Genomic DNA, 134,506 nt, shown 5'->3' on the forward strand with positions numbered 1-134,506 from the left:
CAGTGACAATATACCCATCCACAATATCCGCTTCATCAAGTCTACGGACAATATCCCGTGCATCTGGTCTCCTTCTTGGATCATAGTCAGTGCATTCTTTCCCTATTTCAGCGCACACTCGTAATTGCTCCAACTGCTTTTCTCTGTGTATTTTGTCCAACCTGTTCCCCCAACTTTTGCGTACCTGTAAACTGCAAATTGTGAGTTATATGATTTATTTATGAAAGGAACAATTGACACCTCTTGTACCATGAATTAAAGTATTACAAGTCTATCCACCTGTGCTCTGGCATAGATTAGAATATTAAGAGACATAAGCATCAGTTATTGTTTAATATCTCTCACTAAAAATATATATAATAAATTGCTTATTTTCTTTATCTTTGTCCATTTTTCTAACATAATAGGCTTAATAGATACTTTGTAGTCTCTATATAGTTGTGAAATAAACTTATCAATTAGTGATCTATATGTTTTCATCCATATCTATGGATTTTTCCTTTGTACAACTCCTCTTTGCTTGTGTTATTCAGATGAATTTAGTTCAAACATCAGCTTCAAATATGATGTGTACTCTTGTTGCAGCTCATATTATATTGTCGAGAATCTAAATTTAGATTTTCAAATTTTATCTGACTAATTGCTATAGTTTTTTATCCTCAAGTGGAAATTCTCCTGCTTACTCTATCCTTTTGCGGTTCTTAAAAGAAAAAAATTGAGATCATAGACTACACTTCAGGCACTATGATGGCATTAACAATCATTCAAACTTTGCATCGCGTCGCTTAGGATCAGTGGTACAAGTGGAAATAAGATTTATAATAAGGTAGCAGTACCAACCTCAATAGCACATTAGTATTTAAGCTTTATAGTGATGGTTTACTCCAAATGAATCTCAAAGGCAACGAAGATATAGTCACCTATGAGCTACAGCTACACTAACCTTCCCCACTTCTCAGGAAATTTCAATTTTTTATCAAGAAATTATATGTATATGCTAAACATTTTTTATTCAAATGTGTAAATATATCCAAAGTAGCAACTTATAAAATTAAATAATTTGTTATTATCATTAGTATATGAGTCATTAAGGAAATATTTTTCATGATTACTAAAATATAACATATATATTTAGAACTCATGCAAGGATTTGTACTTGATTTGCAACATGTATGTTTTCTTTAGTCAAATTTTAAGATATTAATAATAACAGAAGTGGGTAACATAGAAATATATATGTTTTATGGTTATTTAAACATTTCTTGTAATAGAATATTTTTAAGTAGATCTGAAATGATATTTTAGTTGTTTTAAGAATGACAGAAGTGGTAATTTAGATGTAAATTTAAGGAGTTACGTAGATTGCTTATCATAATATTAAGTAGGTAACTAAATGCAAATTTTAGGAGTTATGTAGATTATTTATCATAATAGCAGGTGGGTAATTAGATTATCTATCACGTTTCTTAGTAGTATAGTTGGGTAATTTAAGTATAGAAGATTTTTTAGTTACTTTTGTTGTTTTAAACAATAGTATAGGTGGTTAATTGTTTAGAAAATAAAATATATCCTACGGCTATTATTATTAGTGGTGATTAGAGTCTATCAAATTGATAGTTAGATGTTTTTTATTATTGTGAAAACTTCTAGGATTTATCTTTTTTTCTAGCGTTTTTTGTGAGAATTAACTTAGAGCCTCCGTTGGAGCCTCTAATTAAATGTAGATTTGAAAGGATATTTTAGTTTTTTAAGAATGACAGAAGCGATAATTTGGATGTAAATTTAAGGAGTTACGTAGATTGCTTGTCATAATATTAAGTAGGTAATTAAATGCAAATTTTAGGGGTTATGTAGATTATTTATCATAATAGCAGGTGGGTAATTAGATTATCTATCATGTATCTTAGTTGTATAGGTGGGTAATTTAAATATAGAAGATTCTTGAGTTACTTTATGTTGTTTTGCACAATCGTAGAGGTGGTTAATTGTTTAGAAAACAAAATATACCCAACGACTATTATTATTAGTGGTGATTAGAGCCTATCATATTGATAGTTACATGTTTCCGACTATTGTGAAAACTTCTAGGATTTATCTTTTTTCTAGCGTTTTGGTGAAAATTAACCCACTAATTAGTAATAGTAAGATAAGATGAGTAACATGAATTATTATAGTTCCTTACTAATATATACATATAAATGGTGATAGCAAAAATGTTGATGTAATGCCATGCCAATGCCTAAAATTGTCTTTAGCAGGGGAGTAGATAAAAAACCACATAATCATATAAAAGGCAGAAACCACATCAAGTAAAGTGCACCCCACTTCAAAGTCTATGCTTTTTCTTTTCATATTTCAATGATTTGATAATGAGGAGCAGACATTGATTTACCCTATTTTGTGGCCAAATTATGTTGTTAGCTACTAGTTGTGCTGCCAAGAAAAGCATCTAAAAGGAATGATGGTATTGTGCGAAGTAAAAGTATAACAATTATTCTTACATCATAATGCTCAGGATACATCTTTTCTCTTGTCAGTATCTCTATGATTATAACTCCAAGACTATACATATCTGACTTGAATGTGATTCTTCCACAGTGGACATCAGGTGCTATGTATCCTCTACAAGAAAATTTATATATAATACATTGAATTAGTGGGAAGGAGACCAATATAATGCATAATTAACCACTAAAATGACTTCTCAGGAAGCTTGCCATCTTACAGTGTTCCGTATATTTTTGAAGTAATAACATGGCTTTGCCTTTCATCAAAGCACCTCGAGAGACCAAAGTCAGCTATTTTGGGCACCAAATTGTTATCGAACAATATATTAGTAGGCTTCAGATCTAAGTGAACAATACAATTCTCATGAAGATAATGCAAGCCCGCACAAATTCCCTTGATTATTTGGTACCATTGTGTCCATTCAAGCTCACGTGATGCGTCTACAAATGGAAGAGGATAAAAGAACTTTAGTTACATGAGATACTCCTGCATGATATATTTTAAATCTAGCTAGGGTTAGCAAGGTTGGTAAATTTTGTTGACATTCCACCACATTCAAATAAAAATCCAAGACTATCTGACGAAGGGCCTGTTTGGGACAGCTCCAAATTTTAAAACCAGATCTGAAGCACTAGATCCACCTTGGAGCAGCTTCAGTTTGGATCTGGGATTCAAAAAAGCTGTTTGGGACAGCTCCACGATGAATCTGCTGGGCTGGCCCAACAACCAGCCCATCATGGCCCATCAGTAGCCCATCATGGGAGCTCCTTTTTCCCCTTTGTCTCAAGACACCATGGGCCCACACGTCAGCCTTTTTATCCTCTTCCCAACAGAGCACGTTTCTTCATCCTCGTCGGGACTAGGCGTGACGGTGCGGCCATCAACGAGCGGTGTAGGTGCGTCTAGTAGGGGCCCGCGAGGTGCGGTCAGCATGGTGGGCGGGGATGCGCGTGCGACTATGCATCGCGACTGGCTAGGAATCCTCATCTACTGGGTGTGGACGGAGCGGCCAGGGGGCACGGCCGGCTCGGTCGCAGGCGCAGCTAGGAGGCTCGGGTCCGCTCAGGCCGGCACGGCGGGAGGCTAGCGTGGGTGGCTCGGTTCGAGAGGACCAACCACCATGGTTATCATGCGGCCGGCGTGAGAGGAGGGGAGGGCTGAGCGCGGGGAGGGGAGGGCTGGCCGGGGCGTGGCCGCATGGTGAGGGGCGCCGTCCGTGGATCCTGCACCGGGGAGGGCACCGACGTGAGGGCGGCGCGTGAGGGTAGTGTTGCCATGGCCGGTGGGAGCGCGGAGTCAGGAGCCTTTAGGAGAAAGGAAGAAGAAATCATTTTCACTAATCAGTGGCATGGTGGGTAATTTTTGCTAACTCCACAATTCTGGATCTAGCCTTGGGTTTTTGAAGCACCTATTGAGGTGCTCCACGAAATCCATGGATCTGGCCCAGAGATCTGAAATTTTGGGTGCTTGTTATTTCATGGAGTTGGCATGTTTGGCTAGAAAAGTGGGATCTGGAGGTGTTTTTCCTGGATCTGGAGCAGCTGGAGCTAACCCAAATAGGCCCTAAGCAAACAAGATAGAATTTGAATGGGTTGCTAGTCACCAACCTCAAAGCGATGTGATCATGTGTTTTCTTCGTAATAAAATAAGCCTCTATGAGCCTTTGGTGAAAAATGGTTGCAACAATAGAATAGTAAGAGAAAATGGGAACCTTTGGTCGGGTTTAAGGAGGTGATTTTTAGATATTGTTGCAATAACACCGCCAGTTATTGGTTTGAATCGGTAGCATTAGTAAAGTATTACTGCTAGTTCATAGCTCAAACCGTCAATGACATGTGACCATAGGTTTGAACAATGGGCTACTAGTGATTATCTCTAGCATTGCTAATTTGTGGCCTTCTCAAATATATATACAGAGCACGAGAAGGCTTGAAACCGGCAGTGCTGGGCCATATGCAGTATTAGTGATTTCTATCATAATGATATCTTGAATAAAACTATCTTTAATAAATATAATGAAGATGAAAAAAGGTTACATGCGACATTACCCTACCGGTGATATAATCATGAAGACTCCCTTTAGGCAAATACTCAAAGCACAGTAATCTTTGTTGTACATCTGCCATGACAAGCTTCCCATTGTAGATTTCCATCCTTCCTTGTGTGTCAGCACAATATCCAAGAAATCTTACTACATTTTTGTGGTTCGCCTTCATTAGACATTCAACCTCTTGATGAAATTTGTTCTCATGCAAATGGGTATTGAACAACTTCTTCACAGCAATTGTCCCATTCCTAAGCATTCCCTGCAGTCACAAGAAACCGTGTCACCATCAACTTAAATTTTTGAGCAGCTACATCTTAAGAATTGCCCATCTGAGACCTAGATATATCATACCTTATAAACCACAGCAAACCCACCGCTTCCTATTCGTTTGTCATTGGAGAAACCATTTGTGATGTTTTCCAAAAGTGATAATGGCAGATCAGTCGGCTCTACACTTTCATCGAGCAGCATGCGCTCAAGGACATCGCGTTTTGCACTAGCTGCACGATCCATCTATCACAATACCCTTGAAACAGAAAAAGAAAGTACTGTCTTAATTATTCACTGTGTCATGAGAGGACGTAATTACAGAAAGAATATCACTCTTCTATTTCACTCTTATTCCCTCAGTGAGCAAACATTCTGAAATGGAAACTCCCAACAAGCTCAAGAAAAATTGTGAAAGGAACAAATACATCTCTACGTACCCAACAAGAAGGGGCTCAACTAATCTACTCATGAACATGTGAGCTAACGATAGAAGAGCTTCTGCCACAGCACCCAACTAGCATAATCTTATGGAGTAGGAGCAGTGGCGGAGCTCGTCAATTTAGACGTCTAGGGCCACTATCAAAGCGTATATGCTCCTCGCACCGGGTCAAAATACCATCCGCACCGAGTCAAATACTGATAGATAACAAAACTAACTCATAAATGCATAAGTTTAGATGATACTTAAATCCACAACATAATTAATGGAAATACGAAAGTAGTTAAAAATAATACCTGAAAAAAAATTAACAACTCTATACTGCACAACTATATAGGCTACAAAAATCAGCATAATCAATTATTCATTCATGGAATTCCAAGATCGGTAAAAGTTCAATGTTAAAATAGAACTTAGATTTGAGAATACGAAATTACCAATCTCTTCTTCTATAGCAATCCGCAAGACAACAGCAAATAAAGTAACAGCAGCAGCAGGTTCTCGGCAGGTCCAGCCGTCAAGGTCCTCTTCTGCTACCTCCACGGCTCCACTCGGCCAGTGTAGCGGCCAGGCGTGCAGCTGGCCAGCTGCGTCCTGCACCCTGCCGGCTACTACGGCCACTCCCAAGTGGGCACCGGGCGTCGGGAGGCAGTGCGCCGTGCGCGTCCGCCCGTGGGCGTGGTGGAATGGCGAGCGTCAGGGACGGATCGTCGGCGGGGTGGAGGACCGGTGGGCAGTGGGACGGGGAACCGACGGAGGACGGTGGTCGGCGATCAGCACTCGGCGCCCGGTACTCCGGCGGCTAGGGTTAGCAGCGTGCCAGTGTCGGTCAACGGTGAGGCTGTGAGGGCCAGGGAGAGCTGAAGTTCGCCAATCTGGACTCCGGAGAGAAGAAACGGGGGAGTTGGGGAGTCGGAACGGGCGCTGCCTCTCTCAGTCTCTCTTCTCTCTTTCTGGGCCGGAGTCTACAAGATTTGGCCGAACATCTAGAGCCGGTCCACAAAACTACATGCACATAAGGGGGATTTTGGGCCACGCCTAGGCCATGGCCCTAGGCCCAAATCCGCCCCTGAGTAGGAGTATATCTTTTACAGGAAACAAAACTGTAATTACCTGGAGAGGCACTCCGTCCTGCTTAGTGAAGAAGATTTTCAGACATGTTAATCTATTCATGCATCTACATCTATCACGCGGAGACGGCATAGGGCCTCACCACTGCAGAATGGCGAAGCACAGCATGACGAGCACGGTGACCATTTAGCTCGGAGAGCGCTGCGAGGGAGCGCCGCTGCTGCAGGACCGCGCCGCCGCGACCGAGATGGCCGGATGCGGGTCGCCGCTGCTGCGGGGCCGCGCCGCGCCCCGGCGGCGTTGCTGCGGCGCCGCTGCAGGAGCACGCGAGGGCGAAGGCGCCGCTTCGGGGCCGCGCCGCCGCCGAGACGGCCAGAGGCGGGCCGGCGCCGCTGAGGGGCCGCGCCGCGCCACGGTGGCGTTGCAGATGTGCGGCGCCCTGGGGGCCGCGCCACGTGGCCGGCGGAGGGCGGAGGGCGGGCGGCGCTCCGGCGGGGGTGGCGTCGCAGCCGGTGGAGGTCGCAGGAGCGCTGGAGGCCAGGCCGCCGTGCTGTGCTCGCCGCCGTCTGCCGAGAGAGAGCAGAGAGAAAGAGGAAAGAAATTTGTGGACGGGGAGACGGAGCAATGAAAAGAAAGAGAAAGGATTTGAATCCTGTGGAAACCAGGACAGGCACCCAGCTTAAACAAAAGCTGGGACACTTAGCCAGAGGTCAGATCTAGACAGTACATCCAAAGAATGCAGAATATTTTTTTAGACACCCAGCTTAAAGAGAAGTTGGCACACTAAGAGGTCAGATCTGGACACTACGCTTTAAAGCTCCACAAAGTGGAAATGCAGACTTGCAGAGTATTTTTTAGAAACCAGCTAGTGAGCTCTAAGACCGAAACAGTGCCGTGCAACTGTGCAACGTGCAATCCTAAACAAGTTCTTGTTTAGTCCCCAAACTCCCAACTTTAGCACTATGCAAAAAGAAGATTCCCCGTCACATTAAACTTCCGGTACATGTATGGAGTACTAAATGTAGATGAAATTAAAAACTAATTGTGCAGTTTGGTTGAACTTTACGAGACGAATCTTTTGAGTCTAATTAATCAATGTTTGGACAATAATTCACAAATACAAACAAAATTGCTACGGTGTTTGTCGTCACATCAAACACTGTACAAATACCGAATCGGGCCAGGAAATAAACACGCCCCAACTCGAAAAGTAATGGTGAACCCACGGCTTCACTGCACTTGCTTCAGTAGCCGAGCCAATCATCCTCATGTGCAATCACACTTGAGGACGTGAAGCTTATACAAATGCTTAAGTAAATTTCTGCATAAATCCCTTTCATGGCAGATCGAGCTTGTTGCTTCCTGGCAGCGACGGCGATGCCATGGACCGATTGAGCCACACGTTGGGCAAGGCTGGAGATGGATTGTATGGGAACCAGCGACTTCACCAACCTGCTTGACACAGAAATCAGGAGGTCAATGCCACCGGCCAGGGATTTTAATCCTCGCCGAGTTCTACGGAAACAATCCCGGAAAATGTTGCCGGCCAGGGATTTGAATAATACCGGGGAAACTTCAGATAGCTTTCGCGAGTGTTCCTGGCACCGATCGTCAGCTCATTTAAAGTTTACATTTGTTGTGGCCAGCACGCGCGCTGAGGCTGTCCACGATAGCAAATGGAATGCCGGCCGTCCAAGTCATGATGGGTGGTTCTCGTTGCGTTGACCGACGAGCATAGGCGTCGTCTGGTCAAAGCCCTGATGCGCGGCCAGCCCGTGGCCAGTGGCCCGCGTGCATGGGCGCGCCCGAAGGACTAGTACAACATTATCCGTCGTTGAGGTACCGTCCGCTGCAGTTTGTTGGGCAACAAGAATGGTTCAGTTAAGCACAACATTGGACGGATCAGATTCAGATTTCAGCGGGCACGATTTCTTTTACATTTCACATCGGGAGTACTACCAAGAATGGTAAAGATCAGCCTGCTGATCGTGAAGGAGAACATCCGGCGAGCCTTCGTCAGGCTCATATATATGGCTGGCTGTCAGCCGGAACTCCCTCTCCGGCGACCGGAATTTCTCCGGCGAGCTCTCAAACTCACCGACGAACTCAAGCAGAAAGTGGACACAAGAGAATTTGGTGCCGAGCACAACCGTGTCAGCGTTTTCTTTGTTAATAGCTCCTACTTATACACAGCGAGCTTCTAGGAATAGAAAACCAACGGAAACAAAGGAAAGGCTGAGCTAATCTCGAGCCTCCGCCATGTGCGCCATGCGAGCCATGACTCTGAACGTGCGCGCCATCCCACGCACCAAGCCAGACCGGGAGAAGCGGACAGCATGCGCCACGACGCACCAGAACGCCGTGGCTCCTACGATACAGGACGCGCCCGGGAGGATAGCAATCCAAGCCGCGCTCACACTTAACTACCAGATTGAAAAATTGAGCGGGAACACAGGATTACAGAAGAACTGATCACATTTCACCCCTAAGCCTGATGTTCCTTGCTGATCTTGACTACACCCAGCTGAACACGAAGTTCACAAAACCTGTCTCGCGCCAGCGGCTTTGTCAAGATGTCAGCCAGTTGCTCCTCAGTGCGGACGTGCTCAATGTCCATCCTCCCGTCAGTAATGCACTCTCGAATGAAATGAAATTGAACATCAATGTGTTTGCTTCGATCATGAAAAACAGGATTCTTACTAAGAGCAATTGCCGATTGGCTGTCCATCTTCAGTAGAAATGCGGCGCGCTGCTTGCTTGTCAATTCGGCCAGGAGCTGCGCCAGCCAAATCCCTTGGCACGCCGCCGTAGTCCCTGCGATGTACTCAGCTTCACACGAGGAGAGGGCGACGACCTTATGCTTCTGCGACTGCCATGACACGGGATAGGAGCCGAGGAAGAACAGCACGCCGGTGGTGCTCTTCCTTGTATCAACATCACCTCCCATGTCGGCGTCGCTGAACCCCACCAGCTTCAGCTTGCCTTCTCCGCGCTTGTAGCAGCAGCCGAACTCGACGGTGCCGGCAATGTAGCGAAGGACTCGCTTGACGGCGTTGAGGTGTTCGGTGGTGGGGCGCTCCATGAAGCGGCTGATGTAGCCGACAGCGAACGCGATGTCGGGCCTGGTGTGAACCAGGTACCGCAGGCACCCGACAATGCCTCGGTACGCCGTGGCGTCCACCGGCACCGTTGTGCTTTCCTTCGACAACCTCAGGCGAGGCTCCATCGGGGTGTGGCACGGGTTACAGCCGCTCATGCCCGCGCGTTCTAGAATCTTGCGCGCGTACGCCGCTTGCGAGAGCTTGATGCCATCGTTTCCCTGCTGCACTTCAATGCCCAGATAAAAAGAGAGAAGACCAAGGTCACTCATCTTGAACCTGGAGCACATCTGCTGCTTGAACTTGGCGATCTCCGTGGCGTCGTTTCTGGTGATGATGAGGTCGTCGACATACACCCCCACTAGCAGTTGTGACGCGCCCTCACCGCGGGCGTACACCGCGTGCTCCGAGGTGCTATGGTTGAAGCCGAGCGCCGCCAGTGTCTCGTCAAGCTTTGCATTCCACGCGCGTGGTGCCTGACGGAGACCATAGAGCGCCTTGTCCAGACGCAGTACCTTGTCCTCTTGTCCGTCGACGACGAAACCGGCCGGCTGACGCACATACACCTCCTCGCGCAGTTCCCCGTTCAGGAACGCGGACTTTACGTCCATGTGGTGCACCGGCCACCCTTCCTGAGCAGCGAGCGCAAGCAACACCCGCACGGATTCAATGCGGGCGACAGGCGCGAACACCTCGTCGAAGTCGATGCCGGGCTGCTGGACATAGCCCTTTGCCACGAGCCGCGCCTTGTGCTTCACAACCTCGCCGGCGGCGTTCTTCTTCACCTTGAACACCCACTTCAAGCCGATCGGACGATGACCAGGCGGAAGGGGCACTAGGCGCCATGTCTTGTTACTCTCTATGGAGTCCATCTCCTCCATCATGGCACGTCGCCATGGCTGGTACTTTTTGGCCTCAGCAAAGGTCACCGGCTCCTCCTCAATCTGCAGATGAAGTTGTGCAGCAACCTGGCGCGCGGCGTACCCGGGCGGCGACGTCGCGCCCAGTACGTTGTCGACGGTGCGGTAGCGCGGCTCGACATCGTCGTTGTCCGCGTCCCAATACTCCTCAGCATTTGGCGGTGGGGACACGAACTCTAGGATGGTAGAAGTTGCCGGCACCGGTGTACCCTGATCTGCAGTAGGTGGAGTGGGCGATGTTGGGGAAGACTGCGCCATGGGCGCGCTGGGAGCCGATGCGGACGCTGGAGTCACCGGAGGCTCTGGCGATCCAGCAGGTGGGGCGTTGAAGAGCCTGGAGCCCAGCTCGATGGTGTTGTATTCCATGACCAGCTCTGCATTGGTGCTCATCTCTTCATCCTTCCAGTTCCAGGACGCCTGCTCATCGAACACAGCGTCCCTGGATACGACAGCGCGTCGCGACGCCGGGTCGTAGAAGCGCCACGCCTTGGCGCCTCGCTCGTACCCGATGAAGATCACCGGGGTTCCACGATCATCCAGCTTCTTCAGGTATGGCTTCATGGACTTGACGTAGGCGACGTAGCCAAAGGTGCGGAAATAGTGGACGTTGGGCTTCCTGCCATGCCAGGCCTCGTATGGGGTGACGCCGTCGAGCGCCTTCATTGGAGCCCGGTTTAGCAGGTACACGGCGGTGGCCACCGCCTCCCCCCAGAACAGCGACGGCATGCTCCGGCCCTTCAACAGGCTGCGTGCCATCGTCACGACCGTCTGATTGTGCCTCTCCACGATGTCGTTCTGCTGGGGCGAGTATGGCGTCGTGTGTTGCCTCTCAACGCCACGCTCGGAGCAGTAGGACTCGAACTCGACGGAGGTGAACTCGCCTCCGTTGTTGGTGCACAGCACGCGCAGTCGCCGGCCCGTCTCCACCTCCACCCACGCCTAGAACTTCTTCACGGCTATGAGGGTGTCGCTCTTCGCAGCAAGCAGCGCCACCCACATGTACCTGCTTCGGTCATCAACCAGCAGAAGGAAGTACTGCTTACCGTCGGGGGTCGTCGGCGAGATGGGGCCACAGAGGTCTCCATGGACCAGATCCAGTAGTCCTTCAGTGCGCCGCTTCGCCTGCGACAGGAATGGAGTCTGCTTTAGCTTGGTGGTGACGCAGTCGGCGCAGAGCTGTTGGACGTGATCAACGCGAGGAAGATTGTGCACCATGCCCCGCTGCTCCAGCTTGAAAGGTCCTAATATGGCTAGAGGGGGGCGAATAGCCTATTTAAAAATTTACAAATCAACTAGAGCAATTTGATTAGTATGACAAATAGCGTAATGCAAAGTTGCTCTAGCTCTACAAGGGTTGCAAGCGACATATCCAACAATTCTAGTTGCAATGATTATTTAGGCACACAAACTTGCTATGTAATTACTCACTAAGAGCTCTCAATCTTGCTACTCTAAAGAGCTCAACTAGATGAATGTAAATAATAAAGCAAGCTCTCAATTCTAATTACACTAAAGAGCTTGTATCAACTAGTTTGCAAGAATGTAAATAAGTGAGTATGGTGATTATACCACCATGAAGGGGATGAACCAATCATAAGATGAAGATTAAGCCAATCACCGAGAGAATGTAAATGACAAGAGACAACCAATTTTTCTCCCAAAGTTCACGTGCTTGCCAACACGCTAGTCCCCGCTGTGTCGACCAACACTTGGTGGTTCGGCGGCTAAGAGGTGTTTCACAAACCTCATCCACACGATAGGACACCGCAAGAACCGGCCCACAAGTGAGGTAACTCAATGACACTAGCAATTTACTAGAATTACCTTTCGGCACACCACCGGGGAAGGTACAACTCCCCTCACAATCACCGGAGATGGCCACGAACAATCACCAACTCGTACCAATCCTCCACCGCTGCTCCAACCGTCTAGGTGGTGGCAACCACCAAGAGAAACAAGCGAAATCCACAGCGCAACACGAATACTAAGTGCCTCTAGATGCAATCACTCAAGCAATGCACTTGGATTCTCTCCCAATCTCACAATGATGATGGATCAATGATGGAGATAAGTGGGAGGGCTTTGGCTAAGCTCACAAGGTTGCTATGTCAATGAAAATGTGCAAGAGTTGTGGCTTGAGCCGGCCAAGGGGCTTTAAATAGAAGCCCCCATCAAATAGAGCCGTTGGCTCAAAAAAACGGGCTGACTGCGTGTCGATCGGACGCTCCGGTCACACTGCACCGGACGCAGCACCGGACGCTCCAGTCGTGAATACCGGACGCGTCCGGTCAGCATACCGGATGTGTCCGGTGGCCCCAGACTACCACGTGTCCAGTTCAAATTAAACTTAGCCGTTGCTGCCCATTCTGCTGACAACCGGACGTAGTGTCACAAATGATCGGACGCTGAGCCGCAGTGTCCGGTGGAGTACAGTAAGCAACCACGCCCGACAGGACGCGTTCGGTGGTACCGAACCGGACGCTGCCAGCGTCTGATCGGCTGCTCTACCGTCTACTGCCTTTTCTGATTCACACCGAACACGTCTGGTGTGGCGACCGGACGCGTCCGGTCGCTGAGTCTACCGCCGAAATACCGGACGTGTCCGGTCACATACCGGATGCGTCCGGTCACTCTGTAACCAGCGCGACTAACTCATTTTCGACTCTATCTCCTTCACCCTTGCTCAAATGTGCCAACCACCAAGTGTATCACCTTGTGCACATGTGTTAGCATATTTTCACAAACATTTTCAAGGGTGTTAGCACTCCACTAGATCCTAAATGCATATGCAATGAATTAGAGCATCTAGTGGCACTTTGATAACCGCATTTCGATACGAGTTTCACTCCTCTTAATAGTACGGCTATCTATCCTAAATGTGATCACACTCACTAAGTGTCTTGATCACTAAAATAAAATAGCTCCTACATTTTATACCTTTGCCTTGAGCCTTTTGTTTTTCTCTTTCTTCTTTTTCAAGTTTAAGCATTTGACCATCACCATGCCATCACCATTGTCATGATCTTCGCCATTGCTTCATCACTTGGAGTAGTGCTACCTATCTCATAATCATCTTGATAAACTAGGTTAGCACTTAGGGTTTCATCAATGAACCAAAACCAAACTAGAGCTTTCAATCTCCCCCTTTTTGGTAATTGATGGCAACCCTTATACAAAGATTTGAATTAAAGTACATTTGAATCCATGTTGCTTGCCCAAGCATATTTACCATGTGTAAAGGATATGGGCAAGTTTCATGAACTCCATATGATAGCAATTGCTCCTCCTATATATGTGCTAAGAGTTTGGATTGAAGCTTTGCACATATGATTAGATAGGAAATATAGGAGACAATTTCTACCAAATGATGCTAAGGTATAAGAGATGGAACTTTGAAGCGTGATACCAATCAGAGTGCACCATTATACCATCCTTAGCACCATTAGTAACTAGACATACACAAAAACTAGAATACCCCATGAGATCAATATTACAAATAAGGGTCTAGTTTCTATAGAATAAACATAGGTCTAGTTACTTTAGCCTATGCATGCTAGTTTTTCATTTCAACATTCAAACCTACAACTAGCATACACCACACAAGCATGGATATTTGAAATTAAAAACTTATGTCATGTAAGCAAACATATGTAATGCACATTCAAATGCACTATACAAGTTTATGAGCTTGCTCCCCCTATTTGTATGCTCAAAATTTTAATTGACCCCCTTCGTTTCTTTGTTGTCTTTTCACTATCTTTGTACACTATTTCTCCCCCTTTGTCATCAATGACCATAAAGGCTTAAAGTATAGATAGGGTAGGATTATTAATGTCAATAATTTGCACAAAAGGTGGCCTCAAATTATAGATATGTTGGGGTGAAACCATATGAAATGAGGATCATTTTCCCAATTTGGTTCAATCTAGATTACTTGCAAAAGATATTTAACTCGGTTTGATCCAAGGACAAGCTTCTTCACACCTCCAAATAAGGGTTATCTTGTACCATGTTGAGTTAAACACTTATAGCTCATTTTCTAAATCAAACACTAGGTTTACAAGCCCACAAATATGTCATATGCTACCATTAGATTATTTCAAACATACAAGCAATAGTGGTACCATACAAGCATCCAATTCATTTGATTTTCATGAATGAGCCTATTCAAATGTGAAATATGTCTAGATGCACTAATTATGTCCTTAGCAAGGATGTATGCCATGCCAATCAACTTTTATCTTGGATTGCTCGAAGGAGAGACATGTCATATAATGGGGTTACATCAACACATATTGGAGAAGTCAAGTATGTTCAATTCATTCCTTAGCTTGCAAAACCTCTTCTCATCAAGTGGCTTGGTGAATATGTCGGCAAGTTGATCTTCGGTGCCCACACTCTCTATGCAAATTTCCCCTTTTTGTTGGTGATCTCTTATGAAGTGATGACGGACATCTATATGCTTTGTTCTTGAGTGTTGAACCAGGTTGTTGGTGAGCTTTACGGCACTTTCATTGTCACATAGCAATGGCACTTGCTTGAACTTGATTCCAAAGTCACTCAAGGTAGCCTTCATCCAAAGTAATTGAGCACAACAACTACCGGCCAAAATGTACTCCGCTTCGATGGTTGAAAGTGCTACACTATTTTGCTTCTTTGATGACCAAGACACAAGTGATTTTCCCAATAGTTGACATGTGCTCGATGTGCTCTTTCTCTCAACTTTACATCCCGCATAATCGGAATCTGAATATCCAATCAACTCAAATCTTGCTCCTTTGGGATACCATAATCCAACATGTTGTGTATGCTTCAAGTACCTCAATATTTTTTTTGTTGCTTTCAAGTGACTTTCTCTTGGTGATGCTTGAAATCTAGCACACGTGCATACACTAAACATCACATCCGATCTTGATGCGGTCACATAGAGTAGGCTTTCAATCATAGACCGATACATCTTTTGATCCACCATATTGCCACTAGCGTCACTATCTAAGCTTCCACTTGTCCCCATTGGTGTACTAATAGCTTTACTCTCATCCATTTCAAACTTCTTGAGCATGTCCTTGATATACTTGCCTTGACTCACAAATATGCCATTCTTTATTTGCTTGATTTGAAGACCAAGGAAGTAACTAAGTTCTCCAATCATAGACATCTCAAACTCACTTGCCATCATCTTGCCAAACTCCTCACAAAATTCTTAATTTGTTGATCCAAAGATGATATCATCAATATAGATTTGCATTACAAACAAGTCATTTTCAAGCTTCTTGGTGAAGAGAGTGGTGTCAACCTTTCCCATCTTGAATCCCTTAGAGAGTAGAAAATCCCCCAATCTCTCATACCATGCTCTAGGTGCTTGTTTCAATCCATACAAAGCCTTTCTTAACTTAAACACATGGTTGGGTTTCTTTTCATCTTCAAAACCGGGAGGTTGCTCAACATACACAAGCTCATTGATGTACCCATTGAGAAATGCACTTTTCACATCCATTTGGTACAACTTGATGTTGTGGGCACAAGCATAAGCTAGCAAGATCATAATTGCTTCCAATCTTACAACCGGGGCATATGTTTCTCCAAAGTCAAGACCTTCAACTTGAGTGTAACCTTGAGCCACTAATCTTGCTTTGTTCCTTATTACTATCCCATCTTGATCTTGCTTGCTCCAAAAGACCCACTTAGTTTCAATCACATTATAATCCTTAGGCCTCTCAACTAAATCCCATACTTAGTTTCTTGTGAAGTTATTTAGCTCTTCATGCATAGCATTTATCTAATCAACATTCCTCAAAGCTTCATCTATCTTCTTAGGTTCAATAGATGACACGAATGAGAAATGCTCACAAAATAAAGCCAATCTTGATCTTGTTTGTACACCTCTTGAAATATCACCAATGATAGTATCTAATGGATGATCTCTTACAACATTGGTTGGTTGAAGCACTTACACTTGATTGCTAGCATTTGATTGATCACTTGGTTGAGATGATGAACTAGCCATTTATTGATCTTGCATATTGCCATCACTAGTGCTTGCTTGGATTTAATCATGAGAACCACTAGCTTGCACATTTGAGTTAGAGAGCACTTGATTCTTGTCATCTTCAATATCAATCACCTCTCTAGGCCTTAACTCACCAATGTCCATGTTCTTCATTGCATTGACCAATTGAGTGCCTCTTACATCATCTAGATTCCCATCTTCCTCTTGGAAACCATTTGTTTCATCAAACTCCACATCATGAACCTCCTTAAGAGTACTACTAGCTAAATTCCAAACTCTATAAGTTTTGCTAGTAGTGGAGTAACCAAGCAAGAAACCTTCATCACATTTCTTTTCAAACTTACTCAATCTAGTGCCTTTCTTCAATATGTAGCACTTACAACCAAAGACCTAAAAGTATGCTATGTTGGGCTTTCTTCCATTCAATAGCTCATAAGGCGTCTTTTCCATCATGGGGTGACAAGTCTATGTGCATCAACTCAAGTGCCTTAGATGTGCTCATCATGCTCTTCTTAGGATGTGTATTACCAACTTGCTTTCCGGCTTGACATGCACTACATAGTTTGTCCTTCTCAAAAGTAACATCTTTCATGCCTCTAACTAAGTCATGCTTAATCAACTTGTTCAATTGTTTCATTCTAACATGACCAAGCCTTCTATGCTATAACCAACCAATGCTAGACTTAGTGATCAAACATGTTGACAATTGAGCTTCTCTAGCATTGAAATCAACCAAGTATAGATTCTCATATCTAAATCCTTTGAATATCAAGTTAGAGCCATCTACACTTATGATCTCTACATCATCCACACCAAATATGCATTTGAAACTAAGATCACACAATTGAGCTACCGATAATAGGTTAAAGTTCAAGCTCTCTACTAGTAGCACATTGGAGATGCTCAAATCATTGGATATTGCAATCTTACCAAGCCCTTTGACCTTGCCTTTGCCATTGTCACCAAATGTGATACTATCAATCCCATTGCTCTTGCTTTCATTGATTGAATTGAACATTCTTGGATTACCAGTTATGTGTTGTGTGCACCCACTATCAAGCACCCAATGACTTCCTCCGGCTTTATAATTTACCTACAAAAGAAGATCAATTCTTTTTAGGTACCCAAACTTGCTTGGGTCCTTGTAGGTTAGTCACCAAGGTCTTTGGTACCCAAATGGCCTTCTTCTTTGGGCCCACAATTGGTGTACCAATAAACTTAGCCTTCACACCATTGGCACCCTTATAAAGCATGTAACAAGAATCAAATTTGATTGAGGATACATTAGGTAGCTTATTCTTGTTAGTCTTGCAATTTTGCTCTATATGCCCAACTTGCTTGCATCTATTGCAAAACTGACCATTGCCCTTCATAAAGCTAACTTTGGGAGTGATAAAGGCCGCCTTGCCTTTCTTGGGGGTATAGCCTAATCCCTCTTTGTTGAGAGAAAACTTTTGGCTACCCAAGCACTTTAGCAAGCGGGCATCTCCACCATAGGCATTGCCTAAGGCACGAGTGAGCTCATTCACCTCCTTCTTGAGGGTTTCATTTTCCACCATTAGTGATGTATCATTCATAGGTGGAGTGGTAATGGTTGTGCTACAAGAAGTGTTAGTAGAAGCAACAATAATAGGTTCATGAAAAGATTCATCAATAAGATCACATGTTAGTCCCACATCACATGTTACTATCACTTGCTCCTTCTTGGCTTCCTCCTTCTTGACTTGCTCAATGAGAGAAGTGAGCCTTTTCAAGCTTAGAGTGAGTTTTTCCAAGCTTCTCATGGGCATCCATTAGCCCCTCATGATTAGCATTGAGCTCACCAAAGGATTGCTCAAGAAATTTTACTTTCTTGCGTAATTCTTTGCACTCCTTTCTCTTCATCTCATTGCAAGCATGCACTTGCTCACACATGTCCAAGAGCTCCTCCTTGGAGTACTCCTCATCATCATCATCATTATCATTCCTACAAGAGTCACTTTCATATTCATCATCATCACTCTCATCATATTTTACCTTGGTAGGCTTTGCCATGAGACATGTCGATGGAGTGTCGAAGATGGAGAGCTTGTTGTTGATGGCGATACTTGCTAGTGCTTTCTTGATAGATTTCTTGCCATCATCACTAGAGTCATCACTATCCGATGAGCCATCACTATCCCATGTGACCACATAACCTCCACCCTTCTTCTTTTGGAAGGTCATTCTCTTCTCCTTCTTTTCCTTCTTTTCATTCTTATATTTCTTGTGCTTCTTCTTCTCATCTTCATCATTATCACTATTGTAGGGACAATTTGCTACAACATGATCGGGGCTCTTGCAATTGTAGCATCTTCTTACATATTCTTTGCTCTTGGTATGATCTCTTCTCTTTCTTGCACCATAACCCTTCTTCTTCATGAACTTGCCCATCTTGCGCACAAAGAGAGCCATAGCCTCATCATCAATATCACTTAGATCTTCATCATCACTTGATTCTTTCTTGGACTTGCCCTTGTTCTTTGATGATGATGAGCTAGCCTTGAATGCTATGCTTTTCTTCTTCTTGTCTTCTTCTTCCTTCTTGTCATCCTTGTCACCCCCCTCCGTTTCCACACGGTATGTCTCTTGTGTCATGACATCACCTAGTACTTGGTTGGGGGTAATATCCTTTAATCCTCCTCTTATGATGAGCAATCTCAACATCTCAAATCTTGGAGGTAGGCACATTAAGAACTGATGAGAGACATCATCATCCTTGATCTTTTCTCCCAAAGCCTTCAAGTCATTGACAATTACTTGCAATCGATAGAACATCTCTGGAATGCTCTCATCTTCCTTCATCTTGAAGCTTGTCAACTTGTCCTTGAGGATGTACAACTTGGCACTCTTCACCACCGGTGTGCCCCTCATATGTTTCCTCCAATCTCTTCCACACCTCATTTGCTCTTTCACAATTCTTGATTTGCTCAAACACCTTGGAATCAATGGCATTGTATATGGTGTTGAGAGCCATTGTATTGCATTGCTTGTTGATCTTATCTTGGTTAGTTGGATCATCGGGATCAATGATAGCATAGTCATTCTCGGTCACTTCCCATATTTGATCATTGATTGAACCAAAATATATCCTCATCTTTCTCTTCTAATAATCATAGCATGTGCCGTCAAAGAACGGTGGTTTGCCCCCCACATGGTTGAACACAACTTGAGCCATAATTTGACACCGAGGTTGTTAAGCCTTCAATCAAACGGTGACCACGGCTCCGATACCACTTGAAAGGTCCAAATATGGCTAGAGGGGGGTGAATAGCCTATTTAAAAATCTATAAATCAACTAGAGCAATTTGATTAGTTTGACAAATAGCGTAATGCAAACTTGCTCTAGCTCTACAAGGGTTGCAAGCCATCTATCCAACAATTCTAGTTACAATGATTACTTAGGCACACAAACTTGCTATGTAATTACTCACTAAGAGCTCTCAATCTTGCTACTCTAAAGAGCTCAACTAGATGAATGTAAATAATAAAGCAAGCTCTCAATTCTAATTACACTAAAGAGCTTGTATCAACTAGTTTGCAAGAATGTAAATAAGTGAGTAGGGTGATTATACCACCGTGTAGGGGATGAACCAATCACAAAATGAAGATTAAGCCAATCACCGGGAGAATGTAAATGACAAGAGACAATCGATTTTTCTTTCGAAGTTCACGTGCTTGTCAACACGCTAGTCCCCGCTGTGTTGACCAACACTTGGTGGTTCAACGGCTAAGAGGTGTTTCACAAACCTCGTCCACATGATAGGACACTGCAAGAACCGACCCACAAGTGAGGTAACTCAATGACACTTGCAATTTACTAGAGTTACATTTCGGCACTTCACCGGGAAAGGTACAACTCCCCTCACAATCACCGGAGATGGCCACGAACAATCACCAACTCGTGCCAATCCTCCACTGCTGCTCCAACCGCCTAGGTGGTGGCAACCACCAAGAGAAACAAGCGAAATCCACAGCGCAACACGAATACCAAGTGCCTCTAGATGCAATCACTCAAGCAATGCACTTAGATTCTCTCCTAATCTCACAATGATGATGGATCAATGATGGAGATGAGTGAGAGGGCTTTGGCTAAGCTCACAAGGTTGCTATGTCAATGAAAATGTGCAAGAGTTATGGCTTGAGCCGGCCAAGGGGCTTTAAATAGAAGCCCCCATCAAATAGAGCCGTTGGCTCAAAAAACGGGCTGACTGCACGTCGACCGGACGCTCCGGTCACACTGCACCAGACGCTCCGGTCGTGAATACCGGACACGTCCGGTCGGCATACCGGACGTGTCTGGTCACCCCAGACTGCCACATGTCCAGTTCAAATTAAACTTAGCCGTTGCTGCCCCTTCTGCTGACAACTGGACGCTCACACCGGACGCAGAGTCACAAATGACCGGACGCTGAGCCGCAGCGTCCGGTGGAGTACAGTATGCAACCACGCCCAACCCTACATGTCCGGTGGTACCGGACCGGACGCTGCCAGCATCCGATCGGCTGCTCTGCCGTCTGCTGCCTTTTCTGATTCACACCGGACACGTCCGGTGTGGCGACCGGACGCGTCCGGTCGCTGAGTCTGCCGCTGAAATACCGGACGTGTCCGATCACTCTGTAACCAGCATGACTAACTCCTTTTCAACTCTATCTCCTTCACCCTTGCTCAAATGTGCCAACCACCAAGTGTATCACCTTGTGCACATGTGTTAGCATATTTTTACAAACATTTTCAAGGGTGTTAGCACTCCACTAGATCCTAAATGCATATGCAATGAATTAGAGCATCTAGTGGCACTTTGATAACCGCATTTCGATACGAGTTTCACTCCTCTTAATAGTATGGCTATCTATCCTAAATGTGATCACACTCACTAAGTGTCTTGATCACTAAAACAAAATGGCTCCTACATTTTATACCTTTGCCTTGAGCCTTTTGTTTTTCTCTTTCTTCTTTTCCAAGTTTAAGCATTTGACCATCACCATGCCATCACCATTGTCATGATCTTCACCATTGCTTCATCACTTAGAGTAGTGCTACCTATCTTATAATCATCTTAATAAACTAGGTTAGCACTTATGGTTTCATCAATTAACCAAAACCAAACTAGAGCTTTCACAGCTTCCGCAGGGCGTCAAAGTGAAGATGCCCGTATCGCTCATGCCACAACCACGCACCATCGGTGGCACGCATAGCCAGGCAGAGCGCCCGAGCGATCTTGACACACAGGAGGTACAGGCGGTTCACCGACCGCCTTACTCGAACGATTAGGCGACCCTGCTCGTCATGGATCTGGAGAACGCCATCCTTGGCGTGCATGTCGCAGCCGCCTTCATCCAGCTGCCCGAGGCTGACGATGTTGGTGGTGAGCCACGGGATGAAGTACACCCCCGTGAGCGGGATGTGTTCTCCAGTCTTCGCCTCGAACAGCACGGTGCCGGCGCCCTCGATTGCGACCTTCGAGCCATCCCCAAATTTGACGGTGCCACGGACCGCCGTGTCGATGTCGATGAAGGAGTTGCGACAGCCGGTCATGTGGTTGGTGGCTCCACTATCGAGGTACCAAAGGGTGTCATCGCGCCTGGAGTCGCCATCGAGCTGTGAGAACACCTTGGCCTCCACGACGCGGAGGGGACGGCGCTCCGGCGGCGTTTGAATCCTCTTGGTGCGAGACGTCAGCGGTGGATTGGGGAAAAGTGTGGCACAGGCCATCAGTAGTGTGGGCTCCCGGTCTTCATCAGCCTAAGCCACATGGGCCTCGGCTTTGGGCTCGCTGCGGCATTCTCTAGCCCAATGGCTCGTCTTGCCACACTTCTTGCACTGATCTCGACTGACAGCCTGCCCACCGGACTCGGCCTGGCCTCCTTCACGCGATGCAGAGGCACCTGGTTCGCTTTTGCCGCGCCCGCGTCCACGTTCGTGGTCGCCGCGCTTCTTCCCGCCGGCGCCGCTGGAACTGGTGCCTCCGCCCTTCCCCTCAGAGTCGCGGAGTTTGAGTCGGGCAAGCCACTCCTCCTCATAGAGAAGCAGTCGGCCCTGATTGTCGTGGACGGGGGCGGGCTTATGCCGCTGTTCGATGACGCGGAGTCGCCTGGTGACCTCCTCGACGGAGATCGTGTTGATGTCGAGCAGCGTCTCAATCGAGATGGCCACCTGACTCAGGTGCTCGGGGACGAGTTGCAGCATCTTGCGCACGAGCTCGACGTCGCTGATGTTGTCGCCGAGAAGACGCAGATCGGCGGCGAGCCCGGTGATGCGGTTCGTGAAATCCTCCGTGGTTTCCGCTTCCTTCCACGCCAGGGCGCCGAATTCACGCCACAGCTGTTGTGCATTCGCCTCCCGCACGCGCTGGACGCCGATTCGGATGCGCTTGATCGCCTCCCACGCCTTCGCTGCGGTCCGCTTCTCTCGCAGGCCTGCAAGCATGTCAGCGGGGACCGAACGCAAGATCACGGCGAGCGCCAGACGATCATGGCGGTATGAAACCTCCTCATCCTCCTCCGGCTCGACGGCATACCACCACCCCGTTGCCTCAAGGTTCACCTGCATCAACAACGCCCACTCGTGATAGTTGGTGCGTGTGAGCATGGGGAACTGAGTGCCAGCGGGGTAGTCTCCGAGCGATGTACGACGACCTCCTGGCGACCGCGACGCGGCGGCGGCGACGGTGAGTGACGGCGATTCCTCTGACGCCCGTCTCGACCACCATCCCGTCCGCCCGGCGGTGCGGAGGCGTGCTCCATCACAGGTGTACTTCTTTGATGCCAGATGTCAGCCGGAACTCCCTCTCCGGTGACCGGAATTTCTCCAGCGAGCTCTCAAACTCACCGACGAACTCAAGCAGAAAGTGGACACAAGAGAATTTGGTGCCGAGCACAACCGTGTCAGCGTTTTCTTTGTTAATAGCTCCTACTTATACACAGCGAGCTTCGAGGAATAGAAAACCAACGGAAACAAAGGAAAGGCTGAGCTAATCTCGAGCCTCCACCATGCGCGCCATGCGAGCCATGACTCTGAACGTGCGCGCCATCCCACGCACCAAGCCAGACCGGGAGAAGCGGACAGCATGCGCCACGACGCACCAGAACGCCGTGGCTCCTACGATACAGGACGCGCCCGGGAGGATAGCAATCCAAGCCGGGCTCACACTTAACTACCAGATTGAAAAATTGAGCGGGAACACAGGATTACAGAAGAACTGATCACGCTGGCGGCCTGCCGCCTCCCAAAACTGGAAGAATCTGGGCCTTGTTTAGATTGGAAAAAATTTCAAACCGATGAATAGTAGCACTTTCGTCTTATTTGGTAAATATTGTCCAATCATGGACCAATTAAGCTCAAAAGATTCATCTCGTGATTTTCAACTAAACTATGTAATTAGTTATTTTTTTTACCTACATTTAATGCTCCATGCAAATAGCTAAAAATTGATGTGATAGAGAGAGAGAGTGAAAAAACTTGAAATTTTGAGGGTATCTAAACAAGGCCCTGGTGAAGATGGGAGGCCAATGCGTTGTGCGACAGCTATCGATGATCTGAGGTGGAAGTGGGCCGGGATTTGGGAAGGACAGCGCCAGCTTGTCCAGAAGAATTTTGCCGCATTTGTCAGGTTTGCCAATGTACCCTATGCCTAAGGCAAGACAGTAACGATTAGATTAACACTAATCTATCAACTCGTGCTGTGCAGTGTGAGCAAATTCAATTACTGAGACAATTGGTTGCTGATATATATTTCCCCCCTAGTTCAAGAATTTTAAAAAAATGTTTTTAGGCCTTCTATCAAAGTTGGACTCTAGATATTTTTCTTGTCGGTACTGCATAAATATGTGTCATCCATATTGCTTTTTATACCGGTAGAAAAAAATTTGGCACCTGCCAATAAATACGAAATTTTAGGAATTTCGGACTGAATTTAAACAAATTCAAAGAAAATAAAAAAAATTGGCAGGATTTTAGTTGAAACTCTCTCTAATCCATGTGCAATGATGGCCTATGCCTCGGTCGGACTCGGTACGTACAAATAGTAGGAGGATCGGAATTTTCAACCGTACAATGATGGCCTGCCTCTCCTTGCTGCTGCCGTGTGCGACGTGATTGCTAAAAGCTCCCCTGCCGCCTGCCGCCTGCCGCCTGCCGCAGCCAGTGCCAGACGCCCAGACCCGGCCTCGCGAGTCGAGACCAGCGGGCACAAGGCAAAAGCTGCCTGCGCAGCGCAGTATTAGCACTGGAAAGGAGAGCGGCCTTTTGGACGGACACGGACGGGCCAATCCAAGCGGAAAGGAGAGCGGCCTTGTATTTGTATCTAAACGCAAAATTTTGGTATGGATTTTTTTTTGGCAAAAATGAATTTAAAAATATGAAAATCAGGAAAAAATAGAAATGGCAAAATTTTGGTATGCTTCATACCATGGCTCTGGTCGATTGCGGGCTTGCGGCGGTGGCGTGGCGTGACGGCTCGGCGGCGCAGCCCTAGCAGGAGGCGGGGTGGCCACGCAACGCTGGCGGGAAGCGAGGCGGCCACGCAGCACTGGGGGGAGGCGAGGCGGCGGACGCAACGCTTAGCGCCGGCGAGAGGCGAGGCAGCGAAGGCGTCCCGGGGCAGGCGGCGGCTTGCGAGTGACAAGTGACGATTTGGCGAGAGAAAAAAAAGACGAAATGCGTGGAGTGGACATGGGCCGGCTGGCGGGAATAGCAGAATTGGCCCATTTAGGCGCGGAATTTGGGCGCAGGCCAAATTCCACAGAAAATTTTGACATGTACATGTTTTTTCAGCAGTAATGCTGTCCTTCGTCCGCCCCCGAACGCTCACATTTGTGGGTCGCGACGCAAGCCCAAACACCGCAGCGGAGCTCGGCCAACGCACACAGCTCGCGGCGCACCACCCGTGCAGCTCACGGCGGCCGGTCGGGGCGAAGGCCATCCACACACTTATCGTGATCCGCCTACCTAACTCGTCGCGGCCACCTGCGCACTTCTTGTGCTCCGCCTACCCAGCTCGCCACGGCCAAGGGTGGAGCTCGCCCCTCACGATAGCTCAGGCGGAGCCTGCCCACACACATCTCGTGCTCCACCTAACTAGTTCGCCGTGGCCAAGGCGGATCTCACCCACGCGTAGGTTGTGATGGCCCGGATGGAACTTGCCCATGCACAGCTTTGCAGTGGAGCTCACCCCGCACACAGCTCGCGTTCCACCCGCACGGTGTGGAAACCCGTCGAGGCCTTCTGAGTGGCGATCTCCGCAACACCGGCGAGCTCTACATCTATGAACTCCACACACCGATAAGGCTCCATTCTTCCAAACAACAAGGAGATGTTGCGCTGAAACCGCTTGTTGCAAGCATTTGTTTCAGTTGTTTCTAATGTTTCAGAGATGCAAGGAAGATGCAAGGAGGGAGGTGGGGGTGAATCGAAGGCACCCTCGGTGCTCCGTCTCTCGCCCGTGCCTCTAACCTTGGTGTGCTCCCGACAACTAGTGGGGCGAGGGCCGACACGACCCTCACTACGCCGTTGTAGTTGTTTTTGCCGCCGTATATTGTAATCGGGTTGTTTCCAATTATTAATGAAACTACTTTTGTTCATAATCTCATTGCTCACGAGTTGTGCTTGGAGACTTAGGCCCCTCGTTGGGATGGGGCTGTTACGACAATGGCCTCGGTGGCCAAGATTGCCGCGCCCGTGCTACTAGAGGGGAGATCCTCGGCTTCCCGATTGATCCACTCGTATAGTTTCCAAGCCCATCATTCGATGCTCGGGGGCTCGCTGCCTCCCTCGGTGGGTCACCACGAGCGGTTCAAGGTCGGTACTTGTCAGGGACCTAATACTGGGGTACCCAATGAGGAGAAGCTAATAACCATCAAACGTTGATACTTTCAAGCAGACAAGAACGTAACTACACTTCTTATCCATACGACCAGAGGTTGGCCGTGCCTCGCCCAGCCCCTAAGGGTTGGCTCCGTCTCACCCGACCCTTGAGGTAAACTAGACGTAGGGACATTCTGCCTGAACCAGTATAAACCTTGTGTCCTTTAGTATACCATCCGAGCCTAACGCGCAATAAATATAAATTTACTAGTTGGTGTTTGTTCGAAACACCGACAGTTGCGCGCGCCAGGTAGGGGACCTTTGTGCGTTCCACATCAGGCCACGGATGGCTAACCACGGCATCTGCTGGGTCCTAGGCGCACACGTGCACTTTGGGAGCCTAGACTTTATCATCACGATAGTGGGGAGAGATGGCATTGGCTCACGCCGCCATCTAATCTCTCCCCTCCATCAGCCTCAACCATGAGAGGCTTGGGCGCCAGCTCAGCGTCTCCCTCAGACCCCAGCAGTCTAGGGAGGACCAGCATCGCCTCGCCCTTTTCGATGACAATGACATGGCGTAGTCTTCCAGAGGAGGATCCCTCTCTCTCGAACGCCACATACAGAGCGCCCTGATAGCGCTTCCGTTCGGTCTCCGCAACACCGCGGTTACCGTTAGCCACCTTGTGGCACGACACATGGTTCAGCCACCCGCGAACAACAAGTTCATGGGGGTGATCGAACATGTCAAGGAGTCTCTCCACAACCTCCTCACAGAGATGCCAGGGTCATCCTCTGGCTCTGACTCTAGCAGGGGGAGCCATCACCCCTCCTTGGATTGCTTCATGACGGGTACCCCCGAGGGGCACGTCGAAAGCATCTCCGCGGAGGAGGCTACCTCGGTGGGCAACCTTGGTGGCAAAACCGAAGGGGAGACAGTGGCCCCACCTCGCATAGGGGTGGAGCAGCTAAGAGCCTAAAAGCGGGAGATCGAGGAAGCTGGAATCCAGCTTGTGCGGGAATGCACGAAGGTCGATCGAGAGATCAAACGCCGTGGAGACAGTGGGCGCGCGCGCCAGGGCCCATGACATGAACCGAAGGATCATCGCCAACGATGAAGCCCTTCCTCGCTTCACCCGGGCAAGCCAGAACATCACCGCCGCAACGGCCTTGCTCCGTGGCCTTCTAGAGGCCGTGACGCCCGAGGATCATCAGGCCCACCGCGAGATTCGCACACTACTCGAGCGTGTTGCTACGTAGCAGGCTGAGAGCTCGCTGTCTCGATGACGCGAGCTCGACGCCAGCCAGGGCACAACCTCACTGCACCTCGCCAGGGACACGTCAGTCCATCAGGCACCACAAGGCGATAGGCAGCACACCGCGGTCCCGGTGCATCAACACCTCACTCGCAATCGTGATGCACGTACCCTCGATGCCCATAGACGCACCTATAGTGACCCGAGAGAAGGAGCCCGTTGTGGCTATCACCCTCATCACGGCGGACGCTATGATAGTGGAGAGGACCGGAGCCCAAGCCCTAGCCTACCAGGCCCTCAGGCCTTTGGGCGGCACATCCTCAACGCTGCTTTCCCACTAAGGTACCAACCACCTACCAATATCCCTAAGTACTCTGGGGAGACAAACCCTGGATATTGGCTCGAAGACTATCAGCTTGCCTGCCAAGCTGGTGGTACGGATAATGACAACTTCATTATCCACAACCTCCACTGTTCTTAGCCAATTCGGCACGAGCGTGGTTGGAACACCTACCATCCAACGCGAACCGGAGTTGGGCGGATCTGAAGGATATCTTTGTGGGGAACTTCCAGGGCACTTACAAGCGCCCTGGGAACCCATGGGAACTCAAGAACTACCGTCAGAAGGCTGGTGAGACCCTCCATGGGTACATCCGGCGCTTCTCCCAGTAGTGCAACGAGCTCCCTAACATCGCCGACGCTGACGTTATAGGAGCCTTCTTGTCCGAGACTTCCTGTGAGTCTTTGCTTCATAAGCTGGGACGCAAGGGCCCATGAACCACCAAGGAGCTCCTAGACATCGTCACTAGCCACGCCTTAGGAGAGGAGGCGGTCGAAGCAATCTTCGATCATCTCGAAGGCAAGGCAAGGTGGGACGAGGGCGCCAGCGAAGGCACCTCCAATCGTTTCGCCAAAAGGAAGAACAAGAAGCAACAGCATGAGGACTTGCTCGTAGCCGCTGTTGACCGCAAGGGTGGCTGGAAGCCCATGGAGGGCACTTCGAACCACTTCGAAAAGTTACTCGAGGGGCCGTGCCCGAACCACTCCTTTCTAGTGAAACATCTACTCAAGGACTGTAGCCTCATGCGGCGGTTCTTGTCCGAAGGCTCCAACAAAGGGGAGCAGGGAAAGGACCCTGCCCCCACTGTGGACGATGCCGAGGAGAAGGACGATGACTTTCCAATGCTGGATGGCTGCCTTATGATCTTCGAGGGATCAGCGGCCTACGACTCCAAACGACACCAGAAGGTCGTGCGCCGCAAGGTCTATATGACTGAACCGGCCACACCTGCTTTCCTACGGTGGTTAGAGTCCGCCATAACCTTCGATCGGGCCGACCATCCGGATAGCGTCCTGCACCCAGGGAGATATCCGCTCGTGGTCGACCCGATCGTCGGCCCAAAGCGACTCACCAAAGTACTAATGGATGGGGGCAGCGGCCTCAACATCATGTACGCAAAGATGCTCGACGAGATGGGCGTCGACCGGACATGCCTCCGCCCAACCTGAGCGCCTTTCCATGGCATCGTACCCGAGAAGCAGGCCTTGCCACTCGAGCAGATCGATCTGCCCATTACCTTCGAGGATCAGTTCAATTACAGGACTGAAACCCTCACCTTTGAGGTGGTTGGGTTCTGCGGAACCTTCCATGCCATCCTAGGACGTCCATGCTACGCGAAGTTCATGGCCACCCCCAACTATACATACCTCAAGCTAAAGATGTCGGGCCCCATAGGGTCATCACCGTCAGCACCTCCTTCCAGCACACCTATGAGTGCAAAGTTGAGTGCTATGGTCACACCGTAGCAATCGTTGCCTCTAGAGAGCTCGCCACCCTCAAGGAAGAGGTCATCGAAGAAGCGCCAGATGCCAAGAAGTTGGCCAGGTCATTCAAGCCGGTAGAGGGCTCTAAAGAAGTCCTCATAGACCTTGGGAGCACCGAGGGTAAAACGGTACGCATTGGTACCACGCTTTCCTCCGAATAGGAAAGCGCGCTCGTCGACTTCCTCTACGATAACAAAGACATCTTTGCGTGGAAACCCTCGGATATGCTAGGCATTCCGAGGGAGGTCGCCGAGCATACCTTGAAAATCCACCCAGACTCTAGGTCGGTGAAGCAACGCCTACGTCGCTTCGATGAGGAGAAACGTAGGGCCATCGGTGAGGAGATAGCCAAACTTTCGACGGCTGGATTCATCAAGGAAGTGTACCACCCAGAGTGGTTAGCTAATCCCGTTCTTGTACGAAAGAAGAGTGGGAAATGGAGGACGTGTGTTGACTATACGGGTCTCAACAAGGCGTGCCCAAAGGATCCGTTTCCTTTGCCGCGCATAGACCAAATAGTCGACTCTACCTCGGGGTGCAAAACCCTCTACTTCCTTGATGCGTGTTCCAGCTACCATCAAATCACGATGAAAGAGTCCGACCAGCTCGTGATGTCTTTCATCACCCCCTTCGGATCGTTCTGCTATATTTCAATGCCATTCGGACTGAAGAACTCTGGGGCTATGTACCAGCGTTGTATGATCAAATGCTTTGGGGACCTCATCGGGTGGACCGTTGAGGCCTACGTCGACGACATCGTAGTTAAGTCCAAATGGGCTGACCACCTCATTGCCGATCTTAAGCAGACCTTTGTAAAACTTCGGGCGAATAGCATCAAACTCAATCCTGAGAAGTGTGTTTTCGGGGTCCCGAGGGGCATGCTGCTCGGCTTCATCGTCTCCGAGCATGGCATCGAAGCCAACCCAGAAAAAATCTTAGCCATCACAAGGATGGGCCCAATTCAGAACATAAAGGGGGTTCAACGAATCCTAGGGTGCCTCGCCACACTCAGTCGATTCATCTCATGCCTCGATGAATGAGGTCTCCCCCTTTATCGACTCTTGAAGAAAGTCGATCGCTTCGAGTGGACATCCGAGGCCCAGGAAGCACTTGACATGGTCAAACTGCTTCTAACAAGGGCCCCGATCCTAGTTCCTCTAAGCAATAGAGAATTCCTCCTACTATACATAGCAGCCACCACGCAAGTGGTCAGCGCCACCCTAGTAGTAGAGCAAGAGAAAGAGGGGCACGCCCTCAAGGTGCAGCACCATGTGTACTTCATCAGCGAGGTACTATCCGACTCTAAGACCCGCTATTCCCAAATCCAAAAGCTCCTATGTGCCATCCTCATTATTAAGAGGAAGCTACGCCACTACTTCGAGTCACACCCTGTGACGGTCGTGATGTCGTTCCCCCTTGGTGAGGTCATCTAGAGCCAGGACGCCACGGGAAGAACCACAAAGTGGGCGCTCGAGTTGATGGATCAAGGCATCACGTATGCCTCCCGAATGGCGATCAAGTCCCAGGTGTTGGCTGACTTCATCGCAGAATGGATCGAGGTCCAAACACCACCGGCGGTCGTCGATCAAGAGTACTGGACGATGTACTTCGATGGATCACTAATGAAGAAGGGTGCCGGTGCGGGGCTGGTCTTCATATCACCCCTCGGGGTTCGCATGAGGTACATGGTTCATCTCCATTTCCCCTCATCCAATAATGTGGCTGAGTATGAAGCACTCATCAATGGCCTATGCATCGCCATTGAGTTGGGCATCCGACGCCTCAACATCCGAGGCGACTCCCAGTTGGTCATCAACCAAGTCATGAAGGAGTCAAGCTATCATGACGCCAAGATGGTTGCGTACTACCAAGAAGTCCAACGGCTGGAGGACAAATTCGATGGCCTCAAACTCAATCACATCCCAAGGCGCCTCAACGAGGCGGCCGACGCGCTTGCAAAAGCGGCGTCCAGTCGAGAGTCGGTGCCAACGGGTGTCTTTGCTAGCGACCAACACAAACCCTTGGTGTGCTACAAAGGGTTGGAACGGACCAATGATGGCCCATTCGATCCAACCTTAGGGGCTAACGAACCAACGGCTCCGTCCGGTCCTGAGGTCATGGAGCTTGAAGAGGATCCAGCGATAGAGCCCGACCCTCTGATCGATTGGAGAACGCTCTACCTTGACTACCTCCTCCATGACATTCTACCAACGGATAGGATAGAAGCTCAATGGCTCACACGTCGTGCCAAATCCTTCATTCTTGTAGAAGACGAACTCTACAAACGAAGCCACACCGGGATCCTGCAGCTCTGCATCCCCATCGAACAGGGGAAGCTTTTACTGAGTGATATCCATGGTGGGGTCTGCGGTCACCACGCCACGCCTAGAACCTTAGTTGGGAACATGTTCCGACAGGGCTTCTACTGGGCCATTGCAGTGGCCGATGCTGAGCAGATCGTACGCACCTACGAAGGATGCCAGTACTAGGCTCGGCAAACTCACCTTCTGGCCCAGGCACTCCAGATGATCCCCATCACGTGGCCCTTTATGGTTTGGGGGCTTAATCTAGTTGGGCCTCTCAAGAAGGCCCCCGGGGGCTACACCAACTTGCTTGTCACCATAGACAAGTTCACAAAATGGATCGAAGCTCGGTGGATCTCCGTGATCAAGTCCGAGCAAGCTGTGTTGTTCTTCCTCGACATCATCCATCGCTTTAGAGTATCGAACTCCATCATCATGGACAATGGCACATAGTTCACCGGCAAGAAATTCCTTCGATTCTGCGATGAACAACACATCCAGGTCGATTGGGCCACCATCGCGCACCCCCGAATGAACGGGCAGGTCGAGCGCGCAAACGACATGCTCCCATAGGGCCTCAAGCCCAACATCTTCAACCGATTGAACAAATTTGGCGCACGCTGGGTCACCGAGCTCCCTACGGTGCTCTGGAGCCTAAGGACAACTCCCAGTCGAGCCCCCGGCTACACGCCTTTCTTCGTGGTCTACGGTTCTAAGGCCATTCTCCGAACCGACCTCGACTATGGAGCACCAAGGATCAGAGCATACGACAAACAAGGAGCCGAGGCATCCCACAAAGATGCCATGGACCAGCTAGATGCAGCTCGCGATGTCACCCTCCTCTGCTTAGCCAAGTACCAGTAGACGCTGTGTCGGTACCACAGCCGACGAGTGCAGGACCGAGCCTTCAACGTCGAGGACCTGGTTCTCCGCCTCGTGTAGAGCAACAAGGACCGTCACAAGCTCTCCTCGCCCTGGGAGGGGCCGTACATCGTCGTGGAAGTATTTTGGCCAGGCGCCTACAAGTTGAAATCCATCGACGGTGAGGTCTTCACCAACGCCTAGAACATTGAGCAGCTATGTCGTTTTTACCCTTAAATAAACGCATACTTTCTTATATCAGTTCTTGTCATAAAAAATCCTCGATCTTTCATGACATCTGACCCCTGCAAAGTGCGATATAACTAGTAGGACTACGGGAAACCCACGCCCCAGCGGCTACGATCTCCTTGCTCACCAGCGTGATCAGAATTGGCTCGCCCACACTCCAAGTTTTTTGTGACCTTAACTACGGGAAGGGTCAGAAGGCACTGAACCTCTTTTACAAAAAGAGGGAGAAGATCTAAAAAGTTGTTTGCCATAACAAAATTTAAGAACTTGTTCATTTTTTGCACAAATTCATCGCTTACAAAGTGATTTTATCACAAAAAGGGACTGATGTATTCATGAATACAAAAGACTGTTCCCACAGGGGCTCCCCCCACAACTTAAACAATTACACTTTCTGACCAGATCTACTCTAAGTACTACTACGGTCGACCCGCCACGCTCTCCATCGGCAATGTCCTACCGCTCCGTAGGATCCCTAAGGGTGCCATCGTCTGCAACATCGAGCACCGCGTCGGTGACCGTGGTGTCTTCGCCAGGGCATCCAGGGACTATGCCATCGTGATCAGCCACAACCCTGACAACGGCACCAGGACGGGGGGCGCTGCCTACCAGAGAATGGCCGCCATGGCCGATGGATGTCTCTGACATCTCATCAAGCTTCATGAACTGGCCGATCTGAGTGGCTGCAAGGGCAAAGGCCCCCATCGATGCAATCCTAGGTAGCTTCCCCATCGACAAGACTCGCCTAGAGAAAAATCAACGGAAGAGCTTCCTGTACGGCTCCATCCCGATGAAGGCGTCACGGATGATGGCAAAACCGACGACGCTCAGCACCCTCTAGTGCGCCTCCTCCTTCGGCGGAAGCGGCCCCTTCTCTACAAAGGTGGCCAGCACCATCTCATCTACGTTGGATGACCTCCACGTCGACATCACACTCTGGATTTATGAACGGATCTATGAGTTCTCCTCTCCCTAGCATTACCCTCTCTCACTTAGGAACCGCTGCGACGCACGAACGCACTCAGTGAAAAGGAAGAAGGTGAGGAGGTAGCAGCTCAAGAATAGGCAAAAGAATGGGGATGAGAACCCCCTCCCTCCCCCTATTTAAGGAGGAGACGCAGCAGCGGAGGAAAGGCGAAGGTTGGGATGAAAACCCTCTCCCTTCCGCTATTCAATGTAGATTGGAAATCGATGCTGACGGGAATTTGAGGGGACACGCCTAGACCGACAGGACACGCTCAGATTGACGAGATGCAGCCTGGTCAAACGGAATGTTGCCTAGGCATGGTCCACCACTACCGCACGCTGGGCGCAAGAATCAAGGCGCACCCGCAAGCAGGCGACTCTCCGCTTCCCTAGGCAGGACCTGGAATGACCCAACGATGGAACCCCTATCAAGGGGAGCCCAATGGGCCTCCTGGGTCGATCGGATGGCCTAGGTAAAATGACCGAACGAACGGCCACTGAAAGATAAGCACCTTTGTTTACTTACTTTGCATGTTAATTTCATTACTGAGCCTCCAACCCTAGCAACGGTAGGGGCACGGACATCGCCCGGGGGCTGCCAAGAGTGTCTACTTGTTTAGACATCCTCTTCGCCCGACCCCTCCTTACATTTGAATCCGGAGGTGCGGTGTGCGGGTGTAAAACTTTGAGTAAAACTAAACGAACCGCTAGACCCTACGCCCCGGCGGCTACGGTGTTTTTGTTCACCAGCATAATCGAATTCATAGTTCCCCGCACCCCAAGCTTTAGCATTCGCCTTCTCGAGAAGGGTTCGGAGGGGTCCACCTATAGAATCTCCTTCAAGGAGAAGCTATCAGGTCACCTAAGTCAATCGAACGGCTCAGATCACTACCGAGAGATGGAGACGAAAAATTACGATGCTCATGCAGGTCACGCCGGCCCCATCGCAAACGTCGGACCCAAACCCCGCACGGACATGTCCGGTAAGAGTTTCTTGTCGCTCATGCCACCAAGGTAACACTACCGACCCCCGCTCTTCGTTTCAATTAAATCGTACATTAATCCCATACATCCAAAATGTTGCATATGCAATCGCTACATCTCAACGCTTCGTGTCGCGTCATGAAGTGGTAGTCACCTCATTCGATATGAGTGGCAACTGACTGAGGTTCAAAGGCTAGCCCGCGAAGGGCTCGAGGCCGCCTCGCGTCAAACAAAGCCAGGGGAGAAAAATCGAGATGAGCCCCAGTGGCCTTGCCCGACCCCGCTCAGAAGCAAACAGGGATATCTCGACCTTTCTCATTTGATTCTAAACCTCAAGCCAAACCCATAGAATCGCCATCGAGCAGAGGCCAATGGGCTACCTGAGCCTATCGAACGGCTTGGGCATCTGTCGGGAGGCAGGTTAAGAAGTAGTGGAATGCCACATGAGGGCTCTGTCGACCCCGTCAGCGAATGATGGACCCAGATTCCACATGAACGTGCCCGTTAGTGAGCTCATTGAGCGCGACACTCGAGCCATCGAGGCAAGTGTTGTTAGCTCAGCCCCTCCAGTTGTGGAAGCTAAGCACGGGGTGACGCGTGAAACATGGCCGACCCCTATCAGACCCCAAGGGGCTCAGGGGCTCGAGTCGCTCAATCCGAGATCGAGAGACTGAGGTTCGAAGGCTGGCCCACAAAGGGTCCAAGGCCGCCTCGTGTCAAACAAGAGCCAAGGGAGAAAATGCAGATGAGCCTCAACGGCCTTTGCCCAACCCGCATAGAGGCGAATAGGGTCATCTCAACCTTCTAGTTCAATCCAGCCTTTAGCCGAGCCCATAGAATCCTCATTGAGGGGGAATCTATTGGAAGGCAGGTCAAGGAGCAACAGAACGCCACTCGAGGGCTTTGCCGACCCTGTCGCAAAGGAACGGGATCGGATTCCGTTTGAACATCCCCATTAGCGAGCTCATCAATCACGTCACTCGACCTATCGAGGCAAGTGACATCGCCTCAACCCCTCTAGTTGCGGAAACTACGAACGGAGCGATAGTCACAAAATGAGCCAACCCTTGACCGAACCCCGCCACACGTGGGGGCTCGGGGAAGGTCGGGCCAGTAATGAGACCAAACGCACGGTCACGGAATGATCGTTAAAATCCTAAGTAAGGGGTATGTGCGAATACAAGAGTAAGTTCGCTACCCTCGCTTTGGTCTCCAGTAACATCCAGCCCCAGCGACCGCAAGGGGTCAGATCTCACTCGGGGGCTGATAAAGGTATAAATACCTCCTCTTTTTTTTGAAATAGTCATTGCGTCGGACCTCTTCCTCGCGTTAAGGTTAGTGGCAAGGTTTACGGGAACAGATAAACGAGCATGCTTGGTAAGACTATAAAAAACCCATGCCCCAACGGCTATGGTAACTTTGCTCACCAGCATAATCGAAATTTCCCCTTATACACCTCGGGCCTTATGGTCTTAATGAATAGAAGGGTCAGATCGCATAAACCTTTTTTCTCAAATGCAAAAGGGAAGAAAACAAGTTCAGACAAACGAAACAAAATTACAAATCTATTTTTGGACACAAAAGTACTGACACTTGTCCACAGATTACAGATAAATGTTTATAAGACTCATTCCACTAACTACCTCCTCGAGGGAAGAACTATGTCTTTCATCCTATCCGCCAGGTTCCGTGCAGTAGAAGTCACCGCCTTCTCAATCTCATCCAGCTCGGAGGCTTCATAGCTAGGCGCGAAGCCGAGGCTCATTGTCTCAAAGTCAATTTCCCGATCATAATGAGAGCGGGCAACAACAAAGGCTTGGGTGATCCCGGCATGAAAGGCGTTCTCCTCAAGCTGGCGCACCCACACCATAATATCTACGGCACGGGCCACAAGTGAGCTGGTTTCCTCCGGCCGCGCCACCCCCTGGTCATAAAAAACCAACCCGACGGCAGCACGCAGGAGATCGTGCTTAGGACTCTCGGCTGGAAGAATCCCACATACCTCGGTGAGCTCCATGCCTAGCCCGACAGAGATGCTCTTGGCCTCCAACCTTCGGGCCACCGTGGCTCCAAGATCCACCCAGAGGGAGCTAACCGCTGGACGCGCCTCGTTGGGTCTCGAATGGCCTGGCCGCGCTCCTTGCGGGCCATGCCGCGCTCTGAGTGGAGTCTTTCTATAGTCTAGCGTAGCTTGTCCCTCTCCTTGCATAGCCAGGCAACCACCTCGGCATCCAGATTCACCTTTTGCTGTAGGGCCATAGACCTCTCCTCGGCTTCTAGCTTGAGATCTAGCTCCCTCTCCACCTTAGCTAGGAGGTCGACGACCCACTGTTGGGCCTCGACATCCTTCTAGAGTAGCTTGTCCTGCTCCTTTCAAACCCTAGCGGACGCCTCCTCGTCCTGCTACACCCTCGCCGATAGATCCTAGAACATCCTATGAGCTTCCTCCGTGTCCCGACGCGTCTCGGCTTCCCGCTATTGGGTGGCAGCTAGCTGGGCGCTCACATCTCTGTGCAGCCCGGGCCTCCTCGGTGAGGTGGTCCCATTGCACCTTCTGCTCATGGAGGAACCAGGATTTCTCCTGGCTACGAGCAATGAGGAACTGAAAAGAAGACCAGTGTCAAAAATACGAAAATACATGAAGAAAGAAGAAAGCGAGAGGGAAGATCAAGCAGATACCTGACCAGTGGGAATGATGACATCACGTAGGACACCCCTAGCCTGGTTCATGACATTAATCATAGCCGAGATCCCTTCATCAAGACTCTCCCGCTCTATGCTCTCGGTAGCATCGTCGAGCGAGAAGAGAATCGACGTTGGGTCTTGAGAGGATCCATCCACTGGAGCAGCGGCTCATCATACGTGGGCGAGCGGCTGCCCCTGACATCAGGGCCGAGGGCGACCCCCCGCTAGTCCTCTCCACCACTGCCATAATGCCTGGGGACTCTCTGGCCATGTCCCACTCTGTCCAGCCCACCTCGGGTGCCGTCACCTAGGCCGCCGGTGGCACGGATCGTGCCGCTCCCTCAGACACCACCATGGTTGCATCTGGCTACGCTTGACTTGTCATGGTTGTGGCCACCTCTACTTGTGATGCTAGGGCCTCGACTAGCGGCACCGCACCCACCACAGAGGGCGCCACAAGCGCGAGCGGCAGCTCCGTTCGCTCTGACGTAGGCGGCGGAATCACCTCCGCTGTCATTTGCTCGGCGACCCCCAAGGGCGCTCTGTTAGCCCCCGACGTCTGCTTGACCCACCGAGGGCACGGGCACCACCGTAGGCGGCGCCTGACTGGATGACGAGGCCACAACATTGGCTTCGCTCGTGCCCAAAATAGGAGCAACTTCGGGCAACGGCGCCTGTCCCGCCTGAAGAGCAACGCTCTTCTTGGGTGCCAGCGCCAAAGAACGGCCCCGTCTCAAGACTCTGCAAGAGTTAAAAGACATAAGGTCACACTAAAAACAAAAAAACAAAAAAAACAAAAAAACATAGAGGAATCGGTGACTTACACTAGCGCTGTTGGGCGGTAGGGACGTTTTGGGGACGAACCCCCAGATTCCTGCTCCAATTCATCTGGGCGGGACCGTTTTGAGCCTGCCCCTACTCGCAGGTAGAGGGGCTCATCTCCCTTGCCTCCGAGGGCACGGCGGTGGAGCCACCCCTCTCTGTCAACACCTTGGGCGTGGCGGTAGATCTGCCCACCCTTATCAGCTCGTCGGGCACGGCAGTGGAGCCGTCCCCCTCCACCGGTACCCCGGTTGCGGTGGCGGATCTGTCCGCTCCCACCGGTCCTGAGGACGGGCCAACAGTCTGGCCCGCCTCCTTTGGCCTCATGGCCGCATCTTCCCTGGCGTGGAACGGGAAGGGTCCCTACATTGATGAGTGGGCACCTGTCAGCGCGTCCTCACCTCCCGGGGCGCCCTACTCAATGTCGGTAACTATCTCATCATACTCCTCATCATCGTCGTCACTATCTATCTCCTCTCCTCGCTCCCGTGCTTGCTGCTTCTATAGCATCTTCTTCCTCTTAAACTCCTTCGTCTTCCTATCCCACTCGGCCGTAGTGCAATTCGCCACCACCACGAGCGGGTCCCTCGGTAGTGGAGCCGGGCTATCCCCAAAGATGAGTCTCTTCGGCTGGTCCCGCTATCCCGAGGTCAGCATCAAGGGGTCGGGAATTCAAGTAAAAAGGAGGCACGGGGAAAGAGAACTTATGAAGTCGATGAACCCCGGTTCTGGCCGCATTGAGGGATGACCCAGCACCGGATACACAAAATCAAGGACAACATAGGCATTGTCCTTTGAAGGCTCCATCACCTCCTTGATGCGCTGCGCCACTTCGAAGGGGGGGAGTGCTTTGTCAATAAGCATCGTCCCTTCGAGCGACGCTCTAGGCACCATCACTTACAGGGGAAGCGCGTGGCTCATCAGTGGCGCCACCCTCCGCATATGGTAGGCACCGATGAATCCTGACCCCTCCATGCCCCTCTCCTTTAGAATTTGGAGGGCGGCAAGATGGTCCTTGATCTTCTTCTTGTCTTTGTTCGGGACACCCCACTTCCACGACTCTGGGACCTCTTCGATGATGCACCCGAAGAACACTGGCAAGGGGACGGCAACGTCATCCTTGACGTAAAACCAATGCGAATGCCATCCCTTGTTGAAGGTCGACAGATGCATCGACGGGTATTCGTTCACCCGGTTGTTGTGGAGATGAATGCCGGCGCATCCCACTGGCACGCTCAGCTCTTGCTTCCTGACCTGCTTCTTCAAAAGGTTGACAGCAAAGAGATACTGCCATAGGTCGAAGTGGGCACTAATCCCCAAGAGTCCCTCACATAGGGCGATGAACGCCGCAATGTGCTGGACCCCATTGGGAGTAAGGTGCTGCAACTCCACCTTGTAGTAATCCAGCAGCCCCTGAAGGAACTTGTGGGCAAGGGTGGTGAATCCCCGCTCGTTAAAGCGAGCAAAGGACACAACATAACCTTTGGGTGGTGACGGTAGCCGCCACTCTTTGGCGGCGGTCAGCAGGCAAAGAAGGCCATGGTGAACGAGGCCCACCAGGCGCTGAGGGGTGATGTTGGATTTGCACCATGGCTCCTTTAAACGATTGGGAGGAGGGTGGATGTGAGCTTGACGTCGGCTACGATGCGGGTACGGGAGGCTGAGGCGATTGGCGGCATAAGTTGTATATGCAAAGGCGAGATGGCAAAGTATGGAACCCTGGGGGCGAACCCCTTGGTTTTATAGGGGCGACAGATGCGAGAAGGGCAACTGTCCTCCTAGTTCCCTGCACCTGCCACGATACACCACCATGTCACGTCGCGGGATATACGTCCGCAATCCCTATCCTTTCCCACCAAAGTCACGCCAGACGTTTCGCTTTCCTCGGGAAACTAGGACTCTTTTCCCGCGGAGGGGATATGGGTCAAGAACCATTTCTCTGGCCCGCTTGGGCCCAAGAGTTCGAGGGCTGGCCCAATAGTTTTGATGGCCGTCCCAACAAGGGATGGGCCCGCAAGCGGCCAGAACTCAGGCACACGAACCTCAAGGGAATCTCGATCCACGATTGAGTCTCGACCAAGCTAACCCTGGATGAATCCCCGTGAATGGGATACCAGGGTTCCCTTTAAGCTATCCAGTTGTTAAAATACAAAATCTCACAGCCATACCCACGAAGGGTCCAAAATACCCCTCGGGTGATTTTATCCGAATCACCTAGGGGCTACACCCGTCGGGTGCGCTCGCGCGCACCCTCTGGCAAGTCAAATCACCCCATGGGCGATTCTATCCGAATCACCTAGGGGCTCAGGGGCTACAGGAAAGTACCATCAGGATACGACAGGACGGGCGCTTTATGCCCTTCCAGGTATGGCAGAACCCAAATAGTGTTGTAGGTGTCGACTTTTGGCTTACAGTGTTGTGGGCGCCGCCATCAGCCATCGGACGCAGATCCTGACATAAACATACAACAACCACTACAATCCAAGAGAGAACTTGCATCATCTATAGTTATGGATGTATAGTCACTCCCCCGTCTGCTCTCCATAGGACCACGGCTCGGCACCCCGATATGCCACACCGTCCGCCGGAGTGGGATGGGACGTAACCACTTGCTGAAGCAAAACCAGAGCACAACCATGTTAGGGTCAGCGAATGCACTATCCCTGGCATGGTCTACCATGTTAGCAGGGCAGGCTCAAGGGAAAAGGAAGACCCAACACCTTTGAAGGACCGTCTCTACCTTTGGTTTTTTCCTTTTTCTCCCATCTATAACCCCTGCTCCCCCTTGGTCTATAAAAGGGAGGGCAGGACACCCCACTACAGGGATAGATCGATTTTCATACACAACTCATAGCCAAGCAATAACCAAGCTCTTGGTGTCCTTTTGACCTTTCCATCAGAGACTTGGGACCTATCCCTCTGTCGATCGTTTGTACCCCCTACTATGAACCTTTTTCAGTACTAATAACACAAGCAGCAGCAAACTAGACATAGGAACTGGTATAAACCTTCTGTCCTTTAGTACACCATCTGAGCCTAACGCGCAACAAATATAAATTTACTAGTTGGTGTTTGTTCGAAACACCGACAATACTCGGACATCATTTGATAGGCGGCCGATTCTGCTTTTGAGCGCATGGCTAAGGCCTTGTGTGCCCACCCGTGAATGTCCCTCGCACTTTAGGTGCTTCGGATGGCCTTGAAGCCCAATGGGCTAGCCTTGAGACCCACATTCTAGGGGGCCCCGTGCCGTCATGTGGCTAGGAGACATGATCCGTTGAAGGATCTAGAGACAAAGAGATAGCTGCAAACAAAATGAAATGGAAACGAGAGAAGGGAGATGACATAGTTGGTAACACGACCATCAAGACCATTTGATTAGCGCTTGCTGATCCTTTGCCCAGTTCCCTTGTCGCCCGATTCATTCTATCTGTCCTGACCCTGCTCATTTGAGGGCCTTCGGTCGCAGCCTTCCTTCAGAAATGAGCAACAGGTGATAAGTTAGCTATTCCTTTGACACAGCCGAGCATCCACCAAGGTCGCTTTAGAAGAGGGAAACAGTAACGAGATAAGGAGAATGAAAAGGTCAGAAGAACGAGACTTATTTTTTATTGTTGGAGAGGTGCCTTGGCTTGGGAGGCCAAGCTACTGGGCAGATGCTCAGCGGTGGCCTTCCCTCATGGGGAAAGGTTAGAACTCACCTCGATCAAGTCAGTCCCTTCTAGGGGGCCGAGCACCTAGATGAAGGGGCCAGCCATGCCATCGCTGTCGCCTGTTGCATCGGGTGCCTCACTTGCTCTCGGTTGGTTGAGCGTCGCCATCACTTTGACTCCTCCCTTCGCCAGCGCCCTTCCTGTGTCGTAGCCAGAGTTGGAGGGACCATAGGGGTGGACAATGTGGATGCTTAGGCGACATAGTCTTGCTCGCAGTAGTAGGCTTGCTCGAAGCTGCCCTCGACGGTGATGACCCCATTGGGGCCGGGCATCTTCAGCTTTAAGTAGGTGTAGTTGGAGATGGCCATGAACTTGGCGAAGCATGCCTAGCCAAGGAGAGCATGATAGATGCCGAGGAAGTCCACCACCTCGAAGGTGAGTGGCTCCTTCCAGAAGTTCTCCGGTTGGCTGAAGGTGACATTAAGCCAGATGCGCCTAAGGGGTACGGTCTCCTTCCCTAGGATGATCCCATAGAACGATGCCTTGCTAGGGCACAGGCTACTCCGTAGGGTGCCCATCTTGTCGAGGCTGCTGGCATAGAGGATGTTGAGGCTATTGTCGCCCTCCATCAACACCTTGGAGAGGCACGTGGTGTCAACGATCGGGCAGACCATGAGCGGGTAGCACCCTAGATGAGGAATGCGGTCAGGGTGATCCACCTGGTTGAAGGTGTGGCCGTCTGCGACAACCGGAGCTAGGTCAGGGCAACAAGAGTGTGGACGGCGTTCACCTCCTGCTCGCTGATGCGGCGTTGCCGGTAGGACTCATACACCTAGGAGCCCCTAAAGATCATGAGGCATCGCTCAGCCTTGAGGAACTCAGTGTCCTCCTCCTAGGCATTGTTTGCTAGCTCGCCGACCTTTGGGGTAGGCTTCAGGGCCTTGTCCTGTTGGTCGAGGGTGCTACAGACGTAGCCCTTGAAGGTGGCGTAGTCCTTGAGGAGGTGCTTCGCCTATCCCCCATAGAATGGGCAGGGGGGCCTCAAGCGCCTTCTCGAAGTGCTTGGGGGCATGCACCCCGCCCGCGGGGTTGAGGCCTGGCGACGTGGTCGGCTACGGCCACCATCTCCTCCCTATGGCACTTCCTATCCCTGGCCTTCCTGTCGCGGTGACGCTGGGCTGAGGTAGGGTCATCGCCGCCGTCTCCACCGCTGAGGTGGCTAGCGGCCTTGGCTTTGCCGCTGAAGTTGGCCTAGATGGCCTCTTCACCTGTGGTGAACTTGGTAGTGACGTATTGGAGCTCTTACATCATGCATGGGGTCTCGTGGCCAAGCGCATGGACGAGCGCCTTATGGGTGGTGCCGTAGGTGAAGGTGTTGATCACATCGGCGTCGGTGATGTTGGGGAGCTCATTGCATTTCTTGAAGAAGTGCTGGATGTACTCCTAGAGGATCTCGTCAGTTCTCTAATTGCAATTGTGTAGGCCCCATGAGTTCTAGGCCGGGTGTACGTACCTTGGAAGTGACCGATGAAGACAGAGCGGAGATCGCCCCAGCAGCCGATGCTGCCGGGATCAAGTTGCTCAAGCCAAGCTCTTGTCGAGCTCGACAAAAGTAGAGGAAGGTACTACATGGCAAAATTGTCGTCCGACCACTTGGACCTCATGGCGAGGCGGTAATCCTCAAGCCAGTGGTCCAACTAGTCTCGCCATCGTACTTGGAGATATGCGTCGGCGGCCAGAAGCACCTAGTGTAGGAAGCCACCTGGATTTTGGCCCCAAACACCTAAGGGGCGAAGTTATCCTAGGCGGAGCCTCTGTCCCACCGCTCGGGAATGTGGGACTATGCCTGAGCATGGTGTCTGGCCTCAATGGTGTCACACACGTCGTGATCATCGCCGATCTGGTTGAGCGTGGGCGGATGGTGAGGGGAAGGCTCGTGCCTTCATTCCTGCTAGGGCTTGGCACCCCTGGTCCATGGACAATCGGAGCTACTGCCATAGGTGTCACTGCCGCTTCCTCCCACTAGCATGGCATGCGCATCGGAGCGGTCCCCATTGATGGTGGCTATCGGCTGGGATGGCTTGGAGGGTGCAGCGTGGTGCCATGAGGCTGAACTCTCGGCCTGTTGCTCGAGGGCGATGTGAAGCAGCTGCCTTTGCCATGTTTAGCTGCTTGTTCATCTTCGAGTCTGGCATGTTGGAGATGTCATCTAGATGGCAGGCAGCAGCCTCCAGATCCACCTATCGAGCCTCCAGACCAGCCGTCTTCTCGCAAAGGTAGTTCACGCGGCTACGGGGACTAGTCTGATGGCGTGAGCTCGGGAGCCTCCTTGGCAGCATCCTCACTGTCGATGTGGAAGCACATGTGAGGCAGGGCATAGCAATCGATGTCGTCGGAGTCGTACTCTAGGCTATTCCCCGAGAGGACCTTGAGGAAGCTGTGCAGCGAGGGACGTCGGTCCCCACCGCGCTGGAGAGGGTGGCGCTCCATGGCGTCTCGCGGCTGACGAGGTGCTCCAGCTCTAGTTTCAAGCACGCCACCGTATTCTAGATCCCGAAGGGTTGGTCTGGGAGGTAGTTCAAGAAGCGCTCGGGCGATGGGAGCACCTTGCTGGTGGCAATTTGGTGATGGACATTGGCCAGCATGTAAAACATTTGGCATTGGTCCAACACAGTGGGGTTTGGGCCCAGACCGTGTCGGATCTACCGGGCCACAACCTCAAGATCTCCCAAGAGGCCTGACAGAGTGGGTGGCGTCGGGGGCTCGTTGCCTACCGGCGTGGCCTCGTTGAGCGAGTGAAGCTCGCCATAGCAGTCGGTGGCATAGGCCAGGCTCCCAAAGTTGAGGACCTAGCCTAGAGCAAAGGCACCAGCCATGACGAAGAGCTCACCGGGAAAGCGGACGCCATCGTCTGGGTGGCGTCGCATGCTCCAGTGATGAGGCAGGTGGCTCCGGCCATAGCAGAGCTAGAATCACACTTGATGTGCTCCCCTACCTGGCGCGCCAGCTATCGTAGGGTCAAAACCGCAGCAACCATTGTTGTTCGTGGTAGTGTCAGAGTGCGTGTCTCTGGTGGCTCGAGTGGACTCAAGACCACAAGAATCACAGAGGGGACACAATGGTTTATCCTGGTTTGGGTTGATCGGTGCCCTACGTCCAGTAGCTGATGATCCCTTTACTTAAGAGCACCCAAAATATGCGGGGTTACAACAGAGTGCAAGGGAGAAAGAGAGATTTGGTAGGGGATCGGTCGGTGATGAAGCTAGGTTCGCCTCGCCGCCGGTGGAACCTCCCCCCTCATCGAAGAGAAGGAAGACGATGGGTGTAGTGGAGGAGCTCTTGGTGCCCCTCTCTAGGTTGCCCTATTCTCGGTGCAGAGCTCGATTGGAATGATGACTCGAATGATCTATCTCGGATCATCCACTCCCCTCTTAGGATTCGACCTTCCTCTTACATATCGAGGTAGGTCAGGTACATGGCGGTTTGGGAGAGTTGTGCCTATGGTCTACATGCGCTAGAGTCCAGGAGGGTCTTGCAGTGGCACCGTGTGGACCGTGGCAATGTCGTGGAGCCAAAGAAGCTCTGGGCATCGTCCGGCTACTCTATTTTGACACGCCGAGTGTCAGGATGTGTCGGCTTGGACCGGTCTCCACCAGGTGTGCCTCTGGAGGCTTCTTGGTGGCGAAGGAGGCCAGCTTGAGGCACTGACGTGCGTGCCCGGAAGCCCCCGAGCCCCTGAAGTCAGCGGAGGAGTTTGTCTTCTTGCGTTACGCCCCGTACGTGACCCTGTCGGAGGAGCCGTTGATAGAGCCTCGCGCCGTGGGGCAGCGCTAGGGAGCCCCTAGCCTTGGTGGCTCGGGGGGCACCTTGTCGTGCGTGACCCTGTCGGAGGAGCGGTTGATAGAGCAACGGCCGTGGGGCAGCGCCGGGGAGCCCCCCCGAGCCTTGGTGGCTTGGGGCACACCTTCTTGTGCCCGGGCCTTGGCCGACACCGAAGGTCGGGAGGGAGCCAATGATCGGGTTCAGGCTTCCGTCGATCGGGAGCCTGAGGCTCAGGTGAGCCCCCGAGCCCCGAGCAGACGCGGCGGGCGTGCTCGGGCTCGTCCTGGTTTCTTTGCTTAAGGGTACGTGCGAGCGTACCCGAGGGGTATAGACCCCGAACCCCCGGGTGAACCTAGAAGGGTCGGTCGGGGATCTCTCGATCGGGAACCTTTGATCCAGAGACTTAACATACCCCTAAGTTAGAATCTTGTCAGGCATCCTTTTGCTTCAGCTAGAATGGCCAGACACAAGCCAAAAAGGCAAAATTTATTTTGAACCTAAAATGGTTACCAGTCCTCTAAAGGATACAGGGACGAAATGAGCCACCCACGGTGCACTTTAATTTTCAGCAAGTGGCGATGCTTGGAGTAAACGAGTAAGTCCATAATAGTGGAATGGAGTTTTTTTTTTAAATGTATCTTATAATTTAGCAATATTATATATGCTTTAAAAATCATAAAAAAGGCTTTGTGTCACTGTTATAGTGGGGAATCTATATGAATAGCCCGCCAATCCGCCACAAGGGTGAGAAATGATGAATCACGTATCAATAGACGACCATAAAAGATATCTATATCTATATCTATACGGCTGGATGAAAAACTCGAAACTCGTTAGCTCGCTCGGCTCGTGGCTGGCTCGATTCGGCCCGGCTCGGCTCGTTATGATAACGAGCCGAGCCGAGCCAAGATTTTAGCTCGTTAACTATAACGAGCCAACTCGAGCCAGCTCGCGAGCCGCTCGCGAGCTAAACGAGCCAAGCTTCAAGAAAAAAAAGTATCATTTAAGATTGTTAGATGCATGAATACTATAGTATTTTATTATACTTGTATATATACTAGCACATATTAATTTTTTTATTCGATTTAAGGTTGTTAGATGCATTTCTTTTGTATTATTATTATTCTCAAACATTAGATAAATGTAAATATTATATTTTGTGTATTTTTTTATACCTGACTCACGAGCTTAACGAGCCAGCTCGAGCTTTTAGCGAGCCGAGCCGAGCTGGCTTTCTGGCTTGTTAGGATAACGAGCCGAGCCGAGCTAACTCGTTATCTTAACGAGCCAGAACGAGCCGAGCCGGCTCGTTATCCAGCCTTATATATCTATATCTTATACTCTTATAAAGTAAAACCCCACTAGCTTATTTCTCTATTATCTCCTTAAGCCAAGTCATCCACTTCCTTCGAGCAGGCCCGTTCTGCTTCCTCCATAAATGCGGATGCAAAAGAAAACGTCGCCGCCCACTTTAACCTGGGCCTTGTTTAGATTGAGGTTAGGAATCAGTATTTGGCACTGTAGCACTTTCATTTGTATTTGATAATTATTGTCCAATTATGGCCTAACTAGGCTTAAAAGATTCGTCTCGTAATTTATAATTAAACTGTATAATTAGTTATTTTTTTATCTACATTTAATACTCCATACATATGTCCAAAGATTTGATATGATGAAGAAAGAGTGAAAAAACTTACAATCTAAACCAGGCCCTCAAGGAAAACAAAAGGTCGTTGTTTCCTGCCTACAGCTCCATATATATCGCTGATGCGTGGTGCACCAAGTCACCACCATCCTCTGCTGTGTCTGCCGCCTGCCACCGCGCTCCTCCAACCTATGCTCAAGTTCGTGCGCTGCCACATTGCCACATCGGCCATCAGGGACGCATCTACATACCCTGGCCGGCTGGCCCAACCCATCAACATACATGCAACAGAGTGAGTCCCGAGTCGCGAGATGCGTGCTGCCGCAGTCCGCACACGTCACTTCACCAGACTCATGCATGACTGGTACTGCATGTTCGCTGCCCGACGTCCCGCCCAAGACGCAACAAATCCCCTTCAAGAAGGAAACGTGCTCAACTATGTGTTCGTATCGTATTTTTTGTGTGTTTATCTTTGTTCTGATCGGTTCGGGGTGATTCAATCGGTCCATAGGGTATATAATAAATATATTATAAATATATGATAAATGATCATTGATAGTTGATAATTGAACACTTAGAGTACTTCTTTCTATAGTATTAGCATAACTAAGTAGATATTAGAGAAATAATTCCTAAGTTATTTTTAATTACAAGTCAAAACATACTATGATTAGTGTAATTATACTTAGTAGTCATGGCTAAGATCAACTCCATATCTACATATAAGGGGCATTACTAAGAAAGATCAAGAATAGGGTATGACTTTCTTCGTAACTAGATCCTACTTGACCTATATTCGGGGAGTGGACTACAAAGGACTCAACAGAAGGTTCACACCCGCCATCTACCACATACCCAGAATATATGGTGCATCTGTAGGTAAATAACGTATAAGCACCACGCTTACACAATGTCGACCACCCACCCCTTGTACTTTGGAGCGAGGGCTATGCGAACTTATGCTTGAACATGATGATAATCTAGCTATACTAAGCATATAATCAAAGTAGACGATGAACATGATAACTAGAAACATGAATAATATTAAGAACAATGTCGAATTAATTGTAGCAAATATATGAATAATGAAAGATACAAAAAGAGGTCGTCGGCCACGTTGGCCGCCGTGGCGCTGACCATGTACGCTGGGTCGATGTACTTCAACGTGAGCAGCTCCCCGGTGGAGCTGGAGGTGGTAGTCTTCTGCCTGCTGCGCCTAGTACTTGCTGCTGCTGCTCGGCGTTCGGCCGTGGCCTGTGAAATTTACGTCCTGGACAGCAATGGCGGCACACTTGTCCTGAGCCTCTACCAGCTCTTCCTCAGCCAGATGCAGCACGACGAGAGCAGCGCCCCGCGGCGGCCAGGCCCGTGGAGGCGTCAGAGTGTGGATCGATGCTGGGCGATCGAATGGGACGTGCAGACGGCGGCGCGCAAATGTGGTGACGACGGAACCCTAGAAAAAAATTCTTTTTTAATTAAAAAGAAGATTTTCATCTAACTAGTTATTAAATCATACATCCCAACTATTCCACTCAAAACATTATTTTTATAATTATGGATTTACCATTTTATCCTTGATTAAAATAAATAACTACGAAAAAAAAATAGTCACTCTTTTGTTTGAAGTCCTAATTCTCTCAACTTTTACGGCATATAAGGGCCCACCGACCATGGACACATCTAACGTCTCCCTCATTGACGCCTGTCAACGTCTTACCTCATATGGACCCACCATCATAGACACATTTAACGCTTTCGCCTCCCCAACCATATTAAAAAAGTTCATACATAAATAACTTGTGTCGACTTCACTGTGACATTATTATACATAAATAATCGTTACATCAGACTTCAGACTACGTTTATACTCCTACAAAACTACCCTCATCAGATATTTAATTCCAAACATAAATAACTCTTTAAAAGAATATTGAGGTAGTATTACTTTTATCTAGATGCTCGAGGGTATGTGCAGAAGGCCAGCACAATCACTTGGACTTCAGTAAGACTGCGCCTGACACGAGGACAACTAAAGTATCCAAGGACCATTAACAGCTTTCCACACCATACTCCATGCTAAAAAGAAAGAATGCACATCTTATTTTTCGAGAATACGTAATAAGTATTATTAGATAAATAGTGTATATTTTAAAATAAATATATTTAGAGATACAAGTATTAATATTATTTTTTTGTAAATATACTCAAACTTTAAAAAACTTAACTCTTGAAGGGATCAATAAGTACATAAATAGATTTTACTAGCGATGCATTTTTCATTTGCACTTATGGTTTTTTAAACCGCTGGTATAAAAAGCCAGTAGAAATGGTGACCTTCCTCTGACATCAAACTTGAGAACCGTTGCGAACGAGCAGTGGTAGTACTCGCAGTGGCGAGTCTGCCCGCCAACGTTCGATCCCCGGCGATCGCAACGCTGGTGTCGTACCCGGGTGTGCCCAAATATATGAATAGTGCCTTTCACGCGTGATGTCACAATGGGATCGTGACCCAAATATATGAATAGTGCCTTTCACGCGTGATGTCACAATGGGATCGTGACGTGCCCGTCGCCTATGGAATCAGCGGATTTCGGTGATCTCAACAAGGACACGGTCTTCGAATCAGCGGATTTCGGTGATCTCAACAAGGACACGGTCTTTAGATCTGAGTGTAGTTGTAGGTTTGTTTGTACACGAGTGGTGTGAGTAGTATGCGTGTGTTGAGTGGGTGTGCGTGTGTACGAACAGATGCTACAGCTATACCCAGATGAAAGGCAACCAAAAAAAAACTTGAGAATCGCTAGTACAAATCAATTTACACTCATAGATGCATGGTTTAAACCTTTCACCAGTGTAACTCTATTTACACTAACGGTATGGTTAAACCAACCACATGCGTAAATAATTTTACATAAAATACAACTGAATTTGTTCATTAATTTTTAGAGACAACTAAAATAACATATATCGTTTGTAAAAATTATCGGTGAGGGAGTGAACTGGTGAAGGTGCGAGATGAAGCGAGGTGTGGTTGACTTCACTAAGCTCTTTGGAGGGCAAGCGATATTGACCACGTGGACCATGAGCAAGCAGGATGCGTGAAGGTGTTCTTCGAGATTCATAGTGGTAGAAATAAAAGTAGTATAGATAGAGATAAAAAATAAGCTCGGCACTTCAAAAATGCACAACACCACACTTCTGGCAACAGAAACCCAGTGCACAACACAGAATTTCTGGGCACACAAACCCAGCAGGATTATTGTTGTCCAAATGGACTGCCTGCACAGCACAACTTTCACACACTTGTAATGCTCGTAAAAAACACTAGGCCGCGCATCTTGCTTTTAATTCCCACATGCAAACGGCTCCTAACAAGTGGCATGTCTAGATTCTCAGGAACAAGCAGCTGAACAACAGGTGAAGAATGTAAAGAGCCCTTCAGTAAAGCTTGAAAAGCCTTCTGAAAAATATTTATACTTTGATAATCTAACACTGTCCCGCATCGCAGTTCATCCAAAGTCCAAATGCAATCAAGCATAGAAATGGATTCGGAGCAAAATACTTCAGTATTAGAACTCATGGTTACATGCTTTAGGCCTGAAAATGGGTACCTGGCAGGAACCGATGTTACGATCACATCAGAGCTCCTTTTTTCTCATACTGTACGTCTGTACCTTTCTTAAAACATCCACTGTATGTCTGTATTTAGTCTTTATTCAGTGGACGTACTCAGCAACTCATCACGGCGAAATTAAACACGGAAGTACCTGAGGGAAGCCTGGCAATCAAATTCCAAACAGGTGGCTGCTCATTGGGGACCCATGAGTAAAGCTTAACAGCGCCAAAAGGATATGGCACTCTGTCTTGGACTACAGCGAAGATCAATTTGTCACCCCATGCTTTGAAACCAAAACCCGGTACAAGACCGGACCTAGAACGTTCTGGCAATTTTCCAAGTGTGATCCATCTATTGTTCCGCTTGTCATACTTGATGACATTCTTCTCAGTGTAAGTGTAACCGTGTTGAGCTGCATAAAGCTCGTTATTGACAACTGCAGCAGGAGGAGCAGTAGGAACAAGCCATTCTGTGTTGATCATGAAACCCTCAGCCATGTTGTCGATCACCCTCCACGACCTCCGCTCAAAGTCGTATTCCTCCCCGCAGGTCAATACCTCTCTGTTGCTGCCCACCCCACCAATCACATACAGCTTCCCGTCCATGAATGCTGCTGAACACGACTTTCTAGCTCTATTCATGCTTGGGAGGGGCTCCCAAACTTTTTCCTCAGAATCATACATCACTACTGCGGTGCTCAAGACCTCGTAATAATAATCAGTAGCTCCGCCAGCCAGATAGGCCTTTTGCCCCACACTTGTTGAACCAAATAGGCAGCACGGAAAGAAGTTCATCGCATCAGTCGTCTGAATCCATGAATTGGTTAGGATGCTATATATTAACAGAAAGTCCCCCCTGCCAAACACGAGCAGGTCTGTGCCCACAACGAGCGACTGCCGATAGCTACTCCACATGAACTTTTCATCTACTGGCATATTGGGTGCTCGGATCCAGCGCCAGCGCTCCAGGTCATATGCGGTCCACTCTCCCCATTTACAAGAGACGCAGATCCAATGCTCTGCTACCCCGGTCAGCCGCCGTTGGTGGTAGATATCCCCATTGCGCACCAGAGTCCGGAAGTGCCGGCTCAAGAAGGCCACTGTGCCGTAAACCGACCGGGACACTGGAAGAAGGCACTTGAGGGACAGCTTACGACCAATTGCACCAAATAGTCCGTCGCCATGCTCCTCTATCTTGTGTATTTCCTAAAGGACACGATAATTAGATCAAGATAGATATTGCACCAAATTTTCATCTTTTAATAATAAATTATCAACGCCGTAATAGTTAACCATTTTATTTGCAAAGATGCAAAAAGGTAGAATATATGGATTTTTCCACCAACAACTTACAAATATTTTAAAAAGGCTAAAGATTTGATTTCTCAAATACAAAAAAAATCATCATATAAAAAGTGAAATTACCTGTGCTATTGATAAGTTGCTCATGTCAATATCCGCTTCATCAAGTCCACGGACAATATCCCGTGCATCTGGTCTCCTTCTTGGATCATAGTCAGTGCATTTTTTCCCTATTTTAGCGCACACTCGTAATTGCTCCAACTGCTTTTCTCTGTGTATTTTGTCCAACCTGTTCCCCCAACTTTTGAGTACCTGTAAACTGCAAATTGTGAGTTATATGATTTATTTATGAAAGGAACAATTGACACCTCTTGTACCATGAATTAAAGTATTACTAGTCTATCCGCCTGTGCTGTGGCATAGATTAGAATCTTAAGAGACATAAGCATCAGTTATTGTTTAATATCTCTCACTAAAAATATATATAATAAATTGCTTATTTTCTTTATCTTTGTCCATTTTTCTAACATAATAGGCATAATAGATACTTTGTAATCTCTATATAGTTGTGAAATAAACTTATCAATTAGTGATCTATATGTTTTCATCCATATCTATAGATTTTTCCTTTGCACAACTCCTCTTTGCTTGTGTTATCCAGATGAATTTAGTTCAAACATCAGCTTCAACTATGATGTCTACTCTTGTTGCAGCTCATATTATGATGTCGAGAATCTAAATTTAGATTTTCAAATTTTATCTTACTAATTGCTATAGTTTTTTATCCTCAAGTGGAAATTCTTCTGCTTACTCTATCCTTTTGCGGTTCTTAAAAGAAAAAAATTGAGATCATAGACTACACTTCAGGCACTATGATGGCATTAACAATCATTCAAACTTTGCATCGCGTCGCTTAGGATCAGAGGTACAAGTTGAAATAAGATTTATAATAAGGTAGCAGTACCAACCTCAATAGCACATTAGTATTTAAGCTTTATAGTGATGGTTTACTCCAAATGAATCTCAAAGGCCACGAAGATATAGCCACCTATGAGCTACAGCTACACTAACCTTCCCCACTTCTCAGGAAATTTCAATTTTTTATCAAGAAATTATATGTATATGCTAAACATTTTTTATTCAAATGTGTAAATATATCCAAAGTAGCAACTTATAAAATTAAATAATTTGTTATTATCATTAGTATATGAGTCAATAAGGAAATATTTTTCATGATTACTAAAATATAACATATATATTTAGAACTCATGCAAGGATTTGTACTTGATTTGCAACATGTATGCTTTCTTTAGTCAAATTTTAAGATATTAATAATAACAGAAGTGGGTAACATAGAAATATATATGTTTTATGGTTATTTAAACATTTCTTGTAATAGAATATTTTTAAGTAGATCTGAAAGGATATTTTAGTTGTTTTAATAATGACAGAAGTGGTAATGTAGATGTAAATTTAAGGAGTTATAGATTGCTTATCATAATATTAAGTAGGTAACTAAATGCAAATTTTAGGGATTATGTAGATTATTTATCATAATAGCAGGTGGGTAATTAGATTATCTATCACGTTTCTTAGTAGTATAGTTGGGTAATTTAAATATAGAAGATTTTTTAGTTACTTTTGTTGTTTTAAACAATAGTATAGGTGGTTAATTGTTTAGAAAATAAAATATATCCAACGGCTATTATTATTAGTGGTGATTAGAGTCTATCAAATTGATAGTTAGATGTTTTTTATTATTGTGAAAACTTCTAGGATTTATCTTTTTTTTCTAGCGTTTTTTGTGAGAATTAACTTAGAGCCTCCGTTGGAGCCACAAATTAGTAATAGTAAGATAAGATGAGTAACATGAATTATTAGAGTTCCTTACTAATATATACATATAAATGGTGGTAGCAAAAATGTTGATGTAATGCCATGCCAATGCCTAAAATCGAATGTCTTTAGCAGGGGAGTAGATAAAAAACCACATAATCATATAAAGGCAGAAACCACATCAAGTAAAGTGCACCCCACTTCAAAGTCTATGCTTTTTCTTTTCATATTTCAATGATTTGATAGTGAGGAGCAGACATTGATTTACCCTATTTTGCGGCCAAATTATGTTGTTAGCTACTAGTTGTGCTGCCAAGAAAAAGCATCTAAAAGGAATGATGGTATTGTGCGAAGTAAAAGTATAACAATTATTCTTACATCATAATCCTCAGGATACATCTTTTCTCCTGTCAGTATCTCTATGATTATAACTCCAAGACTATACATATCTGACTTGAATGTGATTCTTCCACAGTGGACTTCAGGTGCTATGTATCCTCTACAAGAAAATTTATATATAATACATTGAATTAGGGGAAGGAGACCAATATAATGCTTAATTAACCACTAAAATGACTTCTCAGGAAGCTTGCCATCTTACAGTGTTCCGTATATTTTTGAAGTAATAACATGGCTTTGCCTTTCATCAAAGCACCTCGAAAGACCAAAGTCAGCTATTTTGGGCACCAAATTGTTATCGAACAATATATTAGTAGGCTTCAGATCTAAGTGAACAATACAATTCTCATGAAGATAATGCAAGCCCGCACAAATTCCCTTGATTATTTGGTACCATTGTGTCCATTCAAGCTCACGTGATGCGTCTACAAATGGAAGAGGATAAAAGAACTTTAGTTACATGAGATACTCCTGCATGATATATTTTAAATCTAGCTAGGGTTAGCAAGGTTGGTAAATTTTGTTGACACTCCACCACATTCAAATAAAAATCCAAGACTATCTGACGAAGGGCCTGTTTGGGACAGCTCCAAATTTTAAAACCAGATCTGAAGCACTGGATCCACCTTAGAGCAGCTTCAGTTTGGATCTGGGATTCAAAAAAACTATTTGGGACAGCTCCACGATGAATCTGTTGGGCTGGCCCAACAACCAGCCCATCATGGCCCAACAGTAGCCCATCATGGGAGCTCCTTTTTCCCCTTTGTCTCAAGACACCTTGGGCCCGCACGTCAGCCTTTTTATCCTCTTCCCAACAGTGCACGTTTCTTCATCCTCATTGGGACTAGGCGTGACGGTGCGGCCATCAACGAGCGGTGTAGGTGCGCCTAGTAGGGGCCCGCGAGGTGCGGTCAGCGTGGTGGCCGGGGATACGCGTGCGACTGTGCATCGCGACTGGCTTGGAATCCTCGTCTACTGGGTGTGGACGCAGCAGCCAGGGGGCACGGCCGGCTCGGTCGCAGGCGCGGCTAGGAGACTTGGGTCCGCTTAGGACGGCACGGCCGGAGGCTAGCGTGGGTGGGCTCGGTTCGAGACGACCAACTGCCATGGTTACCATGCGGCTGCCGTGAGAGGAGGGGAGGGCTGAGCGCAAGGAGGGGAGGGCTGGCCGGGGCGTGGCCGCATGGTGAGGGGCGCCGACGTGGATCCTGCACCGGGGAGGGCACCGAAGTGAGGGCGGCGCGTGAGGGCAGCGTTGCCATGGCCGGTGGGAGCGTGGAATCAGGAGCCTTTAGGAGAAAGGAAGAAGAGAACAAACCGTTCATTTTCACTAATCAGTGGCATGGTGGGTAATTTTTGCTAACTCCACAATTCTGGATCTAGCCTTGGGTTTTTGAAGCACCTATTGAGGTGCTCCACGAAATCCATGGATCTGGCCCTAAGATCTGAAATTTTGGGTGCTTCTTATTTCATGGAGTTGGCATGTTTGGCTAGAAAAGTGGGATCTGGAGCTGTTTTTCCTGGATCTGGAGCACCTGGAGCTATCCCAAATAGGCCCTAAGCAAACAAGACAGAATTTGAATGGGTTGCTAGTCACCAACCTCAAAGCGATGTGATCATGTGTTTTCTTCGTAATAAAATGAGCCTCTATGAGCCTTTGGTGAAAAATGGTTGCAACAATAGAATAGTAAGAGAAAATGGGAACCTTTGGTCGGGTTTAAGGAGGTGATTTTTAGATATTGTTGCAATAACACTGCCAGTTATTGGTTTGAATTGGTAGCATTAGTAAAGTATTACTGCTAGTTCATAGCTCAAACCGTCAATGACATGTGACCATAGGTTTGAACAATGGGCTACTAGTGATTATCTGTAGCATTGCTAATTTGTGGCCTTCTCAAATATATATACAGAGCACGAGAAGGCTTGAAACCGGCAGTGCTGGGCCATATGCAGTACTAGTGATTTCTATCATAATGATATCTTGAATCAAACTATCTTTAATAAATATAATGAAGATGAAAAGAAGGTTACATGCGACATTACCCTACCGGTGATATAATCATGAAGACTCCCTTTAGGCAAATACTCAAAGCACAGTAATCTTTGTTGTACATCTGCCATGACAAGCTTCCCATTGTAGATTTCCATCCTTCCTTGTGTGTCAGCACAATATCCAAGAAATCTTACTACATTTTTGTGGTTCGCCTTCATTAGACATTCAACCTCTTGATGAAATTTGTTCTCATGCAAATGGGTATTGAACAACTTCTTCACAGCAATTGTCCCATTCCTAAGCATTCCCTGCAGTCACAAGAAACCATGTCAACATCAACTTAAATTTTTGAGCAGCTACATCTTAAGAATTGCCCAACTGAGACCTAGATATATCATACCTTATAAACCACAGCAAACCCACCGCTTCCTATTCGTTTGTCATTGGAGAAACCATTTGTGATGTTTTCCAAAAGTGATAATGGCAGATCAGTCGGCTCTACACTTTCATCGAGCAGCATGCGCTCAAGGACATCGTGTTTTGTACTAGCTGCACGATCCATCTATCACAATACCCTTGAAACAGAAAAAGAAAGTACTGTCTGAATTATTCACTGTGTCATGAGAGGACGTAATTACAGAAAGAATATCACTCTTCTATTTCACTCTTATTCCCTCAGTGGGCAAACATTCTGAAATGGAAACTCCCAACAAGCTCAAGAAAAATTGTGAAAGGAACAAATACATCTCTACGTACCCAACAAGAAGGGGCTCGACTAATCTACTCAGGAACATGTGAGCTAACGATAGAAGAGCTTCTGCCACAGCACCCAACTAGCATAATCTTATGGAGTAGGAGTCAGTGGCGGAGCTCATCAATTTAGACGCCTAGGGCCACTATCAAAGCGTATATGTTCCTCGCACCGGGTCAAAATACCATCCGCACCGAGTCAAATACTGATAGATAACAAAACTAACTCATAAATGCATAAGTTTAGATGATACTTAAATCCACAACATAATTAATGGAAATACGAAAGTAGTTAAAAATAATACCTGAAAAAAAATAACTCTATACTGTGCAACTATATAGGCTACAAAAATCAGCATAATCAATTATTCATTCATGGAATTCCTAGATCGGTAAAAGTTCAATGTTAAAATAGAACTTAGATTTGAGAATACGAAATTACCAATCTCCTCTTCTATAGCAATCCGCAAGACAACAGCAAATAAAGTAACAGCAGCAGCAGGTTCTCGGCAGATCCAGCCGTCAAGGTCCTCTTCTGCTACCTCCACGGCTCCACTCGGCCAGTGTAGCGGCCAGGCGTGCAGCTGGCCAGCTGCGCCCTGCACCCTGCGGGCTACTACGGCCACTCCCAAGTGGGCACCGGGCGTCGGGAGGCAGTGCGCCGTGCGCGTCCGCGCGTGGGCGTGGTGGAATGGCGAGCGTCAGGGACCGATCGTCGGCGGGGTGGAGGACCGGTGGGCAGTGGGACGAGGAACCGACGGAGGACGGTGGTCGGCGATCAGCACTCGGCGCCCGGTACTCCGGCGGCTAGGGCTAGCAGCGTGCCAGTGTCGGTAAACGGTGAGGCTGTGAGGGCCAGGGAGAGCTGAAGTTCGCCAATCCGGACTCTCTCAGTCTCTCTTTGCTGGGCCGGAGTCTACAAGATTTGGCCCAACATCTAGAGCCGGTCCAGAAAACTACATATACATAAGGTGGATTTTGGGTCACGTAGTGGCCCAAGGCCTAAATCCGCCCCTGAGTAGGAGTATATCTTTTACAGGAAACAAAACTGTAATTACCTGGAGAGGCACTCCGTCCTGCTTAGTGAAGAAGATTTTATCTATTCATGCATCCACATCCATCACACGGAGACGGCATAAGGGCTCACACTGCAAAATGGTGAAGCACAGCATGACGAACACGGTGACCATTCAGCTCGGAGAGCGCTGCGAGGGAGCGCCGCTGCTGCGGGGCCGCGCCGCGCCATGGTGGCGTTGCAGATGTGCGGCGCCCTGGGGGGCCGCGCCACGTGGCCGGCGGAGGGCGGAGGGCGGAGGGCGCAGGCGGGCGGCGCTCCGGCGGGGGTGGCGTCGCAGCCGGTGGAGGTCGCAGGAGCGCTGGAGGCCAGGCCGCCGTGCTGTGCTCGCCGCCGTCTGCCGAGAGAGAGCAGAGAGAAAGAGGAAAGAAATTTGTGGACGGGGAGACGGAGCAATGAAAAGAAAGAGAAAGGATTTGAATCCTGTGGAAACCAGGACAGGCACCCAGCTTAAACAAAAGCTGGGACACTTAGCCAGAGGTCAGATCTAGACAGTACATCCAAAGAATGCAGAATATTTTTTTAGACACCCAGCTTAAAGAAAAGTTGGGACACTAGCCAGAGGTCAGATCTGGACACTACGCTTTAAAGCTCCACAGAGTGGAAATGCAGACTTGCAGAGTATTTTTTAGAAACCAGCTAGTGAGCTCTAAGACCGAAACAGTGCCGTGCAACTGTGCAACGTGCAATACTAAACAAGTTCTTTTTTAGTTCCCCAAACTCCCAACTTTAGCACTATGCAAAAAGAAGATTCCCCGTCACATTAAACTTTCGGTATATGTATGGAGTACTAAATGTAGATGAAATCAAAAACTAATTGTACAGTTTGGTTGAACTTTACGAGACGAATCTTTTGAGCCTAATTAATCAATGTTTGGACAATAATTCACAAATACAAACAAAATTGCTACGGTGTTTGCCGTCACATCAAACACTGTACAAATACTGAATCGGGCCGGAAATAAACGCGCCCCAACTCAAAAAGTAATGGTGAACCCACGGCTTCACTGCACTTGCTTCAGTAGCCGAGCCAATCATCCTCATGTGCAATCACACTTGAGGACGTGAAGCTTATACAAATGCTTAAGTAAATTTCTGCATAAATCCCTTTCATGGCAGATCGAGCTTGTTGCTTCCTGGCAGCGACGGCGATGCCATGGACCGATTGAGCCACACGTTGGGCAAGGCTGGAGATGGATTGTATGGGAACCAGCGACTTCACCAACCTGCTTGACACAGAAATCAGGAGGTCAATGCCACCGGCCAGGGATTTTAATCCTCGCCGAGTTCTAGGGAAACAATCCCGGAAAATGTTGCCGGCCAGGGATTTGAATAATACCGGGGAAACTTCAGATAGCTTTCGCGAGTGTTCCTGGCGCCGATCGTCAGCTCATACAACATTATCCGTCGTTGAGGTACCGTCCGCTGCAGTTTGTTGGGCAACAAGAATGGTTCAGTTAAGCACAACATTGGACGGATCAGATTCAGATTTCAGCGGGCACGATTTCTTTTACATTTCACATCGGGAGTACTACCAAGAATGGTAAAGATCAGCCTGCTGATCGTGAAGGAGAACATCCGGCGAGCCTTCGTCAGGCTCATATATATGGCTGGCTGTCAGCCGGAACTCCCTCTCCGGCGAGCTCTCAAACTCACCGACGAACTCAAGCAGAAAGTGGACACAAGAGAATTTGGTGCCGAGCACAACCGTGTCAGCGTTTTCTTTGTTAATAGTTCCTACTTATACACAGCGAGCTTCTAGGAATAGAAACCCAACGGAAACAAAGGAAAGGCTGAGCTAATCTCGAGCCTCCGCCATGCGCGCCTAAGGATGGCAACGGGTATATACCCGTCGGGTATCACCAGAACGTTCTCTTCCCCGCTACGGAGAATTTATCCCGTCCCCATCCCCATTAACTGTCTCGGGTATAGATTCTTGCCCATCCCCGTACCCGTCGGGTATCGGTCGGGTAACAGATACCCGACGGGTACTACATACCCGATAAACAAGAACACTTGGGGTCGCAGCTTTGCAATCAGAGACGTTTCTTCTTCACCCGGGTATAAGTGTCGGAGTCTCGGAGATGCCGAGGAGAAGGAACGAGGTTGCGAGGAGGACGAGCAAAGGTGGCAGAGAGACCGAACTGAGGAAGCGAGGGGCACGAGCGCTCGTGAGACAGGCGTGCTTGTGCTGCTGGCGGAGATGATGAGGAAAAATTGAACGAGGGTTCCTAGAACACACAAATTATATATATGACTGTTTAGATTTGGACCAAAATATCTATGTTGAGCTTCTTTGGACCTAATACTCGTATGACAGCTCAAATAGTCGGGTTCCCCAACGGGTAACGGGGACGGGTAAATAGGGAACGTTCCCGTACCCGCTATACCCGTCGGGTATGGATTCTTGCCCATTTAGATACCCGCGGGTAAAGATATGATCCTATCCCCGTCTCCTAATGGATCAAATACCCGTCGGGTATCGGGTATCGGGTCCCCGTTGCCATCCTTATGCGCGCCATGCGAGCCATGACTCTGAACGTGCGCGCCATCCCACGCACCAAGCCAGACCGGGAGAAGCGGACAGCATGCGCCACGACGCACCAGAACGTCGTGGCTCCTACGATACAGGACGCGCCCGGGAGGATAGCAATCCAAGCCGCGCTCACACTTAACTACCAGATTGAAAAATTGAGCGGAAACACAGGATTACAGAAGAACTGATCACATTTCACCCCTAAGCCTGATGTTCCTTGCTGATCTTGACTACACCCAGCTGAACACGAAGTTCACAAAACCTATCTCGCGCCAGCGGCTTTGTCAAGATGTCAGCCAGTTGCTCCTCAGTGCGGACGTGCTCAATGTCCATCCTCCCGTCAATAATGCACTCTCGAATGAAATGAAATCGAACATCAATGTGTTTGCTTCGATCATGAAAAACAGGATTCTTACTAAGAGCAATTGCCGATTGGCTGTCCATCTTCAGTAGAAATGCGGCGCGCTGCTTGCTTGTCAATTCGGCCAGGAGCTGCGCCAGCCAAATCCCTTGGCACGCCGCCGTAGTCCCTGCGATGTACTCAGCTTCACACGAGGAGAGGGCGACGACCTTATGCTTCTGTGACTGCCATGACACGGGATAGGAGCCGAGGAAGAACAGCACGCCGGTGGTGCTCTTCCTTGTATCAACATCACCTCCCATGTCGGCGTCGCTGAACCCCACCAGCTTCAGCTTGCCTTCTCCGCGCTTGTAGCAGCAGCCGAACTCGACGGTGCCGGCAATGTAACGAAGGACTCGCTTGACGGCGTTGAGGTGTTCGGTGGTGGGGTGCTCCATGAAGCGGCTGATGTAGCCGACAGCGAACGCGATGTCGGGCCTGGTGTGAACCAGGTACCGCAGGCACCCGACAATGCCTCGGTACACCGTGGCGTCCACCGGCGCCGTTGTGCTTTCCTTCGACAACCTCAGGCGAGGCTCCATCGGGGTGTGGCACGGGTTACAGCCGCTCATGCCCGCGCGTTCTAGAATCTTGCGCGCGTACGCCGCTTGCGAGAGCTTGATGCCATCGTTTCCCTGCTGCACTTCAATGCCCAGATAAAAAGAGAGAAGACCAAGGTCACTCATCTTGAACCTGGAGCACATCTGCTGCTTGAACTTGGCGATCTCCGTGGCGTCGTTTCTGGTGATGATGAGGTCGTCGACATACACCCCCACTAGCAGTCGTGACGCGCCCTCACCGCGGGCGTACACCGCGTGCTCCGAGGTGCTATGGTTGAAGCCGAGCGCCGCCAGCGTCTCGTCAAGCTTTGCATTCCACGCGCGTGGTGCCTGACGGAGACCATAGAGCGCCTTGTCTAGACGCAGTACCTTGTCCTCCTGTCCGTCGATGATGAAACCGGCCGGCTGACGCACATACACCTTCTCGCGCAGTTCCCCGTTCAGGAACGTGGACTTTACGTCCATGTGGTGCACCGGCCACCCTTCCTGAGCAGCGAGCGCAAGCAACACCCGCACGGATTCAATGCGGGCGACGGGCGCGAACACCTCGTCGAAGTCGATGCCGGGCTACTGGACATAGCCCTTTGCCACGAGCCGCGCCTTGTGCTTCACAACCTCGCCGGCGGCGTTCTTCTTCACCTTGAACACCCACTTCAAGCCGATCGGACGATGACCAGGCGGAAGGGGCACTAGGCGCCATGTCTTGTTACTCTCTATGGAGTCCATCTCCTCCATCATGGCACGTCGCCATGGCTAGTACTTTTCGGCCTCAGCAAAGGTCACCGGCTCCTCAATCTGCAGATGAAGTTGTGCAGCAACCTGGCGCGCGGCGTACCCAGGCGGCGACGTCGCGCCCAGTACGTTGTCGACGGTGCGGTAGCGTGGCTCGACGTCGTCGTTGTCCGCGTCCCAATACTCCTCAGCATTTGGCGGTGGGGACACGAACTCTGGGATGGTAGAAGTTGCCGGCGCCGGTGTACCCTGATCTGCCGTAGGTGGAGTGGGCGATGTTGGGGAAGACTGCGCCATGGGCGCGCTAGGAGCCGGTGCGGACGCTGGAGTCACCGGAGGCTCTGGCGATCCAGCAGGTGGGGCGTCGAAGAGCCCGGAGCCCAGCTCGATGGTGTTGTATTCCACGACCAGCTCCGCATTGGTGCTCATCTCTTCATCCTTCCAGTTCTAGGACGCCTGCTCATCGAACACAGCGTCCCTAGATACGACGGCGCGTCGCGACGCCGGGTCATAGAAGCGCCACGCCTTGGCGCCTCGCTCTTACCCGATGAAGACCACCGGGGTTCCACGATCATCCAGGTTCTTCAGGTACGGCTTCGTGGACTTGACGTAGGCGATGCAGCCGAAGGTGCGGAAATAGTGGACGTTGGGCTTCCTGCCATGCCATGCCTCGTACGGGGTGACGCCGTCGAGCGCCTTCGTTGGAGCCCGGTTCAGCAGGTACACGGCGGTGGCCACCGCCTCCCCCTAGAACAGCGACGGCATGCTCCGGCCCTTCAACAGGCTGCGTGCCATCGTCACGACCGTCTGATTGTGCCTCAACACGACGTCGTTCTGCTAGGGCGAGTACGGCGCCGTGTGTTGCCTCTCAACGCCGCGCTCAGAGCAGTAGGACTCGAACTCGACGGAGGTGAACTCACCTCCGTTGTCGGTGCGCAGCATGCGCAGTCGCCGGCCCGTCTCCACCTCCACCCACGCCTGGAACTTCTTCATGGCTACGAGGGTGTCGCTCTTCACAGCAAGCAGCGCCACCCACATGTACCTGCTTCGGTCATCAACCAGCAGAAGGAAGTACTGCTTACCACCAGGGGTCGCCGGCGAGATGGGGCCACAGAGGTCTCCATGGACCAGATCCAGTAGTCCTTCAGTGCGCCGCTTTGCCTGCGACAGGAACGGAGTCCGCTTCAGCTTGGTGGTGACGCAGTCGGCGCAGAGCTGTTGGACGTGATCAACGCGAGGAAGATTGTGCACCATGCACCGCTGCTCTAGCTTGAAAGGTCCTAATATGGCTAGAGGGGGGGTGAATAGCCTATTTAAAAATTTAAAAATCAACTAGAGCAATTTGATTAGTACGACAAATAGCGTAATACAAAGTTGCTCTAGCTCTACAAGGGTTGCAAGCGACATATCCAACAATTCTAGTTGCAATGATTACTTAGGCACACAAACTTGCTATGTAATTACTCACTAAGAGCTCTCAATCTTGCTACTCTAAAGAGCTCAACTAGATGAATGTAAATAATAAAGCAAGCTCTCAATTCTAATTACACTAAAGAGTTTGTATCAACTAGTTTGCAAGAATGTAAATAAGTGAGTAGGGTGATTATACTGCCGTGAAGGGGATGAACCAATCACAAGATGAAGATTAAGCCAATCACCGGGAGAATGTAAATGACAAGAGACAACCAATTTTTCTCCCGAAGTTCACGTGCTTGCCAACACGCTAGTCCCCGTTGTGTCGACCAACACTTGGTAGTTCGGCGGCTAAGAGGTGTTTCACAAACCTCATCCACACGATAGGACACCGTAAGAACTGACCCACAAGTGAGGTAACTCAATGACACTAGCAATTTACTAGAATTACCTTTCGGCACTCCACCGGGGAAGGTACAACTCCCCTCACAATCACCGAAGATGGCCACGAACAATCACCAACTCGTGCCAATCCTCCACCGCTGCTCCAACCGTCTAGGTGGTGGCAACCACCAAGAGAAACAAGCGAAATCCGCAGCGCAACACGAATACCAAGTGCCTCTAGATGCAATCACTCAAGCAATGCACTTGGATTCTCTCCTAATCTCACAATGATGACGGATCAATGATGGAGATGAGTGGGAGAGCTTTGGCTAAGCTCACAAGGTTGCTATGTCAATGAAAATGTGCAAGAGTTGTGGCTTGAGTCGGCCAAGGGGCTTTAAATAGAAGCCCCCATCAAATAGAGCCGTTGGCTCAAAAAACGGGCTGACTGCGTGTCGATCGGACGCTCCAGTCACACTACGCCGGACGCAGCACCGGACGCTCCAGTCGTGAATACCGGACGCGTCCGGTCGGCATACCGGATGTGTCCGGTCGCCCCAGATTGCCACGTGTCCAGTTCAAATTAAACTTAGCCGTTGCTGCCCATTCTGCTGACAACCGGACGCTCACACCGGACGCAGTGTCACAAATGACCGGATGCTGAGCCGCAGCGTCCGGTGGAGTATAGTAAGCAACCACGCCCGACAGGACGTGTTCGGTGGTACCGAACCGGACGCTGCCAGCGTCCGATCGGCTGCTCTACCGTTTGCTGCCTTTTTAGATTCACACCGAACATGTCCGGTGTGGCGACCGGACGCGTCCGGTCGCTGAGTCTGCCGTCGAAATACCGAACGTGTCCGGTCACATACCGGATGCATCCGGTCACTCTGTAACCAGTGCGACTAACTCTTTTTTGACTCTATCTCCTTCACCCTTGCTCAAATGTGCCAACCACCAAGTGTATCACCTTGTGCACATGTGTTAGCATATTTTCACAAACATTTTCAAGGGTGTTAGCACTCCACTAGATCCTAAATGCATATGCAATGAATTAGAGCATCTAGTGGCACTTTGATAACCGCATTTCGATACGAGTTTCACTCCTCTTAATAGTATGGCTATCTATCCTAAATGTGATCACACTCACTAAGTGTCTTGATTACTAAAATAAAATGGCTCCTACATTTTATACCTTTGCCTTGAGCCTTTTGTTTTTCTCTTTCTTCTTTTCCAAGTTTAAGCATTTGACCATCACCATGCCATCACCATTGTCATGATCTTCGCCATTGCTTCATCACTTGGAGTAGTGCTACCTATCTCATAATCATCTTGATAAACTAGGTTAGCACTTAGGGTTTCATCAATTAACCAAAACCAAACTAGAGCTTTCAATCTCCCCATTTTTGGTAATTGATGACAACCCTTATACAAAGATATGAATTAAAGTACATTTGAATCCATGTTGCTTGCCCAAGCATATTTACCATGTGTAAAGGATATGGGCAAGTTTCATGAACTCCATATGATAGCAATTGCTCCCCCTATATATGTGCTAAGAGTTTGGATTGAAGCTTTGCACATATGATTAGATAGGAAATATAGGAGACAATTTCTACCAAATGATACTAAGATATAAGAGATGGACCTTTGAAGCGTGATACCAATTGGAGTGCACCATTATACCATCCTTAGCACCATTAGTAACTAGACATACACAAAAACTATAATACCCCATGAGATCAATATTACAAATAAGGGTCTAGTTTCTATAGAATAAACATAGGTCTAGTTACTTTAGCCTATGCATGCTAGTTTTTCATTTCAACATTCAAACCTACAACTAGCATACACCACACAAGCATGGATATTTGAAATTAAAAACTTATGCCATGCAAGCAAACATATGTAATGCACATTCAAATGCACTATACAAGTTTATGAGCTTGCTCCCCCTATTTGTATGCTCAAAATTTTAATTGACCCCCTTCGTTTCTTTGTTGTCTTTTTACTATCTTTGTACACTATTTCTCACCCTTTGTCATCAATGACCATAAAGGCTTAAAGTATAGATAGGGTAGGATTATTAATGTCAACAATTTGCACAAAAGGTGGCATCAAATTATAGATATGTTGGGGTGAAATCATATGAAATGAGGATCATTTTCCCAATTTGGTTCAATCTAGATTACTTGCAAAAGATATTTAACTCGGTTTGATCCAAGGATAAGCTTCTTCACACCTCCAAATAAGGGTTATCTTGTACCATGTTGAGTTAAATACTTATAGCTCATTTTCTAAATCAAACACTAGGTTTACAAGCCCATAAACATGTCATATGCTACCACTAGATTATTTCAAACATACAAGCAATAGTGGTATCATACAAGCATCCAATTCATTTGATTTTCATGAATGAGCCTATTCAAATGTGAAATATGTCTAGATGCACTAATCATGTCCTTAGCAAGGATGTATGCCATGCCAATCAACTTTTACCTTGGATTGCTCGAAGGAGAGGCATGTCATATAATGGGGTTGCATCAACATATATTGTGGAAGTCAAGTATGTTCAATTCATTCCTTAGCTTGCAAAACCTCTTCTCATCAAGTGGCTTGGTGAATATGTCGGCAAGTTAATCTTCGGTGCCCACACTCTCTATTCAAATGTCCCCTTTTTGTTGGTGATCTCTTATGAAGTGATGACGGACATCTATATGCTTTGTTCTTGAGTGTTGGACCAGGTTATTGGTGAGCTTTACGGCACTTTCATTGTCACATAGCAATGGCACTTGCTTGAACTTGATTCCAAAGTCACTCAAGGTAGCCTTCATCCAAAGTAATTGAACACAACAACTACCGGCCGAAATGTACTCTGCTTCGATGATTGAAAGTGCTACACTATTTTGCTTCTTTGATGACCAAGACACAAGTGATCTTCCCAATAGTTGACATGTGCTCGATGTGCTATTTCTCTCAACTTTACATCCCGTATAATCAGAATCCGAATATCCAATCAACTCAAATCTTGCTCCTTTGGGATACCATAATCCAACATATTGTGTATGCTTCAAGTACCTCAATATTCTTTTTGTTGCTTTCAAGTGACTTTCTCTTGGTGATGCTTGAAATCTAGCACACATGCATACACTAAACATCACATCCGGTCTTGATATGGTCACATAGAGTAGGCTTTCAATCATAGACTGATACATCTTTTGATCCACCATATTGCCACTAGCATCACTATCTAAGCTTCCACTTGTCCCCATTGGTGTACTAATAGCTTTACTCTCATCCATTTCAAACTTCTTGAGCATGTCCTTGATATACTTGCCTTGACTCACAAATATGCCATTCTTCATTTGCTTGATTTGAAGACCAAGGAAGTAACTAAGTTCTCCAATCATAGACATCTCAAACTCACTTGCCATCATCTTACCAAACTCCTCACAAAATTCTTGATTTGTTGATCCAAAGATGATATCATCAATATAGATTTGCATTACAAACAAGTCATTTCCAAGCTTCTTGGTGAAGAGAGTGGTGCCAACCTTTCTCATCTTGAATCCCTTAGAGAGTAGAAAATCCCCCAATCTATCATACCATGCTCTAGGTGCTTGTTTCAATCCATACAAAGCCTTTCTCAACTTGAACACATGGTTGGGTTTCTTTTCATCTTCAAAACCGGGAGGTTGCTCAATATACACAAGCTCATTGATGTACCCATTGAGAAATGCACTTTTCACATCTATTTGGTACAACTTGATGTTGTGGGCACAAGCATAAGCTAGCAAGATTCTAATTGCTTTCAATCTTACAACCGGGGCATATGTTTCTCCAAAGTCAAGACCTTCAACTTGAGTGTAACCCTGAGCCACTAATCTTACTTTGTTCCTTATTACTATCCCATCTTGATCTTGCTTGCTCCGAAAGAGCCATTTAGTTTCAATCACATTATAATCCTTAGGCCTCTCAACTAAATCACATACTTGGTTTCTTGTGAAGTTGTTTAGCTCTTCATGCATAGCATTTATCCAATCAACATCCCTCAAAGCTTCATCTATCTTCTTAGGTTCAATGGATGACACGAATGAGAAATGCTCACAAAATAAAGCCAATCTTGATCTTGTTTGTACACCTCTTGAAATATCACCAATGATAGTATCCAATAGATGATCTCTTGCAACATTGGTTGGTTGAAGCACTTACACTTGATTGCTAGCATTTGATTGATCACTTGGTTGAGATGATGAACTAGCCATTTGTTGATCTTGCACATTGCCATCACTAGTGCTTGCTTGGATTTGATCATGAGAACCACTAGCTTGCACATTTGAGTTAGAGAGCACTTGATTCTTGTCATCTTCAATATCAATCACCTCTCTAGGCCTTAACTCACCAATGTCCATATTCTTCATTGCATTGACTAATTGAGTGCCTCTTACATCATCTAGATTCCTATCTTCCTCTTGGGAACCATTTGTTTCATCAAACTCCACATCATGAACCTCCTCAAGAGTACCACTAGCTAAATTCCAAACTCTATAAGTTTTGCTAGTAATGGAGTAACCAAGCAAGAAACCTTCATCACATTTCTTTTCAAACTTGCTCAATCTAGTGCCTTTCTTCAATATGTAGCACTTACAACCAAAGACCCAAAAGTATGCTATATTGGGCTTTCTTCCATTCAATAGCTCATAAGACGTCTTTTCCATCATGGGGTGACAATAGAGTCGGTTGCTATAGTAGCAAGCCGTGTTGATTGCTTCGGCCCAAAATGAATTACTCACATTGTACTCACTCAACATTGATCTTGCTGTATCAATCAAGGTTCTATTCTTTCTTTCAACTAGCCCATTTGATTGAGAAGTATACTTGGCCGAGAATTGATGTCTAATTCCAAACTCATCACATAACTCATCAATTCTAGTGTTCTTGAATTCACTACTATTGTCACTTCTAACTTTCTTGATGGTTGTTTCAAACTCATTGTGAATGCCCTTGACAAATGATTTGAATGTTGCAAACATATCACTTTTATCAACAAGAAAGAATACCCATGTGTATCTAGTGAAATCATCCACAATCACAAATCCATATTTATTTCCTCCAATGCTAGTGTATGTGGTTGGTCCAAACAAGTCCATGTGCATCAACTCAAGTGCCTTAGATGTGCTCATCATGCTCTTCTTAGGATGTGTATTACCAACTTGCTTTCTGGCTTGATATGCACTACATAGTTTGTCCTTTTCAAAAGTAACATCTTTCATGCCTCTAACTAAGTCATGCTTAATTAATTTGTTCAATTGTTTCATTCCAATATGACCAAGCCTTCTTGCCATAACCAACCAATGCTAGACTTAGTGATCAAACATGTTGATAATTGAGCTTCTCTAGCATTGAAATCAACCAAGTATAGATTCTCATATCTAAATCCTTTGAATATCAAGTTAGAGCCATCTACACTTATGATCTCTACATTATCCACACCAAATATGCATTTGAAACTAAGATCACACAATTGAGCTACCGACAATAGGTTGAAGTTCAAGCTCTCTACTAGTAGCACATTGGAGATGCTCAAATCATTGGATATTGCAATCTTACCAAGCCCTTTGACCTTGCCTTTGCCATTATCACCAAATGTGATACTATCAATCCCATTGCTCTTGCTTTTATTGATTGAATTGAACATTCTTGGATCACCAGTCATGTGTTGTGTGCACCCACTATCGAGCACCCAATGCCTTCCTCCGGCTTTATAATTTACCTACAAAAGAAGATCAATTCTTTTTAGGTACCCAAACTTGTTTGGGTCCTTGTAGGTTAGTCACCAAGGTCTTTGGTACCCAAATAGCCTTTTTCTTTGGGCCCAAAATTGGTGTACCAATGAACTTAGCCTTCACACCATTGGCACCCTTATAAAGCATGTAACAAGAATCAAATTTGATTGAGGATACATTAGGTAGCTTGTTCTTGTTAGTCTTGCAATTTTGCTCTATATGCCCAACTTGCTTGCATCTATTGTAAAACCGACCATTGCCCTTTATAAAGCTAACTTTGGGAGTGACAAAGGCCGTCTTGCCTTTCTTGGGGGTATAGCCTAATCCCTCTTTGTTGAGAGAAAACTTTTGGCTACCCAAGCACTTTAGCAAGCGGGCATCTCTACCATAGACATTGCCTAAGGCACGAGTGAGCTCATTCACCTCCTTCTTGAGGGTTTCATTTTCCACCATTAGTGATGTATCATTCATAGGTGGAGTGGTAATGGTTGTGCTACAAGAAGTGTTAGTAGGAGCAACAATAATAGGTTCATGAAAAGATTCATCAATAAGATCACATGTTAGTCCCACATCACATGTTACTATCACTTGCTCCTTCTTGGCTTCCTCCTTCTTGACTTGCTCAATGAGAGAGAAGTGAGCCTTTTCAAGCTTAGAGTGAGCTTTGCCAAGCTTCTCATGGGCATCCATTAGCCCCTCATGATTAGCATTGAGCTCACCAAAGGATTGCTCAAGAAATTTTACTTTCTTGCATAATTCTTTGCACTCCTTTCTCTTCATCTCATTGCAAGCGTGCACTTGCTCACACATGTCCAAGAGCTCCTCCTTGGAGTACTCCTCATCATCATCATCATCATTATCATTCCTACAAGAGTCACTTTCACATTCATCATCATCACTCTCATCATATTTTACCTTGGTAGGCTTTGCCATGAGACATGTCGATGGAGTGTCGAAGATGGAGAGCTTATTGTTGATGGCGATACTTGCTAGTGCTTTCTTGATAGATTTCTTGCCATCATCACTAGAGTCATCACTATCCGATGAGCCATCACTATCTTATGTGACCACATAACCTCCACCCTTTTTCTTTTGGAAGGTCATTCTCTTCTCCTTCTTTTCCTTCTTTTCATTCTTATCTTTCTTGTGCTTCTCTTCTCATCTTCATCATTATCACTATTGTAGGGACAATTTGCTACAACATGATCGGGGCTCTTGCAATTGTAGCATCTTCTTACATATTCTTTGCTCTTGGTGTGATCTCTTCTCTTTCTTGCACCATAACCCTTCTTCTTCATGAACTTGCCCATCTTGCGCACAAAGAGAGCCATAGCCTCATCATCAATATCACTTAGATCTTCATCATCACTTGATTCTTTCTTGGACTTGCCCTTGTTCTTTGATGATGATGAGCTAGCCTTGAATGCTATGCTTTTCTTCTTCTTGTCTTCTTCTTCCTTCTTGTCATCCTTGTCACCCCCCTCCGTTTCCACACGGTATGTCTCTTGTGTCATGACATCACCTAGTACTTGGTTGGGGGTAATATCCTTCAATCCTCCTCTTATGATGAGCAATCTCAACATCTCAAATCTTGGAGGTAGGCACATTAAGAACTGATGAGAGACATCATCATCCTTGATCTTTTCTCCCAAAGCCTTCAAGTCATTGATAATTACTTGCAATCGATGGAACATCTCCGGAATGCTCTCATCTTCCTTCATCTTGAAGCTTGTCAACTTGTCCTTGAGGATGTACAACTTGGCACTCTTCACCACTAGTGTGCCCCTCATATGTTTCCTCCAATCTCTTCCACACCTCATTTGCTCTTTCACAATCCTTGATTTGCTCAAACACCTTGGAATCAATGGCATTGTATATGGTGTTGAGAGCCATTGTATTGCATTGCTTGTTGATCTTATCTTGGTTAGTTGGATCATCAGGATCAATGATAGCATAGTCATTCTTGGTCACTTCCCATACTTGATCATTGATTGAACCAAAATACATCCTCATCTTTCTCTTCCAATAATCATAGCATGTGCTGTCAAAGAACGGTGGTTTGCCCCCCACATGGTTGAACACAACTTGAGCCATAATTTGACACCGAGGTTGTTAAGCCTTCAATCAAACGGTGACCACGGCTCCGATACCACTTAAAAGGTCCAAATATGGCTAGAGGGGGGTGAATAGCCTATTTAAAAATCTATAAATTAACTAGAGCAATTTGATTAGTTTGACATATAGCATAATGCAAACTTGCTCTAGCTCTACAAGGGTTGCAAGCCACCTATCCAATAATTCTAGTTGCAATGATTAGTTAGGCACATAAACTTGCTATATAATTACTCACTAAGAGCTCTCAATCTTGCTACTCTAAAGAGCTCAACTAGATGAATGTAAATAATAAAGCAAGCTCTCAATTCTAATTACACTAAAGAGCTTGTATCAACTAGTTTGCAAGAATGTAAATAAGTGAGTAGGGTGATTATACCACAGTGTAGGGGATGAACCAATCACAAGATGAAGATTAAGCCAATCACCGGGAGAATGTAAATGACAAGAGACAACCGATTTTTCTCCCGAAGTTCACGTGCTTGCCAACACGCTAGTCCCCGCTGTGTCGACCAACACTTGGTGGTTCGACAGCTAAGAGGTGTTTCACAAACCTCGTCCACATGATAGGACACCGCAAGAACCGACCCACAAGTGAGGTAACTCAATGACACTAGCAATTTACTAGAGTTACATTTTGGCACTTCGCTGGGAAAGGTACAACTCCCCTCACAATCATCGGAGATGGCCATGAACAATCACCAACTCGTGCCAATCCTCCACCGCTGCTCCAACCGTCTAGGTGGTGGCAACCACCAAGAGAAACAAGCGAAATCCGCAGCGCAACACGAATACCAAGTGCCTCTAGATGCAATCACTCAAGCAATGCACTTAGATTCTCTCCCAATCTCACAATGATGATGGATCAATGATGGAGATGAGTGGGAGGGCTTTGGCTAAGCTCACAAGGTTGCTATGTCAATGAAAATGTGCAAGAGTTGTGGCTTGAGCTGGCCAAGGGGCTTTAAATAGAAGCCCCCATCAAATAGAGCCATTGGCTCAAAAAACGGGCTGACTGCGCGTCGACCGGACGCTCCGGTCACACTGCACCAGACGCTCCGGTCGTGAATACCGGACGCGTCCGGTCGGCATACCAGACATGTTTGGTCACCCCAGACTGCCATGTGTCCAGTTCAAATTAAACTTAGCCATTGCTGCCCCTTCTGCTGACAACTGGACGCTCACACCGGACGTAGAGTCACAAATGATCGGACGCTAAGCTGCAGCTTCTGGTGGAGTACAGTATGCAACCATGCCCAACCGGACGCGTCCGGTGGTACCAGACCGGACGCTGCCAGCGTCCGATCGGCTACTCTGTCGTCTGCTGCCTTTTCTGATTCACACCGAACACGTCCGGTGTGGCGACCGGATGCGTCCGGTCGCTGAGTCTGCCGCCGAAATACCGAACGTGTCCGATCACTCTGTAACTAGTGTGACTAACTCCTTTTCAACTCTATCTCCTTCACCCTTGCTCAAATGTGCCAACCACCAAGTGTATCACCTTGTGCATATGTGTTAGCATATTTTCACAAACATTTTCAAGGGTGTTAGCACTCCACTAGATCCTAAATGCATATGCAATGAATTAGAGCATCTAGTGGCACTTTGATAACCGCATTTCGATACGAGTTTCACTCCTCTTAATAGTATGGCTATCTATCCTAAATGTGATCACACTCACTAAGTGTCTTGATCACTAAAACAAAATGACTCCTACATTTTATACCTTTGCCTTGAGCCTTTTGTTTTTCTCTTTCTTCTTTTCCAAGTTTAAGCATTTGACCATCACCATGCCATCACCATTGTCATGATCTTCGCCATTGCTTCATCACTTGGAGTAGTGCTACCTATCTCATAATCATCTTGATAAACTAGGTTAACACTTAGGGTTTCATCAATTAACCAAAACCAAACTAGAGCTTTCACAGCTTCCGCGGGGCGTCAAAGTGAAGATGCCCGTATCGCTCATGCCACAACCACGCACCATCGGTGGCGCGCGTAGCCAGGCAGAGCGCCCGAGCGATCTTGACACATAGGAGGTACAGGCGGTTCACCGACCGCCTTACTCGAACGATTAGGCGATGTTGACACCGTTTTTTGCACATGTTAAAATAATCGGAGTGGACCAATCGGCAAGGGGAAAGTTATTGAATACTTTGATAGCCAATGAAAGCCAGTTTGTAAAAATGGTTGCCGATAGTTGGTGATGATTGATGGAAAGGTTGATTTGGACTCGGGCGTTGCCGATGAGGTTGGAGGAGTTGTTGTCGATGCCGATGAAGGAAGACTTGAAGACTACTGCCGATGAAGCAGGGAGTATGCCGATGAAGGAAGACTTGAAGCCTGCTGCCGATGAAATAGGGAGTATGCCGATGGGAAGGAGGACAGTGAGATTTCCATCATAATTAAGGCGGACAGGGAAATAGATAGGAGTTGGTTTCCTTTTCTGTATTTGTTAGGTTATGATTCGTGTAAGAGTCGCGTGTTTCCTTAGATACGGGATTGGTGTCCTGGTTGTGTTTGGTTGTGTCTCTTTAGATCAGGGTATAAATATGGAGTAAAGGGCAATGTAATAGATAACATCAATCAATATCAAAACCAACTTTTACTCCTATTTACATCTACTTTTCGGCGACTTCGTCAATTTGCATATTTTTCTTTTTACGAGTTCTCATTGATTCGGCGAGCTGCATCGCTTCAGTGCGATCTTCGGCGATTCTCGAGTTCCGCGTGAGCACCTCTTGGCCGTGACTTCCGGGCGTATCGCTGTTGTTCAGGACCAAAGTGTTCGTTTCTTCATCCTTGTCGATTAGCAGGTCAAATCGACTGGCACGCTTTGGATATCGATTCGGGTATTAGCCCTTTGTGTTTGCAGATCACTTTTGCATCAACACATCTTTTGGCACGCCCGGTGGGACACTTCAACCAATATGTTCAACTCCGAGATCGATCCAGGGAACATTATCGCAGTATCAGAAGAAGATCTCAAGGAAGAACAGAGGCAGGCTATGGAAAAGGCTGTAGAAGAATACAAGCAGCTTTGTCTGAAATCGTTTAGCTTGAACAAGAGTGGACAAGTCATCCAGAAGCAAGATTTGCCGTTGCCTCGGCAGGTTACCTTTGACTCCAATCCTGGTAAACTTCAAGAGATGGTTAATTCTGCAGTAAATCATGCTTTGATTAATCATTCCAATGTGCTGTCCAATACTGTTCATAATGCTGTGGTTCGAACTCTCAAAGAAGGACAAGCGGCACCACATTACGTTGGGCCTGCCTATCATCAACCAGAGCCGGCATCTGTCAAAACTCCATCGGCTCCTTCGGCCGTTGTGGGTACAGAAGTTACTTCCCCTCCAGTATTAGCAAGTTCACCTAATATACAATCTACACCGATACAATCAGATCAGGTGTTACCAGGAGGGCGAGTTCAACTTAATACAGATCTATCGGCATCAGCTATGTCAGGTCCTGTGTCTCAGAATAACCAGATTCCTACTAATTGGTGGGGATATGGCATGCCTCCAGAGTCATCTGCTTTCAATCCTAGATTACCTCAAGTATTTGATGCAGCAGCAAGAGCGCCTATATCATCGGCCGTTTCGCCGATGGCTCAAGTGCCTCAATATGCCGCAACTACTTCTGTACAACCAACTCCAGGAGGTTTCCAGATGCCTATGATTCAAACATTCAATTCAAGTCCATCGGCAGAGCGTACTGCCGATGCAGCAGAAAGCCCCTGCTATGAGTCAAACTGGGGTTCAGTTCATGCCTCAGACCAGTTATAATTATCCAACAATATCAGCAAATTACCAGCCATCGGTAAGTTTTGTGCCGATGAGTTCTAATAATGATTGGTCAGGACAGTTACCTGTTCAACATACAGTTCAGCGAAATCAGCAGGTTGCAGGGATTCAACAAGGTCATATGCAAGCTGGTTTCCAGAATCAAGCATCGGCAGCCCAGCCGATGAATCCTTTCCAACAGGTTAATGGACCACAAGTAGCGGCAAATATGCCGATTGCTGGAGATCGTGGGCCACAAAGATATGTGGAAGGATGTCAGCAGGCACCTCCTGTAGAAATTCAACCAGTTCGTCAGCAGGAGGCTGATGCTTTTTGGGCCGATAAGATAGCAGAGATTATGAAGGATCAGTTTGGGATAAAGCCCAAGGTCAATACTTATTCTTATCGGACCCCATACCCTCCTGCATACGATTTAATTCCTCTCCCAAATCGGTACAAGGTACCGGATTTCACTAAATTCTCTGGGCAAGATGATACATCGACAATGGAACATGTCAATCGCTTCATTATTCAATGTGGAGAGGCAGCTAACAGAGATGAATTAAGAGTTCGATTATTTTCATCATCTTTGTCTGGATCAGCATTTACATGGTTCATTTCATTGCCACCAAATTCTATTATTACTTGGGTTGATCTAGAAAAACAATTCCACAAGTATTTCTTTGCTGGAATCCATGAAAAGAAGCTTACCGATTTAGTAAAATTGAGACAGCGTAATGATGAATCGGTAGAGAGCTTTGTACAAAGGCTACGAGATGTAAAAAATAAGTGCTACAGCCTGGTGCTGGATGATCGGCAGCTTGCCGATTTGGCTTTCCAGGGGTTATTGCCACATCTTAAGGACAGATATGCTTCTCAGGAATTTGAAAGCCTCAGTCATCTTGTGCAAAGGATTTCTGATCAAGATACTAGGGTTTTTGAACCTAAAAAGAACTGGAGTAAAAAGGTATCATTTGTTGAAGATGTAGGAGATTCTGACTCTGATGAAGAACCAGTTATCGGCTTAGCTGAGTGGGTTAAGAATAAAAAGCCGATATCATGTCCCTTTGGTCAAAAAGAGCCAGAAAAGTTTACCTTTGATATCACCAAGGCCGATAAAATATTTGATCTTCTGCTTCAAGAGGGCCAAATTAAGCTGTCACCTAATCACGTGATCCCATCGGCAGAAGAGTTGAAGAAGATTTTGTACTGCAAGTGGCACAATGCAACTTCACACAGTACAAATGAGTGCAAGGTATTCAGGCAACAGTTACAGTCGGCTATTGAATCTGGGAGAATTAAGTTTGGTACTTCCAAGACCCAGAAGCCGATGAAAATTGATCAACACCCTTTTCCAGCAAATATGTTGGATGCCAAAGGAAAGACCAAGGTATTGACATCAGAGGCTGCTGAGAAAAACGCGTCAGTAGACCCCCAACATCGGATAACTACCGATGATGCAAAGAGTAAGGGTTTGCTAGGGGAAAGCAGTAGTTCCAAAAAACCTCCTCGACCTGGCATTGTGATTACTCATCGAAGGCAGCAGGAGGGTTGGCGTCAACGTAATGACCGATATCGGCAACAGCAAGAAATGAGACGTCAGGAAGAGTGGAATCGACATAAAGATCATTGGAGATGTCCGTTCTTCATCCATTGCTGGGAAGAAGGTATTAAATTGCCAACTGTTGAAAATTGCCCTGAGTGTAATGGTTATTACGGAGTCAATCGTTCAGAAAGGAGGTTTCAACGTGGTAATCAGGGATTGTCTATCAACGAGCCGATCAGAGGCAGGGCATCAGTGCATGATCGGCTGGGGGGCAGACTTAGTGTACATGAGAGGCTTGGTAAACGCGCTGGATATTTTCCAAGAAATCAAGAGGAGCTTGAGGAGATGGCAAACGCAAGAGTTCCCGATGAGGAGATATTCTACAGGGACCCTAATATACGTCGCGTAGAACTAACTAGGACTTGTTATCAGCCGGTTTGGAAAACCAAGTTTCCTCGATGGTGCCCAGAGGGTCTGACAAAGACGCAGAGGAGGAGGATGCAACGTGAGCGTCAGGAGGATTTATACCAGGAGGAAAATTCCTCCAATGAAAGGCCTGGTCATCAGCAGTGGCAGGTAAAACACAAAAATAAGGGTCCATCGGCAGATGTTAATATGGTATTCATGTTGCCGATGGAGTTTCTGGCACTATCTGATAATGAGGAAGAAGTTGTTTTCTCTGATCAAGTAGCTCAGCTAACGCTAGATCCAATGATGGCTGTTTTTGAGAAACCTACCGATGATGAGAGACAGCATCTTAAGGCTTTATTTGTGAAGGGCAGAGTTGATGGGCAGCCTGTGTCTAAGGTACTTATTGATGGAGGGGCTGCGATTAATATTATGCCTTACGTGATGTATCGGAAACTTGGTAAGGGAGAGCAAGACTTGACCAAAACCGATATGATGTTGAAAGATTTTGAAGGCAATGTGTCACCGGCTAAAGGGGCAGTATGCGTTGAATTGACCATCGGCAGCAAAACCTTGCCAACGACGTTCTTTGTTATCAACGGCAAGGGTGCATATAATCTGCTTCTAGGGAGGGATTGGATTCATGCTAATTGTTGTGTTCCTTCTACAATGCATCAATGCCTCGTACAATGGATTGGGGATAAGATTGAAGTCGTCCCTGGTGATTCTTCTTATATCATCGCATCGGCAGAATCAGATACTTATGAGCGAACTAAATGCATATCAGGAGAAGCTTGGGAAAAAGAGTTCCTTAGAGTTGCTGATTATGAAATTCCACCGATCCAAGCAGTCGGTTCTGAAGAGGAGTTTTAATGGATAGGTTTGCCGATGATGGAAAATTAGGTCAAGGGTTCACATCGGCAGATGATTTAGTAGAAGTAGATATCGGTGATGGTGATAGGTCGAGGCCTACTTTTATTAGTGCTAAGTTAGATTCTAAGTGTAAGCAGCGAATAACAGATTTGTTAAAAGAATATAAAGATTGTTTTGCTTGGGATTATACTGAGATGCCCGGGTTAGACCGATCGATAGTTGAACATCGGTTACCTATCAAATCTGGATTTCGGCCACATCAGCAGCCAGCGCGCCGATGCAACCCTAATGTACTTCCTGACATTAAGGCCGAAATAACTAAATTAATTGAAGCAAAGTTTATTCGGCAATGTCGATACGCAGAGTGGATCTCTAATGTGGTTCCTGTTTATAAGAAAAATGGAAAACTTCGTGTTTGTATTGATTTCAGGAATCTCAACAAAGCCACACCGATGGATGGCTATCCAATGCCGATTGCTGATTTGTTGATTGATGCTGCGGCTGGACATCAAATTATCAGCTTCATGGATGGTAATGCAGGTTACAATCAAATATTCATGGCTGAGGAAGATATTCCCAAGACTGCTTTTAGATGTCCAGGACATGTGGGGTTGTTCGAGTGGATAGTCATGACGTTTGGTTTGAAAAATGCCGGTGCTACTTATCAACGGGCTATGAACTTTATTTTTCATGAGTACATCGGCACATTAGTGGAGATCTACATTGATGATGTAGTAATTAAGTCTGGAGATATCACAGCACATTTAGCCGATCTGCGAAAGATATTGGAGTGCACAAGGAAGCATGGATTGAAGATGAATCCTAATAAATGTGCATTCGGTGTATCGGCAGGACAATTCTTGGGTTTTATGGTGCATCAGCGGGGCATTGAAATCAGTAGGAAGTCTATTGATGCAATTAACAAGGTAATTGCTCCTGCCAATAAGACTGAATTACAATCTTTGGTCGGTAAGATTAATTTCATTAGAAGATTCATATCTAATCTGTCGGGTAAGATCAAGGCGTTCAGCCCACTACTTAGATTGAAAGCTGATCAGGAATTTGTATGGGGAGTTGAACAGCAATTAGCCCTTGATGAAATTAAGAAATATTTATCAAATCCTCCAGTGCTAGTTCCACCTCAACATGGGAAGCCTTTTAGGTTATATTTGTCAGCTGATGATGCAGTTATCGGTTCAGCTCTTATTCAAGAATTTGAAGGGAAAGAACGTGTTATTATTATTTGAGCAGAAGATTAGTGGATACTGAGACGAGGTATTCGGCTATCGAGAAATTGTGTCTGTGCTTATACTTTTCTTGTATTAAATTAAGGCATTATTTGTTATCTGCCGAATGTACGGTCATATGCAAAGACGATGTGGTCAAGTATATGCTGTCGATGCCGATATTAAGTGGTAGAATCGGCAAGTGGATTTTAGCATTATCAGAATTTGAACTACGCTACAAATCAGCTAAGGCAGTTAAAGGGCAAGTGATGGCTGATTTCGTCACTCAGCATTGTAACACGGTGGATTCTCTGGGGATTGCTCCCTGGACACTTTTCTTCGATGGGTCCACATGTGGTGAAGGGGCAGGTATCGGCATTGTGTTAATTTCACCTCAAGGAAAGAAGTATGAGTTTTCATTGCCGATTGTTGCTACAGCGACAAATAATCAAGCTGAATACCAAGCCTTGATAAAGGGGTTAGAATTGCTGAAGGAGATACATGCCGATGTTGTTGAAATTTTTGGTGACTCTATGCTAGTTATAAATCAATTGGCTGGAACTTATGAATGCCGAAGTGAGGCCTTGATTTCGTATTATGAAAGGTGTTTGCAATTATTGAAAGGATTTAGAGATTTTCGTCTTGAGCATATCTCTCGATTGCATAATGAGGAAGCTAATCGACTAGCTCAGCATGCTTCAGGGTATCAGACCATTCAGGAAGTGCTAACATCGGCAGTTGATACCGATGACTGGAGGAAAGAGATTGTCGATTATTTAAAGGATCCAGGTAGAAAGGTTAAGAGACGTATAAGGTTCCAAGCTACCAAATATGTGCTCCTCGATGATGAATTATATTATCGAACTATAGATGGAGTTTTACTCAGATGTGTTAGCAATGATGAATCGAAAAGCTTGATGGGTGAAATTCATGAAGGAGTATGTGGGGCACATCAATCGGCTTTCAAGATGAAATGGATGATCAGAAGGAATGGGTACTATTGGCCGACTATTCTTGAAGATTGTTTTAAATATTTTAAGGGATGCCAGGGGTGTCAAAAGTTTGGTAATATTCAAAGAGCGCCTGCATCGGCTATGAATCCTATAATCAAACCATGGCCGTTCCGGGGATGGGCTATTGATCTCATTGGTCAGATTTATCCGCCATCGAGTAAAGGACATAAATTTATTCTGGTTGCTACCGATTATTTCACAAAGTGGGTTGAGGCAATTCCTCTAAAAAAGGTTACATCGGTCAATATGATTGATTTTGTGAAAGAGCATATTGTTTACCGATTTGGTATTCCTCAGACTATCACTACCGATCAGGGTACTATGTTTACATCGGGAGAATTTGATGAGTTTGCTGTAGGTATGGGAATTAAAATTTTAAATTCTTCTCCATATTATGCTCAAGCTAATGGTCAAGCTGAAGCTTCTAACAAAGGGATCATCAAACTTATTAAGCGCAAAATTGAAGAAAATCCTAGGAGGTGGCATACAGTATTAAATGAAGCCTTGTGGTCATATCGGATGTCATGCCATGGTGCAACCAAAGTAACGCCTTATCAGTTAGTATATGGACACGATGCAGTGTTGCCTTGGGAAATTAAGGTTGGCTCTAGACGAATACGTTCTCAAAATCAGCTGACAGCCGATGAGTATAATACTCTTATGAAAGATGAGTTGGAAGATGTGGCAGGTCATCGGTTAAGGGCTTTAGTTAGTATTGAAGAAAATAAGAAAAGAGTAGCTAGATGGTATGACAAGAAGGTGAAAGTAAAAGAGTTTGCCGATGGAGATCTGGTCTGGAAATTGGTTTTACCGATTGGGACTAAAAGTTCAAAGTTTGGAAAGTGGTCTCCTAATTGGGAAGGTCCATATCGGATAAATCAGTCTATTCCTGGTAATGCCTATATTTTAGAAACCCTCGAAGGGGTTGTGTTTCCCAGAGCGTTAAATGGAAAATATTTAAAGAAATATTACCCTAGTATATGGACAGATGCATAAAAGTATAAGTGCCGATAACAGTACTATCGGCTAGAATTATGCAAGGGTATCAATGTCTCATAAAGTGCCGATACAATAAATAAGATTACACGTTCAGCAAGGATTGGATAGCTAATATCGCACGCAGGCGAATCTGGTCAGCTTCTTCCATTTCTTTGATATCATCATCGGCAGCACCTTCCACAGGCTTGAGTTTCTTCTTCATGGCTAAAGCTTTGCGAGCTTGGATATCTCTTTCTTGCTGAAGGGCTTTGACGGCATTGGGTAGCTGGCTTTCTTCTTGTTGAGCATGAGTTAAGGCTGCATCGATTTCTTTCAATTCGGCCAATAGAGCTGCCTTCCTTGCCGATAGATCCAAGATTTTCTGCTTAAGTGCAGCACCCGAAGTCTGCAAGTTGACGATGCCCTTGTGCTTCTCATCAGCGATTTGTTTCAGTTGTAGCATCTCCTCTTTAAGTTGAGCTTGAGCTGCTCTATCGGCAATGCGCTGAGCAGCCCGTTGATATTGCAGTTGACGACTTTCTAAGTGAGCTGCTGGGAAGAGTATTTCTTCAACATCGGCAGGGACCTGGCCACGAATTGTTTTGAAAATTGCCTTTGCGGGGTCCGAATCATCTACCAGTTGGGCGGTACCTTGCTGTAGCAAATTCAGGAGGGTTTCCAACTTAGATTTAGTCTCTGCCGATATTGTTCCCAGTGCAAGGGAAGAACTTGTTTCCTCTCCATCGTCGTCAGAAATGTCAATAGCAAAGGAAAACAGGCTGTTCGGGGAATCTTGTTCCTGAGAGAAAGACAAGGAAATCAATCAGGGGTAAGTATGAGTATTGTAAAATCAGATAGGTTGATCGGTCTACCTGTTTCAAGGCAATCTCCTGTGCTTGACTGGAGGAAGCAACCTGGAGTATGTCGTGTGGATCGGCTGAGCTTGCCGATGGGATATCTTCTGTGACTTCATCGGTGGTGGGCTCTTGAGGTATGATGACCGATGACATTGGGGCAGATGCAGGGATCGGCATAGACCTTTGTCGTTTTGGCTGTGCTTCAGTATCTGTTGAAGCTTTGCGCTTTGCTTGGACATCGGCAATGATTGGCTGGGGGGCATCAACACTTGTTGGTTGTGAAGCTTGGGCATCTGGTACGTTTGCCGATGTGCCCAGTTGTTGCTGCAAAACAAGTGTGAGATATGATATTTAACAGATAAAATGTAAAGTCAAGAAGCTACCTCTGAAGGAGTGGTGCTTGATATCGGCGGAATTGCCGATGACGATCCCGTAGCAGCTCTTACCCCCTAATGATTAAGGTTAATGTAGTTTGTGATCGGCATAAGTGAAAATAAAATAAAATAAACAAGGTTGTTACCTTAAAGGCTTTGACCAAGGTTGTAGCAGCGGCCGATGGGGTAGCCCTGGATGTAGCCAATTTGGACTTAGAAGTGATGGTCTTAGTACGAATCTTCTGGTGGGTCAAAGCGGCTAAGGTGGGAGCGTTGTAGCCGATCGGCGATGTTGGGGAAATAGGCCGGAGGTTGAAGGGTTTCCCACTTTTGCTCACCGATGGTGCTGGGTTGTTAACCTGTTACAAGGGAATCAGTTACTAATAAATGAAAAGAAAAGCAGAAGGGAGTTCAAGGAAACTTACCGCGTCGTCAGGGATGGCATATTCAGAATCGATCATGTGCCGATATGTGTGAGCAGAAGTCGCGAACAGTTGCTCTTTCCACTCTCGCCACCATTGCTTGTATGACTCGGTGATGAAAGATATTGGTGTCCAGGTGGATATATCAACATCTGTGGTATCGGCATCAGGAGAAAGTTGTACTACCTTGTTCCAGTCTGTTCCGCAGGTGATTGTTTCCCTGGGTTTGATCACATCGGCAAAGCAGAGTTTGATTGGCAGTTGCCCAAAAGCCAATTGGCGGGATACTGCCGATGGGTTGTAAAATTCATATGTAATGTTGGTGTTTTTCCCGCTGCCGAATGTGTTTACTGGAATTGCCCTGGGAGTGATGATAGCCATCATGAGCTCATTATCTTGATTCAGAGTGTCATCGGCAAAGTTGAAAAGAAGGGGGAATCTGTTTTCTTCGTCGATGTAAGGCACCCAGGCCCTATGATCACGAGAAAGGCCATTATAGAAGCTTTGAAAGAATCTGCCGATTTGGTCTTCGTTGGCTTCTGTTCCAGGAAGGACAATTATGGCTTCACCAAAATTGAGGGGTGAGCGTGTTGCCGATTCATCATCCCCGAGCACATAATCTTCAGCAATTTCTCGTGGGAATTGTTGAGCAAAAAAGTCCCATTGCAAACGTTTGTGCATATGGGCATTCAGCCACATGTTGATGAACCACCACGGGCCTCCCAGGTTGCCGATGGGTTCGCCAAGCAGGAGTTTCTGAGACACTTGGTGAAGAAGATGATAAGTAGAGCTCAGAAGGTATCGGCCAAGAGGAAACCTTACGCCATTAGCCAGAAGTTCAGCTGCAGGGAGGAAGGCGTTGGTTGGTCCTACTGATCGACCACAGAAGATAAATTTTTCTAACCACATATTCAGGAATGTGGCATGTTCCCTCTGGCTAGGTGTCCCGGTTTTCTGGTATTCTTGAATATATCCTGTCCAACCGCCGATGTTACGGGTATTCACTCTATATTCAGGCTTTCTACCATAGATGGAGCCTTCATCGGCAGTTGAGATGTCCAAGCCAGTAAGCATGTGGACATCGGCAAGGGTAGGGGTAGCTGGGCCATGTCCAAACATAAAAGTATTGGTCGTATCTGACCAGAAATAAGCAGCTGCAATTATCATTGATTCATTTTTCTGCATATCGGCAATAGAGAGCCTGATACATTGGTCTAACTTTCGCTCTGCCCAGTATACTTGCATCGATCTATTGACCCTTAAATACCAATCTTTCCACCCTTTGGTGGTTTTGGGCCAAGATCGGAATGTGTCTTTCCACAAGTTCAGAGAGAAATTTTGGGCTCTAAAGGGGATTCTGTTAACCTCTGCGTTGATCAGATCGGTTGGATCTGGGTTGCCCATTGGTCCAAGGCATTGGACGTGTGGCTGATCGGTTGGGATAACTAATTTGTTGCGCAGTTCCTAAGGTTATGGAATCCAGAAGACAGAAGAAAAGAAAAATCACCAACTGAATAAATTTGCAAAAAGATCAAAGTAAAAGGTAATGGAAGTGGAGCGAACCGCGGGGACGTCGAAGTTGATGGCCATTGTCTTGAGGAAGGTGGAGATACGAGCCGGGGACTTGAAGTTAGCGCCGGAGAAGGGTTCTGGTTGGTTGAGGTCGCGCGGTTGTTCGTCGGAGTCGCCGCCGGAGAGAGAGAATGCCAAGGATTGGAGGCTGAAGATAGAAAATGAGGGTTCTGGAGAAATCTATTTATAAGCCGGCCAGGATAAGGGTATTTTGGACTTATCTCTATGACGCGCGCATATAGGTCAAGGCGGTGCAGGGGGATATGGTAACTATTCGCGCGATAATCAGGGGATTGTACAGATGAGTTAATAACAAGCAATCATGACTTGGAAGGGATATTGATACATGATATTTTAATTCTTAAAATGGCAGCATTATCATGTTAGGATCTTGCCGATGGGTTATTATTTTGGTATCTCAATCAAGGCAAGAGTGGTTGGCGATTGTGCGATATTTACTAAGGTGCGTGGATCAAGATTAGATTTGATTGGATTTGATAACAAATCAAGTTTTGGCTTGGAGAATGAGTTACGGTAATTGGGCAAAGGCAAGCGTTATCTGGAGTAAATTTCGGAGCATTAATGGTTTTATACTCCGAAATTGGGGGGCATGTGTTGACACCGTTTTTTGCACATGTTAAAATAATCGGAGTGGACCAATCGGCAAGGGGAAAGTTATTGAATACTTTGATAGCCAATGAAAGCCAGTTTGTAAAAATGGTTGCCGATAGTTGGTGATGATTGATGGAAAGGTTGATTTGGACTCGGGCGTTGCCGATGAGGTTGGAGGAGTTGTTGTCGATGCCGATGAAGGAAGACTTGAAGACTACTGCCGATGAAGCAGGGAGTATGCCGATGAAGGAAGACTTGAAGCCTGCTGCCGATGAAATAGGGAGTATGCCGATGGGAAGGAGGACAGTGAGATTTCCATCGTAATTAAGGCGGACAGGGAAATAGATAGGAGTTGGTTTCCTTTTCTGTATTTATTAGGTTATGATTCGTGTAAGAGTCGCGTGTTTCCTTAGATACGGGATTGGTGTCCTGGTTGTGTTTGGTTGTGTCTCTTTAGATCAGGGTATAAATATGGAGTAAAGGGCAATGTAATAGATAACATCAATCAATATCAAAACCAACTTTTACTCCTATTTACATCTACTTTTCGGCGACTTCGTCAATTTGCATATTTTTCTTTTTACGAGTTCTCATTGATTCGGCGAGCTGCATCGCTTCAGTGCGATCTTCGGCGATTCTCGAGTTCCGCGTGAGCACCTCTTGGCCGTGACTTCCGGGCGTATCGCTGTTGTCAGGACCAAAGTGTTCGTTTCTTCATCCTTGTCGATTAGCAGGTCAAATCGACTGGCACGCTTTGGATATCGATTCGGGTATTAGCCCTTTGTGTTTGCAGATCACTTTTGCATCAACAGGCGACCCTGCTCATCGTGGATCCGGAGAACGCCATCCTTGGCGTGCATGTTGCAGCCGCCTTCATCTAGCTGCCCGAGGCTGACGATGTTGGTGGTGAGCCACGGGATGAAGTACACCCCCGTGAGCGGGATGTGTTCTCCAGTCTTTGCCTCGAACAGCACGGTGCCGGCGCCCTCGATTGCGACCTCCGAGCCATCCCCAAATTTGACGGTGCCACGGACCGCCGTGTCGATGTCGATGAAGGAGTCGCGACAGCCGGTCATGTGGTTGGTGGCTCCACTGTCGAGGTACCAAAGGGTGTCATCGCGCCTGGAGTCGCCATTGAGCTGCGAGAACACCTTGGCCTCCACGACGCGGAGGGGACGGTGCTCTGGCGGCGTTTGAATCCTCTCGGTGCGAGACGTCAGCGGTGGATTGGGGAAAAGTGTGGCGCAGGCCATCAGTAGTGTGGGCTCCCGGTCTTCATCAGCCTGAGCCACATGGGCCTCGGCTTTGGGCTCACTGCGGCATTCTCTAGCCCAATGGCCCGTCTTGCCACACTTCTTGCACTGATCTCGACTGACGGCCTTCCCACCGGACTCGTCCTGGCCTCCTTCACGCGATGCAGAGGCACCTGGTTCGCTTTTGCCGCACCCGCGTCCACGTCCGTGGCTGCCGCGCTTCTTCCCGCCGGCGCCGCTGGAACTGGTGCCTCCGCCCTTCCCCTTAGAGTCGCGGAGTTTGAGTCGGGCAAGCCACTCCTCCTCACAGAGAAGCAGCCGGCCCTGATTGTCGTGGACGGGGGCGGGCTTATGCCGCTGTTCGACGGCGCGGAGTCGCCCGGTGACCTCCTCGACGGAGATCGTGTTGATGTCGAGCAGCGTCTCAATCGAGATGGCCACCTGACTTAGGTGCTCGGGGACGAGTTGCAGCATCTTGCGCACGACCTCGACGTCGCTGATGTTGTCGCCGAGAAGACGCAGATCGGCGGCGAGCCCGGTGATGCGGTTCGTGAAATCCTCCGCGGTTTCCGCTTCCTTCCACACCAGGGCGCCGAATTCACGCCACAGCTGTTGTGCATTCGCCTCCCGCACGCGCTGGACGCCGATTCGGATGCGCTTGATCGCCTCCCACGCCTCCGCTGCGGTCCGCTTCTCCCGCAGGCCTGCAAGCATGTCAGCGGGGACCGAACGCAAGATCGCGGCGAGCGCCAGACGATCATGGCGGTACGAAACCTCCTCGTCCTCCTCCGGCTCGACGGCGTACCACCACCCCGCTGCCTCAAGGTTCACCTGCATCAACAACGCCCACTCTTGATAGTTGGTGCGTGTGAGCATGGGGAACTGAGTGCCAGCGGGGTAGTCTCCGAGCGATGTACGACGACCTCTTGGCGACCGCGACGCGGCGGCGGCGACGGTGAGTGACGGCGATTCCTCCGACGCCCGTCTCGACCACCATCCCGTCCGCCCGGCGGTGCGGAGGCGTGCTCCATCACAGGTGTACTTCTCTGATGCCAGATGTCAGCCGGAACTCCCTCTCCGGTGACCGGAATTTCTCCAGCGAGCTCTCAAACTCACCGACGAACTCAAGCGGAAAGTGGACACAAGAGAATTTGGTGCCGAGCACAACCGTGTCAGCGTTTTCTTTGTTAATAGCTCCTACTTATACACAGCGAGCTTCTAGGAATAGAAAACCAACGGAAACAAAGGAAAGGCTGAGCTAATCTCGAGCCTCCACCATGCGCGCCTCTGAACGTGCGCGCCATCCCACGCACCAAGCCAGACCGGGAGAAGCGGACAGCATGCGCCACGACGCACTAGAACGCCGTGGCTCCTACGATACAGGACGCGCCCGGGAGGATAGCAATCCAAGCCGGGCTCACACTTAACTACCAGATTGAAAAATTGAGCGGGAACACAGGATTACAGAAGAACTGATCACGCTGGCGGCCTGCCGCCTCCCAAAACTGGAAGAATCTGGTGAAGATGGGAGGCCAATGCTTTGTGCGACAGCTATCGATGATCTGAGGTGGAAGTGGGCCGGGATTTGGGAAGGACAGCGCCAGCTTGTCCAGAAGAATTTTGCCGCATTTATCAGGTTTGCCAATGTACCCTATGCCTAAGGCAAGACAGTAACGATTAGATTAACACTAATCTATCAACTCGTGCTGTGCAGTGTGAGCAAATTTAATTACTGAGACAATTGCTTGCTGATATATATTTCCCCCCTAGTTCAAGAATATTAAAAAAATGTTTTTAGGCCTTCTATCAAAGTTGGACTCTAGATATTTTTCTTGTCGGTACTGCATAAGTATGTGTCATCCATATTGTTTTTTATACCGGTAGAAAAAATTTTGGCACCTACCAATAATATACGAAATTTTAGGAATTTCGGACTGAATTTAAACAGATTCAAAAAAATAAAAAAAATTGGCAGGATTTTAGTTGAAACTCTCTCGAATCCATCTAGTACATATATGTATATAAAGAACAGTAACAAATGGAGTGTATCGAGGGAGAAATGTGATTCATCATCATACCAGAACATAACTTATCTGCCAGCACCCAGCGCCAAACAGTTTGGGACCGAAATATAAATTAATGCTGTCCAGGAGCAGCTACAGCGAGCCGCCGACCGACTGTGCGTGAGGCCATGGGGACCAGAACCGGCGGCAAGCGCGAGAGCCAGCCGCTTCATACCATTGGCTCTGGTCGATTGCGGCGGCGCAGCCCTGGCAGGAGGCGGGACGGCCACGCAACGCTGGCGGGAGGCGAGGCGGCCACGCAGCACTGGGGGGAGGCGAGGCGGCGGACGCAGCGCGCAGCGCCGGCGAGAGGCGGGGCAGCGAAGGCGTCCAGGGGCCGGCGGCGGCTTGCGAGTGACAAGTGCCGATTTGGCGAGAGAGAGAAATAGACGAAATGCGTGGAGTGGACGTGGGCCGGCTGGCGGGGATAGCAGAATTAGCCCATTTAGGTGAATTCCAAACACCGCAGCGGAGCTCGGCCAACGCACACAGCTCGCAGCGCTTCACCCGTGCAGCTCACGGCGGCCGGTCGGGGCGGAGGCCGTCCGCACACTTATCGTGATCCGCCTACCTAACTCGTCGCGCCACCCGCGCACTTCTTCTCCACCTGCCCAGCTCGTCGCGGTCAAGGGTGGAGCTCGCCCCTCACGACAGCTCAGGCAGAGCCTGCCCGCGCACATCTCGTGGTCCACCTAACCAGTTTGTCGTGGCCAAGGCGGATCTCGCCCACGCGTAGCTCGTGATGGCCTAGATGGAACACGCCCGTGCACAGCTTTGCAGTGGAGCTCACCCCACATGGTGTGGAAACCCGCCGAGGCCTTCTGAGTGGCGATCTCCGCACCACCGGCGAGCTCTACATCTGTGAACTCCACACACCGATAAGGCCTGATGAGGACATCGCCACGCTGGACACACCGACGCCATGGTCTTCCCCAAGTTCCAATTCGTTCCCAACTCAGCTGCCACGTCGCCCTCGGATTCAGCAGACACGTCGTCACTATTTCGGTCATAACTTCCTCATACGACATCGAAACGGGCCGTTCTTGGATGCGTTGGAAAGGGGACGACGACGCCGTCGTTTTGGATCTGGTCCCAGCTCCAGAAGGTCCGTGGATCATTCTGTGTGACCACGGCAAGGTGCTGCGTCACCTATTTGGGCCAACTTGGCCATGTATCGTGTCGGGCCTTAAGCCCAAGTTGTGGGCGCCCAACCCCTGGCCGTCCCCAACCCTAGGTCGAGTCTTAGACTATAAACACAGCCACCGCCGCTGCTACATAATTGGATTTTGTTTAGAGTTTAGTTTTTCATCGAGAAACTGAATCGTTCATTGTAACTGTGGTGACAAATCCTTTTACAGTGATCCAGGGCCCCCGTTCTTGATCTCCTCCACTGTGTCGATTAGTCCTTTGGAACCGAGTTCTTGAATCCTTTATTGATATTCGCGTCATTCATATTTGCAATTTCAGATTGCGTGTTTTACCTTCTTGCTTGTGCTCTTCGATTCGCTTGCAGGAAAAGCCTTCTTGGCGAGGTCAATCAAGTTGTGCTTGGTTGATAACCAACGGAGCAGTGGTGTAACGGTTGCAGGGTTCGAATTGTGTCTGATTTGAAGCCGGATCGCCAACGTCGAGATCTCCACAAATCGAACTTACCGGCTACCTCTCGGAAGATCGGGCCTGTACTCATCAATTGGTATCAGATATTTCAGGTTTATCGCGAGGTATAATCTCGTTTGCCTTAGATTCATATTTGTTCATTACCTAGAGTCCACAAAAAGCCCAAAAATATTTCAATTTCCGCTGTCCTATCGCCCTTTGTGCCTTTGCAATTTCGTTTCAGATTCGTGTTGTTGAGTTTGTGTCCGTGGTCGAGTCTTGTTGCTGGTTTAGAATTGTGTTCGTGGTCGTAGTTCAATCGCCCGTTGCTGTGATTTTGTTTTCCGCCACTATCCCATCCACCGTTCCCAAACAACAAGTTGAAGCCACCACATTACTCGACTTGCCCCGCTAGCCGTCTTGTGTAACTTCTCGCCGCCGCGCAAACCCTAGATAGGTTGCCAGCCGCTCTTATTTTGCCTGCATCGCAGCCATCCTTACATCATCAGGCGAATACATACTGCTGTGATCGGTGTTAGAGTTTAGGGACGCTTTGCCCTAACTGCCGCCGCCGTGTTGTGCCTCCCGAAAAAACAGGCATAACTTTTCGCTCGTTTATCAGAAAAATCTGAAATTTTTTTGAGCAGCTTCTTGACACCATTTGGACCCGACCCAAACTAGGCTTTGCCCTATTTGGTTTCATCAGAATTGCCAAGTTATCCACCTTCTCTCATCGAAAGATCGGGATTCACCCTAGCGGGTTCATATCAGTTGGTATCAGAGCAAGGTTGATCAGTGAGAGACTTCTAGTTTTTTGTTGTTTTTAATCTCCTATAGTCCAGAAAAAGCCAAAACAAAATTAGTAGATTAGTTCTCCATAATCCCAAAAACCCTTTGTGCTTAATACTATTACTGCTTAGTTAGGGCTTATTGAATTAACGGGCGCATCGTCATGTTAAGTTGCTGGTCTTAGCGTTTAGTCGTTTAGAGTTTCGAGTTCTAGTCACGTTTCTGTCACCATAGCAGATTTGAGTTTATTTGTTTCTCTCAACGAATCCGAGTGGATTTCCAAATTCTTTTGTTTTGTTTACCACCATTATCCTAGCCACGTCCTTGGAGGTTTCATCCACGTCCATATTTCCATCTACAAAAAGGAAATCCAACAAGATCAAGATAGAATTTGATTCGGAGTCCTGTTTTATCCTGAAAAGAAAAGCACCATATTTCCTTTGTCAGGAGTCTGAATAGGGAGTTTAAATACAATCTGGAAACCTTAACTTGTCCTCTTTCCAACGGATCAGAGCTTGCTCTGAAATTCATTCTGAGCACTTCGCAATTGCCCTGGAGATTTGTGCGTCTGTTGGTTTTGCAAAACAGCCACTTGTTTGACTTTGCTACTGAATCACCCTTCCCAAGGAAACATTTAATTGTTGTAAGTAGCTTGTTAATTCTTGTTGCAAAAATTTCAGTTTTGTGCTAGTTGAAAAAAAACAGAAAAAAAGATAGAAGAAAGAAAGAAAAGAAAGAAAGAAAAGAAAGATAGAAAGAAAGAAAGAAAAGAAAGAGAAAGAAGAAGAGAAGGGTTTTCTTTTGTTGTTATTCCTGTCCTTGTGATCCTTCTTTGCTGCAGCTCAGTGACTTTGTTTGTGTCCAGGCTCGCGTCTCTAGCACGTACTAGCCTAGGACCAGCATAATAACGTCGTTGAGCGTTTGTTCAATTTGCTTGCAACTAACGTGGTTCTAGTACTTCCTTTCTTTAGCCCACCTACAGCTCCACATATTCGACTACAGCTTGAGAGGCTTTTGTTGCTGCAGCACCGATACACTTCGCTCCACGGTTATAGACTTGTTGGTTGCCGTCACCTCCTGTTTGGCTTGGTAAGAACTTGTAAGGGCTTGTTTTAACAAGTTGAGTTTGAGAGAATTACAACTAACACATCCTAGTAGTTGATAGGAGGATACATATTATTTTTATGTTTCTTGTTTTCTACTAATCATGGCAGGTGATATGAAGATTTTTGAGCTATTGAAACTAGACCCTCATATTCAGGATGTCATTCAACACTTGCCGTTATATGATGGTAAGTTTGATCCTCAAGCTTACATTGATTGGGAGTTAAAAGTAGACAATGAATTTGATGAGCATGACCTGTCCGAGAAACAAAAGATTTGTATTGCCTCCAATGTTTTGACTGAATTTGCTTTGCTAGAATAGAAACACATTCGTAGGCATAAGAAAGTTCTAGAATCTTGGGAAGACTTCAAAATTCTTTTTAGAGATGCATTCATTCCTGCATATTATGTTGATTATTTGCTTGCAAAATTAGACAACTTGAAGCAGGGTAGTAAGACTGTGAAACAATACTACCATGATTTTAAGATTTGTATCATGTTTGGTGGATTGGATGAATGCATGGAAGATGTTATGAGTAGGTTCATGAGAGGGCTCAATTCTGAAATTCGAACCTTGTTAATTAGCAAATCATATTGCCATATTGGTCAATTGTTTTGTCTTGCTCTCAATGCTGAAAAAGAGATTCTATTATCTGTGAATACTTGCCAGAATGATGTGACCCATAATGTCCAAAATTTGTCCACTCTGCATGCTAATGAAGAGCAACAAATAGTGGAACCCACTACTGATTTTCCTTTGTCACAAAATGAATTACTCGTTGTTCCTTGTGATAAAGAGGAGTTGTGTGCTGATGATTCTTTTACTCCTATGCCACAAGTAGCGAATAAGTGTGATACTTTTGGTTTGGAACCATACAAATGTGCTGAAGATAAGCTTTTTCATCCTATTACATGTGCACAAGATGAACTGAATTTGCTGTCCTCTTTAAATACTTTGGGTTATATTGAATTTGATATTCTGTGTAATCTAAATTGTCTAAAAGAGAAACTTAAATTTGATTCTGGTTTGCCAAGTTTTAATCATTGTTCGCTTCATGCAATTGGCAAATATGACAGCAAAAGAGAATATTTGGTGCATAAAGTTTATATTTGCTCTAATCTGAAATATCCTTTTGGGCCACCACACCATGATCAAATTGAGGGCTGCACTAATACTAATGATGTCTTGCAAAGTTTTCCTAGTTTTTCCCATATGCAACAGGATAAATATCAAAAAGGGGAGCACGGTTCACTTTTACCTACAACATATCTTCCAACAAAGGTCAAACCGAGGACGGTTTGCTGTCAAGAAGGGGAGAATGATGAGGACATCATTGGCTCAAATATGACCATGCCAACCACTTCTATACCAAAGGTGCAACCATTCTATATGAGGCTTATCATTGATGCATTTGATGAATTGGTGCTCCACCATAAAATGTGTTCATTCTCATTTTCAGAATTACTTACATGGATCAAGGGAAGGCTTGATTGCATATGGAAAGCATGGAAGGTTAATGAAGTTGATTGGGGACCAAATCCAAGTATTCCTAATGTCCTCTGCTAGGCCACCACGTCACTTTGGTTCCAAGGACAGAAAGAATCCAAGTCCAACACGTTTTGGAAGTTGAATTCAGACTGCAAAATAGTCCCAAATTACGACGGTCGCCACGACTTCATACGGACTCCGATTGGGACGTTCTAGCACTTTTTGGAAAGCTTATCAAGTCTATTTTCCAACGGATCTGGACTCATGGCTATATCTTATCTGATGCTTCCGCAATCGTCATTTCAACGCCAAGACCTTTTCTGCCTTTGGTGCTGCGTCACCCTATTTTGGGCCGATGGTCCATGTATCAAGTTGGGTCCATTAGGGACGCGTCCTAGGGTTGGAGAATGACCCCAACACCCCCTGGTCGTTCCCCTAGGTATTAATAAGGATTAGAGCCGCCACAAACAGATTGGGTTTTGTTTTGTTGAAAGTTTAGCCATTGCTACTTCCTAGTAGACGCATGTGTCAACTAGACCATCCGTTCTACTCGATTCAGAACCCCAACTTTGTGATTTCAGATTGGTTTTCATCTCCATATTTGCAATTGAGTTGCTTGTTCTACTTGTTCTTGCTTGTTCCTTGATTGCTTGCAGGAATTACCCTAGTGGTTTGGTTGATCGTGCTCAAGGCCCCATTCTCCCAAGCAACAACGAGATGTTGCGCTGAAACTGCTTGTTGGAAGCGTTTGTTTCAGTTGTTTCTAATGTTTCAGAGATATGTTACAAGTGTTTTATATCGATGTTGCAAAAATAGATCGAGATGTTGCACAGGTTGCAAATGTGTTTAAGTGTAGGTTCTAAATGTTTCATCTGTTTCAGACGTATGTTGCAATTATTTCATCCAGATATTGCAAAAGTAGATCTGGATGTTGCATATACATGCACGTTGCAAGTGTATGTTTCAGGTGTTTCGTACGTATGTTATAAGTGTTTCATCTGGATGTTGCATATGCTTTGTAATGGCTACATACGTGTTTCCCTGGTGTTTCGAACGTATGTTGTAAATATTTTATCTAGATGTTGCCAAAGTAGATCTGTTGTTGCACATGTTCCCAAGGGACCCACCTTTCACAGTCGCCTGCTATAGGTACTAGGCCTGCGTGCATGCGCATGGGAGCGGAGCGAGCGCAGATCGAGATGCTGCCCCTGCGTGGTCGTGTGCAGGAGCGGGAACCGGAGCGGCGTGGGCCCCCACGTGAAGGGTTGCGCAGGTGAGCGGGCAGGCACAGCAGCATGCATACGCGTGGCGCATGGCACGAGCCTACGTCCGGGCGTCCGGATGCTAGCCTGACCGCCTTTTCGGTGCCTAGCGAAATTTCGAATGTTTTGGTGAAATTTCACCGAACTTGTCCATAATAGTCTTAAAACTTTTAGCTACTAGACATGGAAAACTGTGCAATTTCTTAAGAAGACCTGTGGCACATATATATAAAATAATTTCATATATAGCTACATATTGGTTTCCCGAGTTTATATTAAGGTCCAATATAGAGCTATTTAGAACCTTATTAGTGATTCGTTGTAAGAGTTGAACTATATAAGAAGACAATGACAGTGTCGTGTTTCAGTTAATTAGAAAAATCATGTTGAATACTCATTTACCATCTTTTATATATTAAAAGAAGAAGAAAGAGATAACATTATAATATGAAAGATGTCAAAGGTAAACTGACATGTTTAGCGTAAAACATATTTTTTAAACAGGAACATATCGTAGACTAGGCTCGGATAAATGGCACCTCTGACAATAGCTGAACATTCAAATCAAGTTTGATATGTAACTACTTAGAAACAAAAGCAGGGTATTCTGTTCTGGAAAAACGAAAGACGAGGATAAGGTAGCATAGTCGCATGTAACATTCCACATCCATGTTTCCACATGCAGAGCATTTGCAACATATGAGCATCGCAAATCGAAACTGAAAGTGTCCACCGATTGCAATTGCCCTCAGACTACACCATACAGATAGGAAGTTCGAAACAACACACACATCATTGTACAAGAATGCACATCAGTACAAGAAATTGAAAATATATAACATAGCAGAGCAACATAACATTTAGGCTCGTAGAGAACAAACGGCACTACATCTGTTTCAGTAAGAAATTAAGAAGGAAAAATCCAAACGGGGAAATCGAGGTAGCGCTCCTCTGGTACCCCTGAGTTGGGTAGAGGTAGACCGGCAGCAAAACGCCTGACTGTACCATCTCTCATGTTGTGCACACACACACATATATATATATATATATATATATATATATATATATATATATATATATATATATATATATATATATATATATATATGAAACATGATTGATGGTGTGTCCACCTAAAAAGTAGATAAGGTCACCTTGAACTACCCCAGTGTGCAAACCAGCAGAAAAGGACCTGCAACCACTCTTCTGAACAAAGATACAATCGCCATCAAAGTTATGGATCTGAGTGGCTCCACAAGGGCTTGTGCTCAGCTCTAATGCAAACACCTCAACATTACGAAGATTGCACTCCATGTTGTGAAATTGACCACTGAAGAATCTGATGATTAATAACAGTTTTCCACGCCATACCACTATGTTGCACCTCATTGAATAACCAATTGTCTTGGAAGGGATAATAAGTGGATTAATAGCATAATGCTTAGAACAAGACAAATTGACTCCTTGCTCGTCCTCCCTAAGCTCAAAAGCAAAGATGTTTGGTGTGTGCTTCCGAACCATGTACAGCTTCCCCTGATAGAAGGCAACATCACCCCTCATCAAAGAATTAATAAGTGGGATTCCAAAACGATACCATGAGGTCATTCCAGGTTGCCAGAGAGCCACTGCAGGTTCAACCCCGTGGTAAGACAAAGCAACCACAACGTACTTGGATCCTGAGCTAGGTGATGCAGATAACACCGCAGTGCAAAGCAGCCATGTCTCTCGTTCGTTGGCGCCATGAAAGAATCTTCTGACGGGGTGAGCGCTAGTGGGTCCATGCATCCATCCATAAATGAAAAGGCTATGCAGACATGGAAGATGTACCACCTCGCTGGAGAAGGCATTCACCAAGAAGCACTCGCCAGCGGTTTCCTCGTTTTCCTTGGCATGCCTGCATGGTCTCACGACCATTAGCCAGTCGCCCACCACCTCCACGGGCATCAGGGCGCGCCGGGCGGCAGTGAGCGCCCCGTCGGAGGTCAGGCACGAGAACCTGAACCTGGGGAGCACCAGCACAGGCAGCGGCGCGGGCAGGGCCTGGACGCGCGCGGCGGCGCGCCAGTGGCGGCACACGGACCGTACGCTGGCGCGGTCGGCGAGGCGTGGCAGGAGGCGGAGCACGGTGCCCAGGATGTCAGCCGGAATGTCCGCCCACAAGGGTGGCTCCGCCGGCGCCTCTCTTCCCTCGTCGGGACTTGATCTGTTACGGGGCCTTTCGTCGAACCCCTCGCGTGCACAGACTTTTGGCATCTGAGACGCAGACGCTTCGCAGTACAGGAGAGACGGAGCTCACCGGCAGATTCGGAGCTGGAATCCGTCGTCATTGGGGGCCTTCGTTGCGGGATTTATTGATCTGATGACGACCGACGAGCCTGTACCAAAATTTTCCTGGGTCGAGAGAAGAGAGTTTTTATATAAAGAAAAAAAAAATAGGAAAGCTCTAACAGAGATGGGCTTAGGATTTGGGTCTGTTTTTCATTTGCGCTGAAAACTTGGTAAACCAAGCCTGCCAATGGAAGAGATGGACTTAGGATTTCATTCTGTTCTTCGTTTGGGCTGAAAACTTAGCAGACTTGATTATTGGATTTTTTTTTCTATTTAATTTGGAAAGGGGAATTGCTCGTGAACCTCACTCCGACATACTAATATGTGTATGAACCTCACTCCGACATACTAATATGTGTATAGCCAAATAAACATATTTGCAGCATACATCTGAAAAAATAAATGAAAACATTTAGATCAGACGCTTGCAACATATGTGTATAGCCATTGCAACATATGTAACATCCCGATCTACTTTTGCAACATCCACATGAAACATTTGCAAGATGCATATGAACCTCCCCTGAAACACTTGAAACATATATTTGCAACATGTTAGGCGCGACACTCTAGTGGACGGCGACCAGCATGTCTGGCGAGCCTCGAGGCGTTCGTGAAGTATGGCATGACCACGACGCTCTTGCCGTCTCTAGCCGCAAGAGGAGGTGATGAGGAGGACATCGGTGCCCGTGCCGGCGATGAGGCAGCAGATGTGTGGGAGAGGGACCTTGTACTAGTACCTGTAGCGGAAGCCATCCGAGGATACGAGTAACACCACGGGCTTGGGAGAGCTTGGAGAGCGGTCGCGTGGCAACGGACGCCGTGGTCACGGTGGTGAGGGGCGGGCGGAGCAGGACGAAGGCCGTGGTGGTGGCAAGGGCCACTGTGAGGAGGAGCAGGAGGCGGAGGAGGGGCAAATGAGGCCTGGGGTGCGGCCACGGAGGAGGACAGGAGAGCGAGGGTGGACCGCGGCAAGTCACTGGGGTCTGGACCTCAACTAAGTGGAGCAGAGACGCCATCGGCGAGTGGTGCTTTGATTGCAGGACTTGGGGAGAGTGAGAGTGGACTGGTTCTGGCAGAAGTAGAACGTGTATGTGGCTTGCAGATGGCAACTTGCAAAGTGGGAGATTTTTATCTTAGGAGGTAGCGTGTAGTATCAGATATTTATGGTAGGTACAATAAGTGAATGACGTGAAGCCAAGTTGCGTCCGGCGTTCAGACACCGTAATCATAGCATTACTACACTAAGTGGACGACGTGAAGCCATGTAGCGTCCGGCGTCTGGACGCCAATAAGTGGACGACGTGAAGCCGTGTAGTGTCTAGCGTCCAGACGGCCTAATCGTAGCTTTACTGTATCATTATAGAAGAAGAAAAAGACTTCGTTGTTGAATTTCTGTTTCATTTGGAACGGGGAATTGCTAGTGAACTTCACTCCAACATACTGTACATAAATATTCCCTCCATTATTACATAAATAGGCTGATCAGGAATGTAACGCAAATACATGCATGCATCACAGGACATGTGAAAAATGCCGGAAAAAATATGTTTTTTTAAGAAAAATATTCGGTTACCTTTTTACTTTTTAGCTGGAATGCTTGTGAGTACATCGAGTGGTTTTACGGAGAAGTCCAGCAAACTCTCAAACTTTAGAAGACTGTGCCTCACGCTATAACCACTAAAGTATCCAGAGATCACTAAGCTGTCCAAGACATGCGCAAACAAAAAAGAAAGAAAAAAACATCAAATTAAAATGTCAAATTTACAAAATCAACTTCACTTGCAGTCTACAATGCCCCATATCATCTTAAATTTTTCAAAGTCCAGACTGAGTATACTGGAAGAAACAAAAAAAAAGGTTTAAGAATAGTGCCAATTTTCTTTTCACAATACTGTACATAAGGATGAACTAATGTCTATGGCCTATACCATATGAGAACAAACATACAATAAAGTTAACACATGATGAAAAACCACAGGAATGCATGTGCCACTTACCTATCAGTATCAATTTCTCAAAAAGTTCCAAATCTGTCCATCAAAACGAACATACTTTCATGCATTTTGCAATGATAGAAGCATGCTTAGGATTCCGCTGACATAAAAGTGTCCCAGTCCAAAAGAATGACAGCATAGTCTAAGGCCGCTGTATCAGGCCCAAAGATACCACAAGGAGAAAAAGGGTCTACAAACAAGAATTGCAATTGAAAGTTAAAAAGATGGAGTTGTGCAACTACTGTAGTCCATAAACCTGAAATCAATGTTTGTATAGATGGGAAATTAGGAACTACATGTAGATATAGGTACGTCCATACGTGAAAATAAATTATGTGCATCAGTTTAATGCTTAAAAACAGTTGAATCCAGAAAAAGCAATCACAGTAACCAGGCATATAAGAACGGCACACACATATTTTCAGTTCTTAGAAATTGAACACCATGGCGCCTGGCACCAATCAACATCAGAGCTACCCGTATATTAACACTTCTCATGGCCACAATTGATCTCCAGCAGTTCATTCAGAAGGGAAGAACCATGTTGGATTCAGAGGCCTGTCCTTTGGTACCTGAAGGTACTCCTCTAATATGCCTGCCGCAAACGGTGCAACTGTACCATATCTCATATTGTACACAAACTTAACTAAAACAGGTGCACAATTATCATAGGCAGAGAATTGACCATCAATGAAATAGATAAGATCTTCTTCAACTCGTCATACTGACACACACGAAAAGTCCTGCTGCTGCATGGGCTGATGAAGATGCAGTCGCCCTTCAAGCTGTTGACCTCAGTGAATCTGACTGGATTGGTGCTCAAGTCCACTTCAAGTACTCTAACCTCACGAATGTGTTCCAAACATTCAGAACCACTAAAGTATGTCAGAATCAGCAATAATTTTCCATGCTACTCTGCTATCTTCCACCTGCGTATACAGGTACCACGGATCTTAGGTAGTTCCTCGGTCACACAACGCTCAACACGAGAAACAAAATAATGCACCCTTATGGACGGTTTCTACAATGTGGCTAAGTATCAGGTGCACAAGCACCACTTGGTACATATGCGCAAAAAAAAAATCAATTTAAAATGTTAAATTTGCAAAATCAACTTCACTTGCAGTCTACAATGCCCTATATCATCTTTAAATTTTCGAAGTCCAGACTAAGTATACTGGAACAAACAAAAGAGGCCTAAGAAGAGTGCCAATTTTGTTTTTCACAATAGTGTATATAATGATGAACTAATCTCTATGACCTACACCTTACAAATATACAATAAAGTTAATACATGATGAAAAACCACATGAATGCATGTGCCACTGACCTACCAGCATCAATTTCTCAAAAAGTTCCAAATCTGTCCATCAAAAGGAACATACTTTCATGCATTTTGCAATGATAGAAGAATGCTTAGGATTCCGCTGACATAAAAGTGTCCCAGTCCAAAAGAATGACAGCATAGTCTAAGGCCACTGTATCAGGCCCAAAGATACCACAAGGAGAAAAAGAGTCTACAAACAAGAATTGCAATTGAAAGTTAAAAAGATTGAGTTGTGCAACTACTGTAGTCCATAAACCTGAAATCAATGTTTGTATAGATGGGAAATTAGGAACTACATATAGATATAGGTACGTCCATACGTGAAAATAAATTAAGTGCATCAGTTTAATGCTTAAAAACAGTTTAATTCAGAAAAGCAATTACAATAACAAGGCATATAAGAATGGCACACACATATTTTCAGTTCTTAGAAATTGAACACCATGCTGCGCCTGGCACCAATCAACATCAGAGCTACCCGTATATTAACACTCCTCATGGCCACAATTGATCTCCAGCAGTTCATTCAGAAGGGAAGAGCCATGTTGGATTCAGAGGCCTGCCCTTTGGTACCTGAAGGTACTCCTCTAATATGCCTGCCGCAAACGGTGTGACTGTACCATCTCTCATATTGTACACAAACTTAACAAAAATAGGTGCATCATTATCATGGGAAGAGAATCGGCCATCAATGAAATAGACAAGATCATCTTCAACTCCGTCATACTGACACACATGAAAAGTCCCTCTGCTGCGTGGGCTGATGAAGATGTAGTGACCATTCAAGCTGTTGATCTGGTTGAATCTGACTGGGTTGGCGCTTAAGTCCACGTCAAGTACTCTAACCTCACGAATGTTTTGCCAACATTCAGAACCACCAAAGTATGTCAGAATCAGCAATAATTTTCAATGCCACTCTGCTATCTACCACCTGCGTATACAGGTACCATCAATCTCAGGCAGTTCCTCGGTCACACAACGCTCAACACGAGAAACCATCAAGCCCCTGTCACCATCTTCAGAGATTTCAATGGAAAAAAGTTCAAAAGCGAGCTTGCTGAACATGTAGAGCTTCCCCTGGTAGAAACTTGAAAGCAATATCGCTGAACCACTAATGCAGCCACCAAGGCACACACACCACGACGACATCCCAGGTGTCCATAGTGCAAGCATAGGTACACATACATAATAGGTTCGTCATGGAGAGGGCAGCCACAATAAACTTGGAGCTAGAGTCAGGTGAAGAGGGCAGGAGTATTGAAAAAGAGCATGGTCACTTCCAATATTTTCCACCTTAATTAATTCAAGCATATAAAAAATGTGTTTTAGGCCTTCTAACGAAGTTGGACTCTAAAATTTTTCTTGTGTGTACTGCATAAATAGGTCCTCCGTAATAATAGTCTAAAAACTTTTGGCTATGGCAAACTGTGCAACTTCGCCAAGAAGACCTATGGCACATATATAGATAAATGATTTCATGTAACTAAAGATTGGTCTGTCGAGTTTAAGGTCCAATATAAAGATATTTAGAACCTTAGTTATTCATAGAAAGAACTGAACTAAGAAGACCATGACAGTGTCATGCTTCAGTTAATTAGAAAAAGCAAGTTGAATACTCATTTACTATCTCTTATACTAAAAAAAAGAGATAACATTGCAATGAAAGATGTCAGAAGTAAAACTGACATGTTTAACATATCACATTTTTTTAACGGGAACATATCATAGACTAGGCTCAGATAAATAGCACCTCTGACAATAGCTGAACATTCAAATCAAGTTTGATATGTAACTAGTAGAAACAATAACAGTATATTAAGTGCTGGAAAACGAAAATAAGAGGATAAGGCTAGCATATGATATGCATATGCCACATCAATATTTTGGCATGTAGAGCGTTTGAGAAATATGAGCATTATAGATCACAACTGAAGCCTCCACCGGTTGCAATTCCCCTCAGCCTTCACCTACGGATAGGAAGTACATCTGAAACAAAACACACATCAATATATATAAGTCACAGCACATTATCACTGTACAAAAAAAGTGAAATATATAAAATGGCACCTCCGATCCAGTTCAAGAAGAAGGAAAAATCCAAATGGGGAGACCAATGTAGCGCTCCTCTGGTACCCCTGAGTTGGCTAGAGGTAGACCGGCAGCAAAACGCCTCACTGTACCATCTCTCATGTTGTACACATATGGAAAACGATTGCCTTCGTCAGAAAAGTAGATAAGGTCACCTTGAACCCCAACATGTAAACCAGGAGAAAAGGACCTGCAACCATATGTGTCGACAAAGATACAGTCGCCATCAAAGTTATGAATCTGGGTGAATCCACAAGGGCGTGTGCTGAAGTCTAATGCAAACACCTAAACACTATGAGGTTTGCGCTCCATCATCCTGTAAGTGTATTCACTGAAGTATCTGATGATTAATAGCAGCTTTCCACGCCGTACCACCATGTTGCACCTCATCCAAGAACAGGGCTCAGATGGGAAAAGGGGATCAATCGTATACTCCTCAGGACAAGACAAACTGACTCCGTGCTCGTCCTTCCTAAGCTCAAAAGCAAAGATTTTTGGTTTGGTCTTCCAAACCATGTACAGCTTCCCCTGATAGAAGGCAAGATCATCACTCGTAGTATTCAATCGAGTGCTTCGGCAAAGATACCATGAGGTCATTCCAGGTTGCCAGATAGCCAGTCCCAGAAATTTTGCAGCCTTGCTGAAAGACAAAGCAGCCACAATGTACTTGGACCCTGAGCTAGGTGAAGCAGATAATACTGCACTGTGATGCAGCCATGGTATGTTGGTGCCAAGAAAGAAAGTTCGGACGACAGCACTACTGGATTCAGCCAAACAACTGTAATCACTAGGGCTCAGAGGCGGAAGATGAACCACCTCGCTGGAGAAAGCATTCACCAAGAAGCACTCGCCATCGCTTTCCCTGTTGACATCCCTGCTGGATCTCACGGCCACGAGCCAGTCGTCGGAAGAGCCCACGACCAGGACATCATCGCCCACCACCTCCACGGGCATCAGGGCGCGCCGGGCGGCAGTCAGCGCCCCGTCGGAGGTCAGGCACGAGAACCTGAACCTGGTGAGCACCAGCACGGGAAGCGGCGCGGGCAGGCCCTGGACGCGCGCGGCGGCGTGCCAGTGGCGGCACACGGACCGCACGCTGGCGCGGTCAGCGAGGCAGGGGAGGAGGCGGAGCACGTTGCCCAAGATGTCCGCCGGAACGTCCGCCCACAACGGCGCCTCCGCCGGCGCCTCGCTTCCCACGTAGGGACTTGATCTGTTCCGGGACCTTTCGTCCAACACCTCGCGTGCGCATACCATTGGCATCTGAGACACAGACGCTCTGCAGTGATCACCACCGGTGGCCATGGGAGATGCCGTACAGGAGAGACGGGGCTCACCGTCACCGGCAGATTCGGAGATGGAATCCGTCGCCATTGGGGACCTTCGTTGCGGGATTTCTAGATCTCATCTGACGAGCGACGAGCCTATCTTTTTTTACGGCCTTAATCGGATCGGTGCCATTATAATTCTTGCTTAGAAATATCATTACTATTTAGCTATTTATAAGCGTGCCATTAAAATTATACCGGAGTATGAAAAATGTCATTATGTACACTTTTGCCGCGACCTGTGGCCCACATGCAGATGTATAGAGCGGGTACGTACATTCGTATGGACCGTTATGCCCCCAGATTCTCCATACATGTGCGCCGGTTTGACTGGATTGACTCAATCCGTCCATTCCCCACCGCCTCCTCTCTCTCTCGAACCCTAGCTCGTCCGCCTCAGAGGCGACTGCGACCGACGGCGGCGGCGACCACGACTACCGAGGGCGCCGGCGTCGACCGCGACTACTGCTGCTCCTTCCTCGCCCCATCTGCTGAGCGAAGGCGACTGCGATCGGCGGCGGCGACTACCGAGGGAGCCGGCATCGACCACGACTACTGCTGCTCCTTCCCCGCCCTATCTGCTGAGCGGGAAATGGCATCCACAGCTGCCTGTTCAAAGTGCTAGCCAGGTTGGTGGTCTCCCACGGATCGATTGCCCCAAATGCAAGATCCAGGTCATTAGGCGAAAGAGCAAGGCTCACAATATGTATTACACTTGCCCCAACAATTTCCCGGTAATTTATCTTGCTTTTCCTTTGATATTGGGTTCCATGTGTTGTCCAGCTGCAAATAGTGTTAAGTGGGTTGGGGTTTTGATTGTCAATTGCAGAACGATGACACTTGTGCGAACTATTGGTTTGAGGATCAATACCTGGCCTATCTGCGCGTCAATCATCCAGACAAGCTCAGGGATGTGGAAGTAAAAGGTGTACAGGGCCCTTTTGTTGATCCTGCGATTCAAGGCATAGAACAGAAGAGTGACACAAAGATTGGGATGATGGACTTGAAGGTTCAGATCATTGACTTGAAGGTTGACATTTTAAAGTTGGAGCAGGAGATGAAAGAATTGAAGAATGGAGGATTGAATAAGGCTTTTAGCTTAGGCAATGCATTAGTTGCTATGGTGATGCTAAATCTGTTTGTAAGCCTCTTAGTTGCAGTAGTTTGGAAATGAACTAGTATGCACCTTGGTTCCAGTAGTTTGGAGTTTACTGATCTTAGCCTGTAGGTTGTCAAGTGCTACTACTAATTTCTATCTGTGCAACTGTGTATCTGTGCTGAAGGAATGTATGTTTACGTAGGTTATGTGAATTTGTGATGAATCTGTCAATGTGAGCTATAGCATTTGGTGGCAGAGATGTATGTTTTGCAAAGGCAAGCTGTTCCACATGACCTGAAAAACAAACAAGTGGATTTGTATGTGAATTTGTGATGAATCTGTCAATATGAATCTATGAATCCGTGAATCCTTTTGGTGTATGTAGCCTGCAGTTAACTGACAATCCTTTTGGTGTATTTTTTATATGAATAATCCTTTGGGTGTCATCTGAGGATCCTATGTGATCTTAGCCTGTAGGTTGTCAAGTGCTTTGAGTCATGCTTGATAACTGGCTCTTAATTTTATGCTTGCATATGTCATCAGCTTATTGCCTTTCTTATTGCTGATAACACACTTCACCACTGGTTTAGGCTCTTGTTGAAAAGGATTGGTTAGCATTTGGTCATCCATTTGCAGAGAATGGGAGTTCCAACAGTAGCTGAGAATGGGGGGTCATCAAGTTCCAGATAAACACAGACAAGCAGCGTTCTAGATAAATACAGACAAGCAGCGACAATGGAATGGAATGGCCCTAGCATACATCAAGTTCAGGCCGTACCATACATCCAGTTCAAGGCCTACAATACATAACGTTCAGGAGACAAAAGAAACTGTCACATGGTGTTTAAGGCCTATAATACATCAAGTTCAAGGCCTACATTACATCAAGTTCAAGGCCTACAATACATAACCTTCATGCTTGTGATCACAACAAATTACATGGTGTTTAAGAAGTCCTTTAGGCTTCTCACAACACTAGCTGCTGGAGCAGCAGCTTTCTTTTGTTGCTTCTTTTTCTTATGTGTCTTCTTCTTCTTAGGTGTTTTCTTCTTCTTGGATGCACCATTCTTCTTAGGTGTTGTCTTCTTCTTCTTTATTTGTGAAGGTCCAGCACTATCATCATCTTTCAACTGTTGCCTTTTCCTACAGATGCACACTATGATTAGCAAAAACTAGGGAATGTCACAAGAATTGGAAAGAGACATACAAATTATTTTACCTTTTTTTCTTTGAATTCAGTCCAACTTCACCATCTTCTCCTAGCTCTGGTTGTTTGCAAGTCTTAGAGAAGTGCCCAAAATCTCCACACCTTTTACACCTAACCTTCTTCTTGGTAGCATTTTTCTCAAGGCAACCTCTAATTCTAATTGCTCTCAGCCTACCTGTAGCTCTACCTAGCAGAGGAGGGAGAACTTTGAAGCCTAGGTCAACCTATGGCCACTATGACCTGTCTGGTAATGGCTCAACTCTAGAAGCATATGCAGCCCTGAATCTCTGAACAAAGTAGTACTCATGCACAAAATCTGCTATTTTAATTCCTCTGTTGGAAAGAATCCATGTCAGGGCATGTTTGCATGGTTTTCCTGTGATTTGCCACTCCCTACATGAACAGGAGTGACCTTGCAGGTCAACCATGTGCCTCTTGTGGTTGTTCTAGTCATCTATAAGTGTTATTTCAGCTATGCCTTCATCACTTCTTTCAACCTTCACAACTTTGAGGTTTTTGCTTATAGTGTTTAGGTCTTTGATGACATTAGGCAGTATACCATCCTGCATATCCTTACCAATCTGCCTTCTTAAGTACCTCTTTTCCATTATGAGTTTCCTAATCTCATCTACCAGTTCATGCAGCAAAAGTCCTTTCAACTTCTTTATCTGAGCATTGAAACTCTCAGAAACATTATTGGTCAAATAGTCACATTTACTTAGCTCTAAAAATCCACACATGTACCATATCAAATTGTGATGTTGCTGAAGGAAGTCAATGGCATCTGGGGCAAAATCTACTATCTTCTATATGTGCCACCTGAACAGCCCTTTTGTGTAACTCCTTGTAGCAGGGTATAGGTGGTCAGTAAACACATCTCCTTGATAATGCTTCATAAAGTTGTTGTACATGTGCCTCATACACTCTCTATACTCCACTTCAGGGAACACTGCACCCACAGCCTTCTCAAGTCCTTTACAAGCATCAGTACATATGACTAAACCTGTAGGTGAACCCACTGCTCTATGCAACTGCTGCATGAACCACTTCCAATTGTCTTCTGTTTCAGAATCAAACACACCATATGCCACATGGTATAACCATTTGTGCCCATCCACAGCAGTTGCTGATGCCAACTGCCCTCTATATTTGCCATGCAATGTAGACGTATCTACACCTATAAATGGCCTACAACCAGCTAAGAAGCCATCAATACATGGCTTCAGGGCTACAAAAATCCTCTTGAAGCGCTTCTTCTTCTTCCCTTCTAACTCTATCTCTACAATGCTTCCAGGAGAACTTATTTCTATCTGTGCTTTCCAATTGAACAATAGCTGAAAACTTTCTGAGTACTTCCCATGAACCTGTTGTAGGGCAACCTTCAAATCTGACCATGCCTTGGAGTATTTCAGTTTAATGCCATAGTCTCCTAGCTTGTCCTTTGCATCCTTGGCTCCTTTATTTGGGTTCTTCTTGACCTAGTCCGCCAACCTATCTGCACACCAACTTTGACTAGCCATCTTTCCCTCCCTCAGCTTGGTAGTGGGACAATTATGTTCAGCAGGCAATGTTTTAATCTACATAAGAAATTAAGATGAATATCATATGTATAACTGAATAAGTTACAAACAGAAATAAAAGGACGACACCAACCTGTATTGTTTTATTATAAAAAATCCTAGATGCATGAATTCTCCATGGGCACCCTTTGGCAGCACAATGTGCAATGAATCTTGTCTTGTCAGTTTGCAACTTAGCTAACTCGAAACCTTTCTTGACAGCGTAATGTCAAATAGCTTTCCTGAATGTTACTATGTCAGGAAACAATTGTCCATTGACAATATTTGGATTTTCAGGATCGTGGAGGACATTTATTTCCTGGGGATCTACATCATCAATTTCTGCCTCAAGAGGAGCACCTCCATCAGCAACAATAGGATCAGCATTATCAACAGATGGTTGGGCACTGTCAGTGTTGGCTGGGTGTGTAGGTGGTAATGAAATGTAGATGTGCTCATCATCAACCCCAACATACTCCTCTTCATTATCAAATATGTTTGGCTCCCTATCAGGCTCTATGTTTGACTCATCGGCAGTACAAGGATTGGCATCAGTAGAAGCTTGGGCATTTGGAATGGCAGCAGAAGAAGCATTTGCATTTGGAATGGCAGCAGAAGACGCACTTGTATTTGGAATGGCAGCAGAAGAAGCATTTGCATTTGGAATGGCAGCAGAAGAAGCATTTGCATTTGGAATGGCAGCAGAAGAAGCATTTGCATTTGGAATGGCAGCAGAAGAAGCACTTGCATTTGGAATGGCAGCAGTAGAAGCACTTGCATTTGGAATGGCAGCAGTAGAAGCACTTGCATTGGAATGGCAGCAGTAGAAGCATTAGTTGCATTTGGAATGGCAGAAGCACAAGCATTTGCATCAGGATTGAAATAAGTAGGTTTGACTGCTCCACCATCAGGTGGAATAACACATAAAGGCTCTATCAACTCATACTCAAATGCATTAGCAATAGCATTATCAAAGACTCCTACCAACACACAGCAACACATTTCAGACTTATACATGTCAAACATATCTATCATCTAAATGTCACTGACTAATCTGACATCTTCTTGCACATTCTTGTCAAAGAACCATAGAGATGCAGACTGGTTAGAGGCCCATTTAACTTCATTCCGCAAGCTTTCCATCAACAAGTCTAAAGAAAACGACCCTATCTCGACATTTCACTTAATCATAGAACCTTTGGTGTAAACTTTCCTACCCAACGTATCTGTTGTATTGAAACCTTCAACTTTAATCTCTAGCGAGAAGAGGTCGGTCCTAGCAGGAAGTAAGCAGATCAAGTTAACGAGTTTTACAACAAATTGCAGTAACAACTAGGGTACCCTAACAACTAGCCTATTCGTCGAGGGAAAGTCATGTCAGATCGATGCATGCCTCGGTATGCTGTCGTCCATTGCTGCAGCTGTGGATGCCATCTCCGCTCAGCAGATGGGGCGGGGAAGGAGCAGTAGTAGTCGCGGTCGATACCGGCGCCCTCGGTAGTCGCGGTCGCCGCCGTCGCGAGCAGTAGTCGCCGCCACCGCCAATCGCAGTCGCCTCCGCTCAGCAGATGGGGCGGGGAAGGAGCAGCAGTAGTCGCGGTCGATGCCGGCGCCCTCGGTAGTCACGGTCGACGCCGGCGTTGGTCGCAGTCGCCTCCGAGGCGGACGAGCTAGGGTTCGAGGCGGATGATCTAGGGTTAGAGAGAGAGAGAGAGAGAGGAGGCGGCGGGGAATGGACGGATTGAGTCGATCAAGCCAAACCGGTGCATATGTATGGAGAATCTGGGGCACAACGATCCATACGAATGTACGTACCCGCTGTATACACCTGCATGTGGGCCACAGGTCGCGGCAAGTGTACATAATGGCATTTTTCAGACTCCAGTGTAATTTTAATGGCACGCTTACAAATAGCTGAATAGTAATGGTATTTCTAATAAATGCGAGAATTATAATGGCACCAATCTAATTAACCCTTTTTTATGACAGATTACAAATGGAAGCACTCTAGAGTCCAGAGTGTAGAAAAGACGAGATTTTTCTTTTTATAAAGAAAGAAAACTTTCAGAGATGGGCTCAGGATTTGGGTCTCGTTTTCATTTGGGCTGAGAACTTGGTACCCAAGCCTGCCAAGAGAAATGGCAGCCAGCGGGCCTGGTCGATTAAGTTGGACAAACCTTAGCTGGACTCGAAGCGGTGACAAAAAGATCTGGCACTGTGGCCCATATAGCAGATTTCATTATTGGATTTCTCTGTTTAATCTGGAAAGGAGAATTGCTAATGATTCTCACTACGACATACTCCCTCATAGTGTATTCTAAGAATTTTAGGATAATTAAGTAAGAACATAAAAAGCGCATGTACCCTCATTTTACTTCCTAACTAGACGCTATCATCAACGTGATTGATGGTGATTGGTTGATAAATTGGAAGTGTTTAATGCAAAACTAGTTTTTCTCCTCTAAAATACATTATATTTGAGGACAAATTTTGAATGCTAGAATGCACTATGTTACAGGATGAAGAGAGTACTGTATATATAATAAATACTCCCTCCATTATTATACATAAATAGCCTGATTAGGAATGTAACTATCTAGAGATCACTCAGCTACACCATCAGGCTGCACCACATTACACACCATCATAGCAAAGAGGGCAAGACAGTTTTTTTTGACAAAAAGGGCAAGACAGAGTTGAAGAGCGAAGGGCCATGACTGAACCACCAACTCCGAGGCACACTACTCGAAAAAAAATAATATATTTTTCATATGAAGTTAGATAAAGACAAAATTCATATTAAAACTATAGAGCTCAATGCAACTTTGAGCTTGACAGGTTTTTATTTAAAATCATTTGGAGTCCTAAATATTCCTTTTAAGTTCTCATATTTTGAATATAAAATTTAGGATTCTCAGAAAAGTATAGATGTCGACTTGGATATATACTTAACTTATAGTTTTAAACAACACAATCTACAACTTGGTAGTTGACAACTTTTTCATTTGAAATCGTTTAGAGTATTAACTATTCATTTTAAGTTCTAAGATTTAAATTTTAATATTTTGAGACGACCTCGGATGTTGACATAGGAATCTACAACTTCGTAGTTGATATGTATTTATTCCAGATTGTTAAAAGTCTAAAATACTTGTTTTATGTTTTCATAGTTTAAATGAAAAAAATTAAATTTCAAACTCTTAGATATTGATATGGCCTATATTTTCTTTTTTTTACGAGACCTAGTTACAAACGCAGACGCTCACAAACACAAACGCACACCCTACCCCTATGAGCACCTCTGAAAATCTGAGTTGGATAGGCAAATCTCGAGATTAACAAAGTAACCACATACGTCTCGCTGTCAACGGGCATGTTGCCTAACTGAAAGAATAGCACCGTTAAATCCTGGAATAAATCCAAGATCCTTGAACTTGGATGGCCAGATTCCACTACAACGAACCCAACCAGCTAAACTACGCTCACTTTGCAATATGGTCTATATGAATGATGTAGTTCTCAATATGATCGATATTCTTGTAGTTAATAGATTTCTTATTCGAGATCATTTAGAGTTCGGCGTGACAAGGAACAAGAACAGGGGATCACAGTGTGCTCGGTTGCACAGTGATTTATGTTCCTCGAATCAGAGGGGCCAAAGGCCTTCGATTTGTTTTAACCTTCAAGTGGACTTTTGTGGGCTGGGTCTCCTCTGCCTTGCGAAGCTGGCTTGCTGCAGTGGTTCAGCCCACAAATTAAAACAATTGCAATGTAGAAATGCAGTTCGACACTGTAGAAGATGTTATAAAAAACAATATGCAGGTGTAACAAAGATGAAACTATCAAGTACATTGGATACGTTTTCCGTGTAATTCATGCTTCCAACTAGAGGATTAAAACAACCAAAACAAATCGTCATAGCATGCACAACATGCGATTATTACTAGTGAAAAATAACTGTTGCTTGAGGATTAAAAAGATTTAATAACTTTAACACAAAAGATTTATGGAAACATATTCGAGATGCACTCTACCATTTGTTTCTTGTTTGAAATCCAAACTCAAAAGTATGTTAGAAGAACCAAAAAACAATTTCACAGTGCATATATGTCATTTTATCTTTATTATTATAGTTAGGGCATTAAACCTATATTGCTATGTATTAGAAAAAGAACACTAAAGTTGTATCTTGAAGACTAAATTTGACAGCAGGAATGCATATGTGCCAGTTTCCTGTAATCCACATTCAGACTAAAAAAATCCAAATGTACTGATAACAAGGTAATAGTTGCCGCTTGACATGCATCCAAAGTAACAATATCAAGTCTCGCCTCTTTTCAAATATCTATACATAACATAATGAAAAAAGGGTTTATCAGAATTTCAGAGCTGGTTTATAAATTTGTAGTGAGATTCCAAAAACTTCATAAAATATATTTATACAAAGTTGGATAAAATATTAATTTATAAAAAAGTGTAGCTTTCAACGAGTAGAGCTGCTCACATTGTACTTTATATCACACGAAAAACGACATTCATACCTATTAACCATAAAACAAGTGAAACAAAAAGATTCTAAAGGTTTATCTCAAGGAAATACTATCATGATATATAGAGAGAAGACCTCCACTAAGATCAATCGATTAAATACATTGCAGGTGCAATGCATTGCAAGTTTGCTGTCATAATGCATTTATCACAATGTTTGCCGTTGATTTTTTTTTGCGACGAAAGAAGAATTATATTAGATAATAGCTGGGTACATCAACATGTTACAAGCACTCTATACTACACAAATATCCAGAAACTGATTTTATGAGTACAAACCAAAGCTTCGCGATTATAATGACTAAAAATAATGCACCCTTATGGACGGTTTCTACAATGTGGCTAAGTATCAGGTGCACAAGCACCACTTGGTACATATGCGCAAAAAAAAAAAATCAATTTAAAATGTTAAATTTGCAAAATCAACTTCACTTGCAGTCTACAATGCCCTATATCATCTTTAAATTTTTCAAAGTCCAGACTAAGTATACTGGAACAAACAAAAGAGGCCTAAGAAGAGTGCCAATTTTGTTTTTCACAATAGTGTATATAATGATGAACTAATCTCTATGACCTACACCTTACAAATATACAATAAAGTTAATACATGATGAAAAACCACATGAATGCATGTGCCACTGACCTACCAGCATCAATTTCTCAAAAAGTTCCAAATCTGTCCATCAAAAGGAACATACTTTCATGCATTTTGCAATGATAGAAGCATGCTTAGGATTCCGCTGACATAAAAGTGTCCGAGTCCAAAAGAATGACAGCATAGTCTAAGGCCACTGTATCAGGCCCAAAGATACCACAAGGAGAAAAAGGGTCTACAAACAAGAATTGCAATTGAAAGTTAAAAAGATTGAGTTGTGCAACTACTGTAGTCCATAAACCTGAAATCAATGTTTGTATAGATGGGAAATTAGGAACTACATATAGATATAGGTACGTCCATACGTGAAAATAAATTAAGTGCATCAGTTTAATGCTTAAAAACAGTTTAATTCAGAAAAGCAATTACAATAACAAGGCATATAAGAATGGCACACACATATTTTCAGTTCTTAGAAATTGAACACCATGCTGCGCCTGGCACCAATCAACATCAGAGCTACCCGTATATTAACACTTCTCATGGCCACAATTGATCTCCAGCAGTTCATTCAGAAGGGAAGAGCCATGTTGGATTCAGAGGCCTGCCCTTTGGTACCTGAAGGTACTCCTCTAATATGCCTGCTGCAAATGGTGCGACTGTACCATCTCTCATATTGTACACAAACTTAACAAAAACAGGTGCACAATTATCATAGGCAGAGAATTGACCATCAATGAAATAGATAAGATCTTCTTCAACTCCGTCATACTGACACACACGAAAAGTCCTGCTGCTGCATGGGCTGATGAAGATGCAGTCGCCCTTCAAGCTGTTGATCTCGGTGAATCTGACTGGATTGGTGCTCAAGTCCACTTCAAGTACTCTAACCTAACGAATGTGTTCCAAACATTCAGAACCACCAAAGTATGTCAGAATCAGCAATAATTTTCCATGCCACTCTGCTATCTTCTACCTGCGTATACAGGTACCACGGATCTTAGGTAGTTCCTCGGTCACACAACGCTCAACACGAGAAACCATCAGGCCCCTGTCACCATCTTCAGAGATTTCAATGGAAAAAAGTTCAAAAGCGAGCTTGTTGAACATGTAGAGCTTCCCCTGGTAGAAGGCAATATCGCTGGACCCAGTGATGCAGCCGCCAAGGCACACACACCACGACGACATCCCAGGCGTCCATAGCGCAAGCATAGGTACGTTCATCGTGGAGAGGGCAGCCACAACACACATGGAGCTAGAGTCAGGTGAAGAGGATAAGACCACCTTATGGAACGACATCGCACACTGCGGGCCGTGGACTATACACAGCATCTGACCAGAGCCATTGATGACAGGGAGAGATAGAGATCTCTTGCAGGCATCAACACAGTTGGTGAGAGATCTGATGCAGGCAGGGAAAGAATTAGAGCCATTGGTGACAGCGAAACATCTGCTGTGGCCATCAGCAGAATTAGACAAGGCAGCAACAGAGTTGGAGTCTGGATCTGGCGGGACACAGATCGTATGCAGTGGCTGTTCACACTGCAAGATATGCAGTGGCCATATCCGAGCCATTCATCTAATGGGGAACGATAGGATTAGGGATCTTCTTTTTCCCCTCCTTTCTTCATTACCTTTTACTCAAACGAATGCAATAATTCAAGAGGATATACCACTGTATAGTAGCAGACCATATATGGTGCCCAGCAGAACACATGCCCACTTACTGATCATATTCAAAATCAGAGTTTGCTGAATTGTCAGCTATACAGAACAGATGCCCACATACGGGACATATTGGATCTCTTTTGCTCCAGGTTACTAATTCATTGCTAAATCCTACATATATTTTACTCTAAACTGAAGCATTTTTAACCCCAAAAGCTTAATACAAAAGTGGTGAGTCACAAAGCTGAACGAAAGAGCATATATATAGCACTGTTCCTATCTTCATATGCCCACCATTTGACTTTTCTTTCTTCTTAAGACCAGTACAATTTGCAAACTGTTCAGGTAAGCTGAATGGTGCTTGAACATTAGAATTTTCAGCATCAATTTTAGGAGGTTTTCCGATTTTTCCTTCCACCTGCTTACTCACATTATGAAGTGCCTGTTCAACGAGCAAGTAGCAATCTTCAAAATCAGTTGCTCGTGAAGCCAATAGAAAGAATATCTGGCAAAGATTTTTGCACCGAAGTGTAGCATAACTTAGGATTTTCCTCTATATCCCTCCCATGCATATCTTGGATAATCTCTGAACTTGCACCTCCAGTCCATCGCTTCAAAATGTATCTTTCAGGCAATAACTACATGTGACAATCTGATCAGCAAGGTTGACTATAACTGTACGCTCTAATTCAAGTGTAGATGACTCCCCAAGAGCTCCAATTGCAATGGAAAATTCTGTGCTTCTGTCTGAATCTACTATGTAAGCTGCTAGCGACTTTTCATATTCACCTTGGAAGGCTTCAAAAATCACAGGTGTATATTCACCTTGATTCGAATAAACAAACCTATAGGTTGTCACTAATCCATCAAGACCACTCTTGTTTGCATAGCATTTCCTAACATCAAACCCCATCCTACCACCATATGTGACCCAGAAGTTCCAAGCCTCATCAACACTGCTAAATGTCATACTTATTTTAGGAATCCAAAAAGGAGTTGCAGACACCCTGTAGTTATAAATATTGTCAGTTCTATATTTCATCAGTAATAATCAAAAGAACCAACCAGAAAAAAAATCAAAATATTATGTTTCCCTAACATTCTTAAGACATTTCAACAAGTTAAATCAACTATGCATGACCTGATCAGATAGCTTTGGAAAAAGGATTAGCACAACCTTGTAGGCGATTCCTCGAGCACATGTTGGGTGTCATCTGTGGCACCATCATCTGCAGCTGCTGGGGTGCTTGCTGGAATGCTTTGCGCCATGGGAGGTTGCACGGGGGCATGGGGAAGGCGCGTGGCGTTGGCCTCCTTCGATGCGTACGCCCTGCTCGGTGTCGGCGTGGACGTCGTGACGCCTCCTGTTGTGATGGAATGAGGACATTGAAGGACGGCAACTTCAACAGGCGCATGCGGAGCAGCATCGCCTCCACTAGCTGTGAGGGGATCTGCGAGGAGGGGTCCTGGGCGTTCCATGGCGCGGCAGCTCGCCGGCCTCCCTGCGCTCGCCCGCTGCCACGGTCTCCAGGATATGGCGCCAAAGCTGTGGAGTTTTCCTTCCAACAACGCCAGGGAAAGGAAAAAAAGTAAAATCCCTCATCCCAACCGTTTCTCATCCGATGAATGGGTCAGATATGGCCACTGCATATCTTGCAGTGTGAATAGCCACTGTGTGTCCGATCTGGCGAAGGAGGTGGGAGATGGATGACATCCTGGGAGAAAGCTTTCATCAAGAAGCACGGGCCGTCACCAGATAAAAGACCTTCGTAGGGCTGCACTCCGACGAGCCATCCCTGGAACGAGCCCACGCAGCGGACATCTCCTTGCCCCACGCCTTCCAAGGGAAGAAGGATGCGACGCATGCCCGTCATGGCCCCATCGGAGCAGAAGCTGGAGAAATCGAAGTCGTGGAGCACAAGCAGGGGCAGCGGCGGCGGCGGCCGGTGGAGGCGCGCCGCGGCGAGCCACGCGCGGCAGACGGCGCGCATCCTGGCGCGGTCCTCCGTGCGGGCGAGGAGGCCGGCCACGACGCCGAGGATGTCGGGCAGGAGGTCCGCCAACGACCTTAGCCCCGCGTCGAACCTTGGCGGCTCGGGGGCCAGGTTGCATATCGTCGAACACCTTGCCTGCGTAGCCGCCACCGACGACCGTGGAGGCATATCCCCATGGGCGTGAGGGGCGCAAACAGGCAGAGGTGGGTGCTGAGTCTGATTGCCTGAGCCGCCTGCGCCGGAGTTCATGGCCGTCGGAGGCTGCTGAAACGCCGGAGCTTCTCGCATCTCGCCTCGGCCCTCGGGGAGAAGAGCCGCCCGGCTGCCGACTTGAGAAAAATCCCCAATAACTATAGGAAATTTTATTACTCCTGTTTGAACAGAAAATTTCCTAATATGACACGCGAGGTCCCAATTGGTAACGGCCATTCGGTCACTGCCTTGTGGGCCAGCAATCTCCGTTTGAACAAAAAAAAAAGAGAAATATATAAACATGCTAGTAATAGTTTTAGTGAGTATTTTCACAAAGACAAAACCATGTGTTAACAGTTAACACTGCTCACATGTTACAACAATAAGTAACCATGTGTTTACATAAGGTAGCATGGTTTTAACATTGAGATTCAGTTTAAGACCAATTAAATAGACTAGTATTTCTACCATTGTAAAGAGTCAGGGAAGCTTTAGGAGGGGCTTGCAAAGTGGAGATATGTAGAGCATCTCCAGCGGTAGAAGAAAACTCCAATCCAAAAAACTAGTTATTAGGGGGTTTACAAAACGTGTTTTGGAATTTTAAAGGCCTTCTCTCCAGCAGAGAAAATCAATCCCTAATAAGAAAAATAGTGTATTGAGTGAGAAGAGCTCTCCTCTTTATTTGAGAGGTGGGACCGTGGGAGACTATGATTTGAGAGACCTAGAAATTTTTTTTCTCATTGGGGTTGGATTTGAGGAACTGCTGGAGCTACAAGATCTTTAAAATAACAGTTTTTTTTCTCATTCGGGGTTAGGCCCCGTTCGGCTTACCCAGAAGCCGGCTTGTTCGGCTTCTTTTTTCAGCTGGAACAGCATTTTTCTCTCACAATAATTCAGCCAGAACAGTGTTTTTCAGCCAGTTTCAGCCAAAATTCAGCGAGCCGAACGGGGCCTTTTACGTGAAGGATCGTCTCATACTTCCTCTATGTTGTAAAATAGTGCATTTTGTCATGTAGTATAGTGCATTCTGAAGATTTTATGATAAAGATTTTATGATAAATTAAAAGAGCATGCAAAAGATGTATATGTCATCTTTTATTTTTTAATCAGACGTTATCATCAATGATTAATGATGGTTGGTAATAAATGGCAAATAGCAATATAACACCTACCAAATTTATGCTTCTATTTAATCCAAATTATTTTCTATCCCCTAGAATCTCTTATATTTGAGTATAAGTTTTAAATGCTTGTATAAGGGAGTAAGTGATAGATTGAGTTATCCGTTTTGCTATGGGGTTGGCTGTTTCAATAATAAGCTTAGAACTTTCTAATTTATAGTTGAGTTGATATGGTAGAGTTTTTGATTAGGGGAGGTGTGCAAGTCAGGTGTTCTTCGCTTTAAACTCAGCTTGACTCTTATGTTTTCAATAGAAGCAAGAACAAATGGTCTTTTATCTAAGAAAAGTTTAAAGAGTCAATAAATTAACAATAATCCACAGTGAATATATATTGATTTTATCATATTATGATAAAGGCATTAAACCTGGAGTATATTTCTATCTATGTATTAAAAAATAAAAACACTAAAGTGGTATAATACATTTGACAATGCATATGTGGTAGTTTCTTGTAATCCATATCAGGCTCCGAAATTCCCAAATGTACTAGTGACCAGGTAAAAGTTGCCATGCATGCCAAGAAACAACAAATCAACCAACAATATTTTTCAGCCTGACTTATCAGCCATGTGAAAGGTCCTAATGGCTAGAGGGGAGGTGAATAGCCTAATAAAAATTTCTACAACAACACTTAACAAAATGGTTAGACAATTATGAGGCAAAACAAGTGTTGCGCTAGCCTACTCAAAATGCAAGCCACCTATCACAATTCTAGTTTAGATAGTATCTATTCACACAATAGCTATGACACTACTCTATGTTAGTGTGCTCTCAAAGACTAACTAAAGAGCCACACCAACCAAGCATGCAAGCTCTCACAACTAGCTACACTAAAGAGCTTGACAACTAGTTTGTGGTAATGTAAAAAGAGTGATCAAGAATGTTATACCGCCGTGTAGATGAATGAACCAATCAATCGCAAGGATGAATAACAATGAAGACCAATCACTTCGAAATCAATGATGAACACAATGATTTTTTTACCGAGGTTCACTTGCTTGCCAGCAAGCTAGTCCTCGTTGTGGCGATTCACTTACTTGGAGGTTCACACGCCAAACCCTCAATAGGGTGCCGCACAACCAACACAAGATGAGGATCACACAAGCCACGAGCAATCCACTAGAGTACCTTTTGGCGCTTCGCCGGGAAAAGGTCAAGAACCCCTCACAATCACCACGATCGGAGCCAAAAACAATCACCACCCTCCGCTCAATGATCCTCGCTGCTCCAAGCCATCTAGGTGGCGGCAACCACCAAGAGTAACAAGCGAAATCCGCAGCGAAACACGAACACCAAGTGCCTCTAGATGCAAACACTCAAGCAATGCACTTGGATTCTCTCCCAATCTCACTAAGATGATGAATCAATGATGGAGATGAGTGGGAGGACTTTGGCTAAGCTCACAAGGTTGCTATGTCAATGAAAATGGCCAAAGATATGAGCTACAGCTGGTCATGGGGCTTAAATAGAAGCCCCCATGAAATAGAGCTGTTATACCCCTTCACTGGGCATAACACGGGCCGACCGGACGCTCCGGTCCAACTAACCGGATGCTGCACCTCAGCGTCCGGTCGCCCGATGGTGGCCACGTGTCTCCTGCGTTCAACTGTGAACGATTGATCTCAACAGTCAAAATATTGACCGGACGCTCCGACAGAGCTGACCGGACGCTCCGATAGAGCTGACCGGACGCTGGACCCTCAGCGTTCGATCGTTTACAGTAAGGGTGCAAAACATCTTTTTGCTGACCGGATGCGTCCGGTCAAGCCTGACTGGACACAGCCCAGCGTCCGATGCTTAACCTTAAGCACTGTGCTGACCGACAACATGACCGGACGTAGCCTTTCAGCATCCGGTCGCAGAGTGACCCAGCGTTCGATCAGTAGACCGACGTTAGCATCATTTCGACCAACTCTATTTCACCTCTAACTTCTTCACCCTTGCTTAAATGTGCTAACCACCAAGTGTATCACCTTGTGCACATGTGTTAGCATATTTTCACAAACGTTTTCAAGGGTGTTAGCACTCCACTAGATCCTAAATGCATATGCAATGAGTTAGAGCATCTAGTGGCACTTTGATAACCGCATTACGATACGAGTTTCACCCCTCTTAATAGTACGGCTATCAAACCTAAATGTGATCACACTCTCTAAGTGTCTTGATCACCAAAACAAAATAGCTCCTATGGTTTATACCTTTGCCTTGAGCTTTTTGTTTTTCTCTTTCTTCTTTTCAAGTTTAAGCCCTTGATCATCGTCATGCCATCACCATTGTCATGCTATGATCCTCATTAGCTTCTCCACTTGAAGTGTGCTACCTATCTTATGATCACTTGATAAACTAGGTTAGCACTTAGGGTTTCATCAATTCACCAAAACCAAACTAGAGCTTTCAATCTCTCCCTTTTTGGTAATTGATGACAACCCTTATACAAAGATATGAATTAAAATTCAATTGAGTCCATGTTGCTTGCCCAAGCATATTTACCATGTGTAAAAGGATATGGACAAGTTTTATGAACCCCAAATGGTAGCAATTGCTCCCCCAACATATGTGTTTAGAGTTTAGATTGTAGTTTGCACATATGCTTAGATAGGAAATATAGGAGTCAATGTCTACCACATGATGCTAAGGTATAAGAGATGGACCTTTGAAGCGTGATACCAATCAGAGTGCACCAATATACCATCCTTAGCACCATGGTTAGCTCAATACCACTTGGAAACAATACTTTGAAAAGAAAGATATCTAGTGATTTCATTTCATCATTCAATCTTACAACTAACATACATCACACAAGCATGGATGTGTAAATTTAATACTTGTGCCATGCAAACAAACATATGAAATGCACATTCAAATGCACCATACAAGTTCATGAGCTTGCTCCCCCTACTTGTGTGCTCAAAATTTTAGTTGATCCCTTTCCTTTTTCATATCTCCTTTTCTTTTTCATATCTCTCCCCTTATGTCATATATCCCTTTTTCACTATCTTTGTTACTATCTTTGTTTCTCTCCCTCTTTGTCATCAATGACCACAAAGGTTCTAAATATAGATAGTATTACTTGTAGGGTCGAGATTAATTATCAATGTCAATCAATGGGGTGAGGATCATTTTCCCAAATTTGGTCCAATCTAGATTATTTGCCAAAGATATTTAACTCGGTTTGATCCAAGGACGAGCTTCTTCACATCTCCAAATAAGGGTTATCTTGTACCATGTTGAGTTAAACACTTATAGTTCATTTTCTAGATTAAACATTAGGTTTACAAGCCCATAAACATGTCATATGCTACCACTAGATCAAGTCAAGCATAGAAGCAATAGTGATACCATATAGACATCAAACTCATTTGATGTTCATGAATGAGCCTAATAAAATAGAACCACTAGAAAGGTCCTAATTAGATTGAAAATATGACTAGATGCACTAAACATGTCCTTAGCAAGGATATATGCCATGCCAATCAACTTTTACCTTGGATTGCTCGAAGGAGAGGCATGTCATATGAGTGGGGGTGCATCAACACATATTTGAGAAATCCAATATGTTCAACTCATTCCTTAGCTTCCAAAACCTTTTCTCATCCAATGGCTTGGTGAATATGTCGGCAAGTTGATCTTCGGTGCCTACACTCTCAATGCAAATGTCCCCTTTTTGTTGGTGATCTCTTATAAAATGGTGATGGACATCAATGTGCTTTGTTCTTGCATGTTGAACCGGATTATTTGTCAACTTGATTGCACTCTCATTGTCACATAGCAATGGCACTTTCTTGAACTTGATTCCAAAATCACTCAAAGTGGCCTTCATCCAAAGTACTTGTGCACAATAACTACCGGTGGATATGTATTCGGCTTCGGCGGTTGATAATACAACACTATTTTACTTCTTTGATGACCATGAAACAAGTGATCTTCCCAACAATTGACATGTGCCCGAAGTGCTCTTCCTTTCAACCTTGCATCCTGCATAATCCGAGTCGGAGTAACCAACTAGCTCAAACATTGCTCCTTTAGGATACCACAAACCAACATTTGGTGTATGCTTCAAGTACCTCAATATCCTCTTTGTAGCCTTCAAATGACTTTCTCTTGGCGAGGCTTGAAATCTTGCACACATGCATACACTAAACATGACATCCGGCCTTGATGCGGTCACATAGAGTAGGCTTCCAATCATAGACCGATACAACTTTTGATCCACCATATTCCACTTGCATCACTATCCAAGTTGCCATTGGTTGCCATTGGTGTGCTAATGACTTTGCTATCAATCATGCCAAACTTCTTGATCATGTCCTTGATGTACTTGCCTTGACTCACAAATGTACCATTCTTCAATTGCTTGATTTGAAGACCAAGAAAGTAACTTAACTCTCCAATCATGGACATCTCAAACTCATTAGCCATCATCTTTCCAAACTCATCACAAAATTCTTGATTGGTTGATCCAAATATGATATCATCAACATAGATTTGCAATACAAATAGATCTTTCCCAATCTTCTTGATGCAAAGAGTGGTGTCAACCTTGCCCATTATGAACCCTTTAGAGAGTAGAAAGTCCCTCAATCTCTCATACCATGCTCTAGGTGTTTGCTTCAAGCCATACAATGCCTTCTTCAACTTGTACACATGGTTGGGCTTCTTGTCATCTTCAAAACCGGGAGGTTGCTCAACATATACTTCTTCATTGATATAACCATTGAGAAATGCACTCTTAACATCTATTTGATAGAGCTTGATGTTGTGGGCACAAGCATAGGCTAGCAAGATTCTTATTGCTTCCAATCTAGCAACCGGGGCATATGTTTCTCCAAAGTCAAGACCTTCAACTTGTGTATATCCTTGTGCTACCAATCTTGCTTTGTTCCTTACTACTATCCCATCTTAATCTTGCTTGTTTCTATAGACCCATTTGGTTCCAATCACATTGTGTCCCTTTGGTCTCTCTACTAATTCCCATACTTAATTTCTTGTGAAATTATTCAATTCTTCATGCATAGCATTTACCCAATCAACATCCTTCAATGCTTCCTCTATCTTCTTTGGTTCAATGGATGGCACAAATGAGAAGTGTTCACAAAATAATGCCAATCTTGATCTTATTTGTACACCTCTAGAAATGTCACCAATGATAGTGTCCAATGGATGATCTCTTGCAACATTGGTTGGTTGGAAGATTGGAACTTGATTGCTTGCACTTGTTTGATCATTGGGTTGAGATGATGTACTAGCCACTTGATCTTGTTCATTGTCATGAGATCCACTTGTACTAACTTGATTTGTATCATCTTGCACATTTGAGTTAGAGAGCACTTGCACTTGATCATCTTCATCATCATTCACTTGCCTAGACCTCAATTCACCAACATCCATGTTCTTCATGGCATTTGAAAGTTGAATGCCTCTAACATCTTCCAAGTTCTCATTCTCTTCTTGTGAACCCTTGGTTTCATCAAATTCAACATCATAAACTTCCTCAAGAGTACCACTATCCAAATTCCAAACTCTATATGCTTTGCTTGTGGTGGAATAGCCAAGTAGGAATCCTTCATCACATTTCTTGTCAAATTTGCCCAATTTTGTGCCTTTCTTCAAGATATAGCATTTGCAACCAAAGACCCAAAGATATGCAATGTTGGGCTTTCTACCATTCAAGAGCTCATATGGTGTCTTTTCTTTCAATTGGTGACAATAGAGGCGGTTGCTACAATAGCAAGCCGTGTTGATAGCTTCGGCCCAAAAAGATTGACTCACATTGTACTCACTAAGCATAGACCTTGCCATATCAATGAGTGTTCTATTCTTTCTCTCAACAAGGCCATTTGATTGTGGAGTGTACTTGGCCGAGAATTGATGTCTAATTCCAAATTCATCATAGAACTCATCAATTCTAGTATTCTTGAACTCACTACCATTGTCACTTCTAACTCTCTTGATGGTTGTTTCAAACTCATTGTGAATGCCCCTGACAAATGATTTGAATGTTGCAAATACATCACTTTTGTCCACTAGAAAGAATACCTATGTGTATCTATTGTAGTCATCCACTATCACAAAGCCATATTTGTTTCCACCGATACTAGTGTATTGTGTTGGCCCAAATAAATCCATGTGCAATAACTCAAATGCTTTACTAGTGCTCATCATGCTTTTCTTAGGATAGGTGTTTCCAACTTGTTTGCCGGCTTGACACGAGCTACAAAGCTTATCCTTTTCAAACACAACATCTTTCAAGCCTCTAATCAAGTCATGCTTAACCAATCTATTCAATTATTTCATTCCAACATGACCAAGCCTTCTATGCCATAACCAACCCATGCTAGACTTAGTGAACAAGCATGTAGATAATCTAGCTTCACTAGCATTGAAATCAACCAAGTATAGATTCTCATATCTAAAGCCTTTGAAGATCAAGTTAGAGCCATCTACACTTATGATCTCTACATCATCTACCCCAAATATGCATTTGAATCCAAGATCACACAATTATGCTACGGATAGCAAATTGAAGTTCAAGCTCTCTACTAGCAACACATTAGATATGCTCATGTCATTGGATATTGCAATCTTACCAAGCCCTTTGACCTTGCCTTTGCCATTGTCACCAAATGTGATACTATCAAAACCATCATTACCATTGGTGTTGATTGAGTTGAACATTCTTGCATCACCGGTCATGTGTTGAGTGCACCCACTATCAAGAACCCAATGCCTTCCTCTGGCTTTGTAATTGACCTACAAAAGAAGATCAATTCTTTTTAGGTACCCAAACTTGCTTGGGTCCTTGAAGGTTAGTTACTAAGCTCTTTGGCACCCAAATGACTTTCTTCTTTGAGCCCATCCATGGTTTACTAATGAACTTAGCCTTTACACCATTTGTACCCCTTGTAAGCATATAGCATGAATCAAGCTTTATGGAGGATACATTAGCATTTTTGGTCTTGTTGTTGCATTCTTGCTCTTTATGACCCACTTGCTTGCAACTATTGCAAAACTGACCATTGTTCTTCACAAAACTAATCTTGTGAGGAGCAAAGGCCGCCTTGCCTTTCTTGGGGGTATAGCCCAATCACTCTTTATAGAGAGAAACTCTTTGGCTACCCAAGCACATAAGCAAGCGGTCCTCACCACTATAAGCCTTAGATAAGGTGTGAGTGAGCTTAGTGACCTCCTTCTTGAGGTTCTCATTCTCAACCACTAGTGAGGCATCACAAGTGAGACCATCACTACTAGATGAGGTAGAAGTGGAAGTGCTACAAGAAGGGTTAGTAGTAGCAACAATGATAGGCATAGACAGTGATTCATCAATTATGTCACAAGTTAAACCTACATTGCAAGTTTCAACATGCTTCTTTTTATCTTGCTCTTTAAGCGAAGAAGAATGAGCTTTTTTCAAGCTTTTTGTGAGCTTTACCAAGCTTCTCATGGGCTTCCTCTAGCTTCTCATGAGTTGCTTTGAGCTCATCAAGGGCTTGCTTAAGGGCTTTTACCTCCTTATTCAAGCTCTTGCATTCCCTTCTCTTAATGTCAAAGTGTTCTTTAGCATCTTCTAGCATGTCAAATAATCTGTCCTTAGTAGGTTCATCATCATCACTATCACTATCATTTTCATTTTCATTTTCATGTTCATTATCATCAACATGTTCTTCATCACTTTCATCATCACAAGATTGTACCTTAGTGGCCTTAGCCATGAAGCATGATGAAGATTCAAAGAGAGAAGGCTTCTCATTAATGGCAATGCTTGCAAGAGCCTTCTTCTTGGTGGTCTTGTGATCATCACTATCATCATCATCATCATCACTTGAGGAAGCATCACTATCCCAAGTGACTACATATGAACCACCCTTCTTCTTTTTGAAGGCCATCTTGTCCTTCTTCTCTTTCTTTTCCTTCTTGTCCTTCTTCTTGTTCTTCTTGTTGTCATCATCATTGTCACTATTGTATGGGCATTGAGCAATAAGATGATCTTTGCTTCCACACTTAAAGCATCTTCTTGACTCTTCTTTGTTCTTGGATGAAGACTTCTTTCTTCTAGCACGATAACCCTTCTTCACCATGAACTTGCCAAATCTCTTGACAAATAGAGCCATCTTCTCATCATCATCATCATCCCAAAATTCATCTTCTTCACTTGAAGTTTCTTGCTTTGCTTTGCCCTTGGATGATGTGGCTTTGAATGCCACGCTCTTCTTCTTCTCATCCTTCTTCTCATCTTTCTTCTCCTTCTTTTCTTCCTTCTCATCATCATCTCTATATGTATCATCGGTCATTATATCTCCCAACACTTGGTTTGGTGTGATGGTGTCCAAACCACTCCTTACTAGAATAGTGACCAATGTGCCAAATCTTGAAGGTAAGCATCTCAAGAACTTGTGGGAGAAGTCCTTATCCTTCACTTCTTCTCCAAGTGCTTTGAGATCATTGATAAGCACTTGAAGCCTATGGAATATCTCTGGCACACTCTCATCATCCTTCATCTTGAAGCTTGCAAACTTTTCTTTGAGAATGTAAGCCTTTGCATCCTTCACGGCTTGAGTGCCCTCAAATGATTCTTCCAACTTCTTCCATGCCTCATGAGCCATCTCAATATTTTTGACTTGCTCAAATATTCTTTCATCAATTGCATCATGAATAGCACTTAGAGCAATGTCATTGTTTTGGAGAAGTACTTCTTTGGCCGCGGTGGGATTCTTCGGATCTTCAATCTCAATTTTTGTTTCTACCACCTTCCAAACCTTCCTATTGATTGACTTGATATAAGTTGTCATCTTGGCCTTCCAATAGGGATAGTTGGAGCCATCAAATTGGGGTGGCTTCTTGGTATTGTTGATTTGAGCCATTTTAACACCGAAGGTTGTTAAGCCTCAAATAACGGCGACCTCGGCTTTGATACCACTTGAAAGGTCCTAATGGCTAGAGGGGGAGTGAATAGCCTAATAAAAATTTCTACAACAACACTTAACAAAATGGTTAGACAATTATGAGGCAAAGCAAGTGTTGCGCTAGCCTACTCAAAATGCAAGCCACCTACCACAATTCTAGTTTAGATAGTATCTATTCACACAATAGCTATGACACTACTCTATGTTAGTGTGCTCTCAAAGACTAACTAAAGAGCCACACCGACCAAGCATGCAAGCTCTCACAACTAGCTACACTAAAGAGCTTGACAACTAGTTTACGGTAATGTAAAAAGAGTGATCAAGAAGGTTATATCGCCATATAGATAAATGAACCAATCAATCACAAGGATGAATAACAATGAAGACCAATCACCTCAGAATCAATGATGAACACAATGATTTTTTACCGAGGTTCACTTGCTTGCCGGCAAGCTAGTCCTCGTTGTGGCAATTCACTCACTTGGAGGTTCACGCGCTAATTGGCTTCACACGCCAAACCCTCAATAGGGTGCCACACAACCAACACAAGATGAGGATCACACAAGCCACGAGCAATCCACTAGAGTACCTTTTGGCGCTCCACCGAGGAAAGGTCAGGAACCCCTCACAATCACCACGATCAGAGCCAAAGACAATCACCACCCTCTGCTCAACGATCCTCGCTGCTCCAAGCTATCTAGGTGGCGGCAACCACCAAGAGTAACAAGCGAAATCCACAGCGAAACATGAATACCAAGTGCCTCTAGATGCAAACACTCAAGCAATGCACTTGGATTCTCTCCCAATCTCACTAAGATGATGAATCAATGATGGAGATGAGTGGGAGGACTTTGGCTAAGCTCATAAGGTTGCTATGTCAATGAAAATGGCCAAAGATATGAGCTATAGCCGGTCATGGGGCTTAAATAGAAGCCCCCACGAAATAGAGCCGTTATACCCCTTCACTAGGCATAACACGGGCCGACCAGATGCTCCGGTCCAACTTATCGGACGCAACACCTCAGCGTCCGGTTGCCCGATGGCGGCCACGTGTCTCTTGCGTTCAACTGTGAACGATTGATCTCAATGGTCAAAATATTGACCAGACGCTCCGACAGAGCTGACCGGACGCTGGACCCTCAGCGTCTGGTCGTTTATAGTAAGGGTCCAAAACATCTTTTTGCCGATCGGACACGTCCGGTCAAGCTTGACCGGACACATCCCAGTGTCCGGTGCTTAACCCTAAGCACTGTGTCGACCGACAACATGACCGGACGTAGCCTTTCAGCGTCCGGTCTTAGAGCAACCCAGCGTCCGGTCAGTAGACCGACGCTAGCATCATTTCGACCAACTCTATTTCACCTCTAACTTCTTCACCCTTGCTTAAATGTGCTAACCACCAAGTGTATCACCTTGTGCACATGTGTTAGCATATTTTCACAAACATTTTCAAGGGTGTTAGCACTCCACTAGATCCTAAATGTATATGCAATGAGTTAGAGCATCTAGTGGCACTTTGATAACCGCATTATGATACAAGTTTTACCCCTCTTAATAGTATGGCTATCAAACCTAAATATGATCACACTCTCTAAGTGTCTTGATCACCAAAACAAAATAGCTCCTATGGTTTATACCTTTGCCTTGAGCTTTTTGTTTTTCTCTTTCTTCTTTTCAAGTTTAAGCCCTTGATCATCGTCATGCCATCACCATTGTCATGCTATGATCCTCATTAGCTTCTCCACTTGAAGTGTGCTACCTATCTCATGATCACTTGATAAACTAGGTTAGCACTTAGGGTTTTATCAATTCACCAAAACCAAACTAGAGCTTTCACCATGGTACAATGTTTTTCTCTCACAACAAATCAACCAACCACTACTACAAATTGACTTATCAGTATGGCCACTTTCACTGCCATAGCGATAGAAGCGACGGTGTGATACCTTCACCGTCGGTTGACCGATAGCGAGGCCTCGTAAGGAAGGAAATCGGCAGTTAAAACTGCTACCATCAACGGGTTAATGGTAGATACGGCAGTGGTATTGGGGTTGCATTTCTGCTGTCGCATGAAAAGCTGGGCTGACTGGGATACGTGTTTTGACCGGCAGTCCAAAACTAGCATTTGGTCAACCGGTGGTAAAAATTCAGCGTGAGTGTTGATTGCCCTCAACTTTCAAGGCCATCAAATCACCATTACTTCCACCACCTAAAGTCAAAGAGCCATACCCACCGCTCTACATATTCTTCAAGCCCGGTGCTAAAAGGGTCGAGATGACGACTAGAGGGGGGGGTGAATAGTCCTTTTTAAAACTTAATTACATTGGCTAACTGAAACAAGTGCGGAATTAAAACTATCGGTCTAGCCAAGACTACACCCCTCTATCTATGTTCACTAGCACCTTGCAAAGATACTAATCAAGCAACAAAGGTGCCGGGCTAGCTAGAGCTCTCCTAACCAATTCTAGAAGCAAGGTCACACAAACCTATGCCACTAGTACTTTAAGCGACAAGGGAGCTACTACACATGCTAGTAAGCAAAAGCACAAAGCCAACTAAGCTCACTAGCAATGCTCAATAACAAGGCAACCAATGCCAAATTAGAGAGCGCAATTACTTAGCTACACTAACTAAGCAATGTGACTAACAAGGTTACACAAACCAAATTAGCCACGCAAGGGAGCTACTCCTATGCTACACAAGCAAGAAGGTAACTAGCAAGCTACACAAGCTAACTAATTACAAAAGCAACAACACAAGCTCATTGTATATGAAAGTAATTGCAAGCTTGTGTAACGGGGATGCAAACCAACGAGAAGAACAAGGTTGACACAATGATTTTTCTCCTGAGGTTCACGTGTTTGCCAACACGCTAGTCCCCGTTGTGTCGATCGCTCACTTGGTGGTTTGGCGGCTAATTGGCATTACCCGCCAAGCCCGCACGTCAGGCGCCACAAGAACCTACCCATGAAGTGAGGGTAGCTCAATGACACGCTTTTACTAAAGTTGCTCTTTGCGGCTCCCGCGGGGCGAGCACAATGCCCCTCATAAAGCACTTCTCCGGAGCACCGCACAAGCTTCTTGCGGGCTTCGACGAAGACCACCACCAAGCCATCTAGGAGGTGGCAACCTCCAAGAGTAACAAGCACCACCGGCTTGCAACTCAATCACCTAGTGCCACTCGATGCAACCTCACGATGCAATCGCACTAGAATCTCTCTCTCACACAATCGAATGATCACTATCAAGTATATATGAGATGGAGGGCTCCTAAGCACTCTCAAGCATGGACACAAAGTCCCCCAAGGTGCTCAGCTACAACCATGGCCAAAGGCCACTTCTATTTATAGCCCCAAGGGCTAAACTAGCCGTTACCCCTTCACTGGGCAATAGTTGGGTCGACCGAACGCTGGACCTCAGCGTCCGGTCGCCCAATGACAGCCACGTGTCACCTGCGTTCAATGGCATTCTTCCGATCTCAACAGTCATCTTTTGACCGGACGCAGCAGCTTCAACTGACCGGACGCTGGACCCTCAGCGTCCGATCGTTTATAGTAAGGTACCGACCCTGACCGAACGTGTCCGGTCGGACATGATCGGATGCAGCACCAGCGTCTGATCACTCTCCAGTGATACTGCTTCATCCGACAATAGGACTGAACACTACCTCCAGTGTCTGGTCACTTTCAGAGCTAGTGTTCGGTCGACTGACCGACGTTGCACGCTGACTGCCACCACTAACCGGATGCTGAGCCTCAGCGTCCGGTCACTGCATGACCAGAGTCCGGTCCACTCTGTGGGACCTTTCTCATCTCTGTTTCTCCACCGAGTTGTTCCACATCAACTCCAACTTCATCTCCTTTGTAAAAGTGTCAACACCACCAAGTGTACACCACCATGTGTATGTGTGTTAGCTTTTCATAATCATTTCCCAAAGGGTTAGCCACTCAACTTGTCACGCCACTCAATCCTAGCGACGATGCAAAGTTAGATCACTCGAGTGACACTAGATGACCGATATGCAAACAAGTTTGCCCCTCTTGATAGTACAGCCATCTATCCTAAACCCGGTCATAAACTTCTCTACACACCTATGACCGGTGAAATGAAATGCCCTAGGTTATGCCTTTGCCTTGCGCATTCCATTCCATCTCCTTCAATGTTGATGCAACACATGCACCAACACGATCAACAATGATATGATCCACTTCATATCATCACGTGATCATATTGGTTCATCGATCTTGACTTCACTTGCTTTTCACCGTTGCCTTCGTCCATCGGCGCCAAGTCTTGCTCAAGCTTCACCGCCATGCTGTTCATCACTCCAAAGCCTCTGACTTGCCCTTCACGCTTGCAACCGGTCCATCAAGCCAAGTCATGTCTTGATCTTCTTTACCTTGATCACATGACTCAATGTCATGTCTCATGTGCAATGAGCTCCTTCATCACCACATGTGTGAGCTTTGCAACATCTCCAAGCCATTTTCACCTTCATGGCATATGTTGCTCACACATATGTACCTATGGACTAATTACCTGTGTATCTCACATAAACATAATTAGTCCACCTAGGTTGTCACTCAATTACCAAAACCACACAAGGACCTTTCAATCTCCCCTTTTTTGGTAATTGATGACAACTCTACAAAGATATGGAAATTAAGCTCTTTTGGATTCATGTTGCTTGCCCAAGCAATTTTACCATGTGAAAATGATTTTGGACAAGTACCACAAACCCAAAATGATAGTATTAGCTCCCCCTACATATGTGCTAGAGTGTTTGATTTGAAGGTCACACATATGCATAGATTAAAATTGTGGGAGAGTAATTATACCAAATGATGCTAAGGTGTATAGAATAAACCTTTGAAGTGTGATACCAATCGGAGTTGCACCTTGAAGTTCATCCTTAGCACCATGGTTAGCTAGATAACACTTGAAAATAAAAGTACTAGATACCTTGTGAGATCAACATTAAAAGCAAGGTACTAGCATTACTTGAAAAAACATACCAAGTGTCTAGCTATCATCCTATGCATGCTAGTTATCAAATCATCATTCAAGTTTTACAACTAGCATACACCACACAAGCATGCATATTGAATTTGAAAGCTTATGCAATGCAAGCAAGCGCATGAATATGCACATATCAAATGCAATCAATCAAAGTTCATGAGCTTGCTCCCCCTACTTGTGTGCTTCTCTTGTCCAAGAATTTTGATCCATCTCTTTTCTCCAATGTTGCTCCCTCTTTGTCTATATTCATGTCCAACCTCCTAAGCTTTCATAACTTATCTCTCCCCTTACACACTTTATCTCTCCCCCTTGTACAATTTCAATCTCAAAGCTTTTATATCTTTGTACAATCTCTCCCCCTTTGTCATCAATTTCCATAAACGGTGTGCTTCTTATTGATGCAAAGGTATGCATTTGGGGTAGATGGTTGAGGCTTGAATCTTGCATTTTTTATGGATATTACTTGTTTATTGGAATGACACCACTTGTAGATACCATTTGTAACTTGTACCACTTGTATCTTGTGTAGGGCTTCTTGAGATACTACACATAGGATCTTTGATCTTGATATCAATTTGTGGGACACCTCCCCCTATGTGATAGCATGGGTCATCCATTTGGTACACTTGAGCTCTTGTAGGTGAGGGATGCATTCTTCATTTGATGATCACTTAAAGTTGAGGATCACTTATGGAACCATCATCTTTCATGGTTGATATCATATATAGATGTAATACCACTTGTATGAAGTAGATACCACTTGTAAGAATCTTCTAGTTTGGAACCACTTGTTGGATTTATCAATAAAGACCATTTCTTAAACATTTGCTATCTTCATGAGTACCACTTATAGGATATCACTTGTGAGTTGATCTAGACATCACTTATGAAATCTTGATAAAATACTTGAGTCTAGATACCATTTGAAACAAACAAACTAGATATCCATTTGCATTGTTGTCTTGTGCTTGACTCTTATCACTATCATGAGCTTCTATGATTGACTTGAACTAAATTGATTTGCCTAAGTTTCCAAGTCCGGTTTGAACCAATGACAAGCTTCTTCACACCTCTTGCAAGGGTTATCTTGCCAATATTGTACTTGTCACTTGTTAGCAATCCAAATTGAGTCAAGTACTTGGGTTCACTAGCTCATGAACAAATTCATGTACTAACCATTAGATCAAGTAATCTTTCAAACAATAGTGGTAGGCTATGAATTTAAGCATTTCATTTGTTATGCATGATCCTATGAAGCATGTACTATATGCACTAACCGCATACTAGTAAGGGATGAAATGATCATGCACATTACAATGATACCTTTGCTATGTTGGAGTAGAGGATAATCACATAGATTCCAATTCATTAATCCAATAGCAATGTGAAATCCAATTATAAGCTTGGTAAAGACCAATAGATACCATGTTGAATTCCATTCTTCACTCATATGAAATGAATACCACTTATGATCAAGTGCACTTTCTTGTTGTGGTTGGCTTGCTTTATCTTTTGATCTTCGCTTGCATGAGAGCATCAATTTGAGAATACCACTTGAAATATCATGACTAGCTCTCTTTTGGGTGTTGCTTGCTTTTCTTGATCAACCCTTTTGATTTCTTCAACTAAGCATCTCAAATGTTCCTCGGATCACCACCTACATGTTAGCCTTCCAAGTACCACACTTGGTTTACCTACACATAGGCGGCAAGCCCCTACACTAGGGAGAAGTGACCTCTCTCCAAGAACCATTCTTGATACTCACTTGAAATGACTTGATTGATTGATCCAAGTGATGGACTTAACTTGGTGAGTAACCTTGATTCCTTATTTAAGTCCTTTTCTTTCTTCTTATTTAAGTCCTTTTCTTTCTACCAAATGATTTCCAATAGTCACTAGAACTTAAACTTCAACTTCATCTTGAGTTTGATCTTGATCTTCTAATTTGAGTACCAAATATATGCAAAGTACACTCCACAATCAAATGGCCTTGTACTCATATCTTGTCATGCTTCTAGATTATCTCAAAACCAAACTTAGGTACCTCAAACACTTGTAAACATGTTTCCAACTTGAGGACCTTTCAATCAAAGTGACTCTAGATCAATCCAA

The 134,506-nt window shown here is 46.0% G+C and overlaps 6 protein-coding genes, 2 long non-coding RNA genes and 1 pseudogene across 12 annotated transcripts in view; all 9 read right to left on the minus strand.

Moving 5' to 3' along the window:
* LOC136486559 (F-box/kelch-repeat protein SKIP11-like) overlaps positions 1 to 6,981 on the minus strand; it is an 8,894-nt gene extending 1,913 nt beyond the window's left edge. The window contains exons 1-6 of one of the 3 annotated variants that reach the window (XM_066483478.1): positions 6,478 to 6,981; positions 4,907 to 5,081; positions 4,562 to 4,814; positions 2,726 to 2,948; positions 2,502 to 2,622; positions 1 to 184 (exon numbers count right to left, since the gene is read on the minus strand). The exon at positions 1 to 184 is cut by the window's left edge and continues 26 nt beyond it. In XM_066483478.1, coding sequence (XP_066339575.1) covers positions 1 to 184; positions 2,502 to 2,622; positions 2,726 to 2,948; positions 4,562 to 4,814; positions 4,907 to 5,068 — 943 coding nt within the window. In that variant the 5' untranslated portion in view covers positions 5,069 to 5,081; positions 6,478 to 6,981. Of the gene's footprint in view, positions 185 to 2,501; positions 2,623 to 2,725; positions 2,949 to 4,561; positions 4,815 to 4,906; positions 5,082 to 5,701; positions 6,227 to 6,377; positions 6,402 to 6,477 lie in introns of those variants that run through there. The other 2 variants (XM_066483479.1, XM_066483477.1) reach the window with 2 other exon arrangements.
* A 588-nt stretch (positions 6,982 to 7,569) lies between these two features.
* Positions 7,570 to 8,459, minus strand: LOC136486173 (uncharacterized). Its single transcript, XR_010766705.1, has 3 exons — positions 8,274 to 8,459; positions 7,901 to 8,184; positions 7,570 to 7,787 (listed from the first exon to the last, which is right to left on the minus strand). It is a non-coding gene; the product is annotated as an uncharacterized lncRNA (long non-coding RNA).
* Positions 8,460 to 50,408: 41,949 nt separating this feature from the next.
* Positions 50,409 to 58,650, minus strand: LOC136486560 (F-box/kelch-repeat protein At1g26930-like). 3 transcript variants are annotated; one of them, XM_066483481.1, is made up of 8 exons: positions 58,209 to 58,650; positions 57,593 to 58,106; positions 56,801 to 56,997; positions 56,456 to 56,708; positions 54,610 to 54,832; positions 54,387 to 54,507; positions 52,296 to 52,484; positions 50,409 to 52,076 (listed from the first exon to the last, which is right to left on the minus strand). In XM_066483481.1, the coding sequence occupies exons 3-8, from the start codon at positions 56,960 to 56,962 to the stop codon at positions 50,985 to 50,987; spliced, it is 2,040 nt and encodes a 679-aa protein (XP_066339578.1). In that variant the 5' UTR covers positions 56,963 to 56,997; positions 57,593 to 58,106; positions 58,209 to 58,650; the 3' UTR covers positions 50,409 to 50,984. The 3 variants fall into 3 exon arrangements, with proteins under 3 accessions (XP_066339578.1, XP_066339577.1, XP_066339579.1); XM_066483480.1 differs by having other exon boundaries at positions 56,801 to 56,975; positions 58,209 to 58,649; XM_066483482.1 differs by lacking the exon at positions 57,593 to 58,106 and having other exon boundaries at positions 56,801 to 56,975.
* A 405-nt stretch (positions 58,651 to 59,055) lies between these two features.
* On the minus strand, positions 59,056 to 59,907 carry LOC136485983 (uncharacterized). Its single transcript, XR_010766626.1, has 3 exons — positions 59,740 to 59,907; positions 59,565 to 59,650; positions 59,056 to 59,451 (listed from the first exon to the last, which is right to left on the minus strand). It is a non-coding gene; the product is annotated as an uncharacterized lncRNA (long non-coding RNA).
* A 3,086-nt stretch (positions 59,908 to 62,993) lies between these two features.
* LOC136488538 (uncharacterized) lies at positions 62,994 to 85,648 on the minus strand. Its single transcript, XM_066485441.1, has 7 exons — positions 83,628 to 85,648; positions 83,349 to 83,561; positions 83,212 to 83,277; positions 82,844 to 83,152; positions 82,672 to 82,770; positions 63,327 to 63,668; positions 62,994 to 63,200 (listed from the first exon to the last, which is right to left on the minus strand). The coding sequence occupies exons 1-7, from the start codon at positions 85,026 to 85,028 to the stop codon at positions 62,994 to 62,996; spliced, it is 2,637 nt and encodes an 878-aa protein (XP_066341538.1). The 5' UTR covers positions 85,029 to 85,648.
* A 2,840-nt stretch (positions 85,649 to 88,488) lies between these two features.
* On the minus strand, positions 88,489 to 98,763 carry LOC136488539 (uncharacterized). The gene is made up of 3 exons (XM_066485443.1): positions 98,433 to 98,763; positions 96,498 to 97,755; positions 88,489 to 88,718 (listed from the first exon to the last, which is right to left on the minus strand). The coding sequence occupies exons 2-3, from the start codon at positions 97,615 to 97,617 to the stop codon at positions 88,489 to 88,491; spliced, it is 1,350 nt and encodes a 449-aa protein (XP_066341540.1). The 5' UTR covers positions 97,618 to 97,755; positions 98,433 to 98,763.
* Positions 98,764 to 99,785: 1,022 nt separating this feature from the next.
* On the minus strand, positions 99,786 to 102,991 carry LOC136490145 (uncharacterized). The gene is given in 2 exon segments (XM_066486628.1): positions 99,786 to 100,618; positions 101,020 to 102,991. A coding segment is annotated over 1 exon segment (651 nt). The 5' UTR covers positions 102,190 to 102,991; the 3' UTR covers positions 99,786 to 100,618; positions 101,020 to 101,538.
* A 237-nt stretch (positions 102,992 to 103,228) lies between these two features.
* Positions 103,229 to 104,539, minus strand: LOC136490144 (uncharacterized). The gene is made up of 2 exons (XM_066486627.1): positions 104,442 to 104,539; positions 103,229 to 104,367 (listed from the first exon to the last, which is right to left on the minus strand). The coding sequence occupies exon 2, from the start codon at positions 104,365 to 104,367 to the stop codon at positions 103,390 to 103,392; it is 978 nt and encodes a 325-aa protein (XP_066342724.1). The 5' UTR covers positions 104,442 to 104,539; the 3' UTR covers positions 103,229 to 103,389.
* Positions 104,540 to 114,007: 9,468 nt separating this feature from the next.
* LOC136490146 (uncharacterized) lies at positions 114,008 to 117,413 on the minus strand (annotated as a pseudogene).
* Between the last annotated feature and the right edge of the window lie 17,093 nt (positions 117,414 to 134,506).

The sequence above is a fragment of the Miscanthus floridulus genome, chromosome 10 (assembly GCF_019320115.1).
Source record: "Miscanthus floridulus cultivar M001 chromosome 10, ASM1932011v1, whole genome shotgun sequence".
Taxonomy (NCBI): domain Eukaryota; kingdom Viridiplantae; phylum Streptophyta; class Magnoliopsida; order Poales; family Poaceae; genus Miscanthus; species Miscanthus floridulus.

Coding starts and splice junctions, on each gene's coding strand:
- LOC136486560 (XM_066483482.1), bottom strand. CDS start 56,962: ATGGATCGTGCAGCTAGTACAAAACACGATGTCCTTGAGCGCATGCTG. Junction 56,709..56,800: donor GGTTTGCTGTGGTTTATAAG/GTATGATATATC, acceptor TTGTGACTGCAG/GGAATGCTTAGGAATGGGAC. Junction 54,508..54,609: donor TCAAAAATATACGGAACACT/GTAAGATGGCAA, acceptor ATTTTCTTGTAG/AGGATACATAGCACCTGAAG.
- LOC136488538 (XM_066485441.1), bottom strand. CDS start 85,028: ATGGGCAACCCAGATCCAACCGATCTGATCAACGCAGAGGTTAACAGA. Junction 82,771..82,843: donor AGGAGATTGCCTTGAAACAG/GTAGACCGATCA, acceptor TCTTTCTCTCAG/GAACAAGATTCCCCGAACAG. Junction 63,201..63,326: donor CCTACTGCTCTGAGCGCGGC/GTTGAGAGGCAA, acceptor TCGCTGTTCTAG/GGGGAGGCGGTGGCCACCGC.
- LOC136488539 (XM_066485443.1), bottom strand. CDS start 97,617: ATGCCAAAAGTCTGTGCACGCGAGGGGTTCGACGAAAGGCCCCGTAAC. Junction 88,719..96,497: donor TGACCTTATCTACTTTTTAG/GTGGACACACCA, acceptor GTCTTGCCTTAG/GCATAGGGTACATTGGCAAA.
- LOC136490144 (XM_066486627.1), bottom strand. CDS start 104,367: ATGCCAATGGTATGCGCACGCGAGGTGTTGGACGAAAGGTCCCGGAAC.